General features: G+C 43.4%; 2 protein-coding genes across 5 annotated transcripts; both read left to right on the top strand.

Annotated features, from left to right (window-relative positions):
* Positions 1 to 45,989: 45,989 nt before the first annotated feature.
* On the top strand, positions 45,990 to 71,124 carry HEPHL1 (hephaestin like 1). The gene is given in 11 exon segments (XM_059070233.2): positions 45,990 to 46,224; positions 46,845 to 47,024; positions 51,998 to 52,252; positions 54,681 to 54,821; positions 58,704 to 58,810; positions 62,528 to 62,750; positions 64,030 to 64,099; positions 64,101 to 64,167; positions 68,959 to 69,121; positions 69,571 to 69,642; positions 69,738 to 71,124. Coding segments are annotated over 11 exon segments (1,716 nt in total). The 3' UTR covers positions 69,941 to 71,124.
* A 5,862-nt stretch (positions 71,125 to 76,986) lies between these two features.
* PANX1 (pannexin 1) lies at positions 76,987 to 126,807 on the top strand. Of its 4 annotated transcripts, XM_067038276.1 has the most exons (6): positions 79,102 to 79,775; positions 92,361 to 92,503; positions 105,601 to 105,740; positions 119,216 to 119,439; positions 120,505 to 121,163; positions 121,720 to 126,807. In XM_067038276.1, exons 2-6 carry the CDS (start codon positions 92,368 to 92,370, stop codon positions 121,797 to 121,799), a joined length of 1,239 nt encoding a protein of 412 aa, XP_066894377.1. In that variant the 5' UTR covers positions 79,102 to 79,775; positions 92,361 to 92,367; the 3' UTR covers positions 121,800 to 126,807. The 4 variants fall into 4 exon arrangements, with proteins under 4 accessions (XP_058924996.1, XP_066894377.1, XP_066894378.1 ...); XM_059069013.2 differs by lacking the exon at positions 92,361 to 92,503 and having other exon boundaries at positions 76,987 to 79,775; XM_067038277.1 differs by lacking the exons at positions 79,102 to 79,775; positions 92,361 to 92,503 and adding an exon at positions 104,748 to 104,840.
* The last annotated feature ends 17,372 nt before the right edge of the window (positions 126,808 to 144,179 follow it).

The following is a 144,179-nucleotide window of genomic DNA, read 5'->3' as shown; positions in this document are numbered from 1 at the left end:
CACCAGGTGGCGTTCCAAGACTGCCTAGTGTCAGTAATACTTGCTGAGAAAGAATTCGGGACATGGAGACAAGGATGTGATTTTTGGTTTGAAAGGAGAATGGAGAGAAAGAAGAGAAAACACCTTTGGTCTTGGCATCCTTTGCATTTACAGTTGAGCCATAGTCTGAGACATCCTGTGGTTTTATTTACGCATTTCTGACTCCCTCATACTTGATGCATCTTCTAGCTCCTCCAAGTCAGGTCTCTCTGATTTTTCTTTGTACACAGTGAGCAGGTCCAGCACACAGTAGGAGCTGACAAATTTTTTTTTTTAAACATCTTTATTGGAGTATAATTGCTTTACAATGGTGTGTTAGTTTCTGCTGTACAACAAAGTGAATTAGTTATACATATACATATGTCTCCATATCTCTTCCCTCTTACGTCTCCCTCCCTCCCAACCTCCCTATCCCACCCTTCTAGGTGGTCACAAAGCACCGAGCTGATCTCCCTGTGCTATGCGACTGCTTCCCACTAGCTATCTATTTTATGTTTGGTAGTATATATATGTCCATGCCACTCTCTCACTTTGTCCCAGCTTACCCTTCCCCCTCCCCATATCCTCAAGTCCATTCTCTAGTAGGTCTGTGTCTTTATTCCTGGAGCCTGACAAATTCTTGATTTGAGATGACTAGCTCTGAACCCTCATAACTCTTCCTACAATAACACCGTGAAGGTGGCATCATTATTTTGGGGATGAGGAAATTGTGGTTCAGAGAGGTTACTCCAATCACACAGCTGGAAAATGGTGTCCAGGCTCTGGCTCTGAGTCCAGTGTTCTTTCTCTTGCATCACATTTTCATAGCAAGAGTGTGTCGAGTTGTATATATAGAAAGGAAGTCCCAGAATATGGGGCCAAGATGAGGTAGAAATACCCCAGTGAGAGACAAGATAATAAAACCTGACACACAGTGATGAGTGAGGCTCCTCCAGCCTCTTTCCCCGAACACCTCTCAACATGCAACAGCAGTCACAGGAGACAGGCAGTTCTCAAGTCTGGACAGTGTGGCCATTAAGGGAGGCATTCAGAGCTGGGTGTGACCCCAGAAAGGCTTCATGGGAAGTAGGAGGAGGAGTGAAATGGGCGGCTGTGGGAAGGCATCAAAACCACAGCAGGCTGACGCCACTGTTTTATCCACTGCTGGCCCCATTCATGCCCCCTCATGACTCAGAAAGTCCTCTCTACTGAGAACTCTTATTACACCCACAGCTCCCAGGCTTATGAATTTCATGGAACTGCAAAATTTTTAAAAATTAGCTAAAATAAGGCCGACATTTTATTTTGCTGAGAAAGAACAAAAATCAGCAAAGTAGTAAACCCTAACTAAAATCCACTCTTTCCAGCATGGCATTAAAAAATTTAACACCAAGGTGGGAAGGATTAATCACAAAATAGCCTTATACATTGAATGCATTTGGCTGAATGAACATTAATACAACATTCTATTTTTCTCATTTTATTTTATTTTATATTATTTTTTTTGCGGTATGCGGGCCTCTCACTGTTGTGGACTCTCCCGTTGCGGAGCACAGGCTCCGGACGTGCAGGCTCAGCGGCCATGGCTCACGGGCCCAGCCGCTCCTCGGCATGTGGGATCTTCCCGGGCCGGGGCACGAACCCGTGTCCCCTGCATCGGCAGGCGGACTCGCAACCACTGCGCCACCAGGGAAGCCCAATCATGACTCATTTTATAGCTAGCCCTGCGTTTAAAATGTTGATGATGCTCTTTCTGCCCTCCAAAGCCCTTGATGAAGAACATTAGCCAAACTCTGTTGCCTTTATGAGCTGGGGTCCACTTTATTAGCCACAGAATGTTTGTAGTTTGGTGTCTTTAACTCCAAGTTCCTTTTACTCACCAAAGGAAGAAGCACAAGAGGGACTTTTGCCAGAGGCAGAAAACCTTTCTCCTCCCTTGCTTCAAATCTGTCACTTTACACAGAGGGTGTTTTAATGGGGAAAAGCTAATAAAACGTTTTGCTTTGGATTTTTTCCCTCCCAGGGAAACAGTATTTGGGCCATCTAGAGCCATTCAATCGGATGGACCAACTGTTTTAAAGACTTCCCTTCCATAAGCCCAGTTTTCTAACAGGGCTGACAACCTCAGCATTGTCAGGGCTGAGGGCACAGTCTCGGGGGCCAGTTTAGTTCTGGGTTCATTGCAGGGTTCTGGGTATCTCTGTTTCTGGGGGTTGTGTATCTGCTTTGCGTCAGTGGGAGGGCTAAAGGGAGCTGAAGGAACAGCCTGGGGTAGCAGGACAGCCGGGCATTTGTGACATCAGCAGGGCCACCTTCATTTGAGTAGGATAAACGTTTCTGTACAAGGCAATGGTCCAGCTTGAGTGGGGGTCTGAGATCCAGCCTGTGCCCGGCTCGCCTGAGCCCTGGTGTGGGACTGTGTATGGGTGTCTGAGGGCTGCTGTAACAAACTATGACTAACTGGGTGTCTTAAAACAACAGAAACTTGGGAATTCCCTGGTGGTCCATTGGTTAGGACTCTGTGCTTTCACTGCCGAGGGCACGGGTTCAATCCCTGGTCGTGGAACTAAGATCCTGCAAGCTGCATGGCATGGCCAAAACAAACAAACAGACAAACAACCCCAGAAATATATCCACTCATAGTTCAGGACGCTAGAAGTCTGAAATTGAGATGTGGCTGGTCCTGGAGTCTCAGAGGAAGAATCTGCACCATGTCTCTCTCTTAGCTTCTGATGGTTGCCAGCAAGCTTTGGCATCACTTGGTTTGTGGCAGCATAACTTCAATTTCTGCCTACATCTTCATGTGGCCTTCTCTGTGTGTGTTTCTTCTCTTCTTACAAGGACACTGGTCATATTAGATTTAGAGTCCACCCTAATCTAGTATGACCTCATTTTAATTAATCACATAAACAAATACCCTATTTCCAAATGAGGTCACTTCTGAGGTTCCTGTTAAATATGAATTCTGGAGGGAACATTATTCCACCCCAAATGGGCATCAACCTGGAGGAGAAGACACCTTTTAAAAATTTGCCATTGGCTCTGTTTACTTACCAAGCTGTAATATTTACTTTTTTTCTTATTTGTACAAAGTTGGATATCATCTGTGAAAGCAGTCAGCTATGCAAGATCCATTAGTTTGCAAGCTTCCTGAAGCAGAAACCCTATCTGGTGCCTCTTTGGGAACTGCCATGGCTTGTATGGTAGATTAAGTTCTTAAAAGTGTTTGTTTCAAGAAAGACAAATACCATATAATATCACTTGTTTGTGGAATCTAAAAAAATGATACAAATGGACTTATTTACAAAAGAGAAACAGATTCACAGACAGAGAAAACAATCTTATGGTTATCAAAAGGGAGGGATAAATTAGGAGTTTGGGATTAACAGATATACAATACTATCTATAAAATAGATAAACAACAAAGACCTACTGTATACCACAGGAAACTATATTCAATATCTTATAATAACCTATAATGGAAAAGAATCTGAAAAAGAATAGATATATGTATATGTATAACTGAATCACTTTGCTGTATACCTGAAACTAACACAACATTGTAAATCAACTATACTTCAAAAGAAATTTTAAAAAATAAAAAATAAAAATAAACGTCTGCTGCAATGACAGTAAGGAGGCCTGAAAAGAAAACTTCTGATTCCAGCAATTGTAGCAAAACTTTTTTTCTTTTCAATACAGGTGAGTCGTCCTTAACGTGTTTCATCCCACGCTTTTCTGCTTCTCTGGTGGTTTGGAAAAGTCTCTTGGATTCTCATGGGTTAAGTGAGGTAGGTTCTACCTCATCACTAAGTGATGCATTCCTTTTCAAAGTGGGCTCCATGGAATATTAGCCCCATTAAAAATTGTTCCAGGAGAAAAGGGTTTTGTTGTCAAATAAGACTTCTGGGAAACTGTGCACTTGCTATTCTCTTCCTGGAAATTAGCTATACTCACTGGCTTTGTAGAGGTTCTGACAAGTCCCGCAGTAGAGAAACCGATTACACTTTGTTTAATACAGTGTATCTCAAATTAACTTGACCACAGAGTCTCCCCCACCCCTTTTTTGGGGTGTAATAACACCTATTACAATCCACAGAACTAGTCCAGTGGTTTGAGTACCACTGGAGAGAGTGGTCAAGAATATAAATGTTGCAATCAGGCTCAAGTTCAAAACTTAGATTTGCTGACTTCGGGCAAGTAACTGAACCTCTCTGAGCCTGAGTTCCTCATCTGTAAGATGGCATTTAACGCTTCTTGCTTCGTAGGATTAACTGAAATAATGTAGATAAAGTGCTTAGCACCAGGCCTGGGATATAGTAACAACTGAATACAGTTAAGTATCTATTATTATATTATTATTAAAATTTTTAAATTATTTACAGCCCTATGACTTCTTATATTATTCTTAGAGATCATTTGGGGGAAATGACAATCTTGATTCTCGAAAAGAAGATCAAAACTGTTGACTTTTGTAAAAATCAGGGGCTTTTCCTCAGCTTCTCAGAACTCTGGGGATTGATATTCACCAAATCCAGTCCTTCTGAAGCCGGGGAACTCTGCCAATCAGCTGTGACTTCTTAGGCTGGTCATAAGCCAGTTATGGTCACCTGAAAGAAAATTAAGCCCCAAGTGGCAAATGAAGTTCGACATTTCAAAAGGCATTTCCTGGTTACTGGATTACCTCTGGGAGTGTGAGGCTGGGGCAGGAGGGAGATGTGAGAAACAGGTCAGGGGAAATGACTTGAACATTCCTGGGTTCTAGAAGCACCAACCTGTCCTTTTCGGACGCATGTACCACAGAAGATATCACAGAGTCCACTGACAACTTGGGTGAGGCAAAGGACAGCTTCTACCACGCCGATCCCCAGCAGGATGGAGAACAAGACCACGTTCCAGAGGACGATGTGCTCAGGCTCTTGGCAGTTAGCCCAGGTGGGTTGGTCGAGTAAGTAGCTATTCCTGCCAGGACAGGGGAGACAATTAGCCTGGCTTTGAGAGACAGGAAAGGGAGAGAGCTGCCATTTACAAGCATGTGAGAGGCACCAGTCTATTACATCGCTCTCATCTTCATAAGGATAGTACCTTCATGACTGCCCATTGGTTGAGGGTCGAACACACCATCTTTCCCTGTAACAGCACAGCATCTGAGCAAGGCATTGTGGGTACAGACATAGCCACACAAGGGAGCACAGGAAGAAGTGGGAAATTGTGTGGTGCAAGATTTGAGCTGCTCTAAAGATCTCAGGGGTGGTAAGGATTGGTTAAGAGCTTGGGCTCTGAAGTCCCACAGGCCCAGATCCTAACTCCAGCTTCTTCACTAGGAAGTTCTTGATTAGCTTTGTCAGGGAGGGATAAAATGTCCCCCTCTACATGCCTTGAGTTCTTGTGGCTGGACTAATAATAAAATTGACACAACACAGATTAACAGGAGAAAGAGAAACAAAATTTAATGCATGCCCCTGGAGGTCTCCTAGAAAGGAGACCTAAAGTAGTGGCCAAAGGAGGCAGCTTTTTTTTCTGCCCACACCCCAGGCAGCTTGTGGGATTTTAGTTCCCCAGCCAGGGATTGAACCCGGGCCCTCAGCAGTGAGAGCGTAGACTCCTAACCACAGGACCACCAGGGAATTCCCCAAAGGAGGCAGCTTTTACACTCTTCAGACAAAGAAACAATAAATTTGTGAGGAATCGACAGGACAAAGAAACTTAGGTTTGGGTGCTTAATTAGTAAAGAATCGAAACAGTTCGAGCTTGGTAGTAAATTAAGGAAGTAACAAGGTCCGTTCATATAGACTCCTTGGCCCTGAACTCTCTATCTCTGGCAATAAGGGCATCCTTCTAGCCCCCGATGTAGGGAGCGCACCTTTCACATGAGAGATTTATTTCCTGCTTTCAGGGAGACAAGAGAGGAGGGTCAGAATGGGCTTCTTGCATCATCTCTTCTTAAGTAACTTTCACTCAAAATAATCAATATACCATTGATTGATGTATGTGTCAATATGCAGCCTTCCCTGGCCCCAATAGTTTCCTAAGTGTTTCTGTATATCAGCTTCCTTATATGTAAAATGGGGCTAAAAAATAACAACAATACCATCGAGTGGGTTGGGAGGATTGGTTATTAGCACAGTGTCTGCCATGCAGTAGGCACTGTAGGCAATATATTTATAATTATTATCATAAACCGGGGAGGTCTAGAGGTTTAGAGTAGCCGGACGGGGTTGCATGGGGGAAGGATGTAGTCACCTGGTGTTGAAGGAGGCAGCAGCCAAAGGGAGGGCAGTGCATTATAAGTGGAAACAGCAGGCAAGCAAAAACTCTAAGGAATATTTGGAATCAGAGGGTTCTAGCTGGACAAAGAGAAAATGGAATAGGTTTTCAGGCCCTGTTTCATAGAGTTATATATTATTTGGTATCTCTGCCTTCACCCATATCCATACTCGTCTATTGAGTTCTCAATGAGATTGCAAGTTCCTTAAATGTAAAGATTTCTTGGCCTTAATGAGTACTTTTACATTTTACAAAGCCCCTCTGGCTCATCTACAGCGAAAGGACTGAAGGGGAAAATGGAGCTGGGATGCTTGCTGCAGGGTTGGTGTAGACACGGAAGCAAAGGGTGTTGCAGATTTGGAACGGGGTGATGACAGACTAGGCGAAGAGCAGCGGCCAGAGTCAAGGTGCACTGGTGAGGTAGAACTCACAGGATTTGGTGGTGGATTGAACTTGGGGTGCAGAAGGGAGAATAATCAATGACTCACAGGTTTTGGGTGCCATCTAACGGGCTGGAGATGACAGAGAGGAAATTGGCAAGGGAACATCAAGGGTTTGGACATATAAATATTGAAATGATCTGAGATTCGCAAGAGGAAATTTCAAAGAGGTAATTTGGTATCTGAGTCAGGAATTCAGAAGAAAGATCTGGGCTGGAGATAGACATTTGGGGATTATTTATATGGGTAGATGGAGGGTTCTGAAAGCCATGCGGATGGATGAGCTCTACCAGGGAGAGAACATGAAATGACAAGAGAAGCAGTGTCTTTCTCAATCATTGGTGCTGGGTTTCTTTCCTTATTCCTTTAGGAAAATCAGTGGGCGTCACAGGGCCTGCCATTTAAGGATATCTGTGCAACCCTGCAGTATAAACCCTGACAGTTGGGTTTTCTTTTTGTAATGCAAGTGCCTGACTTAAGCTTTGATTGTGAGCCATCCCCTTTAAAGAGGGCTATCTCAGATAAACACAGTGCCAGCTTCATACCTAGGTAAAAGCCTGACTGAGGCTCCTTTGTTTTAGCGATCTTGGTTGATTTCAATAACCGACCTTCTGGGCCACTTATTTTTTGTATTCCTGTGCTTGAAATTCCTGCTTTTGTGTTGTAAGTTCATCAGTAAAGAGTGAGCCTGCGAAAGCCTAGACCCCCAGCCTCAAACCCAATAAAAGCAGAACCCCAGGCCCACGCACTTGCGCTCCCTCCCCCCCCCCACCTCCCCTGCCCCCGACCTTGCTGTGTGACCCCAGGTGTGCTGTGTAATTTCCAGGTCCTGTATGTAAGAAATCTTTATTTTTTCAAAGTTTCTTGATGGTTATTGCTAAAGGGCGTCTTGCAATCATAATAAGAACCACAAGGACTGGTCCAACCACAACACTGCTTATTGATAGGCTGAGATCGTCACAAAACAAACCCAAATTTGACTATTGTCTCCCCAATTAGACTGTGAACAGGCAAGTTGTAAATAGGCAAGTGGTCTTATCCCTCTTTTGGAATCCCTTCTCTTTTTATTTTTACTTTTTGCGGTACACGGGCCTCTCACTGCTGTGGCCTCTCCCGCTGCGGAGCACAGGCTCTGGACGCGCAGGCTCAGTGGCCATGGCTCACGGGACCATCCGCTCCGTGGCATGTGGGATCTTCCCGGACCGGGGCACGAACTCGTGTCCCCTGCATCGGCAGGCAGACTCCCAACCACTGCGCCGGCAGGGAAGCCCTGGAATCCCTTCTCTTATCACAGTGCCTGGTCAGTACTAAGCAAGCCCTCAGCACATGCTCATCTGTGTTTAATAATGGGGGCAAATGAAGTCAAGGTATTGTACTGAATACCTTGGGTGAACTGCTTAATTCATGGGCACACCTTGCCTTGGCCAATCACCTCTAGAGATTGGTGACTTGGGAATAAAAGTGCCAATCTGGTACAAAGAGAGGAGCAAGACACCAAGTATGAATGGAGGTACCTGGCCCCACTACTGCATAGTCAATTCTCAGAGCACACACTCCTTGTGGTCATCACAGTATCATCTTTAGATGTTAGACACGGACCCAAGGCCATAAATGCTACTCACTCCAGGGAGTAATTCCTGAACGGGTAGGTGTAGTTTCCACTGCCTGTGTCACAGAGAGGGCCACTGAGCAAACCCAGTGAAGAAATGACCACACAATACACGGCGCCCACAGTGCCTTGTATGGCGAGGAGCACAGGGGACAGCATCTGCAATGGAACAGAATCAGAAATTCAGTGCAGCAATGCAGAGGGAGGTGGTGGTCCTTTTGAAAGATCCATCCTGAGTTTCCTGGCAAATTGAAGAGGGGAATCGATCTGGTGGGCATCCTTGTTTTGCTTCGCAAATGCACACAAAAAATGGGGGCACTAGAGCTGAGAAGACCTCTGTCCATTCATCTGCTCCATTTGCAATTCTTTTTTTAAAAACATCTTTATTGGAGTATAATTGCTTTAAATGTTGTGTTAGTTTCTGCTGTATAACAAAGTGAATCAGCTATACATATACATATATCCCCATATCCCCTTCCTCTTGAGTTTCCCACCCACCCTCCCTATCCCACCCTCTAGGTGGTCACAAAGCATGGAGCTGATCTCCCTGCACTATGCGGCTGCTTCCCACTAGCTAGCTATTTCACATTTGGTCTTGCATATATGTCAATGTCACTCTCTCACTTTGCCCCAGCTTACCCTTGCCCCTCAAGGGAAGTCCATTCTCTATGTCTGCGTCTTCATTCCTTATTCCTATCCTGCCCCTAGGTTCTTCAGAACCTTCTTCTTTTTATTTTTTTTTAGATTCCATATATATATGTTAGCATATGGTATTTGTTTTTCTCTTTCTGACTTACTTCACTCTGTATGACAGACTCTAGGTCCATCCACCTCACTACAAATAACTCAGTTTCATTTCTTTTTATGGCTGAGTAATATTCCATTGTATATATATGTCACATGTTCTTCATCCATTCATCTGTCAATGGACACTTAGGTGCTTCCATGTCCTGGCTATTGTAAATAGTGCTTCAGTGAACATTGTGGTACATGACTCTTTTTGAATTATAGTTTTCTCAGGGTATATGCCCAGTAGTAGGATTACAGGGTCATATGGCAATTCTATTTTTAGTTTTTTAAGGGACCTCCATACTGTTCTCCATAGTGGCTGTATCAATTTACATTCCCACCAACAGTGCAAAAGGGTTCCCTTTTCTCCACACCCTCTCCAGCATTTATTGTTTCTAGATTTTTGATGATGGCCATTCTGACCAGTGTGAGGTGATACCTCATTGTAGTTTTGATTTGCATTTCTCTAATGATTAGTGATGTTGAGCATCCTGTCATGTGTTTGTTGGAAATCTGTATATCTTCTTTGGAGAAATGTCTATTTAGGTCTTCTGCTGATTTTTGGATTGGGTTGTTTGTTTTGATATTGAGCTGTATGAGCTGCTTGTATACTTTGGAGATTAATCCTTTGTCAGTTGCTTCATTTGCAAATATTTTCTCCCATTCTGAGGGTTGTCTTTTCATCTTGTTTATGGTTTCCTTTGCTGTGCAAAATCTTTTAAGTTTCACTAGGTCCCATTTGTTTGTTTTTGATTTTATTTCCATTTCTCTAGGAGGTGGGTCAAAAGGATCTTGCTGTGATTTATGTCATAGAGTGTTCTGTCTTGTTTTCCTCTAAGAGTTTTTTTTTTTAATTCAAACAGAAAGTCACAAAAATTATAATCATCCTCATCAGTTCACTCAGTCCCATGTAATTAATTTTTTTTTCATCTTGATCTTTTGTTAGCACTTTTATGAATTCATCAGTTTTCCATTAGAGTTCTAAAAATGCTTATTCATTCAGTTCAGCAGTATAGTCAGTTACCAGAAACCTGTACTTGTCAGAGTCTTTTCCATGATTTCCTTGAAGATGAAACCCTTTTATAGGAACATATTTGCAAAAGCATCAGAGTACACCCAGAACTGTCTGTAAATGACAGAAGACTGAAAAATGACCACGGTTAAAGACTTGATGAAAGTTCATAATAATGCAATTGACAAGGAAATTTAGTAATTTCTGAGATAAATATTTTAAAGTAATAACTAGAATTATGACTTATAACATTATACCAGAACATATAAGATTTTTAGAAATTTCATGTAATGTCTGAAACATTTATATTAACATAATTCTATACAAATAACCCAAAGAAAGTTTAGTATTAGTTGTTTTTTTGTTGTTTGTTTGTTTTATACTGCAGGTTCTTATTAGACACCAATTTTATACACATCAGTGTATACATGTCAATCCCAATTGTCCCATTCAGCACACCACCATCCCCACCCCACTGCGGTTTTCCCCCCTTGGTGTCCATACGTTTTTTTCTCTACATCTGTGTCTCAACTTCTGCCCTGCAAACTGGTTCATCTGTACCATTTTTCTAGGCTCCACATATATGCGTTAATATACGATATTTGTTTTTCTCTTTTTGACTTACTTCACTCTGTATGACAGTCTGTAGATCCATCCACATCTCAGCAAATGACTCAATTTCGTTCCTTTTTATGGCTGAGTAATATTCCATTGTATATATGTACCACATCTTCTTTATCCATTCATCTGTCTATGGACATTTAGGTTGCTTCCATGACCTGGCTATTGTAAATAGTGATGCAATGAACAATGGGGTGCATGTGTCTTTTAGAATCATGGTTTTCTCTGAGTATATGCCCAGTAATGGAATTGCTGGATCATATGGTAATTCTATTTTTAGCTTTTTAAGGAACCTCCATACTGTTCTCCAGAGTGGCTGTATCAATTTACATTCCCACCAACAGTGCAAGAGGGTTCCCTTTTCTCTGCACCCTCTCCAGCATTTGTTGTTTGTAGATTTTCTGATGATGCCCATTCTAACTGGTGTGAGGTGATACGTCATTGTAGTTTTGATTTGTATTTCTCTAATAATTAGTGACGTTGAGCAGCTTTTCATGTGCTTCTTGGCCATCTGTATGTCTTCTTTGGAGAAATGTCTATTTAGGTCTTCTGCCCATTTTTGGATTGGGTTGTTTGTTTCTTTGATATCGAGCTGCATGAGCTGTTTATATATTTTGGATATTAATCCTTTGTCCGTTGATTTGTTTGCAAATATTTTCTCCCATTCTAAGGGTTGTCTTTTCGTCTTGTTTATGATTTCCTTTTCTGTGCAAAAGCTTTGAAGTTTCATTAGGTCCCATTTATTTATTTTTGCTTTTGTTTCCATTACTCTAGGAGGTGGATCAAAAAAGATCCTGCTGTGATTTATGTCAAAGAATGTTCTTCCTGTGTTTTCCTCTAAGAGTTTTATAGTGTCCAGTCTTACATTTAGGTCTTGAATCTATTTTGAGTTTATTTTTGTGTTAGGGAGTGTTCTAATTTCATTTTGTTACATGTAGCTGTCCAGTTTTCCCAGCACCACTTATTGAGGAGACTGTCTTTTCTCCATTGTATATCTTTGCCTCCTTTGTCATAGATTAGTTGACCATAGGTGTGTGGGTTTATCTCTGGGCTTTCTATCTTGTTCCATTGATCTATGTTTCTGTTTTTGTGCCGGTACCATATTGTCTTTATTATTGTAGTTTTGTAGTATAGTCTGAAGTCAGGGAGTCTGATTCCTTCAGCTCCATTTTTTTCCCTCAAGACTGCTTTGGCTATTTGGGGTTTTTGTGTCTCCATACAAATTTTAAGATGATTTGTTCTTTGGTAATTTGATAGGGATTGCATTGAATCTGTAGATTGCTTTGGGTAGTAGAGTCATTCTTAAAATATTGATTCTTCCCATCCAAGAACCAGGTATATGTCTCCATCTGTTGGTATCATCTTTAATTTCTTTCATCAGTGTCTTATAGTTTTCTGCATACAGGTCTTTTGTCTCCCTAGGTAGGTTTATTCCTAGATATTTTATTCTTTTTGTTGCAATGATAAATTGGAGTGTTTCCATAATTTCTCTTTCAGATTTTTCATCATTAGTGCATAGGAATGCAAGAGATTTCTGTGCATTAATTTTGTATCCTCAACTTTACCAAATTCATTGATTAGCTCTAGTAGTTTTCTGGTGGCATTTTTAGGATTCTCTATGTATAGTATCATGTCATCTGCAGACAGTGACAATTTTACTTCTTCTTTTCCAATTTGTATTCCTTTTATTTCTTTTTTTCCTCTGATTGCCATGGCTAGGACTTCAAAACTATGTTGAATGATAGTGGTGAGAGTGGACATCATTGTCTCGTTCCTGATCTTAGAGGAAATGCTTTCAGTTTTTCACCATTGAGAATGATGTTTGCTGTGGGTTTGTCGTATATGGCCTTTATTATGTTGAGGTAGGTTCCCTCTATGCCCACTTTCTGGAGAGTTTTTAATCATAAATCGGTGTTGAATTTTGTCAAAAGCTTTTTCTGCATCTATTGAGATGATCATATGATGTTTATTCTTCAGTTTGTTAATATGGTGTATCACATTGATTGATTTGCATATATTGAAGAATCATTGCATCCCTGAGTTAAATCCCACTTGGTCGTGGTGTATGATCCTTTTAATGTGTTGTTGGATTTTGTTTGCTAGTATTTTGTTGAAAATTTTTCCATCTATATTCATCAGTATCTTTGTCTGGTTTTGGTATCAGGGTGATGGTGGCCTCATAGAATGAATTTGGGAGTGTTCCTTCCTCTGCAGTTTTTTGGAAGAGTTTGAGAAGGATGGGTGTTAGCTCTTCTCTAAATGTTTGATAGAATTCACCTGTGTAGCCATGTGGTCCTGGACTTTTGTTTGTGGGAAGATTTTTTCATCACAGTTTCAATTTCATTACTTGTGATTTGTCTGTTCATATTTTCTGTTTCTTCCTGGTTCAGTCTTGGAAGGTTATACCCTTCTAAAAATTTGTCCGTTTCTTCCAGGTTGTCCATTTTGTTAGCATAGAGTTGCTTGTAGTCGTCTCTTAGGATGCTTTTTATTTCTGCGATGTCTGTTGTAGCTTCTCCTTTTTCATTTCTAATTTTATTGATTTGAGTCCTCTCCCTCGTTTTCTTGATGTGTCTGGCTAATGGCTTATCAATTTTGTTTATGTTCTCAAAGAACCAGCTTTTAGTTTTATTGATCTTTGCTATTGTTTTCTTTGTTTCTATTTCATTTATTTCTGCTCTGATCTTTATGATTTCTTTCCTTCTGCTAACTTTGGTTTTTTTTTTTTGTTCTTCTTTCTCTAGTTCCTTTAGGTGTAAGGTTAGATTGTTTACTTGAGATTTTTCTTGTTTCTTGAGGTAGGATTGTATAGCTATAAACTTTTCTCTTAGAACTGCTTTTGCTGCATCCCATAGGTTTTGGATTGTTGTGTTTTCATTTTCATGTGTCTCTAGGTATTTTCTGATTTCCTATTTGATTTCTTCAGTGATCACTTGGTTATTTAGTAACGTATTGTTTAGCCTCCATGTGTTTATGTTTTTTTACATTTCTTTCCCTGTAATTCATTTCTAATCTTATAGTGTTGTGGTCAGAAATGATGCTTGATATGATTTCAATTTTCTTAAATTTAATGAGGCTTGATTTGTGATCCAGAATGTGATCTATCCTCGAGAATGTTCCGTGCGCACTTGAGAAGAATGTGTAATCTGCTGTTTTTGCATGGAATGTCCTATAAATATCATTTAAATCTATCTGGTCTATTGTGTCATTTAAAGTTTCTCTTTCCTTATTTATTTTCATTTTGGATGATCTGTCCATTGGTGTAAGTGAGGTGTTAAAGTCCCCCACTATTATTGTGTTACTGTTGATTTCCTCTTTTATAGCTGTTAGCAGTTGCCTTATGTATTGAGGTGCTCCTATGTTGGGTGCATAAATCTTTACAATTGTTATATCTTCTTCTTGAATTGATCCCTTGATCATTATGTAGTGTCCTTCCTTGTCTCTTGTAACATTCTTTATTTTAAAATCTATTTTATCTGATATGAGTATAGCTACTCCAGCTTTCTTTTGATTTCCATTTGCATATAATATCTTTTTACATCCCCTCACTTCCAGTCTGTATGTGTCCCTAGGTCTGAAGTGGGTCTCTTGTAGGCAGCATATATTTGGGCTTTGTTTTTGTATCCATTCAGCAAGCCCGTGTGTTTTGGTTGGAGCATTTACTCCATTCACGTTTAAGGTAATTATCCATATGTATGTTCCTATGACCATTTTCTTAATTGTTTTGGGTTTGTTTTTTTAGGTCCTTTTCTTCTCTTGTGTTTCCCACTTAGAGAAGTTCCTTTAGCATTTGTTGTAGAGCTGGTTTGGTGGTGCTGAATTCCCTTAGCTTTTGCTGGTATGTAAAGCTTTTGATTTCTCCATTGAATCTGAATGAGATCCTTGCTGGGTAGAGTAATCTTGGTTGTAGGTTCTTCCCTTTCATCACTTTAAGTATATCATGCCACTCCCTTTTGGCTTGTAGGGTTTCTGCTGAGAAATCAGCTGTTAACCTTATGGGAGTTCCCCTGTATGTTATTTTTGTTTTTCCCTTGCTGATTTCAATAATTTTTCTTTGTCTTTAATTTTTGCCAATTTGATTACTATGTGTCTCGGCGTGTTTCTCCTTGGGTTTATCCTGTATGGGACTCTCTGCTCTTCCTGGATTTGGGTGGCTATTTCCTTTCCCATGTTAGGAAGTTTTTGACTATAATCTCTTTAAATATTTTCTCTGGTCCTTTCTCTCTCTCTTCTCCTTCTGGGACCCCTATAATATGAATGTTGTTGTGTTTAATGTTGTCCCAGAGGTCTGTTAAGCTGTCTTCATTTCTCTTCATTCTTTTTTCTTTATTCTTTTCTGCAGCAGTGAATTCCACCATTCTGTCTTCCAGGTCACTTATCCATTCTTCTGCCTTAGCTATTCTGCTCTTGATTCCTTCTAGTGTAGTTTTCATTTCAGTTATTGTATTGTTCATCTCTGTTTGTTTGTTTTTGAATTCTTCTAGGTCTTTGTTAAACATTTCCTGTATCTTCTCTATCTTTGCCTCCATTCTTTTTCCAAGCTTCTGGATCATCTTCACTATCATTATTCTGAATTCTTTTTCTGGAAGGTTGCCTATCTCTACTTCATTTATCTGGGGTTTTATCTTGTTCCTTCATCTGGTATATAGCCCTCTGCCTTTTCATCTTGTCTATCTTTCTGTGAATGTGGTTTTTGTTTCACAGGCTGCAGGATTGTAGTTCTTCTTGCTTCTGCTGTATGCCCTCTGGTGGAGGAGGCTATGTAACAGGTTTGATGGGAGAGACCGGTGGTGGGTAGAGCTGACTCTCTAAGAGTTTTATAGTGTCTGGCCTTACATTTAGGTCTTTAATTCATTTTGAGTTTATTTTTGTGTATGGTGTTAGGGAGTGTTCTAATTTCATTCTTTGACATGCAGCTGTCCAGTTTTCCTAGCACCAGTTATTGAAGAGACTGTCTTTTCTCCATTGTTTATTCTTGCCTCCTTTACCAAAGATAAGGTGACCATATGTGCGTGGGTTTATCTCTGGGCTTTCTATCCTGTTCCATTGAATTGTGTTTTTGTGTGAGTACCATACTGTCTTGATTACTGTGGCTTTGTAGTATAGTCTGAAGTCAGGGAGCCTGATTCTTCCAGCCCCGTTTTTCTTTCTCAAGATTGCTTTGGATAATTGGGGTGTTTCCATACATATTATGAAATTTTTTGTTCTAGTTCTGTGAAAAATGCCATTGGTTGTTTGATAGGGATTGCACTGAATCTGTAGATTGCCTTGGGTATTATAGGCATTTTCACAATGTTGCTTCTTCCAATCCAAGAACATGGTATGTCTCTCCATCTGTTTGTATCACCTTTAATTTCTTTTATCAGCGTCTTATAGTTTTCTGCATACAGGTCTTTTGTCTCCTTAGGTAGGTTTATTCCTGTGTATTTTATTTTTTTTGTTGCAACAGTAAATGGGAATGTTTCCTTATTTCTCTTTCAGATTTTTCATAATTAGTGTATAGGAATGCAAGAGATTTCTATGTGTTCATTTTTTTTTTTTTTTTTTTTGTGGTGGTACATGGGCCTCTCACTGTTGTGGCCTCTCCCGTTGTGGAGCACAGGCTCCGGACGCGCAGGCTCAGCGGCCATGGCTCACAGGCCCAGCCACTCCGTGACATATGGGATCTTCCCGGACCGGGGCACGAACCCGTGTCCCCTGCATCGGCAGGTGGACTCTCAACCACTGCGCCACCAGGGAAGCCCTCTATGTGTTAATTTTGTATCCTGCTACTTTACCAAATTCATTGATTAGCTCTAGTAGTTTTCTGGTAGCATTTTTAGAATTCTCTATGTATAGTATCATGTCATCTGCAAACAGTGACAGTTTTACTTCTTCTTTTCCAGTTTGTATTCCTTTTATTTCTTTTTCTTCTCTGATTGCTGTGGCTAAATCTTCCAAAACTATGTAGAATAATAGTGGTGAGAGTGGGCAACCTTGTCTTGTTCCTCATCTTAGAGGAAATGGTTTCAGTTTTTCACCATTGAGAACGATGTTGGCTGTGGGTTTGTCATATATGGCCTTTATTATGTTAAGGTAGGTCCCTCTATGCCTACTTTCTGGAGGGTTTTTATCATAAATGGGTGTTCCATTTGGAATTGTAACAAATGATATCACACACTACAAAATTCTGAGCAGGAAATGTAACTTATTCATCACTGAACTCTTAGAGCCTACACACTGCCTGTCACATAATATAGGTGTGCTTCCAGCCTCCTAGTCTGCACTCACAACAGACATCAGTTATTGATCTCAGTACTCTTCCCCTAGAAGAAAAAGCACCACAGTCCTCAAAACAGAGCAACTGACCAGTTGGTATTGGCTTTGTTTGAAACCTAAATGAAACCTACTTGCCATCCTGGTGGTGGGTGTTCAGTAAGTGTTGTATGATTGGATGAATAAATGAATAATAATTTTTCTAATGCCTGAGTCAGCAATCAACACAGGGCCTTGTACTGTGTACAAACTCCATAAACGTGTTGACTGGATGGGTGAATGAGTGTCACAGCGAGACAAGTGTCTGGGACAGGCGACCTCCTGGCATATTAGCACATTAAATTGGGGCAAAGCTGAGGGACTCATCTGCTTCAAAGCATGAGCTCTTATTCCTGGCACGTCCATGTTGTGTCTTTCTTACCACAGGAAGTGAGGGAGGGGCTGGCTGGAGTTGAATGGAATGACTCAGGGAGCTCCTTGGAGATGGTCCTCAAATGACCTGGTGGCTAAGGTCTCTGTGGAGGGTCTGAGTGGGGACTGCAAGTGTTGGGAGAGCGGACTCTGGGAGCAGAAAAGAAGTGAGACAGTGTATGAACTAGGAATATAAGAATAGTGAACAGCTTGCTGTGAGCAGGGACCTTGGTAAGCAGGTTTGTATGTGGGAAAGAGCACAATCTTGGGGGTCAGGAGACCAAGACGATTCCCAGCTCAGCCAGACCTGCCTTCACTGGGTGTGTCTTGAGAGCCGACCGTGTGCCAGGCATCTGGAGTATGTAGATGATAACTGTGGACCTTGCCTTGAAGAAAGCAGCTTATATTCTTCCTGGAGTTGTATAAATAGTCCTATATGTCCATTCCAGCTCTAAGATTACAGCCATGCGAATCTGGGCAGGCCACTCAGCCTCTCTGGGCTTTTCCTTTCCTATTCATCAAATGTAGACAAGTTTGTAAAATTTATGGTGACATTTTCATTGGTTTCTTCCAGCAGTGTTGGGCAGTAGAAAGAGTGCCACATGTCAGGAACAAGACATAAATACATAATGGATACACTTACAGAGTGTCAGCCTTCTGTCCTTCATGGGGCAATTGTAAGAGAGTATCTGTGAAAGAGTTTTTGAATCTCCAATTCCCTTCTTGCTCAAATCCCAGTTCTAGGATGTGTTAATCTACTGGCTATTAGGGAAATAAGAAAGCCAGAGGATGGAGGGTCCTAGACCTTCACACAGACAGACAGACTGATGGAAACAACCAACCAACCCCTGGCAGGCTGGTGCACTAGTGCTCACAGGCTTTGTGTGTTAACTGCTCTCTTTATACCCTCTCCAGGCTCATTCTTCCTGGGATCTCATGCAATAACCCTCATCACTGTTGGAGAGAGTCCTGCATAATATCACTGTACTTTAAAAGGAAGTATTAGTCATTTAGATGTGGAATCTAAAATATAATACAAGTGGATGTATATGCAAAACAGAAACAGACTCACAGATATAGAAAACAAACTCATGGTTACCAAAGGGGAGAGGGAAGGGGAGTGGGACAAATTAGGCATATGGGATTAACAGATACAAACTATTATGTATAAAATAGATAACCAACAAAGATATACTATATAGCAAAAGGAATTATACCCATGATCTTGTAATAACCTGTAATAGAGTATAATCTGCAAAAATACTGAATCACTATGCTCCACACCTGAAACTAACACAATATTATAAATCAACTACACTTCAATAAAACTAAATAAATGAAAGGAGGGTATTAGAAGTACTAGACTATGGTCAATGGGTTAATAGTCTGGCCTTCAGAAGAGAGAAAGCTTGCAGCCTAGGAAGTAAGCCCTTTTGGGGGTATGGGTGGGAGTCGAAACATTCTGTAGACCCCACAGTACTTACCCCACATCTGTGAGCACAGCAGTCCTCTCCACCTCCCCTCAACATTATCAGTGCTGGCACCATAACCTGTGGCAAAGAAGATGCTCTTGTAATGAAGGGGATGTTACCATTTCGGAACAAAGTTTCAAAACTCAAGCTATTTAAAAATGTCTAATGATTCCTCATTGCCTGTAGGACACAACACAGGTCCTGGACATTGTACGTGAGCCCTCATGGCCTGCTCCTGACCTGCCACCAGAGCCTCACCTCTCCTCCATCGAGACCTCTTGACACACCACCTTATGGGCCCCCAGGAGACACCCGGGACCTTCCTGCCTCTGGGCTTTTGAATATGCCCTTCACCCTTTGCCATCAGATAAACTCCTATTCACCTGCAAAGGGTCAGTTCAAATGTTATCTTTTGTAGTAGGCTGAACAAAAAGGCTCCCCCCTCCGCCACTCCACCAAAGATATATTCACTTCTGAATCCTGGGGCCTGTGAATATTACCTTATATGAAAAAAGATATGATTGAGTTGGGATCTTTATTGTTTATTTATTTACTTAGTTTTGACTGCCTTGCGTCTTCGTTGTGGTGCGTGGGCTTTTCACTGTGGTGACTTCTCTTGTTGCGGAGCACAGGCTCAGTAGTTGTGGTGCACGGGCTTCGTTGCTCCGCGGCATGTGGGATCTTCCTGGACCGGGGCACGAACCCGTGTCCCCTGCATTGGCAGGCGGATTCTCAACCACTGTGCCACGCGGGAAGCCCCTGAGTTGGGAATCTTAACAGGAGGAGTTTATCCTGGATTATCTGGGTGAGCCCTAAATGCAATCACATGTATCCCTATCAGAGAGAAGCAGAAGGTGTTCTGAGGGACACACAGAGGAGAAGGTGATATGGAGGCAGAGACTGGAGTAATGTCTTTACAAGCCAAAGAATGCCAACAGCCACCAGAAGTTGCAAGAGGCAAGGAATGATTTTCCCTTACAGCTGAGAACAGGGGGCCCCACCAACACATTCACCGAGAGTTTCTGGCCTCCAGAACTGTGAGAGAATACATTTCTGATGTTTTAAGCCACCAAGTTTGTGGTAATTTATTATAGCAGCTATGGAAAACCAATACATCTCCTCTTTGTAGTGTTCAGTGACCCCCCTCGTCTACCCCCAGCAAAATGAATAGTTCCTTCCTTCCAGTCACTCCATCCTGTTGCGCTGAGCATACTCATTCTCCTTTTACCACTGGGTTCTGAGTGCTGATTCAGCAGCGCCTACCATGGTACTCAACATGGAATCAGGACCCAGTGGTATGGTGGTAAAATCTATGATGACATTTCGCCATGTTTCTTCTGGCACTGTGGGGTAGGAGGAAGGTAGGGGCATCATAGGGCCATGGGTCAGGAGCAAGAAATAAATACATAATGGATGAACTTAACTTTATGAAAAAAATCACCTCACCTTGAGAGATAGTTGGTAAATGTGTTTGCTGGTGCAGGCATCTGGGAAATCCCTACTTCTCACCAAGATGACATACATTCCTGGGGAATGTATGGGCATGTGATTGATGCTAAAGATGACTGTTGCCTACATAGATGTATTCTTTCACCTGATAGTCTAAGGTGGTGGTGGCAGTTGCAAACTCTCATGCCTTTTGTGGCCAAGCAGGTAACTTTTTATTTTTTTCAGCTGAGTCGCGTGGCTTGCGGAATCTTAGTTCCCCGACCAGGGATCGAACCCATGGCCCCTGCAGTGGAAGCGTGGAGTCCTAACCACTGGACCACCAGGGAATTCCCAAGCAGGTAATTTTAAGTAAGAAAACGTGTCCTGGTGTAAGACAATAGGGAGTGGTGGAGACTGTGGAGAGAACGGGAGGATGCATACCCCTCCTAAAGGTATCCAATTCCTGGTAAAGCAAAACAGACAGACACTGTGCCAAACTCTGGCCAACTCCCAGGTGTTTTGCAAACTTTAGGAAGACTTGATGGGGACTGGGGCAGTGACACATCATCTAGTAAAAAGAGAACCACGGTTTTAGGACCCGGCGGTGCATGTCTGCTGTGTTGGGGAAGAGTGTGTTGAGTTTGCCTTACCATCAGCTCTCTTTAGTGGAAATGGGACAACTCCATAACACGAGGTACAGTGATGGTTAGGCATCCCTTGCTCCCACTCTCTTACAGTGGCCATTGAATGAGCACAATCCATGAGCCGGGCTTGGGACTGAGTGCTCTCCACACGATCTCCTACAGTGCTCATCCTAACCACAGGTTGTGGCTGCTACTGATATCCACATGTCACTGAGAGAGGAACTGAGACTTGGAGAGACAAGTGTCTTGCCTGAAATCTCTCAGCTGGCCTGCTGTAGAGAGTGTTTCAAACCCAACTCCGTTTGGCTCCCACCACCCTGCGTACCACGGCCATGGACACAGGGGAGAGAAAGCCCTGCATTCCCTGCCCCCCACCCCCTTTCCTGGCAGGAGTATTTCTCCTTGGTTCTCCTTGGGATAAATACACTGACATTTTTATCAATTGAGCTTTGGTGAGTTTGGTTAATGTTGATCAGAGTCCCTGAGAGATTTTACTTTGTGCACAGACAAGATGGAATTCCTGATCTGCAATGCTGCCCATCAGACCTTGGCCAGAACTGACCCCACCAAGGCACTGCCCCTCTGAGCCACCTCTGTCTGCTGCTTTGGGCATCTTTTAAGCATCAACAGATGAGAGCCCAGAGACGTGCATTCTACACCTGGCTATGCCGTACGCTAGCTCTATGATCTGCATCTAGCCTAACCACTCTTGGATCTCTGTTTTAACTCTATAAAAACAACAAGGCCCTACTATATAGCACAGGGAACTATATTCAATATCCCGTGATAAACCATAATGGAAAAGAATATGAGAAAGACTATATATATGTACTACTGAATCACTTTGCTGTATAGCAGAAATTAACACAACATTGTAAATCAACTATACTTCAGTGACATCTTTTTAAAAATTTGAAAGAAGAATAAAGAAACCAGGGACTTGCTTAGGACTCTGCAGTTTCACTGCCTTGGGCCCAAGTTCAATCCCTGGTCAGGGGAACTAATATCCCACAAGCCACACAGTGTGGCCAAAAAACAAACAAAAAAAACCAAAGCTGAAGGTGAGAAGGCATAAATCAAGGCTAGATGAGGAATAAAGGGATGGTAACTTTCATTTGCAGGAAATGACATCACACAAAAAAATCTGTAGAATAAGAACTGTTAAAATATTGATGTCTAAGATTCTTTCCAGTTCAAATGTTCAGTTCCAAGATGCCTTAAACAGAGTACGATTTTTGAGCTGAGGAGGTGAGAGAGGAGAGGAAGAGCATTATTAAGGGACTGCCAGCCCACTCTTTCCCTTTCCCTTCCTGGTCTTCGGCCATATTTTCTTTCTTCCCTACACTGATATAAATCAGGTCACATACCTGAATTCTTAGCCCCAGAGGAGAAGACAAAGATCAGAACTGCTGGTGCTTTCTGCGGACCTCACGCAAATTACTGAATGACAGTATACCCTGCACTGTTTATTGCACGAATGAGGCATATTAAAATTTTCTAGAGAAACCAGACTGGTGTGATGGGCGTGTGTATTTCCCATTTATTCAATGAAATATACTTCTTTAAGTGAAGAATTTTCGCAAAAATCTCAGATTCTCAAAGTGATCTCATGGTAACTCTGTGCTGGGATATAGAGCTGATGGGAACCTCCCAGCTAGGAAGAGATGGGCCGGGCCTCCTGGCTTCCCTGGGGGATGGCTGAAGGCAGCTTTGAGCCTCAGGTCTCTGTACACTTATAACCTGGAGACGAGGTAATGCTCTCCCTTTTTTGAGTTTCTTTTCCTAGTTCTGATGATTCTCTGGCAACAGGAATGACTGATTCTTCTGTCTTATGCTGGGCCTTTGGGAGACCCAAAGCTCCCTTGAGTCAAATGGGAGGGTCAACTGGAGATTGTGTGGCAAGGGTACATGTTTGGGCCTGACAAATGAGAGCTTTTGGAACCACCCTGGAGGAGATAGGTGCTGAGAATGTTTCCAAGCGCCTTCTGGGGAGAATAGCTTGGCATTTCCAGCAAACCAGGCTCCAATACGGGGGTCAGGATGAAGCGATGGATTCAAGTCAGAATTGCCATAGCTTGATGGCACCTGGGCATGCTTCTCTCCTGCTTAAAAGTTCTAGTGGATGCTCATTTCTCCCCTGACCTCATTTCCTATCCTCTCTTCCAAATCTTTTTTACGTGGTTCTAGCTACATTGGTTTTCTTGCGGATCTAGGAATTATTCAGCCCATTCCCAGCTCAGGGCCTTAGAATGTGCTAATCCCTCTGTTTGGAATGCTCCTCCCCCAAACATCAGCATGGCTATTCTTCACTCATTCAAGTGGCTTCTCAAACACCACCTCCTCAGACAGTATCTTGCTGTCTATCTATTCCTTTACTCTATTTTCTTCCTAGTGCACCACCTGACATCACCACCCAGTGGATTATTTATGATCCTTCTCTTCTCCGCTAGAATGTAAGCCCTAGGAGAGTAGGAATTTTGTTTGCTTTGTTTTCTCCACTGTATCGCTAATACCCAGAACAGTGCTAGCAAATAGTAGAGGCTCAGTGAATACTTGTGGGTCAGCTTCTCAAGGGTAAGGGGCTGGCTCATCAGCACGGTACACAAGGTCAAACGGAACGTTGCCTAAGTCTGCATTTCAGCACCGTTTCCTATCCCTTCTTCACGTAAGCAGCCCTTGCTCCAGTCACACCAAACTGCACAGTTCCCATGAATGCATCGTGCTCTGTGATGCTCCTCTGCCTTTACACAAACTGCTTCCTCTGCTTGGAACACGCTCCTCCCTTCTCTGCCTGGCAAATACCTACTAATTCTGTAACTCTATGCAGTACAGCTCGGATACCTGTTTCTCTGGTATGCCTCTCTTGGTTCCCAGAGGTAGAGTTGGTTGTTCCCTCTCCTGCAGACTCCAGGCCTCCACTGTGGCAGGTACTCACCCCACTGGGCTGAATTAGTTGTGTGGCTTCCCATCTCCCGTGGTGAAGGAACCTAGGGACCATCTCTGCTGGGTCATGCAGACCCCCACCTGTTGCAGACCTTCCCCCTCCAATCAGGCCTCAAGTGATCCCAAACCACACCACGGACTAGTTCTAACCTCTCCCTCCTAATGGTCTTGCCAAGTCTGCAAATAATATTGCTGGAAAACAGCTATTAGTTACATATGGACAGAAACTGGGGCCCTGCATCTCAGTCCCTAGAGCAACCAATTCGGTTTATGTCATGCTTGTCCCAGGTGCCCTGTTTTAACCACAGAAGCCTGCCAGGCATTCTAGGTTGGCCTGTGGCCTCATGAGAACAGAGAGCTGTATTCTTGGCCGTGGCTTTGCTGAGACAATACCCTGCTGAGGTCCCGAGGCTGCCTTCCAGCAATAATATGGGGAGGCTGCAGGGGACCTCCCTGCCTAGGAGATGACATACTGCTGGATGTGACTTTACACACCATGGCCGTGAGCCCTGTGTGTATAAACTCAGCCCCCGAGTGGCTGACCTCCTGGCAGGGAGGGTGGGAAGACAGTGACTCACGTGGTCTGGTTTTTCTCTCTCATCTGGAAAGCAGCACTGTCTGGAGCAGCCCCCCGCGGGCACTTTCCTGTCTTGTTTCATCAGGGCACGTACAGAGCAGGGCTCTGCTGGCTTAGCCTCACACATGCCATCTTTTTCTCTGTGTCCCGTGCTGCAAGCGCACGTGTGCATCAAATGGGAGAAACAGAGAGATTATGGGCTTTGGGGTCAGATGAGTGTTTTCAGTCCTAATTCTGCTGGGCGCCCTCCGCGTGGCCGCAGTCAGATGACTTCAATCTTCTTGGGCCTCATTTCCCTACGCATAGGATGGAGGTGATGATCCCACCTCACAAATGAAATAACATGTGTGCAAGCATTTGATACACTCGAAACCTTTGTGCAAACGCCGGTTACAATGATTTTTAAAGGGCAGGAACTGTGAATTCACCATTTCTCCCTTCCATATCCTTACACAGCGTTTGGCATGGAGCTGATGATAAATGGATAGTGTGCTTGTCATTGCGTGCAGTGTCCCTTGTGGCTTTTGAGATCTTTCTGGCCTTTTGTTGTTGTTGTTATCAGGAAGGCAGCTCTGCCTATTGGCTTCTCTTCCTCCCGTTCAGAGCCCAGGTCCTCACCTCCACACCTTCCTCAGCCCTCTGCAGTCTGGGTTCCCCATCCTCCCTCAGGACCGCTCCAGTCAAGAGCCATCAGCACCTTGCTGGGTACCAAGATGCTTTTCAGGTCCCAGCTATGTCCCTTCTGCTGCAGTTGACACTGGGATTCCTCTCTTCGTCTAGAAACTTTCTCTCTTCTTTTTCCCGACTTTTCTCACTTTTCACTTTTTTGCTTTGCCTGAAACTTTCTAGCTGTTTTTCTCAGCCTCCTTCCTCCCCTCCCCTCCCTTTGCATACTCTCAACTTGCAAGGTTCCCTGGGGTTTTGACCTGGGCTTCTTTCTCCTCTCAGTCAGTTCACGAGCCCTGGGCAAACGCACTGTCCCCGGGGTTCTACATCACCTCTCCATGATGCTTCTCAAGGTTGCCTCTCCCTAGGTCTCCAGTCCCAGCCCAACCATCCTCTGCTCCTTCAGGGGGGACGTGGAACAAAGCTCAGCCTCTGCCCTGCCCCCGCCCCAGGGAACGCCTTCACCATCTCCCCGGCTGCTCAGGCCAGAATTCCAGAGCCACCCTGACTTCTCCTTGTCCCCCCTTACCTCCATCATTCTTCAGATCCTGCAACTCCACCTTTCAAATGCACCTTCCTCTCTCCAACCTCATGGCCATTGTCTTAGTTGGTCTTAGAGCCAGGCATGAGTGAAGGCATAGAGTAGACACTGAAGTGGACTGAACAAAGAAAAGGAAAAGGAGGAAAAAGGAAAAGGAAAGAAAGAAGAGAAAAGGGGATGGCTCATTGGTTTTTACTTTATCCAACTGCATGGACTGGTTTGGTCCTGTTTATTTTATCCCCATTTCGCTGTGAATATACAAGTGTAAGCATCTTTTTAGGAAATCCTGGGAGGTTGTGTTGGAAAATTAGAGTGAGCTTTGGACAGCTGGCTGGTATTGAGGGATGCTCTGCAGACAGGGTGTCTGGTCCCTGCCTGAGCCAGGCTCCACTCTGCTTTCCCCAGGACCAGGGAATGTCCTCTCTGGGTCACTCTCTTTCAGTGAACATTCTAAGATTCTGCAAATAGGAAGCCTAAATTCCCTCAAGCTGCTCAACACCTTTCAATAGTCACTGAATTTGCTCATCTATATCTTGAGAGAAGTTGGGTGCTGATGTACCTATACATTCTACAGATGAGGAGAGTGAAGCTAAGGGGAGTTTAATGATTTGCTTGGCGGTGGAACTGAGAAATGCAAACCTGTCCTGCAGAAATAAGCAAGGTAGGTAAGAGGCAGGACACAGGTGCTTGGCTGGATCCAGGGAGGATGTGGAGGAACCGGTAATCTGGGCCAGGAAAGAGGACAGATTGCATTTTACTGGCTGCAGGTATGTGCAGAGTTCTCTATGTATGGTATCTCATTTAATGCTCCCCACCTCCTGGTAAGATGGTGTGATTCTCCTTTTACTGAAGCTCAGGGAGGACACACAGCTGGTCAGGACAGATTCGTGATTTGAGCAGGGTCTGTTAGACAACTAGGTCTGCACTGCCTCGTAGGTAGGGCTGTGAGCTGAGAAACAGACAGCCTTTGCTGAGGCATTGCTGATTTAGAGGTTCTCTTGGGCAGGAAGAGAAGGCCCAGCTCTGCTAGGATGGGAGGGGCAGGTGGCCATTGGATGAAACTTGAGACACACTGCATCTACTACTGTGTGGGGAGGAGAAACAGGAAGGGAGGTGGTCACCTTTTTCTGAGTGTTCTTTATCCTTCATACATTCATCCTTCCATTTGCTGAGTTCAGTGCCCAGCACTGGGGTCTCACATTAACCCATGATCTTTTCCTAAGGGACCCTGGATGCCTGGGAAAGGAGGAGCCAGATGAAAATAAAGGTGGAAAGGAAGGAAAAACACTCAATGTCTACCTTTGGGGCAACGGATTACAGCTTGTGGGCTAAATCCAGCAGATTGCCTGTTTTTATAAATAAAGTTTTATTGGAACACAGTTCCGCCCATTTGTTTACATATTGTCAATGGCTGCTTTTTGCCCTAGGACGGCAGCATTGAGTAGTTGAAACAAGAGACCACATGGCCCGCAAAGCTGGAAATAGTCACTCTCTAGCCTTTTACAGAAAAAACTTGCCAACCCCATATAATCTAGCTGAGGGAAGCCTTGATGGGAGCTACACAATTTATTTTTCGAGGTGACCATCTTGAAAACTGATGACCTGACAAATGCTCTGCTGTTGTGCTTTTCTTAATGCATATCTTTCAAAACAGCCACATACTAAGCCAGCACTTTGCTAGGTAGGTAATTTAGAGGCCACAGTGAATGCGACTTGGACTGTATTCTTAAGGAGCTCACAGCTAATGGGGGAGGCAGACACATAAAGAGATGTTTGCAGCACGAGGTGCCAGTGTGGAGGGTGTTTATGTATCACATGTTGTGGGGTACAGAGGAGGAGCAGCTGGCCGTGCTCTGGGGGCCCTAGGAGCGTAGCCCCATGAGGAGATGAATTGCACTGTGACTTGAAGGTTGTTTAGGGGCATCATTCACCCGGAGGAGGTAAGGTAGTTAAACCTCATTCTTACCAAGAGTCCAGCTCCCAGAAAGCCGTGGAAAAACCAGACCAAGTCTGTGATTTTGTCAGGCTCCAGCACCTGTCCGCTGGGAAAGTACAGCAGGAGGTTGGCGATGATGGCGGCGATGGCCAAGACCAAGAGCAGCAGGCCCGTGTACCTGGAGCCCGTCTCAGAACACATGGTGAATCCTCCCTGAAAGGGAGAAAGAAACAACCAACACCAGGAAGCTGCCTGCTCCAGGCACTGCAGAGTCAGGAGAGGGTGCGTCAGCCTCACAGCCCCAAGAGCAAGATGGTGAGTCCAGCTCTGCCACTGGTAAGCGGTGTGACCTGGGGAGCCAGCCACCTCACCGCTCTGAGCCTCAGTTTCCTCGGTAAAGCAGAGAAAACATTGACTTTACAGATGGTGGTCATGGACTAAAGGAAGTAAAATCAACATGACAGCATCTGGCTCTAGCAGATATGTTCAACAGGCTTTCTTTAAAGGATTGGGGCAATCGAGGTGATGTTTAGGAACTTACTGTTACCCTGTTCGGGTTCTTTCATCCACTCCCAGAGGAATTCCCCTAGTGATTATGAACTAGATCCTGATCCAAACCCTGTGGCTCCATCACTTAGCAGCTGTGTGCCCTTGGGCAAGTTGTTTTACATCTCTCACCTCAATTTCTTCATCTGCCAAATGGGACTGACAATAGCACTCACATTATGGAATTGTTGAGGGTATGAAAATAATATTTTGAAAATGTTCTCCTACAAGGCTGTCAACGTGTGGTAGCTGGAGAAGAAAGAACTAAAGGGAATCTGAATCATCTTGGCCTCTCCTTTTATTTATGTGGAAGTTTTCCTCTCTCACTGTCTTTGTCAATTGAGATTATTGAGCCTGGAGGCTTCTGAGAAGCCAGGCTGGAGGCACATGGAAAGAGGGAAAGAGGGAAAGGTTTTGCATCTTGGTTTTTTCTCTGCATAATGATGCTTTTTTTTTTTTTTCTCCTGGGCATAAATGAGTTTGGAGTAAACTCAGTATCTTGTTTGCTGGGTGAAGGCTGCCTGAGCAGCGTGAGCCCTGGTGTTCTGCGCCGAGGTCCAGGGGCTCCAGAATGTTCCTCTGAGACCCAGGGAAGGGTTCTTGTTTTGTGTTAGGTGGCACTCTCCCAACAGCCCTTTGTGCCCATTCTTGACTCAGATTCACGCTGAGATTGTTAACTGACTCCTGAATAGCAGCTCCTTGACTACCCAGCTCCCAGACACAGAGGCCTGGTGCCACGAATGGCCCTTCCCACGGTGGGTGGTGGGTGGGGAGCCGAGGGACATGGAGCAATTTGCAGAACCAGGGACCTCTTTTCAGGGACAAAACTGAGAAACGTCCAGCCTTAGCTTTCTACTTCCCCAGAAGAGTCAAAGTTATTAATGCACAATGGGTTAAGGCAGGGTGGTAATGCCTGGGGTCTTATTTCTATCTGATATCCAAGTTCAGGGCTACAGAAAGCTGATGCCTGAATGGGGCGCTGCCTCTGTTTGGATGAGGGAGGTTGAAACTGCTGACCTCACTCGCATTATGATCACTGAGAGTAGTGGTAATGAAAATTTAACACTTACGGGGATCCCATACTGTATGAAGAGCAACAATAACACACAGCTACTGCCCCTTGTCCAGACACACGGTATGCATCATTTCATTTAATCCTCAAACATCCCCACGAGGTAATAGCTCCCTAGCTCTGAGAGGAAACAGGCTTATAGAAGTTAAACAAGATTGCACGGTCTCCCAGCCCATAAATGTCAATGCAGATCCTCAAATGTAGGTCTGCTCATGTCCACTTCTAGTTATTCCCAGTGAGGGAAGATGATTAACAACTGGGAGCATTGGGAATCCAGTGCTGTTGAGCCTTCTTACATCCTGTTAAAGGATACAAAGCCAACAGCCCCTGTTGCTCCTTGACACCTAGATGTCCCAGCTCTTACAGTAACAAATACAGCCGGGCTCACCCTCCTGGAAAACTGCAGATCTTCTTAGGAGGGAAGGGAGTAGGGGTTGAGACTGTGGCCACATTTGGAAAGGGGAACCACGCAGCACCCAAGGTTGGTTGGCACCGTGAACTAAAAGTGCCACCTGCCGTATTGGTAAACAAAGGATGTTGCAGCCATCAAGCCATCACATTATAGCCGCCCTGACGGTGAGCCCTGAGGGAACTGAGGACGGAGGCAGGATTTGCCCCCCATCTAGGCATCAGCCACTGTAGCCGCCCTTGAAGATGGGCCCTGCGGAGACTCAGGATGAGAAGCACAGGATACTGGCCCCAGATAGCTGAGGTGCATATTAAAGGAATGGTTTAAATGAGCCCAGACTTTGCAGCTTCCCATACTTAGAAAAGCGCTAAATTCCTTAACTTGAGATGTCTGGTTTTCTTTCATTAACAGTAATCTTTTCATGTTCTGACTACCTGGTCTTTGTTGCAAAAACTCCTCTATATCCTGGCTCCCCCCTTACCTCTTCCGAGCGGTCCCTCAGAGTTATCTGAGATGCTGTTCCCGGGCTTAAGTCCTCAGTTTTGTCCGCTGAATAAAACATAACTCTCAAATTTAGGTTGTGCATTTTTTTCAGCTGACAGCACTTAATTAAAACTGTGAGAAGCCAGTCATTCTCTTGGGCTGAGAACGTTAGAGTTGCTAAGGACTCGTGGAAATTTAGTCCCTTCCTTTTCTGGGCAGCATAGCCCTAGAGAGTTGAAATAACTTGTTCAAGGTTATATAGCTAGGTAGTTGGAAATCACAGCAAAAATAGTCACAGTCCTGTTCACAGGCATGCTCTCACTCAATCCTTTAATAGTTCAGTGACAGAAACATCATGATTATGCCTATTTTATTCATTTGCTGCTGGACATTCTGAGGCTCCGAGGAACCCAGGAGCTTGTAACGGGGCAGCTCGTCTTCTGAGGTTGTCCGGTCCCCATAGCTTGTGGCCTCAACAGGTGGGACACTCACAAGCCCTTGAGTTCCTTGATCACAGACTTCACATCAAATAATCTGCCTCACGCTCCCTGTATCATCATATTCATACGTGTCAAGACAGTGACACCCTAAGTTTGGGCTTGTTCAGCGTGGTTGCTGCACTGAGGTTTTAGGCCAGCTGTGCAGCTCCAGGCTGTGGGGACTGGCTTTCAACGCCAATCCTGCCCAATCTCAAGCAGAAACACACAGACATACCCGTCCACCCAGTACCTGGTCAGCGGGGGTTGGGCACAGGCCCAGTGGGCAGCCTCCCCTGGGCAAGGCACCCTGGCCCGGCCAGGCCAGCAGCAGTACTGAAGTTCCAGAGAATCTAGCTCAGCCGCTGGAAGTTTCTGGGTGAGCCCTGTATCCTTCCACTTTTCAGGAGGCTCAAAGTGAACACTTAATAGATGTTGGGCAGCAATAGGTCCCAGGCACCAGGACAATTTATGCATCTAATCACAGCTGTCATCTTCTCTTCCCTGAAGGCCCCCTGTGAGGAGGTCTCTTGTCTCTTTAGAGTCTGAAGGCCTTTCCAGGTCCTTCTGAGGCCCCTCAGCACAACAGCACGCTGAGTTCTGAGGTGCAGAGGGCTCCCCTCTTCCTGTCTGGACCCACGTCTCTCTTGCTCTCCCCCAGTCTCAGCAAAGTGGCTCAAATGCCCCCAGTAAGAGCCAGCACTTCCTCCCTTGCCAGGCAGCCCCAGGGGAAGGGCTCAGCCACCCAGACACAAAGGCGTGCGCACTTACTGTGCTCCACTCCTCCCTCTGGGTCATTCCTGATAACCTCTGAAAAGTTTCCCTGGCGGATGTGTTTCCACCCAGCTGAGATGGAGGAGGGGAGGGGATGTGGGTGGGCAGGGAGGGCCCACCAGCCCTGCGTGAACACGCGTGGGGAAGGTCCCATTTACTGAGCGGGGAGGGTTGCAGCAGGGCCTCGCCACCTCTTCATCTTCCAGCTCCCCTGCTCCAGACCCTGAGCTGTCGGCTGATGGCGTCTCACATAGATGTGCAGTGCGGCTCCCTGGCTGTGCTTTGGTCTTCCAGCCAGAACCGATCCCCCAGCCAGCCAAGGAAAGGAAATGGATTGTCAAGTGGGCCCCCTCCCCCCTTCTCACCCATCCCCCCAGCCCCTGACGCTGTGAAATCGATGCTGCAAGAGATGGAGGAAGTGTAACCATGTGGGGCTCAGGGCCAGGAATCTGGTTACCCAGTTGCCCAGTGGGATGAGCCCCAAATGGAACTGCTTGGCCTCCATCTCGGCTTTCCCAGTCGGTGAGCAGCGTGGCTGCAGGAGAAAGCCCTCTTTGTCTCTGGTCTTTTGCTGCCACCCCTTCCTGCCCATGAGAGCACATTTCCCTTTGGTCATCTACCAAGTTTTATTTTTCCTATACAGTGACCCCCAGGGTGCTGTGAAACCTCTGAGAAAGAAGAACCAAGTGATTCTATGATCAGATACCTGGCTCCCAAAGCCTAACTGTATCGTAATTGGTAACCCACCTTGGCAGCAAAGTGCTTTGCTCTGCTGTGCCTAGACTGCTCTGTCAGCAACCCCAAGGGGCTGTCAGGATGATATTATTTTTTCCTCATTATTCAAATGGGGAAAAAGGATCAGAGAAGATGTGACCTGCCTCAGGTCAGGGAAACCAAGAGAGAATTCATGGTTCTCTTTTTTTTTTTTTTTTTTGTGGTACGCGGGCCTCTCACTGTTGTGGCCTCTCCTGTTGCGGAGCACAGGCTCCGGATGCGCAGGCTCAGCGGCCATGGCTCACGGGCCCAGCCGCTCCGCGGCATGTGGGATCTTCCCGGACCGGGGCTCGAACCCACATCCCCTGCATCGGCAGGCGGACTCTCAACCACTGCGCCACCAGGGAAGCCCCATGGTTCTCATTTTAATGCTCTTCCTATGGTACTGAGATTACCTTCTGATCTTGAGCTCTTCCACCAGACTACATTCTGGGCACTCCGGCTCCGCCACACTGCTTGTCACCCGCAGAGTGTCCCTCAAGCCTGAGGGAACTTTTTTTTTTTAACATCTTTATTGGAGTATAATTGCTTTACAATGGTGTGTTAGTTTCTGCTTTACAACAAAGTGAATCAGTTATACATATACATATGTTCCCATATCTCTTCCCTCTTGCGTCTGTCTCCCTCCCTCCCACCCTCCCTATCCCACCCCTCTAGATGTTCACAAATGGGTCAGTCCGGTAGAGGTGGCATTTGGAAGATCTCCTATTCAAGGCAGCAAACGTCTGTACTATTTGATGCCTTTTCACAAGAGCACACTGTCCCTAATCAAAAATAATGCAAACATCCTCCAAAGCATAGCATTAACCTCATTCCTAGATGCATATGCTTCCAGGAGCAAAGAGAGATGGAGAAACGTCACTTGCAGTTTGTGACAGAGGTAACAAGATAAAAATTTCAACCAGGCCATTATAGTTTGCATGTTATATATATATATATATATATATATATATATATATATATATATATACAATAACTTACATCCTTTAAAAATTTTTTAAATTTTATATTGGAGTATAGTTGATTTACAATGTCGTGTTAGTTTCAGGTGTACAGCAAAGTGAATCAGTTATACATATACATGTATCTTCTCTTTTTCAGATTCTTTTCCCATATAGGTTATCACAGAGTATTGAGTAGAGTTCCCTGTGAATAACTTATATTCTTTAAAAAATTTTTTAATTGTTATTGGGGCATAGTTGATTTACAATGTTGTGTTAGTTTCTGCTGTACAGCAAAGTGAATCAGTCATACATATAATAACTTACATTCTTGAATCAAGTTTTTTGATTTATAAAGTTTCAAATACATTTACTATAGCAACCCTGTGAGAGAGGTATTCTTTTACAGAGGAGAAACCTGAGCTTCAGAGAGAATTTAAAAATTGCCCGAGGTCTTACAATTAATTCATAGATGGAAGATGTGGAACTCTAACCTAGGTGTCTGTGTGCTCGTTTCACTCACGTCCGAGTATTGTCCACATAATCACTTACATGTTCATGTGTGCTTGTGATTATATCAATATATCTCAGCACGTGAAACACAAGGCACACCCACAAATGTTAGACTCGTTAACACATCATAGGGGTGATGTGCTCATCGGGTCTGCCTCTTGGGTCAACAGAACCCTGACTGCAGTGGTCCAGTTCTCCCGGTCCAGACATTGATTACAATACCGGAAAGGACCATATAGAGATAACGGAAAGATTTCACTGATGTAATTATTAGCACAAACACAAATAGACACATAGCTCTAACTGAGTTCTGTACAGAGTTCTCCCACATTTTCAGTTCCATCCCTCTAAAGATATGGTGTAAATGCACAGCCAAGGAAGTGGTTTCACTGGGGTCCAGTCCAAGCTTCCTCTCCTCCCAGGCCCTGTTGATCCTCTATTACATTTCTTATGATGTTCATGTCTTATGCTGCTGCATAGCACAGAGCCTTTGGGCTTAAGTTTCTTGTGTTTCAGTTTCCTTATCTCTGAAACGGGGAGCATCATAATAACAGGATTGTAACCCTCATAACTCATAGGGCTGTGGTGAGGATGCAGGGTTCCTGGTACATGCAAATCCTATTTATCAATGGAAAGGTACAAGTCACAAAATGTCATGTGATGGTGCCTGATGCAGATTAAACGATCAATAAGTGTTACCCACTCACGTCATGCCAGGGAGCACTGACTACTAAATCCTTAATCATACTCTCTGCATCAGTGTTTCCGTTTAAGAGCATAGACTCTGGAACCAGATGGGCTGATTTCTCATCTCAGCTCTGCCACTTAGTTGCTGAGTGATCAGGACCAGTTACATGGTTGCCTCTCCAGGCCTCAGTTTTCTCACCTGTAAAATGGGGATGATGTGGTCTTTCACAAATCCACTTGAATTTGTCTCAGAAAGGGCTTGTCCTCAAACTTAAATCTGTCTAATACAGAGGTGCAGGTGGGAGGTTCAAGTGAAAACTGAAATAGCCCCTTTCTCAGCAATATTGCCTTTGGTACCCACATGGACATGTGAAGGAGGATTCCAAGGGCCAGGGATCTACTTTGCCCCTTATTATGGGCTAAATCGTGTCACTCCAAAATTCATATGCTGAAGTCCTAACCTCCAGTATCTCAGAATGTATTTGGAGATAGGGACTTTAAAGAGGAATTAAGTTGAGGTCATTAGGGTGGGTCCTAATCCAATATGACTAGTGTCCTTATAAGAATAGGAGATTAGGACACAGATACATGTGAAGAAGCTACAGCAAGAAGGCAGTCATCTTCAAGCTAAGGAGAGAGGTCTCAGAAGACATCAACGCTGCTGACACCTTAAATTCAGACTTCCAGGCTCCAGAACTATGAAAAGTAAATTTCTGTTGTTTAAGTCACCCAGAGTGTGGTACTTTGTTATGACAGCTCTAGCAAACTAATACACACAAACACTTCAATTTGGCAGTGGCCCTGATACCTGGAGACAGAAGGCAGTGCTCAGCCAAGGAGTTCATTGGTGAGCCCTGCAGGTAGTGATGTGGTATCTTCATGCAGCTTCTAAAGCACCAGGGCCTCGGAAGTCAGCATCACCAGAGCACAGGCCAGGGCAGAAGATGCTTAAAATAGAGTATTTATGTAGTAGCTGGATAGGGCTTGTTCATGAGCATGGAGGAGACATAACCTGAGGATCCCAGATGCTGGGTGAGGTCTTTGCGGGAGACTGGGACCCTGTATCAGCACATAAGAACAGGATCCTATAAAACTCACCATAAAACAATGACTAATATATTAAGAAAGGTAGGATCTCATATCTGTTAAAATTTGCAAATATTTGGTGATTGGACCTGTGGCTTATATTCTTTCCAGATTGCTTCCTAATTATGGATGGCATTTTATGTGACTTTTTGAGTAAAGTAGTATATATTTTTTAAAACCTGCTTATCTCATTTTTTTTGCTTTTATGTTTCCATTTTATGTTTTGCTTTTATGTGTGCGCGCACGCACGCACACACACACACGCACACACACTCTGAAATATAATGCAGACTTACTAAGTTTTCAACACTGCTGAATACTTTCATATATAACATCTTAAGAGACATGTATGCTCTCTTCACACCTTTCCATAAAGTCAAATTGTATATTTCCTTCAAGATGCATCTAATGACCCCACTTCCTCTACCATGTATTAGTGATGATAGTTATTTTTTGAGCACTTATTGTGCTAAGTGCTTTATATCCTCTAATATATGATATCCCCCCTTTAACAGATGAGAAAGCATATACAGACCGGTTGAAAATTGTTTAGGGTTACCCTGAGGTAACCAACTCTCCATTGTTATATGTTTAGATACTTTTAAAAAAATTCCATGTTGGTAAATGAAGAATTTTCAAAAATAACTAACATTGGGCTTCCCTGGTGGCGCAGTGGTTGAGAATCCGCCTGCCGATGCAGGGGACACGGGTTCGTGCCCTGGTCCGGGAAGATCCCACGTGCCGCGGAGCGGCTGGGCCAGTGAGCCATGGCCGCTGAGCCTGCGCGTCCGGAGCCTGTGCTCCGCAGCGGGAGAGGCCACAACAGTGAGAGGCCCGCGTACCACAAAACAAAAAAACTAACATTTATTGAACATTTGCTCTGTGCCAGGGGCTGTGCTAAATGCTTTACAGGTTTTATTTCATGTAGTTTCACAACCCAATGAGGTATTATATCTCTTTTACAGATGAGGAGACTAAGGTTCAGAAACCTTAAATAAATCTCCTAAGATGACACTAGCAATTGATAAAATTGGGATTCAAACTCAGATCTCTCTGACACAAAACTCAAGTTCCCTAACTCTTACTTGAAATATTTTCTTTGCTCTGAATTCCTATGTCATTTGTATACCTACCCTCTGTTTTTGCCCTGTGTGTATTTTTTTTTTTCCATTTTCTCATCTAGATGGTAAACTCTTTTTTTTTTTTTTTTTTTTTGTGGTACGCGGGCCTCTCACTGTGTGGCCTCTCCCGTTGCAGAGCACAGGCTCCAGACGCACAGGCTCAGTGGCCATGGCTCACGGGCCCAGCTGCTCTGCGGCATGTGGGATCTTCCCGGACCGGGGCACGAACCCATGTCCCCTGCATCGGCAGGTGGATTCTCAACCACTGCGCCACCAGGGAAGCCCTAGATGGTAAACTCTTTAAAGCTAAAGCATGCAACCATTTTGTTCTGTCCCCTGCAGACTGCTTAGCAAAGTGCTGGATCCTCACCTATCTCCTGATATGTGTACGTTAGATGGATGGATGCACAGCGATACATGGAGTGGTGTCTGCAGCACATTTTTTTTTATGGGACGCAAATCTATTCTTTTTTTTTAAAACATCTTTATTGGAGTATAATTGCTTTACAATGGTGTGTTAGTTTCTGCTTTACAACAAAGTGAATCAGTTATACATATACATATGTTCCCATATCTCTTCCCTCTTGCATCTCCCTCCCTCCCACCCTCCCTATCCCACCCCTCTAGGTGGTCACAAAGCACAGAGGTTAACTCCCTGTGCTATGCGGCAGCTTCCCACTAGCTATCTAATTTACATTTGGTAGTTTGTATATGTCCCTGCCACTCTCTCACATCGTCACCACTTACCCTTCCCCCTCCCCATATCCTCAAGTCCATGCTCTAGTAGGTCTGTGTTTTATTCCCGTCCTACCCCTAGTCTGCAGCACTTTTTCAGTAGATCTGGCAACAGTTGGCAGCTATCAGTGAAATCCCTCGAATGCTGATGGTTGCTGCAGAAAACTGTGCTCATTCTCACTAGACAGAGCAAGAGTCCTAGAGCTATGGGGAAGCTTTAGGCCCAGAATATGTCTATCTTAGTGAATGTTCTATGTACACTTGAGAAGAATGTATACTCTACAGTTGTTAGGTATAGAGTTCTGTAGCTATCAATTAATTTTAGTGGGTTGTGTGAGTTGCTCAGATTTTCTATATTCTTACTGATTCTTGTCTCCTTGCTCTACAGTTACCGAGAATAGGATGCTAAAATCTCTAAATATGATTATGGATTTGTCTATTTCCCCCTTTAGTTTTGTCATTTTTGCTTAATGTATTTTTTTTTTTTTTTTTTTTTTTTTTTTTTGCGGTACGCGGGCCTCTCACTGTTGTGGCCTCTCCCGTCGCGGAGCACAGGCTCCGGACGCGCAGGCTCAGCGGCCATGGCTCACGGGCCCAGCCGCTCCGCGGCTGTGGGATCTTCCCAGACCGGGGCACGAACCTGTGTCCCCTGAATCGGCAGACGGACTCTCAACCACTGCGCCACCAGTGAAGCCCAGAAATGTAGCATTTTAGGCTCCAGCCCGGCTTGACTGAATGAGAACCTGTAATTTATAAGATCCCCAGGTGATATTAAAGTTCGGGAAGCACTAGTGTAATTCATAAAGTTAATACTTTGCTCAGCTGGTATCACAGGCTTCTATGTGGGAAATGCTGTGCTGTGTCCTGGATTAGGGAAATCTTTTCTGAGCTCCCATGGACTGAACTCATCCTTCCTTACCTCTTAGACAAGCTAAGAAATTGGACAGCAGGAGCACGTTGTTAATTCTAACAACAACAGGAAGATGAAAGAAAGAAAGAATGACACATACCCACAATTACAATGTCATATAGAATAGTTTCACTGCCCTAAAAGTCCCCTGTCTGTAGCCCCTTTTGCTCATCCATCTTGCTTTTCTCAGGATCTGTCTCCATACCTCCCCTGCCCACCTAATATGGTAAGATTACACTCCACAGGATTGAAATAAAGGGGCAGCAGATATTCAGGTCACCTTGCCCAACCCCAGGATTTTGGCTGATTTACCACCCAGACATCTCTAAATCTCCACCAAACTTGACAGGAAATTCACCCTGCATACTCGGTGGAAAGATTCACAGAGAGATGAGAAGAGATTGGGTCTCTAGGCTCAGAAAGTTACAAAGAATCCAGATGGCTAGCAGGGCAATTTAATTTTCTGCTAAGCAGCCTCAGGGAATTTCCCAAGAAATGCCAAGATTGAATAAATGGCTTTTCTTTAATCTTGAAGACTCATTCCTCCTAAGCCAGCCCCAGTCCTTTAATGGAGTATTTTTGCAGATGTAATTTTAGTGGTGCTACAATGTGTCTAATGAAGTAATAATTTATGAGTGCACAGCACGGGGGGTGGGGGGGGGCGAGTTTAGGCCGCTCCAGGTAGAAAGAAAAGCCAAGGCATGGACCTGATTTAGAAGCTGCCCATTTCCCAGGCCCCTCTGGCTGCTGCTCGTTGGGCATTTGGAAACCTGTTGTTGGCAAGGGTCCTAACAATATATAAATATATATATATATATATTTTTTAAGTTACTATTTATTTATTTATTGGCTGCCTTGGGTCTTCATTGCTGCGTGGAGGCTTTCTCTAGTCGTGGAGAGTGGGGGCTGCTCTTCGTTGTGGTACGGGGGCTTCTCTTGTCATGGAGCACGGGCTCTAGGTGCATGGGCTTCAGCAGTTGTGGCACACAGGCTTCAGTAGTTGTGGCTCACAGGCTCTAGAGCGCAGGCTCAGTAGTTGTGGCGCACGGGCTTCATTGCTCCGCGTCATGTGGGATCCTCCCGGACCAGGGCTCGAACCCGTGTCCCCTGCATTGGTAGGCGGATTCTTAACCACTGCGCCACCAGGGAAGTCCCCCTAACAATATATTTTATACTTTACTTTCAAATCGTTGTTCCAGGAAAGCAGCAGGGGAGATGGTAATCATTCCAGTTTGCAAAATTATATCTGAACCTGCTGGCAACAGGTTCTACTGGGCTTGGGAGCTGTGAAGTTCCTCGTTAGAAGGACACTGATCTTTGGAAGGCAAGAAGGAAGTAAGATTCCTCATGGTCTGCTGGGCCGCTCCACGTGCCGGTTCAGGAGGCCAGGACTGTCCTCAGTTTCCTTCCAGGCAATCCTGTTGCTATTCCCCCGTTCCAGATTCCAGTGCGCTGCCATCCGATCCTGTGACCTGGCCACAGACGGCCCCCCTCCCCCCAACCTGCAGCAGATACTGCCCCCATCACGGGACTCCTCATAACCTATTGTCTCTGTCTCCTTACTTGCCCACAGGCCCCTCTGGACTGTAAGCTGCTTGTTTAGTCACTGAGGTCTGGACAGCCCTTACCACAGTGTTGGCAAAGTATACAGGTTAGTTGGACAAATGAATGAACTGAAGGGTTTGGATGGCTCTTTACCAGCATGAACGGCTCCTCTGTGTTATAAAACAGAAGCCTCAGTGCTATTCACACTTCTTCCCTCTTCAGCGCATGCTTATTCCATTTGGTGACCAAGTCCGTCAGTTTTAATCCTAAAACATCTCTCGAATCCTCTTCGTTACTTTGTCCCTACCCTACCCTAGTCAAGACTCTGAGCATCTCTTGTCAGGGTTGCCAGATGAAATACAGGATGCCCCGTTACATTTGAATGTCAGGAAAACACATTAATTTTTTTTGTATGTCCCAAATATTGTAAGGGACATGCTTAGGCTAAAAATTTATTCATAGCTTATGTGAATTTCAAATGTAATTTGGTGGTCCTGTATTTTTTTTTTTTTTTTTTTTTGCGGTATGCGGGCCTCTCACTGCTGTGGCCTCTCCCGTTGCGGAGCACAGGCTCCGGACGCGCAGGCCTAGCGGCCATGGCTCACGGGCTTAGTTGCTCCGCGGCATGTGGGATCTTCCCGGACCAGGGCACGAACCCGTGTCTCCTGCATCGGCAGGCGGATTCTCAACAACTGCGCCACCAGGGAAGCCCTGTCCTGTATTTTTTATTGTAATAAAATACATAAAATTTACTCGTTTAGCCTTTTTCAAGTATACAATTCAGTGGTATTAAGTACATTCACAATGTTGTGCCACCATCACCACTATGCATTTCCAGAAAATTTTCATCATTCCAAATAGAAACTGTACCCCTTGTAAAATAACTCCTTACCACCCCCAAGATCCCCTAGTAACATCTACTACAGTACTTCCTGTCTCTATGAATTTGCATATTCTAGGTACTTTATGTAAGTTGAGTCATACAATATTTGTTTTACGTGTCTGGCTTATTTTACTTAGTGTAATGGTTTCCAGGTTCACCAATGTTGTAGCATGTATCAGAATTTCATTCCTTTTTTTTTTTTTTTTTAATTTTTTTTTTTTTTTGTGGTAGGTGGGCCTCTCACTGTCGTGGCCTCTCCCTTTGCGGAGCACAGGCTCCGGACGCGCAGGCTCAGCAGCCGTGGCTCACGGGCCCAGCCGCTCCGCGGCACGTGGGATCTTCCCGGACCGGGGCACGAACCCGTGTCCCCTGCATCGGCAGGCGGACTCCCAACCACTGCGCCACCAGGGAAGCCCTGAATTTCATTCCTTTTTAAGTCCAAATAATATTCCATTGCATGTGTATACCACCTTTTGTTTATCCATTCATCTGCTGATGAACACTTGGGTTGTTCCATCTTTTGGCTATTGTGAAGAATGCTTCTATAAACATTGGTATATAAGTATCTGAGTCCTTGCTTTTAATTCTCTTGGGTGTATACCTAGAACTGGAATTGCCAGATCATAGGGTAATTCTATGTTTAAATTTTTCAGGAACCATCAAACGGTTTCTGCAGTGGCCATATCATTTTATATTCCCAGGTTTTTCACTGCAAGGAGGGTTAGTGCCCCTAATGCCTGTGTGTTAAGGGATCAACTGTAATTCAAAACCCGAGCTGCAAAATAAGCTGCTACCAAGATGAACTGGACTGCTTTGTTAAACTTGCTGATGAATATTGGTTTTAATTTAGCAGTGGCACAGCAAGGATTGAAATATTTAGCAAGCATTCTCAGCGTTGGAACAGTTCAATATTTGACATCAAAATGACAGCAATCAACATTACACCTTTTGACATTATCATGTAAGTAAGTGAAACTGGAATAATATCTGCATAGGTCAAGCTAACATATGAGGTACTGATAGGTATTTTATCAGCAAGTGGACCAACAACACATCCCAGAAGTGATTTTTTTTTTAACATCTTTATTGGAGTATAATTGCTTTACAATGGTGTGTTAGTTTCTGCTTTACAACAAAGTGAATCAGCTATACATATACATATGTCCCCATATCTCTTCCCTCTTGAGTCTTCCTCCCTCCTACCCTCCCTATTCCACCCCTCTAGGTGGTCACAAAGCTGATCTCCATGTGCTATACGGCTGCTTCCCACTATCTATTTTACATTTGGTAGTGTATGTATGTCCATGCCACTCTCTCACTTCGTCCCAGCTTACCCTTCCCCCTCCCTGTGTCCTCAGGTCCATTCTCTACATCTGCATCTTTATTCCTGTCCTATCCCTAAGTTCTTCATAACCATTTTTTTAGATTCCATATATATGTGTTAGCATACAGTATTTGTTTTTCTCTTTCTGACTTACTTCACTCTGTATGACAATCTCTAAGTCCATCCACCTCACTACAAATAACTCAATTTCATTTCTTTTTATGGCCGAGTAATATTCCATTGTATATATGCGCCACATCTTCTTTATCCATTCATCTGTCGATGGACACTTAGGTTGCTTCCATGTCCTGGCTATTGTAAATAGAGCTGCAATGAACATTGTGGTACATCACTCTTTTTGAATTATGGTTTTCTCAGGGTATATGCCCAGTAGTGGGATTGCTGGGTCATATGATAGTTCTATTTTTAGTTTTTTAAGGAACCTCCATACTATTCTCCATAGTGGCTGTATCAATTTACATTCCCACCAACAGTGAAAGAGGGTTCCCTTTTTCCACACCCTCTCCAGCATTTATTGTTTGTAGATTTTTTGATGATGGCCATTCTGAATGGTGTGAGATGATATCTCATTGTAGTTTTGATTTGCATTTCTCTAATGATTAATGATGTTGAGCATTCTTTCATGTGTTTGTTGGCAATCTGTATATCTTCTTTGGTTAAATGTATATTTAGTTCTTCTGCCCATTTTTGGATTGGGTTGTTTGTTTTTTTGTTATTGAGCTGCCTGAGTTGCTTGTAAATTTTGGAGATTAATCCTTTGTCAGTTGCTTCACTTGCAACTATTTTGTCCCATTCTGAGGGTTGTCTTTTGGTCTTGTTTATGGTATCCTCTGCTGTGCAAAAGCTTTTAAGTTTCATTAGGTCCCATTTGTTTATTTTTGTTTTTATTTCCATTTCTCTAGGAGATGGGTCAAAAAAGATCTTGCTGTGATTTATGTCATAGAGTGTTCTGCCTATGTTTTCCTCTAAGAGTTTGATAGTGTCTGGCCTTACATTTAGGTCTTTAACCCATTTTGAGTTTATTTTTGTGTATGGTGTTAGGGAGTGTTCTAATTTCATACCTTTACATGAACCTGTCCAGCTTTCCCAGCACCACACCACTTATTGAAGAGGCTGTATTTTCTCCACTGTATATTCTTGCCTCCTTTATCAAAGATAAGGTGAACATATGTGTGTGGGTTTATCTCTGGGTTTTCTATCCTGTTCCATTGATCTGTATTTCTGTTCTTGTGCCAGTACCATACTGTCTTGATGACTGTAGCTTTGTAGTATAGTCTGAAGTCAGGGAGTCCGATTCCTCCAGCTCCATTTTTCCTTCTCAAGATTGCTTTGGCTATTCGGGGTCTTTTGTGTTTCCATACAAATTGTGAAATTTTTTGTTCTAGTTCTGTAAAAAAATGCCAGTGGTAGTTTGATAGGGATTGCATTGAATCTGTAGATTGCTTTGGGTAATAGAGTCATTTTCACAATGTTGATTCTTCCAATCCAAGAACATGGTATATTTCTCCACCTATTTGTATCATCTTTAATTTCTTTCATCAGTGTCTTATAGTTTTCTGCATACAGGTCTTTTGTCTCCTTAGGTAGGTTTATTCCTAGATATTTTATTCTTTTTGTTGCAATGGTAAATGGGAATGTTTTCTTAATTTCACTCTCAGATTTTTCATCATTAGTGTATAAGAATGCCAGAGATTTCTGTGCATTAATTTTGTATCCGGCTACTTTACCAAATTCATTGATTAGCTCTAGTAGTTTTCTGGTAGCATCTTTGGGTTTCTCTATGTAAAGTATCATGTCATCTGCAAACAGTGACAGCTTTACTTCTTCTATTCTGATATGGATTCCTTTTATTTCTTTTTTTTCTCTGATTGCTGTGGCTAGAACTTCCAAAACTATGCTGAATTAGAGTGGTGAGAGTGGGCAACCTTGTCTTGTTCCTGATCTTAGTGGAAATGGTTTCAGTTTTTCACCATTGGGGAGGATGTTGACTGTGGGTTTGTCATATATGGCCTTTATTGTGTTGAGGTAAGTTCCCTCTATGCCTATTTCTGCAGGGTTTTTTATCATAAATGGGTGTTGAATGTTGTCAAAAGCTTCTCTGCATCTATTGAGATGAACATATGGTTTTTCTCCTTCAGTTTGTTGATATGGTGTATCACGTTGATTGATTTGCATATATTGAAGAATCCTTGCATTCCTGGAATAAACCTCACTTGATCATGATGTATGATCCTTTTAATGTGCTGTTGGATTCTGTTTGCTAGTATTTTGTTGAGGTTTTTTTAAAAAATAAATTTATTTATTTATTTTTATTTTTGGCTGTGTTGGGTCTTCGTTTCTGTGCGAGGGCTTTCTCTAGTTGTGGCAAGCAGGGGCCACTCTTCATCGCAGTGCACAGGCCTCTCACTGTCACGGCCTCTATTGTTCCAGAGCACAGGTTCCAGATGCGCAGGCTCAGTAGTTGTGGCTCATGGGCCCAGTTGCTCTGCAGCATGTGGGATCTTCCCAGACCAGGGCTCGAACCCGTATCCCCTGCATTGGCAGGCAGATTCTCAACCACTGTGCCACCAGGGAACCCCTGTTGAGGATTTTTGCATCTATGTTCATCAGTGATATTGGCCTGTAGTTTTCTTTCTTTGTGACATCTTTGTCTGGTTTTGGTATCAGGATGATGCTGGCCTCATAGAATGAGTTTGGGAGTGTTCCTCCCTCTGCTATCTTTTGGAAGAGTTTGAAAATGATAGGTGTTAGCTCTTCTCTAAATGTTTGATAGAATTCTCCTCTGAAGCCATCTGGTCCTGGGCTTTTGTTTGTTGGAAGATTTTTAATCACAGTTTCAATTTCAGTGCTTGCGATTGGTCTGTTCATATTTTCTATTTCTTCCTGGTTCAGCCTCAGCAGTTTGTGCATTTCTAAGAATTTGTCCATTTCTTCCAATTTGTCTATTTTATTGGCATAGAGTTGCTTATAGTAATCTCTCATAATTTTTTGTATTTCTGCAGTGTCAGTTGTTACTTCTCCTTTTTCATTTCTAATTCTATTGATTTGACTCTTCTCCCTTTTTTTCTTGATGAGTCTGGTTAATGGTTTATCAATTTTGTTTATCTTCTCTAAGAACCAACTTTTAGTTTTATTTATCTTTGCTCTCATTTCCTTCATTTCTTTTTTATTTATTTCTGATCAGATCATTATGATTTCTTTCCTTCTGCTAACTTTGGGGTTGTTTTGTTCTTCTTTCTCTAATTGCTTTAGGTGCAAGGTTAGATTGTTTATTCGAGATGTTTGAATTCAGCACTTAGAGATAGTTTCTATTGGATGCTTTTTTTTCCTTGAGTATGGATCACACTTTCTTATTTCTTTGCATGTCTCATTTTGCTGTGGCTGTTGTTTTTCTTATTGAAAACTGGAAATTATTGAGAATATACTTTAGCTACTTTGGATTCTGGATTCTGATCCCTCCATCATCCAAGTTTGTTTATGTTACTTGCTTTTTTGTTTAGTAACCTGTCTGGGTTAAACCTGTTAAACCTGTATTCCTTATAGTGTGTTGGCCACTAAGGTTTCTGCTCTTTTTTTCCCTTGTTTTTATTTTTAAACCTGGCTTCTGAGTGTTCACCTCTATACCTGCTTAGCTTTGAGGTCAGCAGTCTTTTTCATGAGACCCAAAATCTCTCAGGTCTCAAATTTAGGTGCTGAATGTGTAGTAAGTGCCCAAGAAGTGTTTATTTCTTCTGCTGCTTTTCCTTTTCTTCTTCAGTTGATGTTAAGTGAAGTACATTGAAGTCTTCCTTATTGGTACGGGAGGCCTGTCAGAAGGGGTCTTCATGAATATTTATTAAGCATCTGGCTCTGTGCAGGATACTTCATATACACTGCCTCATGTAGTTTTTACATCTCTGTGAGGGTAATAAACATTTCAGCTTTACTGGTAGAAAACCAAGGCAGCAAAAATTTAAGTAACTAGCCTCAAGTCCCATAGCAAATAAATTTTAATTCATGTGTGTTTGATTTCAAAGCTCTAGCTCTTTCCACTATAGTGTGTGATCTCTGCATTTTAACTATGTTTTATATTTTATTGGAGGGAGCCCTGTACCCGGATGGAACATATGGAAGGAACAAGGATGATGACAATGTTCCTCCTGGCAAAAACTATACCTATGTCTGGCCAGTGAGAGAAGAATATGCTCCTGCCCCAGCAGATGCAAATTGCCTGACCTGGGTGTACCATTCGCACATCGATGCCCCTAAGGACATCTGCTCTGGGCTAATTGGCCCACTGCTGGTGTGCAAAGAGGGTAAGACGTCTCTTCCCCACCCTCTCTGTCCCTAGGAGTCTATTCCCAGGTGTGTTGAAAAGCGTATATAATCTTCAGGTCATCTTGCCTACCTCCCTTACTTCACACAGAGTGTACCTCTTCCTCCAAACTTTCTGTAAGATTAAAGAAATTCTTCTAACATAGAAGATCAATAATAGGGACAATAATTCAGGCTTCTGCCAAAAAAACTCATAGCATTCTGAAACTTATGTGCTTTAAAAAAAATACACACTGACACCACACATAGGAAAGTGTAAAATGTAGTCAAATGACCAGGAATGCTTTTTTATTTCACCCACATAATCACTTTGCTATTTTATTCCCTATTAATTGATTTAGTGTATCTGTGCTCTGTCAATAAAGTATACTTCCTTTAAGGACAGCCAGGTTGCCAAGTATGTGGTTGTGAGAATTTCTGTTTTATGAGTTTTCTATGGTTCTATCATTTCCATCAAAGCCTTTCACTGAGTTTATGTTGTGGGTTACTCTTGTACATGTAGGTCTTTCAAACTTACCTGATACCATTGGCAGGAAGAAAAGCTCATCTTGAGTTAGTCCACTTTGAATTTTTTTCTTACTCTTTTGAATGTGCCTGATAGGTATCCTGCATAAATATTCAGGGACAAGGACTGATGTGGATCAAGAGTTTGTTATAATGTTTACTCTTGTGGATGAGAATCAAAGCTGGTACCTTGAGGAAAATATCAGACATTTCTGCACTGACCCTGATTCAGTTGACAAAGAAGATGCTGTTTTCCAGAGGAGTAACAAAATGCATGGTGAGTGCCTCTCATGTTATCAAGTACATACTGACTGCCTTTTGTGTATATGGCACTACACGGGATACAGAACACACAGAAATATTAAACCTAGTTTTCCAAGATTTATAACTTCGTAATGAGAATAATAAGAAAGTGATGAAACATAATCCCTGTCAGAACCTAAAACAAAGAAAGAGAGCAAGAGAAGAAGAAAGGAACAGAGAGGAGCTACAAAAACTGACAGCAATTAACAAATGGAAATAAGCACATACTTATCAATAATAACTTTAAATGTAAATGGACGAAATTCTCCATTCAAAGGACATAAAGGGGCTGAATGGGTTTAAAAAAAAACAACAGCAAAAAACCCAAAACCCATCTATATACTATGTACAAGAGACACACTTTAGTTGTAAGGACACACATAGACTGACACTGAAGGGATGGAAAAAAAAACTATTCCATGCAAATGGAAACCAAAAGAAAGTTGGAGTATCTACACTTATATCAGACTTTAAATTGACTTTAAAACAAAGACTATAATAAGAAGCGTGTTACATAATGGCCAATCCAACAAGAATATATAACATTTAAAATATTTGTGCACCCAAATGCTTAAATATATAAAGCAAATATTAACAAACATAAAGGGAGAAATAGACAGCAATACAATAATAGTAAAGTACTTTAATACCCCATTTATATCAATGTAGGTATCCAGAAAGAAAATCAGTTAGGGAACTTTAGCCTTAAACAAAATGTTAAATCAGATGCACTTAACAGATACTTATAGAACATTCCATCCAAAAACAACAGGATACACATTCTTCTCAAGTGCACATGGAACATTTTCCAAGATAGATATGTTAGGCCATAAAGCAAGTCTTTTTTTTTTTTTTTTTTGCGGTACGCAGGCCTCTCACTGCTGTGGCCTCTCCCGTTGCAGAGCACAGGCTCCGGACGCGCAGGCCCAGCGGCCATGGCTCACGGGCCCAGCCGCTCCGTGGCATGTGGGATCTTCCCGGACGGGGGCACGAACCCACGTCCCCTGCATCGGCAGGCGGACCCTCAACCACTGCACCACCAGGGAAGCCCTAAAGCAAGTCTTAATAAATAAATTTAAAAGGATTGAAATTATATGAAGCATCTTTTCTGACCACAATGATGTGAAACTAGAAATTAATTACATGAAGAAAACTGGAAAATTCACAGACATATGGAGATTAAACAGCATGTTACTGAACAACCAACATATTGAAGAAGAAATCAAAAGAGAAATTTTTTAAAAACTTGAAACAAATGAAAATGGAAATGTAATATATCAAAATTTATGGGATGCAGCAAAAGCAGTTCTAAGAGGGAAGTTCATGGTGATAAATGCCTACCTCAAGAAACAAAAAAAGTTTCAAGTAAGTAACCTAACTTTACACCTCAAAGAAATAGAAAAAGAGCAAATTAAGCCCAAAGTTACTAGAAGGAAGGAAATAACAAAGATTAGAGCAGAAATAAATGAAATAGATACTAAAAAGACAATAAAAAACATCAATAAAACTAAGATCTGGTTCTTTGAGAAGATAAACAAAATTAACAAACATTTAACTAGACTCACTAAGAAAAAAAGAGAAAGGTCTCAAATAAATAAAATCAGAGATGAAAGATGAGATATTATAACTGACACCACAAAAATAAGAAGGATCATAAGAGACTACTATGAACAAGTATACGCCAACAAATTGGATAACCTATAAAAAATGGATAAGAACCATACAACCTACCAAGACAGAATCAGGATGAAATAGAATCTGAACAGACTGATACTAGCAAGGAGATTGAATCAGTAATCAAAAACCTTCTGACAAACAAAAGTCCAGGAAACAGATGGCTTCCCTGGTTAATTCCACCAAACATTCAAAGAAGAATTAATACCAATTCTTTTCAAAATCTTCCAAAAAATAGAAGAGAGAGAAACTCTTCCAAACATGTTTTATGAAGCCAGCATTGCACTGATACCAAAAGTGGACAAGGATGCCACACAGAAAAAGAAAAAATACAGGCCAATATTCCTGATGAACACAGATGCAAAAGTCCTCAACAAAATATCAGCAAGCCAAATTCAACAATACATTAAAAGGTTCATACACTGTGATTTAGTGGGATTTATTAATCCATGGGATTTTAACCATGAAAGTATGGTTCAGCTTCCACAAATCCATTAAGGTGATATACCACAGTAAAAAAATAAAGGATAAAAATCATGTGATCATCACAATAGACACAGAAAGAATTTGACAAAATTCAACATCCATTTATAATAAAAACTCTTAACAAAAAGAGTATAAAGGGAACATACCTCAACATAATAAAGACCATATATGACAAGCCCACAGCTAACATTATACTCAATGGTGAAAAGCTGAAAGCTAATCCTCTAATATCAGGAACAAGAGAAGGATGTGCACTTTTGCCACTTTTATTCAGCATAGCATTGGAAGTCCAAGCCAGAGCAGTTAGGGAAGGAAAATAAATAAATTCATCCAAATCTGAAAGGAAGAAGTAACTGTCATTATTTGCAGATGACATGATACTATATATAGAAAACCCTAAAGGCTCCAAAAAAACTGTTAGAATGAATAAATTAAGTAAATTTGAAAGATATAAAATAAATACATAAAAATTTGTTGCAGTTCTTTACACTAATAAAGAATTATCAGAAAGAGAAGTTAAGAAAACAATCTCACTTACAACTGCCTCAAAAGGAATAAAATACCTAGGAATAAATTTAACCAAGGAGGTGAAAAAACCATATATTGGAAACTATGACATTAATAAAAAAAATTTAAGAAGACACAAATAAATGGAAAGATATTCTGTGTCCATGGATTGAAAGAATTAATATTGTTAAAATGTTCATACTACTCAAAGCAATCTATAGTCACAATGCAATCTCTATTAAAATCCCAATGGTATTTTTTACAGAAATAGAACAATCCAAAAATTTGTATGGAACCACAAAAGACCCTGAATAGCAAAAGCAATCTTGAGAAAAAACAAAGCGAGAGGCATCGTGATCCTTGATTTTAAATGATATTACAAAACCATAGTAATTAACACAGTATTATATTGGCATAAAAACAGACACAGAGATCAATGGAACAGCATAGAGAGCCCTGAAATAAACCCATGTAAGAATATACAGGAGGAAAAGGACAGTCTCTTCAATAAATGGTGTTGGGAAAATTGAACAGCCATATACAAAAGAATGAAGCTGGACCACTGTCTTACACACATACACAAATATTAACTCAAATTGGATTAAAGACTTGAATATAAGATCTGAAATTATAGAACTCCTAGAAGAAAACATAGGTGGTGAGCTCCTTGACATAGGTCTTAGTAATGATTTTTTTAATTTGACACCAAAAGCAAAAGCAACAAAAGCAAAAATAAACAAGTGGGACTACATCAAACTAAAAACTTCTGCACAGCAAAGGAAACCATCAACGAAATGAAAAGACAACCAACTGAATGGGAGAAAATATTTGTAAATTGTATATCTGATAAGAAACTAATATCCAAATATATAAAGAACTCATACAACTCAATAGCAAAAAGCCGAACAATCTTATTTTTTAAAAATGAGAAGATGATCTGAATAGATATATTTCTAAAGAAATAGAGATGGCCAATATATATGTGAAAAGATGCTCAACATCATTACTCATCAGGAAATGCAAATCAAAACCACAGTAAGAGGGACTTCCCTGTGGTCCAGTGGTTAAGACTCCGAGGTCCCAATGCAGGGGGCCCAGGTTCGATCCCTGGTCAGGGAACTAGATCCCACATGCATGCTGCAACTAAAAAAAAAAAAAGAAAGATCCCACACATTGCAATTAAGACCTGGCACAGCCAAATAAATAAATAAATATTAAAAACTAACAAACAAGAAAACCCCACGATATATCATCTCATACCTGTTAGAATGGCTATTATCAAAAAGAGAAGAAATAGCAAGTGTAAACTGGTACAACCACTATGAAAACCAGTATGGAGTTTCCTTAAAAGAACTAAACGTAAGCCTACCATATGATCCAGCAATTCTGCTCCTGGGTATTTATCTGAAGAAAATGAAAACACTAATTCAAAAAGATATATGCACCCCCCATGATCATTGCAGCATTATTTACAATAGCCAATATATGGAAACAGCCTAAGTGTCCATTGATGGATGAATGGATAAAAAAATTGTGGTATATAATATTAGAACATTATTCAGCCATAAAAAAGAATGAAATCTCGCCACTTGCAACAGCATGGTGGGCTTTTAGGGCATTATGCGAAGTGAAATAAGTCAGACACGGAAGGCAAATGTTGTAAGACCTCTTTTATATGTGGAATCTAAGCAAACAAACAAAACCCCCAAAACCAAGTTCATAGATCCAGAGAACAAATTGGTGGTTAAAGAGGCAGGGGATGGGGATGGGAGAAATGGCAAAAAAAGTAACATGTCTCATAAGTCCCTTCTAATCAGTTCTTTTCCTTTTCTCCTTGCTGCATGCTTTTGTCATTTAAGTAGCTACTGTGTGTCAGCTTTCCCGCTGTGAGGTAAGACAGGGTTTCTAATTACAAGGAACAGATCTGGTGGGGAAGGTAAATATGTAAATAGAGATGGAGGTAAGAGGTGGCCAAGCTGTCCTGGAAGTATGAACAGTGCTTTTGTTTGCTCCTGATCTCATTGTGTTCACATAACAGTTCGAAGGCTGTTTTCATGTTGCTGATCACTTTTATTGAGTGCTTTTCTCTTGAAAAGACTAATGCTTTTCATTCCTTTCTGGGACTGTATTTTACCAAAGAAATCATGCCTTTCTGCACAAAAACATTACAAGCAATAATCTGTGCTAATTTTCAACTGTGCTAGAGCATGTGTTACCATTTCTTCTGGATCTGCTCGCCTCTGCAGGGGACTCTCTTCCATTAGTGTTTCTGTTTTTCAGCGCTCAATGGATACCTCTTTGGAAACTTCCCCGAGCCTGATATGTGTGTTGGTGAGTCGGTGTCCTGGCACCTATTTGGAATGGGGAATGAGATAGACATCCATTCCATCTATTTTTATGGTAACACCTTCATCAGCAGAGGCCATCGGACTGATGTCGTCAACCTCTTCCCAGCCACCTTCCTGACAACAGAAATGATAGTTGAGAATCCTGGGAAGTGGATGATAACCTGCCAAGTAAGTGATCACTTTCAAGGTAAAAAGGACAGAGACCAGTGTAGAGATGCTTACAATGGTACAATTAAACCACACAATCAATGGTGCTCATTCAGTGCCTGCTGTTGGATAGATTCTTGTACGTGTTATATTTGATTAAATATTAAACATAGGAAAAATGTGTAATGTCTATTTGGCATCTTATCAACAGGTATTTATTAATCACATCCCTATGAACCAGGTAAGAGGTGATTGAAAGAAATGATAAGGCCTTCTATGAACCTGGAATCTCATAGTTAAATATAGTTAGACATTTACAAAATGAATAAAACTTGAGACAGAATGATAAATGCTTTTTAAGTGCTTTATCACCTTGCTGGAGCAGAGGGGCTTCCTGAGGAGGTGGTCCCTAATCTGAGCCTAGAAAGGTTAGGAATTTGATAGATGAAGAAGGGGGAAAAGGTTTTCCAGCCAGAGGAAGCAACATGAACTGGGAAAAACACATGGGCAATTGTAAATAGAATAATAAATTTTTAGCACTGAAAAGAAATTTATAGATAATCTGGACCAATCCCCCATCCAATTCTTGAATTCTTTTTAAAATTTTTATTTTATTTTATATTGGAGTATATTTGATTTATAATGTGTTAGTTTCAGGTGTACAGCAAAGTAAGTTATACATATTCTTATATCTATTCTTTTTCAGATTCTTTTCCTATATAGGTTATTACAGAGTATTGAGTATAGTTCCCTGTGCTATACAGTATGTCCTTGTTGATTACCTATTTTATATATAGTAGTGTGTATATGTTAATCCCAACCTAGTAATTGTAGCAGCTTGTTTCATCTCTGGGCTGCTCTGTGAGAACATTCTTCCTTATATTGAGACACAATGCAATGATAGGTACAAAATCCTATGAAAGATGAATGATAAATATTTGTTGACAAATACCTGTTGAATGATTTGGTTCAGGTTCCTTGGGAATAGGTCTTTACTTAGCTGGACCTTAGGCTCATGTCAGAGGAGTGATGAAGGAGATGCCTTAGAGAGGCAGATTGGGCCCCAGGCAATCATATTTGAATGGCAAAACTAAGGATTGTCTAGAAGGCAAGAATAAGTCCTTCTAGATCCTTAGGCACACTAGTGACATAATCAGTGCAGTGGTTTAGGAAGATAAATATGATGTCTGTGTGCAGAAAGGACACAATGGAGAGACTCTGGCTACTGGATGCCAGTTAAGAAGCATTGGCAACATTAGAGTTATGACATTAAAAGTTTGGCCTAACATGGTAAAAACAAGAATATAAAAAGAAAATGTGTCAACGGGACAAACATAGAAGACATAATGTGTGATTCAACTTGGATACTGACTAACTACACAAAATCACTATGAGGTCAGGGCTGCAGCTCTTCAGGGCTGCTTTCATAACACATTTTTGTTCCCATCAACCTTAAGCAAACCTCACATTTGTCCACTGGGTTATTCCAGTTAAATTCAATTCAGCAAATGTTGGGCTGCTCAGTTAATATGTATAAGACACTCTCCTGAGAAGACAAAGATGAACAAGACAAGGTTACTATTCTTCCCTGCTCCTACCGCAGCTTTATTGAGGTATAATTGACAAATATGATTTGTATATATTTAAGAGGTACAACTTGATGTTTTGCTATACTTGTAAGGTTTGATTACCTTACATTCAAGCTAATTAACATATCTATTACCTCACGTAGTTAAACATTTTTGTTGTGGTGGTGGTGAGAACACTTGAGAACTCAAAGAATACAGAGTTTCAGTTATGCAAGATGAATGGGTTCTGGAGATCTAATATACCTCATGGTGACTACAGTCAACAATACTGTGTGGTATACCTGAAACTCCCTAAAAGGGTAAATCGTAAGTGTTCTCCACACACGATCCCTAAATCTGATAAGAAACTAATCAAGGCATTAGCAGCCATTTGAGATTAGTAAGATTGTTAAAAGTGGCCAGTAGTTGTGGACATAAGCTGGAATACGTTACTGAAATACAATGTTTCCTAAATTGTCCATAGCCTCAGAAAAAAATATTTAAAAATTAGAAGATACGTATAATTCAATTTTAAAATTAGTAATTACCTCTAGAGATAATGGTGTCACATTTTGATGAATATCCTTCCTATTTTCTAGACCTTAATATATAAATGCTTATGTTATATATAAAATGAAATCAATCTATTAACACTGCCCTGTAGCTTACTTTTTCCACTTGTTAATATACCAGAAATAAATTTATATGTCAGTGAATATAGATCTACTACATCGTTGTTAATCCTTCCAGTGTCCTTTGTAAGGAGATTACAATTTACTTAACCAACAGTCTTTATTAACACGTATAATTTCCCTATACATTTAGGTCTACCAACATGTAAATTACACCAATGTTGAAAAGAGCAAGGACAATGCACACAGGTCTGTGTTTTGCCTTTAGGCCCAATGATTCATGCTGAGGTGGGTGACTCCATCCTGATCATATTTATAAACAAGGCCAGTCGGCCCTACTCCATCTCAGCGCACTGAGTGGAGGACGTGGAGAGTGGGAAGGGACCCCCAGTGCCTGTCACAAAGCCAGGTAACTTACCCCACAGATCTGCTGCATCCTGATGAGCACTGCAGACTCCACTCTTCTCTGATCTTTTCTGAACTCTGAAGGGTTTTGAAGAGCTCATTGTAATGTCAATGTGTTCCAACCATTACCCCAATATGAAATCACCATTCATCCAATGACCAAGTGCTTATGGAATTCCTACGGCTCCATTAGGAACCTTAAAGGGTATTAAGACATAACAGCTAACACATATTCAGTGTTAACATTGTGCCAGCTTTTACATTTAAAACAAATTTTTTAAAAACTCATTTATCCTTAAAATAACCCGGGGAGGTAAACACTAACATATTTCATTTAACCTGATACCATTAATCATGAAATGGCCATGATTACTTTATCTGTTACTAAAGAAAGAAAAGAAAAAACATGCTGCCAATTAAACTTTAGCATGCCCCTGACTGAGAGATACATCCTGACATCAGATGTGCTAAATTGTGAAAAATGACCATCCTGTAATTGATGAAGTATAGTAGTTATGCCCATTTAACAGGTGACTGAAGCAAAGAGGAGTAAAGAACTTAACCAGGTCAGACGTTAGTAATAATGGAACTCAGTTTGTTTGACTTCAGGACCTGAGCTCTTAACTATACATTTCTCTCAAGATGCTTAAAATGAGTTTGGAAGAAAAAAAGATGAATCATTTCAGCAAGAGTGCAGATTACGCAAGATGAAATTCTAAGTGGTGAAGAATTTCAAGAATACATCTGAGAATGTTGATAAAATTTCAGAGAAGGAAAACCGGTGAAGACTGACTGTTTAATTAGGAACAATTAGGGAAGCCTTTATAAAGGAGATAGAACTCCAGCTGGCTTTTTTCCACCGCTGTGGCCTCTCCCTTTGCTGAGCATAGGCTCCAGATGCGCAGGGGCCCAGCCGCTCCGCGGCATGTGGGATCTTCCCAGACCAGGGCACAAACCCGTGTACCCTGCATTGGCAGGCGGACTCTCAACTACTGCGCCACCAGGGAAGCCCCCAACTGGCTTTTACAAGATGCATTGAAGGGAGAGAAGAGCTCACAATTTAAGGAGCTTCCATAACATTTACACAGTTAAAGTGTGCTTGTGATAAATGTCAAGAGCCCCTGTGACCTCCAGTTATGAAATTGATAGCAACCATAGGTATAATTACAGGGGAGTTATATTCCATTTTACCTGTGATGAATACATAATAGCATTATAATAATGCTATATAATTGCAATAAAGGTCATATAAATTTTTAAAAAATTAAATAGGTATAAAGAAAAGAAAACAATCTAATGCATCACTAGAAAAAGTTAGCAAGGTATCTATTCAAGGTTGGGTTGTAGGAAGGAAAATCGTTATCGGCCACTATTCCAACTTCTGTCACTCCCTACTCCCAGTATCAGAAGCTGCTTCAAGAAACTTCTCATGAACATCTAAATGTCTATCTACAGAGAAATAGTCAATTTTGGAATATTCTTAGAATGGACCATTGTACAATCATTAAATGACATTTAAGAAAGTTTTAATAACATGGGAAAGACTTGTTAAGCAAAATACAAGCATAGAAGAAAGACCAGAAGGGAAATAAGCCAAAATGTTAATAATGGTTTTATCTTTGTGGTGGTATTTTAAACAGCAGAGTGATCATCTTTTCTACTTCCTCACATTTTTTTTTTTTTTTTTTTTTTTTTTGCGGTATGCGGGCCTCTCACTGTTGTGGCCTCTCCCATTGCGGAGCACAGGCTCCGGACGGGCAGGCTCAGCGGCCATGGCTCACGGGCTTAGTTGCTCCGCGGCATGTGGGATCTTCCCGGACCAGGGCACGAACCCGTGTCTCCTGCATCGGCAGGCGGATTCTCAACCGCTGCGCCACCAGGGAAGCCCCTCACATTTTTTATACTTTCTAGGTTTTCTATAATGGATGTATCTTGCTTTGATGAAGAGGGAAATGGTTTAAAATGGATCAAAAAAGCTATTAAATATATTTATTTTTGATGGTTGAAAGCAACTCTAAAGGGAGGAAGAAAGGTGCCTATTAGCCATGGGGAGTGGGGAGCTCTGATAGGGCTGTGGGCAAGCTGGTGTGACCCCTCCCAGGCTGTTGTGCCTTGGTGGTGAGGCGTGGCAAGGGACACAACTTCTCTATGCTGACTGGCCTTCCAAGAGTCCTAGATGTGAGGGTTACGAGAGTAGGGAGAAAAATGTTTAGAGCATGGCAAAGGGGAAATTATTATTATTTTTTTACTGGAACTCAGAGGGATTCAGTCCCCACAAGGATCTCTAATAAGGCAGAAAGATTTGGAAGGACCCAGAGATTGGATGTAGAAGCAATAAACTAACTTTGTGCAGGAAGTCCAGGCAACTTGGAGAAGAAAGTTTAATCAGGGCATGCATGCGATGAAGAGAGCAAACTAGCATTTTAAGAAAAGTAAGCCCCTATCAGTTTTCTTCTCCTCCTCTTCCCCTTCCCTCCTCTTCCCCCCTTCCTCCTCCACCTCCTTTTCCCCTCCTCCTTTCCTCTTCCTTCTTCTCCTCCTTCCTCTTCTTCTTCTTCCTCTTCTTCTCCTCCTTCCTCTTCTTCTTCTTCTTCCTCTTCTTCTCCTCCTTCCTCTTCTTCTTGTTCTTCCTCTTCTTCTCCTTTTTTAATAAATCACTCAACAAACATTTACTCAGCATCCTCTTTTTGTTGAGAGCTGGGCTCCCAGCTGGGGTAGACGATGGATTGTTCTAACTTTAACACCACCCCTGTAGTCACTTGCATTTAGAAAGTTAAATATCAGTTGTTTATCTTGTGATTACCAAGGCATAGGGGCTATAATGAAAATCATGGAAACTAGACCTAAAATTATATCGCTAACCAACTGGTGCATGAGCAAACATGGAGCAAAGTTTCATGTAAGCATTACTTTTGTTTTGCTTTGTGGCTCACATTCAGCTGTAGGTTGCTTGTCCTGATAGGGTGGGGAAGGGACACAGTTCAAAAGGAGATAACAATTTAAATGAGCCTTTTACAATGTGATTATCTTGATAATTCATGAATATATTTATGACTCCTTTGCAAGGCTCTGGGTCAGCCCCAGGGGATGCACAGATATGAGGCCTGACAAGAGGGAGTGAATGTATTTGTTATTAGTATACATACAAATTAGCAATTATTGACTGCCTTCAATGTGAGGCACTATTCTAGGTATTTTATTTCATTTAATCCTCACAACAATTTGAAAACTGGGATGACTAATCCACTTTACACATAAGGAAACTAAAAGTCAACGAAATGAACTAGCTTGTCAAGGTTGAGTGAAAACAAGTCATCAGGGTTGAGATTTGAAACTAGGCCTCTCTGATTCTCTCTGGTTCCAACTAGATCTCACCTGCCTGCACATTAGAATCACCTGAGAAGCTTAAGGAATATACTGGTACCCTAATACCAGATCCAGATACTCTAATTTCATTGGTTTGGGATGAGGCCTGAGCAGTGAAAGTTTGCAAAGCTCCCTGCTGATTCCACAAGAAGCCAAGGCTGAGGCCCACAGTAACTCAAGCATGCTCAAGCATGACTCTTGGAAAAAGATACAAAATTTGAGGAAAAAAAATATTGAGGTATAAAATAAGTCTTCATTTCCTGAATAAACATCAGTTGATAATAGAAAAGGCAAACTAAGATGGAAGGCTATAGTCTGAAATGAAAATCTATCATTTTGAACCTGCAGAAAATCAAGATGTGAATTTAATGGGAACATTTCTAATGAATGGGCAATTCTACTCAGCAATAAACTTTAACCAAAATATACAAAGAATCTGTTTCTATTTTTTCAGGTAAATTGTCTGGAACAGAGGTAACATGAATAAAAATTTTTTTCTATTTCTTCTCATTTGTTTCAGGAGAAATCAAAACTTACAGATGGAAAGTCCCTGAAAGGTCCGGTTCAGGGCCATCTGACCCAAATTGTATTCCATGGGTTTACTATTCAACAGTAAACTTTGTGAAGGTAAGGTGGATAGAGCCACCAAAATGCTCAAAGTGATATGGCTGCAAACTGACTATTCAAGTTATCACAACTATGGTGGGTATATGCAAAGAGATGTATTGGTTTAGAGCAGGGGTCTCAAACTATGCTCATGCCTGTTTGTTTGCATTATTGATGATGAAGTTGAGTAGTTGTGATGGAAATGGTATGGGTCACACAGTAAAAAACTCTTGCTATCTGGTGCTTTACAAAAACAAAGTTTGCCGACACATGATCTAAAGTATACAGGAAAAAAATAAAATCTCAACGTTTCTATTACCAAATTTAGAACTTACAAGGTAGTTTGAAGCAAGAATGGATATGTAAAATAGATAACCATAAAATAAATATATATTTTAATTTAGACCATAGTTTTTTTTGTTTGTTTTGGTTTTTTTTGTGGTACACAGGCCTCTCACTGTTGTGGCCTCTCCCGTTGCGGAGCACAGGTTCCGGATGCACAGGCTCAGCGGCCATGGCTCAAGGGCCCAGCCGCTCCGCGGCATGTGAGATCTTCCCAAACTAGGGCACGAACCCGTGTCCCCTGCATCGGCAGGCGGACTCTCAACCACTGCACCACCAGGGAAGCCCTATACCATGGTTTTTGATGTGTGAAAAAGGTCTCAGGAAAGAAAACACACTCCAAGTAAACTAACTAACTGAAACTACAAAATATTTCAATGATAAATAGGCTAACTTTACTTAGAAATTAAAGGCAAAGTTTCAATATTGAACTTGAGTCAGGTATGTGTCTATAAAACAACTAGTCTAGAATTATACTTCATAAATCAAAGTCCAAATTAAGGTCATATCTGATATAAAATGTAAACATTGCCCATTATTTTAAAAAGTGAGAGGGGCATCCCTGGTGGCACAGTGGTTGAGAGTCTGCCTGCCGATGCAGGGGACACGGGTTCGTGCCCCGGTCTGGGAAGATCCCACATGCCATGGAGCGGCTGGGCCTGTGAGCCATGGCCGCTGAGCCTACGCGTCTAGAGCCCGTGCTCCACAACAGGAGAGGCCACAACTGTGAGAGGCCCGCGTACCGAAAAAAAAAAAAAAAATGTGAGGGATTATCTTAGCCTTCATTTTAAATATTAGATGGCTGCATTAATGTCCTTGAGTTGTATTGGAGAGTGCAAGAGTTCAGGAGAAACATACCAGACACTTGAAAAAAAAACGTATGTATTAGAATTATGTGAAACCCACATTTATTTGTTGATTCCTTTGTGCATCCCAACAAATATTTATTGAGCCCTTGTGATGTGCAAATGATCCCACCAAGTACTATGAGGGCTGCAAATATTCTTGTTTTGAAGGAACTTATCATCTTCGGGGAAAATAATAATGTGTGCACACCCGTAATGATATTACAACTCTGAATCTGGTGAGTTTTATAGGAGTGCAGGGCTATAGAGGAGGCATTGGGAAGAGAGTCTAGGAATAGAGAACATCATGAGTCAAGCTGAAAATAGGGAAGTAGAAGGTGTGTTTGGGAAACGTTGAGAGTCCCGTGCGGCTATCATCTAGGGTAGAAAAGGAAAGCAGCAAGGGAGCATAAGCTAGAAAAGTCCACTGGGAGAGCACATGAGGGGCTTCAGGACCTGTCGAGGATTAGTCTTTTATTCAGTAGGACCATCACTGGAAAGTCACTGAAGACCTCTAGATATGGGAGTGATGACATGAATCTGATGGTTGTCAACGGGATGTGCTGGAGGTGCAGAGAGCAGAGACCAGAGAGGACCCAGTTTCTAGTCCAGGGTGAGGTATTAATATCCCACACTAGAAGGATGGCAGTTAGAATGGAAAGGAAGTCACAGAATGGAGAGGCATTTTGTGAAGGGAAAAGAAATGTAAGATTTGATAGCAAATGAGATGGGATGGAGTGAGGAAGACGGAGGAAGTAAACACTGAAATCAAGTTTCCTGAACTAAATGACAAGGAATATCATAGTGCTATTAGCAGAAATAGAGAATTCAGGAGAAGGAAATGCTTTGAGGGAAATACTAAAATTCACTTTAGAAATGCTTAGCAGATTGAATTGTTGCAAGAGTCACATCCAGGTAGAATAGCTCACAGGCAATTGAAAATGTGGGAGTTTTCCATCAAAAGAAAGCTCAGGGCCGAGCAACTCGACATGGAAGTCATCCATGGGCTCATATCAATTCCTAAATCATCCAACTAACTTTTACCCATAGGACGTGGAATATAAGCATCTGTATATACTTATAAATACAGTCTCACTTGGGTTTCACCTCACGCTAGTCAAAATGGCCATCATCAAAAAGTCTACAAATCATAAATGCTGGAGAGAGTGTGGAGAAAAGGGAACCCTCCCACACTGTTGGTGGGAAGTGAATTGGTGCAGCCACTATGGAGAACAGTATGGAGGTTCCTTAAAAAACTAAAAATAGAATTATCATATGATCCAGTAATCCCACTACTGGGTATATATCCAGAAAAGTTGAAAACTCTAATTCAAAAAGATACATGCACCCAATGTTCATAGCAGCACTATTTACAATAGCGAAGACATGGAAGCAATCAAAATGTCTATCAACAGATGAATGGATAAAGAAGATGTGGTGTATATATATATATATATATATATATATATATATATATATATATATATATATATATATGTATGTATATATACATACACACACAATGGAATATTACTCAGTAATTAAAAAGAGTGAAATAACATCATTTGCAGCAACATGGGTGGAACTAGAGATGATCATACTAAGTGAAGTAAGCTAGACAAAGACAAATATCATATATCACTTGTATGTGGAATCTAAAAAAATGATACAAATGAACATATTTACAAAACAGAAATAGACTCACAGACATAGCAAACAAACTTATGGTTACCAAAGGGGAAATCCGGAGTGGGGGATAAATTAGGAGTTTGGGATTAACAGATACACACTACATATAATATAGATAAACAAGGACCTAATGTATAGCACAGAGAACTATATTCAACATCTTGTAATAATCTATAATGGAAAAAATCTGAAAAAGAATATTATATATATATGTGTATATATGCATAACTGAATCACTGTGCTGTACACCTGAAACTAACACAATATTGTAAATGAACTACACTTCTATAAAAAAAAATACAGTCTCACTTGAAAAGCACACAGGAAAATAGAAATAAGCATTTGTTTATTCAACAAATATTTATTTAACACCTTCTATGTAGTAGACACTGGGCTCTGCTCTGGAGACTCCGCTACGAGTGAAGGACACAGCCTCAGCCCTCAAAAAGCTCACTCTTAGGGCTTCCCTGGTGGCGCAGTGGTTGGGAGTCCGCCTGCCGGTGCGGGAGACACGGGTTCGTGCCCTGGTCCGGGAGGATCCCACATGCCGCGGAGCAACTAAGCCCGTGAGCCATGGCCGCTGGGCCTGCGCGTCCGGAGCCTGTGCTCCGCAACGGGAGAGGCCACAACAGTGAGAGGCCCGCATACCGAAAACAAACAAACAAAAAAAATCTCACTCTTAGCAAATTTTTAGAAATAGTCCTAAATTTTCACAAAGATCACCCTATTCTTCAGGATTTCTTAGTACTTATTCCTTGGTCAATAGTCTTTTAGTATTTTTACAATGACTTTCTTACAAGCAATTAATCAGTGTTATTAAATTATTCAAAGGCTCTTATAATTCAGTTTATTTTTCTTTCAGGGTACCTATAATGGTTTGATGGGTCCTCTGATTACATGCAGGGAAGGAGTGTTGAATGGAAAGGGAAGAAGAAGCGACGTTGACTATGAATTTGTTCTCTTGTTTTTGGTATTTAATGAGAATGAATCCTGGTATCTGCATGACAATATTAAGAAGTATCTTAATAAAGGTACATGAGATTTTAAACCCTCTGATGATTTTGAGGAGAGCAACAAAATGCGTGGTATATCAGAAGTTTAAAAAGGAGACAAGCTCATAGAAATCTGTGGAAGGCCCCAGGCTCCCTCTCTGAGCCCTTCTTTATTCCCAGGGGCACCTGAACTGAAGAAAGTCCTCTAAAGCTTTCCTTCAGAGGGAACCAGCCAAGCCATTGATTGGCTGCCCGCAAGGTCCAGTGAGGTTTTGGACCAACTGTTTAGGCAGCTGTATCTCTGAATGCTGGGATCCCTAAACTATCGGCCTGTAAAGTAATTCCTACAAAATGAACTATCACTTATTGATATATTTCTGTAAGAATACAGGATAACTCCTAGTTGATCAAATTTGAGGGGCTGGTTTAACTGTCTCTGGAAAATGAAACACCATCACCAAATTTCTGTTTTAATGTGTCTATGTTATTTAATTCTTTGAAATTTGAGTTACTTCTTTTTTTTAAGTGTAAATAATGTGTTCTAATTGACATACCTATCCTCTCTCACCGAGATCTACTTTTGGCCAAAAGTGTGCAAAAAGATAGGTCTTGCCCAAGATAACAAAGCTAGTTAATTGCTAACATTGATTAGAATATAGTAGCCTGATCTCTAATTCAGCTACTCTTTCCCCTACAGTTTTGCCTCCTTCACCCAAAAGTTTCTTAGTAGGCTCTCTCTTTTTAATGAATGTAACTCATTTGGTTGTATCATGATGCAAAGAACAAAAAGTTAGTAGAAAGCAGAGGAGTGAAAGTCCCCACCATGTCAGCCCAACTTGAGCTTGCTTTGGTAATTGTTAGATCATGGATTCAGCCCATGTGAAGTTTTCCCTTTTTTGGAGATTCAGCTAGGTTTAGGAACTTGCCCCAAATTAGTTCTCAGAAAGTGAAATATTAAGTAAATACCTTTTAATTTCTTCAGTTTTGATTTATATAAACTTAATTCTCTGGCTTTTGTCCACTCAACTGTAGAATGGTATAAATCTGGCGACCTCACACATGAGGTGCTAATCCACCCCATTAAGGGAATATGCCTATTTGGCATATTCCAAACAACATATACTGCTACCCAAGACATAGCTTTTAAAAACAAACTACTATTTCTCTTTTCTGGCTTTCTTTTATAGGGATTTCTTAGTACTCTGAATTTGGGGTCTTAGATGGTGGGGACATTGGCAAGTGTGAGTGAGATTATTATATGTTTACCAGGCAGACGAAAATATTGGTGACCTAAAGATCTTCTTGAATCAATTCTAAAACCAGATTAAGTAATCATCACTAATCAAAGGCTGTTCTCTTTTCACCTTCTTAGCTATTAATGGAAAGATTTTGGGGAATCTCCATGGCCTCATCATGAATGAAAATACAATGACAAACTGGTATGTTAGGAATAGGAAGTGAAGTGGACATACACACCATTCATTATCATGCTGAGAGCTTTCTTTTCAAGGTTAAGTATAAGAAAAGTATTTGGGGGAAGACTTACTAACAGATTCAATATATTTCCATTGTGAAATGAGAGTTATTTGGCAATAAGGCTTGTGAGGGGTGTTAGTGAATATGAGAGAATGGAACAGAAAAATATGATTATGTCCTTCCACTGGTAGATATTTCTTAATATGTATTTTATTATGCTTGTAAAAAAAAAAAAACAAAACCTCTGAGCTTCAGGTGAGTTTTCTCATCAGTTATATGGGGATAATTCTGACCACTCTGGAGTATTGTATATGAAAGTACCCATAGTATTTTGTCTCTCTTTTTTTTTTTTCTTTTCTCTTTTCTCTTTCCCTTCCCTTTTTTCCATTTCTTTTCTATGTGATTAGCCGAAAGAATAGTCCTCTCTAGTAAAGGAGATATTTCAAGCTTTGGCTTGGGCCCAAAATTTTACCTTGACTTTTGCCCTGCTGGGCTGGACCATGTGTGGCTTTCTGCCTTTCGAGCATCAAGCTGCACCATATGGGTGGTGCTGGCTGTGCCGAATCACCTGGGGAGCCATTTAAGAAGCAGATTGCCAGACCCCACCCCAGACCTGATAAATCAGAATCTCAGGGATAAGGTCCAAATATTCTGTCATCTCAAGAGCTGTGCAGTCTACAAGGAAGTAGAATAGAAAAGAATAATCACATCTAATCTGCAGGAAAAACCTGCACTGCTCCTTTTCCAATTATACAGGAATGAACAGCAACTAATGAAACATCTAATATCCTTTCCCCTCTGTATATTCATTCAACACAGTTTAAGATACCAAGTACTAACCTACAATGATTTTAGTTTCACATATTAAATGGCTTTGCTTCTTTTCAGAACTTGGCTTTTTCAATCCACATTTTAAAAATTATATTAAAAATATATAAAATTTAGTAAAATTTATAAAATCATACAATTATTTTACATACATATAAAAATATTTTATATACATACATAAATATTTTAAATTAAGCTATAATTTACACTGAGTAAAATGCATACTATTTAGTACACAGTTCTGTTGTGATAAACACATACAGTGGTGTAACCAACACTAATCAAAATACGGAACACCTCCATCAACCCCCTAAAATGTCCCCTTTGCACCCTCTAGAGTCACCTACTTCCCTATGTTTAACCCCTGGTGACCACTGAACTATTTTTTATCTCTATAGTTTTGCCTTTTCTGAAATGTCATACAAATGAAATTATACAGTCTGTAGCATGATGAATCTGGCTTGTTTCATTTTGTATCAGCATTTGAATTGCATCCAACTTGCTGTAACAGCAGTTTGTTCTATTCGATCTTTGAGCAATATTCCATTGTATGGATGTATGGCAGTTTGTTTATCCGTTCCCCCACTGAGGGACATTTGGGTTGTTTCCAGGTTGGGGTTACTAAAAATAAAGTCATTATAAACCTTTGTGTACATGCTTCTGTGGGAACATAAGTTTTCATTTTCCTTGAGAAAATATCTAGGGGTTGGATTGCTAGGCCATGTGGTAAGTATATGCTTAACTTTATGAAAACTGCCAAACTGTTTTCCACAGAGACGGTACATTTTGCATGCCTACCAGAAGTATATGAGAGTACCACTTGACCACAACTACATCCACATCAGCACTTGGTATCTTCCATTCTTACTTCATTTTTCCTTAGCCATCCATTTAAGTATATTCTGGTATCTTGTTTTTTATTTGAATTTTCCTAATGGCTATGATACTGATTATCTTTTCTACTATCTGCCATCTGTAAATCTTTGGTGAGATGTCCAAATTTTATGCCCATTTTTAAATTGGATTGTTTGTTTCCTTATTGTTGAGTTTGAGGGCTGTATATATTCTGTATACAAATCCTTTCTATCTATATGATCTGTAAATATTTGCTTCTAGTCTGTGGCTTATCTTTTCATTCCCTTAACATTATCTATCAAAGAGCAGAAATTCTTAATTTTGATATAGTCCAAATTATCATTTTTTTCTTTTATGGATCATGCTTTTGGTGTCATGTCTAAGAAATCTTTGTTTAATTCACGGTCACAAAGATTTTCTTCTAGAAGTTTTATGGTTTTAGGTTTTATATTTAGGTCTCTGGTCCATCTTAAATTAATTTTTTTTTTTTTTTTTTTTTTTTCGGTATGCGGGCCTCTCACTGTTGTGGCCTCTCCCGTTGCGGAGCACAGGCTCCGGACGCGCAGGCCTAGCGGCCATGGCTCACGGGCTTAGTTGCTCCGCGGCATGTGGGATCTTCCCGGACCAGGGCACGAACCCGTGTCTCCTGCATCGGCAGGCGGATTCTCAACCACTGCACCACCAGGGAAGCCCTAAATTAATTTTTATATGTGGTTCAAGGTTTATTTTTTTCATAGAGACATCCAAGTTTTCTTTCTTTTTTTTTTTTTTTGGCTGCACCACAGCATGTGGGATTTTAGTTCCCCAAGCAGGGATCAAACCCATGCCCCCTGCATTGGAAGCATGGAGTCTTAACCACTGGACCACCAGGGAAGTCCCTAGACGTCCAATTCTTCCATCACCTTTCAGCAAAAAGACTATCCTTTCTCCCTCTGTGTCAAAATCATATTGATCATATACATGTGGGTTATTTCTGGCTCTCTGTTCTATTACATTGATTTATATGCCTGTCCTTTCTTAAGTGCCACACTGTCTTGATTGCTTTAGTGTAATAAAAAGTCTTGAATCAGATGGTGATTGTTTGAGCTATTCTAGATCTTTGCCATATAAAGTTTAGAATCAGCTTTTAAAATTGTGCTGGGATCTTGATTGAGATTGCATTGAATCTGTACACTGATTTGAGGAGAATTGATATCTTAACAATATTGAGACTTCCAATCTACAAACATGCCATATCTCTCTATTTAGAACTTCTTTGACTTTTTTCATCTATGTTTTGTAGTTGTCACCACACAGATCTTGCATATATTTTGTTAGATTATTACCAATATCATGGGTTTTGGTGATAGTGTAAATGGTATTCTTTTTATTTCAATTTCTAATTGTCATGCCAGTATATAGAAATATAACTGATTTTTGTATAATTGACCTTGTATCCTGCAACTTTGCTGAACAAATTCTAGTAGCTTTTCTTTTTGTAGACGGTTATTTTTTGGGGGTGGGGGTTCCTACATAGCAAATCATGTTGTCTGTGAATAGAGATGGTTTTATTTTTTTCTTTTCAATCTATATGCACCCCCCCCTCGCTCCTTTTTGGTGTTATTGCACTAGCCAGGATCTCCAGTAAAATGTTGAATATTAGCAGCAAAAGTAGAGATCCCTGCCTTATTCTTAATCTTAGGGGGAAAGCATTCAGTCACTCACCATTGAATATAAAGTGAGCTGTAGGTTTTTGTAGATTCCATTACCAGGTTGAGGAAGTTTCCTTCTATTCTCGGTTTGTTGAGGGTTTTAATCATGAACAGATGTTAAATCCTATTTTCCCTGAATCTATTGCGATGATCATATTTCTTTTTCTTTAGTCTATTGGTGAACTACATTGACTGATTTTCAAATGTTGAACCAGCTTTTCATTCCCCAGTAAACCTTACTTTGTCATGATGCACTATCCTTTTTTATATATTGCTGGATTTAGTTTGCTAGTGTTTTGTTAAGGATTTTTGCATATATGTTCATAAAGAATATTGGTTATGGCTTTCTTCTCTTGTAAATTATTTGTCTGGTTTTAGAATTGGGCTAATTCTGGCCTCATAAAATGAGTTGGGAATGTTCTGTCCTCTTCTGTTTTCTGGAAGAGTTTGTTTAGAAATGATATTATTTTTTTCTCTAAATGTTTGGTAGAATTTGCCAATGAAGCAATCTGGGCCTGGAGTTTAATCTGTTGGAAGGTCTTAATACAATTTCAGTTTCTTTAATAGATATAATTTCAGTTTCTTTAACACGTAACCTGAATAGATCTAACCTGAATAGATAATCTATTCAGGTCATCTATTTCTTCTTGAGTGAACTTTGGTAGTTTTCATCTTAAGCAACTTGTCCATACCATCTAAGTTGTAGAATTCATGGACAAAACAGTTGTTCATAACATTCCTTTATTATCCTTTTTAATGTCTATAAACTCTTAGTGATATCTCCTCTTTCATCTCTGATATTTGTAATTTGTGTTTTTAAATTTTTTTCTTGGTCATTTTGTCTAGAGGTTTGTATTAGTTATCTATTGCTGCATAACACATCACCCCAAAACATAGTGGCCTAAAACAACAGTCTTATTATCTCACAATTTCTCTGGGTTAGGCTGGAAATGGTTTAGTTAGTTGGTTCTGAATCAGCATCTCTCATCAGGCTACAGTCAAGATGTCAGCTGAAACTACAGTCATCAGGTTTGACTGAGGCTGGATGATCCACTTCCAAGCTCACTTATAGGACTATTGACCAGAGGCTTCAGTTCCTCACCATGTGGGTATGACATGGGAGCTGGCTTTCCCCAGAGTGAATGATCCAAGGGGAGAGAGTGAGAGAGAGGGTCTAAGACTCTTTGAAGTAGAATGCCATGACTTCTGCCATATGCTATTGCTTTCAAGGACCAACCCTCAGACAATGTAGGAGGGGACTACAAATGTTATGAGTATCAGGAGGCAGGGATCCTTGGGGGCCATCACAAGCTGGCTTCCACAGGGTTTAACAATTTTATCCATCTGTTCAAAGAACCAGTTTTTGGTTTCTTTGATTTATCTTTATTATGTTCCTATTCTTGATTTTATTGATTTCTGCTCTTATCTTTATTATTCCCTTCTTTCTGCAGATAGATAAATCTTACCAAGAAGATGTATATGACCTCTTTCCTGGGACATTCCAAACCACTGAACTGTTTGTGGATCACCCAGGGACATGGTTATTACATTGTCATGTATCTGACCACATCCATGCTGGCATGGAGACAACCTACACAGTCCTTCGAAACATCGGTACCGTTATCTGTCAGTGATGCTGGCTTAGATAGCACCAGGCTTCCTGTAGACCCTGAAAATAGGAGGCATGAGAGCCCCCAAGGAGCTCAGAGTCAAGTAAGAGAGACAGACATATAACCATAGTAGAATATGACATATGCCAAGATAGAGGGCAGAGTACAGGGTTCAGTGACAGCAGCAGGAGGCAATGATTAACAGTTTGGAGACATGAGCCAAGGTTCCATAGATGAATCTTATCAGGTGAGCAGAAGCTTGCAATGTGGATGGGGTACGAACAGCATGTGTACTGGCATGAAGTAGCACAGTGAGTATTCATTCAACAAAGACGTACAGATACTGGTGGGATAAAGTCTTTGTTGGTGAAATGACATAACTCTTGAAACAACTCATGTCATGAAAAGAATCTACTTCTGTTGTTTATAAACCATCAAATTGTCTTTGTCCAGACAACAGGATTCCTTACTCCACCAAGCCTCCTTCTGGAGGAGTGTCCCACCCGGCCACAGCGCCCTCTAATGGTATTGATACCCTCCCCCAATCCTGAACGTGAACGGTCAGTATTCACTCCCCAGGGAAAGGCAGAGGCCTGACACCTTACTTTTCTTTTGCACAGAAGAACCTGGCAAGGAGCAGCTCTACTTCTTCGGCAAGAATCTGGGTCCCAGAGGAGCCAAAGCAGCCTTGGTCATCCTTTTCATCATCGGACTCCTCCTTTTTATTGTCACAGTGATTCTCTCCCTGACACTGTGCTCTGCGAGGAAGCGGGTGGCATATCAGGAAGTCCAGTCCTGTGCGCTCCCCGCGGATGCTCTGTGACCTGCTGGTCTTCCTCAGTAGGGAAAGTGGACCAGGGTATCGTTCACCAAGGAAGTCTGACACTGTTTCCTGGATCAGGCTCTGATCCTCTGGAACACATTCAAAGCAATTTGCTTGTATTTATTTATTTTAAAGGGGCTGTGAATAATCCTCAGGATAAAATAGAGAAAAAGAAGAGTGGGCATGACTGAGAAAACTGACCCAGTCTGTTCTCTGAATGAATTCGATGAATTGGGAAGACCCTCTGAAAGATATCTTTGTTTTCTGTCTTGCATAATTCTTAGATTAGATGGTGCTTCCTTAACAAACCGTCAAATTCTCTAGATGGACAAGTTCGGGAAAGAGTTACACTGCCTCAGACATCTATCTTGAATGGCGCTGATTTTTCAACGTTGTTATGTAACACGCTTCCCTTCTGGTTCCAGGAAAAATAACTTTCTGAGGAGTTCATGAAAATGTCTAAATTAGTATCTGCTGATAGAATTTGACCAAATGAAATTTTTGGAGGCTTTAGCCAGCTCCTCTGGCCTTTTCCTCTTTCATATAAACAGCTTGTGCACTGTTTGCTACAAAAGGCAGAGTTATATGCATTTAAAAAAATTCTGCCATTTTTATGCAAACCTGTAGAGATACTTAAATGTTTACGAATCACTTCATGTTACACATTTTTACAAGATGTTTCTGTGGCAATGTTTGTATTTTCAAAAATCAACTAGAGAATTTGTATTTGTCTTTCAGAATGTGGAGGGCTGGAATCTGAAATAGCAGGCTAGTTCTCCCACTGTGAGCAAGACACTCCCTGAGAGTTTAGTGGGAGCTTCTAAGGGGAGGGGAGGGACTTTGCAGGAGGCAAGTCTGACCTTGAATCTTGAGTCTGATTTTTCATTCAGTTAGGAGGATCTTTCCCAGTCTCCATCTTTTATGAAAGAAAGACAGTCTCATCAGGTAAAAAAAACACCAGGAAGAATTAATCGATGCAGCTGACTGGCTGGGAGGAGAACGGATCTCACAAAATCTTCGAGTCCATGCCTCTTAAAATCATAGCCTCTGATGGGAAGAGGAGAGAAAAGAAAAGGCAAAATTGTCCTGGTGGCAATTTTTTAAACCAACAAATGAGCTCTGAGATATGTATTACAGTTTTCAAGTCTCAAATACAAAATAAAATATTGAACAACTAAACTCAATCCATTACGAGGCAATCCATACTCTCTATATGCATGTCTAAGCTTTAGGTGTAAGACTGATAAAAGCAACATTTATTACTAGGCTGAGAAATTGCCTTTAGCCCTCGCTGCTGCCAGATGAGTGATACTAGTACATCTGCCTTAGCAGTGGATCATTTGGCTGTCCAGGTGAACAAGTAGGACCTAAAAAATACTCTGGTGGAGGGACCTTTCATACTTTCTCATCTTCATCTTGGTGAGGGGAAACGGGTATTTTGATAGCTATAGTCTTACATAAAACAGGATGCAAACGCTAATAGTTCTGTTTATAATCTGCTTGAATGTCATATCAAACATGGTACCCAAGGATTATGAATTCCAGCCTGCTAACCACTGATAATGTGATTTTGTAGTACATGCTCTACAGTTTTCAGACATGTGTAGGCTGTGTAATTTCATAATAATAATCATAATAAATGACTTACTTACAACTCACCTAGACAACAAATTATTTAGTTATAAGTTTTTTCCATTTCTCTTAGTTTATTTTTTTAATGAAAATGAAACCACAAAGTAGTTTGATTATACCGTTTCTCTTTTTAATAAAGTTTCACATATTATAAAGATGGCTATTTGCATTTTTTTTCCAACCACCTACCCCAGGTACAGTGACACGTGATTTATTTTACCTCGAGCAGGTGTTTAGTTAAAGGAGAATTATCTTTTAGATATTTAGCAAATATCCTAGTTATACTCCTTAGAAGAAATGAAACAAAGTAACAATATATCTCTACAGATAACACACTCTCCCCAAATATTGTTTCCTCAAATGTACCACATTTCTCCATTCTAATCAACTACATTTATACACATCTTTTCTTCCTGTTACAATAGAAGAAGTGTCCCTGCTCCTAGCAGGGCCAATCTCTCCCTTAACGCTGGACCTCATCCCTTCTTGCTTTCCCAAGAATTTCATTCCCTCACTCATCTGTTTTCCCTCCTGCATGAAGTCATCAGCAATACCCTCCATTAAAAATAGAAAACAAAGAGCCATTGCCTTGAACTCCATAACCTCCTCCAACCCAGTGTATCTGGGCCCTTGATAGCAGAACTGAAAGGACTGTCCACACACTGCCCATATCACCTCACCCTAGGCACCCCTCCACCCATTCCAATGGCTTCCCATCCAGAGGGCCCTGCCCCACCCCGACTTTGCATCCCAATCTGCTGTTATCAAAACCATAAGAACCATAATAATCATAATGGAAATGATTCCGTTTCCTGTGGCTTCTTCCCCATCTTTATTTTACTTAACATCTCAGTAACCATTGGCAGCTCCTTCCTTTTAGATACACTCTAGTTCCTTGGCTCTACAACATGACCTGACAGCCTTCCTTCTTCCTCAGTGGCTCTTCCCTCTCAGTCTCCTGCTACTTCCTTCTTCTCCCTCTGACTTAAATGTTAGCATGACCCAGGGCTTGAACTGGGCCCTTTTCTCCCTTTTGCCCTCCAGGGTGAGCTGAATAATATCTCCATAGATTCCATGTCCTAATCCCTGACCCTGTGAATGTTATCTTATATAGCAAAAAGACTTTGTGGCTATGATTAAGTTAAAAATCTTGATATGGGAAGTTTATACTGGATTACCTAGATTGGCCCTAAATGTAATCACAAGTGTTCTTATAAGAGAGAGACAGAAGGAGATTTGACTACAGAAGGAGGCTGTGTGACAACTGAAGCAAGATGCTGAGCTGCTGGCTTTGGAGACGGAGGAATGCTGCTCTAAAATCTGGAAAAGGCACGGGAATGCATTCCCCCCTAGAGCCTCTGGAGGGAGCTTCGTCCTGCTGGCACCTTGATTTTATTCCGTTGAAACTGATTTCGGCCGTCAGATTTCCAGAACCGTTAGAGTATAAATGTGTGTCACCAAGTTTGCGGTAATTTGTTACACCCTCTCCGTAGGTTATTTCACTCATCCTCATGGATCTGAAAACCACCTTTATGCTAATAAATTCAAAATGTGTTCCTCCTTGGGTTGCAGACTACAAATCCTGTTCAAGCAGATCACGGTAGCAGTCCTCTAACCAGTCTCTCCCTTTGTCACTCCTGTCACTTCCAGCCACAGTCCACACAGCTGCAGCAGTGTTCTTCCACATCTGATCACATCACTTCCCTGGTGAATCTCCTTTACTGTCTTTCCACTTCACTTTCAATAATATCCAAACTCCTTACCTTTGTCAGTAAGACTCAGACCGAGTTGGCTGCCCAACCTGTCCCCCTCTCCAACTTTATCTCTGGCTCCTTTCTGCTCCAGCTTTTATCAGTTCCTGTGCCCTGCTAGTTCCTTCTTGCCTCAGAGCCTTTGCACCTGCTGCTTTCTGTGCCTGGAATGCTCTTTCTCTCTAGCACCCTCATGCCCTTTCCTGCCTTTCCTACTTCAGATGTGAGCTCCCCAGACTGCCCTTTCTAAAGTGGGCCCCTCCCCCTGTTATTTCCAATTTCCATTATTTTCCTTTGTAGCACATATCACGGGACATATCCAGTTTGCTCGTTAGTTTGATTTTTCTCTGCTTCTTTGACTGAAATGTAGGCTCCGTGGAAGCAAGGACCCCAGACCTGTTTTGCTCACTGTTGCATCCCCAGCACAGACCATAGTGTAGATACATAATAGTTGCTCAGCAAATATTACTTGAATGAATAAATGAATATATAAACAGAACAGGCAGAACAGGGCTTGACTCTGACTATTTCGGTCACAAAAGATCTCATATTCAAATGTCAAGTGTCAAGGATACCAGACAAACAAAACAGAGTTCTGGCACCATAGCTGTGAAGCCCACAGCTGCTTTGGCCTTCTAACTACTGACACTGGGATAAGGAGTGGGGGAAGGGAGGATTTGGAGGAGGATGTGTTATTTAATCCCTAAATGCATGTTATAATTATAAAAAGCAATGTCATCAAAAATAAGGAAATCCTAAGAAACTTTCACAGCTAAGGGGAGCTAAGGAGACAAGACAACGAAACATAATATGGTATCCCTGTATGGGATCCTAGAACAGAAGGGTAGTAGGTAAAAATTAAGGAAATCTCAATAAACTAGACTTTAATTAATATTTATTTATCAATATTGGTTTGCTAATTGTACCAAATGTACCATATAGGGGAAACCGCTACAGGCGTCTTGTACCATCTACTCAATTTTTCTGTAAATCTGAAACTGTTCTAAAAATTAAAATCTATTTTTTAAAAAAGCAACATTATACATATTCTCACGTGACACCTTAAACTCCTGAGATTGGTAGTGACAGCTATGAAAAGCTAAGTGCCCCAGGGAGGGGGAAGGGTAAGCTGGGACGACGTGAGAGAGTGGCATGGACATATATACACTACCAAATGTGAAACAGACAGCTAGTGGAAGGCAGCCGCATAGCACAGGGAGATCAGCTCGGTGCTTTGTGACCACCTAGAGGGGTGGGATAGGGAGGATGGGAGGGAGACGCAAGCGGTAATAGATATGGGGACATATGTATACGTATAACTGATTCACTTTGTTATAAAGCAGAAACTAACACACCATTGTAAAGCAATTATACTCCAATAAAGATGTTAAAAAAAAAATCTAAGTGCCCATGATGTGGCAGGCACTGTTACATATATGATCCCATGTAATCCTTAGAACAACCCAATGAGGTAGCCGGTCTTACGCTTATTTGGCAAATGAGGACATTGAGACTTAGAGATTCTTGGTGATATACCCTTGGTCACATAGCAAGTAAGTGGCCAGTCCAGGAGTTGAACCCAGGCCCTTACTTTCTCATTTCCTGCCAGAGAAACTTGGCACACATTAGATTATTTGATCTGATTTTTGCAGTAGGAAAAATAGCTCCCTTAACCACCACTCTTTTTTTTTTTAAATCAGAATAATCTTTATTGATATGCTCGGTGCTACCTTGTTAATACGGTCATGTTGTCGCCATGGCTGAGGTAATGGGGACAGCCCCGCCCAGCGCCGGCCCGGGCCCTGGGGGCGGGGGGCGGGGTTGGCCTGGAGGAGACCTGGTTATTCCACTGATACTGACCAGGGTTCTTGGCCTTCCCCAATCAATAGAAATTGACTAGAGTCTAGACAACAAATTCAGGAAGTCTTTATTGGGGCCCCTGCTGTAGCAGGGGGAAGTGAGAACAAAACACAGGTTCCCTTGCTTGCTTGCTCGTTGTATGGGGTGAGGGTAGGGGTGTTTCCAGGGGTCAGGCCAGAGGGGTGGCTTGGGTGTTTTGCCCACCCCTTAGGTGGTGCTGTGTGCAGGAGGCATGCGCACATGCCTCAACACCCTGTTTTTTCTCCCAACACCCTATTTTGGCTCCCCCCTCTTCAGAAGTGGCAGTTGAATTGTTTTTGTTTTTGTCTTTTGTATCTTTTGGTCCAGAATTTGCCTCAACTGTGCATGCACACAGTTATTTTTAGTCCCATAGAGTTTCTTTGTATTTTGTAGCTTGAGGAGAGGTGTGTCCACCTGCAAGCTTTGCAGCACTGCAGCAAAGGGTCCCAGGTCCCAGGGCTATCTCACCACCACCCCCAGCTCCCTCCTGAGTTGTCCTGCCACCCCACAGTCCCCTCACAGGCCAGCATCCCAGGCCCAAGACAAAATCAACTAAAAAAATAAATTCTTCTTCTCGCAGCTGAGCACCTGATGTAGGGGAGAGGGGCGGCTCCGGGCCTTTCTGGCCAGGGGCTCCAGTAGGGTCATGGTCAGCCCCTGCCCAGCCAGTGCCCTGATGATGCCATCTGGGGCACCGGTGGGAGAGGTGCTGAGCCCCACAGCATGCGGACAGGAGGCTGGGGGCGTACCACCACTCTTTTCTGTGCCATTCGTGTCTGTTCTCAAAGACAAGGTGCCAGTTTGGGCTCTGATTACTTCTCATGTGCAAAATCTCAGCAGCCTCTTACCTGGCCTCTCCACCTCCACTCTGCATTTCAATCCACTCTACATGTGGCTGGAAGACTTATCTTTTTAAAGCACAGCTCTCTGTATATTACTCCCGTCCAAAACCTCCCTAATGCCTACTGAAAAAAAAAAAAAAAATTCCAGACTAACTTCTCTGGCCCCAACCCCTTCACTTTTGTCTCCCCCACCTTCCTCTTCCCTATACCAGTGTCTGAGGTCTCCACTTCCCATTTCCTAACAAGTTCTCTTTCTTGCCTCTGTTGTAAATTCAACACAGGTGGATTGACTTGCTGCTAAATTTGAAAAACTCTGCCAGGGCTGAGGGTAACTGACAAAACTGCTGGGATTCCATCCAGATCCTCAGAGGAACGTGATATCTAATGAGAAAGCAGACATGCGATCAACCATCACTCAAGGCAAAATGAGCTAAATGCTAGAACAGAAGAAAGGGATAAGGGAGAGAATGATTCATCACAACTGGGGGATCCTGTAAGGCATCTGGAAGAAGGGACATGGGAGCCTGTTGGATACGTAGAGTCTGACAAGGAGAGAAGGGGCAAGGCATCCATGCTTTCACTCCCTCCTGGAAAGTTCCTGTGCCAGTTCTGCCTTCCACAAATGGACGCATCCCACCAGGCCCCATCTTTTTATGCACACCCCTTGGCATACCCCACATTTCTCAATATTACTTACACTTTCTAACTTGTATCATAGTTATTTGTGCACATACCTTATTTCTCTTACTAAGCCATGAAATTTTTAAGGAAATGGAATGCGTCACTTCATCTTTGCTTCCCCATCCATCGAGCCCAGACCTGGCCTATCACTACCCTCTAATACATGCCTTGAATGTATGGCAAAATGAGTGTAAGTTGGGCCACCTGTTTTTAAACAATTTTCAAAGTGAAAGATTTTCAGATTCCTTCATTTAATAAACCTTTATTAAAATACCTACTATGTGTCAGGCATTTGTGCTAAGTGCTAGAGATGAGAGTGGGTTGGTATACACGGGTGTGGACCTGCCCTCATGAAGCTTATCATATAAAGGGGGAGACAAATGTTAAATAAATAGACAAACACATATTTGTTGAATTATAACTGTGACTTTCATTAAGAAGGAAAAATAGAGAGCAACAGTAATGGATAACATTTACATAGCACTCATCAATTGCGGGGCAATGTCCTAGGCGCTTTACATATATTAACTCTTTTATCTTTATCTCAATCCTAAGCAGTATAAACACTTTACAGATGAAAAAACTGAGGTACAGGAGGGGCAAGTAACTTTCCCAAGGCCCACAGCTAGTATTACAAGAACATTTAACAAAGGGACCTAATCGAGTTTAGCATTATCAGGGAAGACTCTCCTGGGAAGTGACATCCAGTAGAGATCAGGAGGGTGAATCTGAGTTGGCCAAGCGAAGAGGCTACCGTGGAAGTGTTTTGGGCAGGGGAAGGTCTGGAGGAGGCATGGGGCTGGCTAACTTGAAGAACTGATGGGAAAGTAGTGAAGTTGATAAGGCAGGCAGTGGCCATGTTAAGAAATTTGGATTTTATCTTAAAAACAATGTACACTTTAAGTAGGGGAGAGAAAGGATCAGATGCGAGCTTTTAAAAGCTCCCTCCGGGGCTTCCCTGGTGGCGCAGTGGTTAAGAATCCGCCTGCCTATGCAGGGGACACGGGTTCGAGCCCTGGTCTGGGAAGATCCCACATGCTGCAGAGCAACTAAGCCCGGGTGCCACAAGTACAGAGCCTGCGCTCTAGAGCCCACGAGCCATAACTACTGAACCCACGTGCCACAACTACTGAAGCCCATGCACCTAGAGCCCGTGCTCTGCAATAAGAGAAGCCACTGCCTATGCACCTCAACGAAGAGTAGTCCCCGCTCGCCGCAACTAGAGAAAGCTCGTGCGCAGCAACGAAGACCCAGCACAGCCAAAAAAAATAATAATAAATTAAATTAATTAATTTTTTTAAAAAAAGCTCCCTCTGGCAGCCATAGGGGAGAATGGCTTGCGGGCCTGTAGGGTACATAACCTGTATGCGGTTAGGAGAGAGGATGGCGGCAAGGAGCGTTGGCAGCGCAGGTGTTGAAAAACTATGAGATTTTCTACATTTAGGAGAGAGAAGCCGCAGGATTTGGAAATTGGTTATGGCACCTGGGGAGAGACTGCAATGTTACACAGGGCACTCCAGCTTTCTGCTTTGGGTATACCGGTGGATGGTGGTGCATTGAGCAAGATGGGGAAGACTGGAGTTCAGGTTGAGATGAGGATAAGGGCTGCGGTCCTGGCCATTGTGTGGTCCTGGTCCTGTGAGTCATCTAAGTGGAGAGTCGTGTAGGCCACTGGATGAGGGCTCAGAGGGCAGGGCAGGGTGGAGATGTACATATGGCAGTTGAGGGCACAAAGAAGAAGCTTGCGTGCACGGACCTGCCCATGTACAAAGAGCAGAAAAGGCAGCCCAGCCCCAAGGAGCCCTCACGTTCAAAGGTCCTGTCTGCCCCCAAATGTTGCTAATTACAGCGTCTCTTGACTATTTCTCAACATCCACTACCTGAAAGTGGTTCAGAAGTAGCTCTCCCCCAACACCCGCTTCCCGCAGACACCCACTGCTGGCTCCCAGACCGAGGCTTCCACGGGGAAAGCAGGAGGCTAAGCACAGACACCTGAGACCTGGTCAGACGCAGGGCTCACCACTACTGACCCCGCGCCTCCCTGTCCCGCAGTGCTTCTGGAAGAGTCCAGCGTTCCCTCTTCCGCACCGGCTTGGTCTAACCCCCTCGATAGACTTAGGGCCCCGTTGCTCTTTGAAGCGTTCGCACCTCCTTTTAACCTGATTCAGCCACGTAGACATGTTGGGGGTGAGGCGTAAAAGGGGGCCATCCTGTCCACAGGGTAACAGGTCGCTTTCAGAAATGATTTCAAAAATCCTGGGTGCCAGGAAGTGGAGAGAATGAGGTTGGGAGAGGCGCGAGCATTTGACGAGGTACTGCTCGCTGGGAAACTCCCTTTGCTGGGGGTGGATCGCAGGGTGGCGGGATGCTGCCGCGCCCACCCGCTCCGCGTCGCCTCAGCTTCCGGAAACTCCAAGCCCCTCAGTACTCCGGGTCCTCCGAGGTTCCGGAAGAGCGCAGCGGAGCTGGCGGACTGCGCACGGGCTGGTCGTCAGGGCGCAGCGGCGGAGCCGCGGCGAGGCTAGCGCTTTGTTCCACGGTTGGGTCTCGCGCCTTCGGGCGCGTGCATCCCGGGGACCTGCGGGTGCGGCTCTGCCCCAGGCCCGCGGCGGAGAAGCAGGCGCGGTTCCGTGCGCCCGGAGCAGTCCCGGAACCTGCCAGGCCAGGCCCCCCGAGAAGACAGCTGCGGCGCTCCGAGATACAAAGATCATTGGGATGTGGAAGCAAATGGGGAGCCGGCAAAGGGAAAGCGAAAGCCGCGGGCCCGGCCAGTGACCGGGTGAAGGCGTCCCGCTGCCCTTCCGACGCCGGCGGTACCCGGGCCTCGCCTTGTGAGCCTTCCTGGCCCAGCCCGGTGCGCCGCAGCCATGGCCATTGCTCACCTGGCCACCGAGTACGTCTTCTCAGACTTTTTGCTGAAGGAGCCCTCGGAGCCCAAGTTCAAGGGGTTGCGGCTGGAGCTGGCCGTGGACAAGATGGTCACGTGCGTCGCCGTGGGGTTGCCGCTGCTGCTTATCTCGCTGGCCTTCGCACAGGAAATCTCGATTGGTAAGGCCCGGGGACAGCGGCACCGGGGCGGGCTGGGCCGGCGTTATCAGAGGAGCCCGGGTCTCTGGCGAGAAGTGATTTTACCGCGCGTCCCTGGCGGTACCCGCCGTTGTCATGGGCGTGAACGTTGGGAAGGAAGGTAGCCCGAGTTAATGGGCCGAAGCATTCTTTGTTCGCGTGCTCCCTTTCCCCCCCCCTGCTGTGGACCCTTCTCGCATCCCTGCTGCCCACTGATCCCGACTCTGGCTTAGTGTTCAAGTCCCACTCTTAAGACCGGCGCCGTTGCCACCAGATTTGCCTCTCTTTTCCCTCCCACACATTTCTGCAGTCACCCAAAATTTGTATCAGAGAAGCTCCCGAGTGGCTAAACGGAGGACGTGAAGAAAAGCAGCCCATGAAAAGTGCTTTCTCCCTTATCTTACATGTAGTTGATGTGTACAGAGACTTTAGCTCTGCAGGGTTTTGAATGATGGGAAATAACTGCTCTTGGCCAGTATTAGAAGGGATACCCAAATCCTCTACCTGGACGGTCTTATTTTGAATGTGAGACGAACGAATCCCCTTCTTGTAAACTCTCCTTTATCCTAATAACAGTTCTGTGAGATTCTGAAAGTCTGGTGGTTTGGTCAGGATCACGTGGCTAATAAGCAGCTGGTCTTTCGCATCATCTCTTCTGACTTTGAGCGCAGGAGAGAGTGTTTATGAGTCAAGAGGAAGGCAGCGTATGAGGCTAGACACAGCTCTGTGGGGAAGGAGGCCGGTGGGGCTGGACAGTGGGGAAAGCTTATGTGAAAGATTGGGCTGGCCCTGAGCGCCTGCCCGTGGGTGGGATTTGGATAAGCAGAGGTGAGACCTTTGCCAAGATTTTGGGATGTCAGAGAATGGTACGTGTTCCTGGAAAGAGAAATAGCGAGGAGTGTCCTAACTGAGGCAGGAGGATTAGTCAGGGTTCCTGGAATATGAGAGTGAATATGGGCCTGGGTTAGTGAGAACAGAGGAGTACAGACTTGATGGTTTAAAAAGTGCAAGGTTATTTGAGCAGAGGCTGGACTAGTTGAAAACAGCCCTTAATAAGTAATAGCCTGAGGGTACATGTAGGGTCTGTGAAGGAGGGGAGTTGGAGCTAGGGAGGATGCCATAAAGAGGCATCAGTTGAGGTCTTGTGCGAGGGTGGGTGCCGAGACTAGAAGGGAAAGGATGGGAAATTTCCAAGATCAAGGAGTAATAATCCACTCTTGGGCTCCTAGCTTTTCATTGGCCACAAGGGACCAAGACTGATCAGAGATATCAGAAAGGCTGTAGGCCTGGGTGATGGGAGAATGATATTGATGGAAATGGTGAAGTTGAGGGAAGAGTTGGTTGGAAAAAAGTTACAGTGAGCTTGAGTTTGTGATCCACACCACTAAGTTGTTCAACTTGGCACGAAGTTGCCAAATTCATTTTGGAAGGTAGTCTTCAGTTTTCCTTGTCATTGGGCAGGCATAGATAGTCAAGGCTTTCCCTCCGCCTTCCAGATGGCCAGGAGTTGAGGCTTCCGGTTGGAAGGAAAACCACCAAGTAGCGTGGGTCCTGGAGATAATCTTTCCCTTCAGCAAATGTTTCTTGAGTACCAGCTGTGGGCTGGACCCAGTGCTGGGCACTGAGGACCCAGGAGTCAGGGAGACATGGACCCTGTCGTGGAGGAGCAGCCATCTGATGCCAGGAGGGAAGACTGGTTACCGTTCATGATGAACCCCGTTCAGTTGCCCCACTTGACTTATAAGCATAGGTTGTATTGCAAGTACCTCAAATTTCCTTTTGCAGTATTTTGATGGCAAGGAAGAACCTGTGTTTGAAATGTTGAAAGACTCAGTGGAAGGTGGATGAGTGTCATTCCATATGGCTCCATAGAACACATGACTGTTGCCAGATGGTAGGTGCAGGAGGTCAGAGTTCTGTGCCAGAGAAGGACCTTCATTTCTACCACACCTGTCCCCAGATGCCTCTGGAGGTGCAGCCCCTTTCACCTGGAGGTATATCTACATCTATATTTATATTTATATCTGTATCTATATCGAGAGAGAGTTAGTGAGTTAGTTTAGGAAATAGCTGAGTGACAACTCTGTGTAGAATACAAGTATAATTAGGCTACATGGCCTTTGAGCTCTGAAATTCTAGGAGTATTTATCTAAATCGTTGAAGAAACTAATTCCCTAAGCATGCTACTTTTCAACAGACCAGACTCTGAATGGGCTTCTTGTTCTTGGGGTCTTTTGATGGGTCTGCAGTACCCTTGGCTTAGGGCTCCTCAGGATCTGAGACCGAGATGTCCTCCCTCAGGGACTGCTTTGACTCTCTGGTGCTCTAGCCTGGTGTCTTAGGAGATGCTGGAAGAGCAGAGCTCCTATCTCCCACCAGGATGCTTCATACCCGGCGACAGGGTGGCTGGACCAGATGAGGAGCAGGGGCAGCCACTGGACCCCTGGGGAAGGGCGTCTTGTCCGCCCCGGGAGCCTTGTCTCCCTGCTGCCCTCCCAGCAGGCAGCTGTAGTTCTGGACAGAGGCACTTGGTCCCTTGGGGTTAGCTCTGCTCTGCTGCTGTCATTACAGGGCAGGCGCTGGGCCATTCCCAGCGAGCCAGGGGACAGAGAGAGCTGCAGCTGCTTCCAATGCTGCTAGTTCCTAGTTCCCCTCGTGTTTCCTCCAACTGAGTCATAAGCCAGGTGGCTTAAGTCATCTACTCTGTCATGGCTGATTGTGGGCACATCTTGGGGAATGTGTTCAGGCTGCCCTTCAGCATGTACCAGGTAGCAAACCTGATTCTTCTTTTCAGGGGTGTCTATAAGAATGGGCTAGGGCTTCCCTGCTGGCGCAGTGGTTGAGAATCCGCCTGCCGATGCAGGGGACACGGGTTCATGCCCCGGTCCGGGAAGATCCCACATGCCGCGGAGCGGCTGGGCCCGTGAGCCATGGCCGCTGAGCCTGTGCGTCCGGAGCCTGTGCTCCGCAATGGGAGAGGCCACAACAGTGAGAGGCCCACGTACCGCAAAAAAAAAAAAAAAAAAAAGAAAAAAGAAAAAAAAAAGAATGGGCTAATACTTAGGGTCTCAGGGCAAAGGTCCCAAAATAGCACATCCTCAGCTCACATTTAAAGCCAAAGCACCAAGGGAGCCTCCTGGTCCCTTTCCAGAAAGATGCCTGCTATCCAGAGAGGCTACTGATACATACATGCTTTTCTTTGTTAATTTTTTTTTTTTTGGTATTTTATTGTACAGATAGTACGTAAATACCTTCTCATGGTAAAGGATTCATAAACCTCCTTTACTATGTGTTAGAGGTAAACACCGTGGACACTTTGCACAGCCGTAAAATCCCCTTTCTCTGCATTAATATAACGTATACGCATTTTTTTTAACCAAACTGAGTCACATCGTAGTGGTTTGCATTTTCCTGCTTAGTATGGAAAGCATACTGTGTGGAAAGATGTGGAAAGCCTTCTGTGTCCATACAGAGGTGTCATCTCATTGTTTTTTATAGGCAGGCAGATCTTCCATAGCGTGGAATGTTCTCATCATAGTTCAACCAGGCACTCCCCTCGTGATGTACATTTAGGTCCTTCCGAATTTTCCACCATTACACATCAGGCTTGTTGGTACATAAATCTTTGTAACGACTCCCCTCCTCCCAGCATGGAAAGGAAAGGAGGAGAGACCAGTATCAGTTTCCAGAGGATGAAGTCATTTTCCAGGATAGTTTTGCATTCCTAAGTTCTTATTTCAAGTAAGGAGAAGAAAATGCTGCCTTGTATACCCTCCAGCTCCATCTCCCTCTGAATGTGATGCTGTTAGAGCGTGGAGAGGGATTTTGATGTGCTCCTGGTTTTAAGAAAGAAATAACCTCTTTCAGGGGTAAGATTGCAGCTTGCCATGGACTTTCTGATGTGTCCAGGTAGCACACTACATTTCCTTCCAAGCACTTACCACAAGTTGCAGTTAGGTAATTATCTGCATAATTATTTGTTGAATACTGTCTCGCCACTGGCCGGTAAGTTCATCAGGGACAGGGACCATCTATCCTCTTTCAGGTTGACTGCTCTGTCTGTAGCTTCCAGCACAAAACTTGATACATAGTAGGCATTCAACAGAGTGTGGAAATGAATGGAATTATCAAGGATAGCAGTAGGATTTTAGCATTTTGGGATCCTGAGTGTTAGTAATTCTGTTGTCTATAGATGGGATTTTACGTATCTTGAAACAGTTTGTCTTAAAAAAAGTACCATCAGAAATATTTGAAAACTCTGTATAATGTCATTGGAGCTGACTAGAATAACAGTAATAGAGCGTAGAATGTGAACTGACAGATAATAAGCACACATGTAGTTAATGATGAGATCGATTTTTAAAATATACTAGAATTTACCCAAATAGCATTTGTTCTGTTTCAGTGTACACTGTTGCCTGACTTTGAAAGACCCAGTGAATTAGAAGATCTATTTTTAATTATTTACTAATCCCTTTCTCTTCCCCCCACCCACAGAAAAAAAAAAAGAAAATGAAGTTGTGGGAAAAACCATATTATTTCAAAATAGATGAAACTCCCTCCCTTAGCAGAAACTGAACATATGTCTTGAAATCTTTGCAGATTCTGGGTTTGGATTAGCAACATCCTTTTCAAAGCCATGCAAACAACCACCCTTCCTCTGCACATTGCTTCCTTGGATTGCTTTCTTCTCAAACCCTTAACTGAGGCAGTGAGTTTAGTCCAGAGTCGGGGAGGGGAGGCAGTTTGGGAGCATGGTGCCCTGGCTGAGTGAGTTGGACACAGCTGCATGCTTTGGGGTTACCGAGGGCAACTGGGGCCACTGGTTTCCAGGGGAGAAGGCACCGAGGTGAGCCTGGCTCTGTGTGGGGCGCAAGGTGTATGGCAGCAAAGGGAGATTCTTCTCATTTATTTATTCATCCTTTCTAAAGCTTGTACTCCTTTTTCTCAAAAGCCATTTGTGTATGTGTATATTTATCTGATTAAAAAGATATGGTTGACTGTAGAAAATATGAGAAATGTAGAAGAGAAAAGAGCTGTAATTCCATCACCATTATAACACTGAGATAACCACTGTTAAATCTTGGTGTGTTTTCCCCCAGACTTTATTATGTATACATAGCTGACAACTTGTATTCTACTTTTTAAAAAACCAAACTCCATTTCGGATCATTTTGCCTTGTTCTTAAATCTTACACACTTGCTTTTTGTTGGCTACCAAATTAAATGTCAAATAGTTGTATTGAAACTGAACCCATTTACAAATTTTTTTGCTAATATAAATAGCATTGTGAGGAACACTCCTGAACATAAAACTCTAAGCTATAAAGTTCTCAGTATATCAACAAATTGTATAAACCTAATTACAAAATCAAAGAAGAGTGGCATTGTTTTCCGATTTTGCGAGTCTCCTTAATGCCTGGCTCAGTAGAAGACCACTACTGCCTGCTGCTATCAGCTTCTCATTCATTGTGCAGTGATATCCCACGTCAGTAGCCTCTGGAAACCCTGCTGTACATACTCACAAGAGAATGAGAATGAGAAGGCAGATAACAACTTAATAATATTGTGAAAAGAGGGTTCATTCACATCATGAACCTCCTGGAAGAGTCTCAGTTTCCCGATCCCCCTTTGAGAACCATTCTCTGGGGTCAAACTGGACAGTGGCGTTTGCAGTTAGAAGCACACGAGGTGTGCACATTTCACGTTCAAAAGGCACTTCCAGTTGCCCTTCAGAACACGGTTTATACTCCTGTCATCATGTAGGGAGCAGCCCTTTCCTCACTTCTTTACTGCTACCTAATATTTTCAGAGTTTTCAGTTTGCCATTCTCGAGATGGAAATGGCATCTTGTACATCACTGTGACTTCGATTAAAAAGAAAAATTCAAAAAAAAATTTAAACTACACATAAAAAAAGTCTATTTTGTCTGATTTTAAAAAAAGAAAGAAAGAAATGGCATCTCACTGTTCCAGCCTGTAGTTCCCTGTATGCACTGGGATTTCACAAAACATAGTTCTGGGCTCTTTCTCTGACACCTGGCAGTTTCTGGAGGCTGCTTATTGCCTCCAGGCTAATTACCATTGCCTTTTGGCGTGGAGTATTTGATCCTAGAGACTGTCAGGTCTCAGCTGGTTATCATTAGCTTATAAAATATTTCCCTCCCTCCTCCACCCTTCCACAGTCTCTTTTTATCTTTTTATTTTTTTAAGCTAAAAGGTTAAAAAAATAAGTTGTTTCCCTTCTGACCCCTCTGTTTCCTGTTTAAATTTAATTAAGTAGCAAAACTAGCAAATACCATTTTTTAGGGAATATAAAGATGTCTGTACAAAATCTTTTTTTAATATTAACATCTACTCCACATTTGATGATCAAATGTGGGTTCTCAAAGTTTTCAAAAAGCATAGTCACTGCAGTGTGGAAAGGTGACTTTTCAGAGAGAGAAGTGCTTATTCAGCTGTACCCTTTCTTGGCAAGGTTCACCTCCCCTCTCTGATCAGGTTTTCTTTTGCAAAACAGATAATGATACTGTTAAACAAGATAATACATGGAAAGAACCTGACAACATGGTTTGTATTCAATACATGTTGGTTGACTCAAACTAGTGACATAAGCTTCTACAATCTGAAGGTAATTTGCAGTATTACGAGCAGCCAACAAGGCTGAGACGGAGGCCTCACGCTTCTCTCCGGGGATCGTGCAGATTCAGATGCTATTCAGACAGGCACTGGAGGCTCAGCTCGGATGAGTCTGGGTGACCATAACTGTGACTTGCCCACCTTCCCTTCCCCTGTGTTCCTTGGAGAGAGGAGAGTCCAGGGGCTGATGGTCTTGACCTTCTTCTTAATAAGGCTTTATTCCTTTTGAGTCTCTATAAACATTCTAAGCCCTTATGTTCTCCGTGTTTCTGTTTTGCACACATTGAAGTGAATTCCAGAACAGAAAAATGATGCACTTTGGAGAATTGAAGGACCACTCTTCCGGCACTTCTCGCTTACCAGAAAGGAACAGCTGTGTGGAGCATATGTGACCAGAAGGCGTCTCGCCTTGACTCAGTTTCATCCTTTGTAACATGAGGATGTTGGACTAAAATTAGTTATTATGTGCATTTCAGTACCTTTCTGATTCTGGCAGTGGTTCATGCCTCGCCTTACTGTAATTATTCTTTCTTACCTTTTGTGTCCATTCATTCACATCCTCATTCATGTCACTTATTCACTGAGCACTGCTCTGTGTTCTAGGATCTATCAGTGAAGGAGACAGACATTGTCCGGGAGCTTTCAGCCTGGCAGGAGAGACAGCTCCCCAATAATTACAGCGTTCTGGCTGTGAAAAGTGCTTTGAGACAAGTGCCATTGCAGGAGCTTCGCCCAGTCGGGGGCATTGAAATGGCTTTCTGAGGAAGTGACAGACATGATTTCTTGGAGAATGGAAAAGGGTCAGTGTTACTGGGGCCTGCTGAGCAGTGGGGAAGGGTGAGTGGTATAGATTCGAGAGCTGGGCAAGGATCTGATCGTGGAGGGCCTCATGGGAATTTGGATTTTAGGGTTTATCCAGAGCAGACGGAGGGCTTTTAGTTATAAATGACATAATCAGATACACATTTGAAAATCTCACCCCAGATACTTTGTGGAGACGGGAATGGAGATGTGGAGGGACTCGTTAGGGGCTGTCACAGTTAAGGCTTACTAACTCTGTGCACTTGGAGGACGGGGACTGTTATATGTATCTTGGACTCCACCATGGTGCTTTTTATGGGGCAGATAGTTTATAAAAGTTTATCGGGAGCCATTGCTGGGAGCTCTGTGGGCACACCCGATACCTCCCCATTGTTCTGGGATGTCGGAGCTGATTTGGGAAGGCCCCAAGCTGGCCGCATTCAGTGGTTCTGCTCTGGGGCTCCACGGTCTCATGGAAGCCCGGCCTGGCGCAGTGGACTATGAGGAAGGCTGTGCCTGGCAGGGGTGGGCCGGGTCCATGTGGAAGCCTGGTCCAGGGTAGACCCCAGCAGCTGGCTCTCATCAGCTGGCACAGCAGGAAGCCCTGTCCGCTGAGGGCCTGGGAGAAGCTGCAGCTCTGGAAGAGCCTGGCCGGGGCCCTGCAGGTGACCAGCCAGAGGGGTTGGTGTCCAAAGGGAAATGTTGCCTCTCACCTCTGCACTTAGGAAGTTGTTCTAATGCCTTCCTTCCCCTGCTGTCCTTAGGAGCAACGTTAATAGCTGCTGTGTGTATGTGCACACATACACACGTACGTTTTCATTAAGACTTTACTTTTTTAGAGCAGTTTTAGTTTCACAGCAAAATTGAGGGGAAGGTACAGAGATTTGCCATATACTCTCTGCTCCCACACATGCACAACCTTCTCTGTTGTCAACATTTCCCACCAGAGTCGTACATTCTGTGGGTTTGGAAAAGTGTATAATGACATGTATCCATCATTATGGTATCATATGGAGTATTTTCACTGCCCTCAAAATCCTCTGTGCTCTACCTATTCAACCCTCACCCGTATAACCCTTGGCAACCACTGGCTTTTTTGCAGTCTCTATAGTTTTGCCTTTTCTACAATATCATACAGTTGGAATCATGCAGTACGTAGCCTTTTCAGAGTGGCTTCTTTCACTTAGTAACATGCATTTAAGATTCCTCCATGTCTTTTCATGGCTTGGTAGCTGTTTCTTTTTAACACTGAATAATATTCCATTGTCTGGATGTACCACAGTTTATTTTTCCATTCACCTACTAAAGGACGTCTTTGGTTGCTTCCAGGTTTTGGCAGTTACGAACAAAGCTGTACTAAACATCCATGGGCAGGTTTTTGTGTGGACGTGAGTTTTCAGGTCCTTTGGGTAAATGCCGAGGAGCACGTTTGCTGTAAAAGTATGTTCAGGGCTTCCCTGGTGGCGCAGTGGTTGGGAGTCCGCCTGCTGATGCAGGGGACGCGGGTTTGTGCCCCGGTCCGGGAAGATCCCACATGCGGGCGGAGCAGCTGGGCCAGTGAGCCATGGCCTCTGAGCCTGTGCGTCCCGAGCCTGTGCTCTGCAGCGGGAGAGGCCACAATAGTGAGAGGCCCGCGTACTGCAAAAAAAAAAAAAAAAAAAAAGTATGTTCAGTTTTTTTTTTTTTTTTTTTTTTTTGCGGTATGCGGGCCTCTCACTGTTGTGGCCTCTCCCGTTGCGGAGCACAGGCTCCGGACGCGCAGGCGTAGCGGCCATGGCTCACGGGCTAAGTTGCTCCGCGGCATGTGGGATCTTCCCGGACCAGGGCACGAACCTGTGTCTCCTGCATCGGCAGGCGGATTCTCAACCACTGCGCCACCAGGGAAGCCCTGTTCAGTTTTTTAAGAAGCTGCCAAACTGTCTTCCAAAGTGGCTGGACTGTTTTGCAGTCTGACCAGCAGTTAATGAGAGTTCCTATTGCTCCACATCCTCGCCAGCGTTTGGTGTTGTCCGTGTTCCAGATTTTGGCTCTTCTAATAGGTGTGTACTGGTATCTTGTTTCATATGCTTATTTTCTATCTGCATACCTTCTTGGGTGAGGTGTCTTTTAAGGTCTTTGGCCCATTTTTTGAGTTGTTTGCTTCTTATTGTTGAGTTTTAAGAATTTTTTGTAGGTGTATTTTTTATTTGAGGTATAGTGGATTTACAATGTCGTGTTAGTTTCTGGTGCACAGCAAAGTGATTCAGCTATGTGTATATATATATTATTTTACATCTTTTTCATTATAATTTACTATAAGATATTGAATATACAGGAGGACCTTGTTGTTTATCTATTATATGTATAGTAGTTTGTATCTGCTAATCCCAAACTCCTAATTTATCCTTCCCCCACCCCACCGTGCTCCCCTTTGGTAACTGTAAGTTTGTTTTCTCTGTGTATGAGTCTGTTTCTGTTTTATAGATAAGTTCATTTGTATCATTTTTTTAGATTCCACATGTAAGTGATATTATATGAAATTTGTCTTGCTCTGTCTGACTTACTTCACTTAGTAATGTGGTAATCTCTAGGTCCATCCATGTTGCTGCAAATGACATTATTTCATTCTTTTCTATGGCTGAGCAATATTCTATTACATATATATACACCACATCTTCTATATCCAAGGAATTCTTTGTATATTTTTAATAACACTCCTTTATCACATGAAGCCACCATATATTGACACTGCCTGTGTGCTAGGTCCTTTTAGCATGATATTTTTCCCAGCAGAAATTCTTCAAAACAGGTGTATATTTTAATTCTGGGGAGACTGTGGAATATTGGTTAAGATGTGAGTTTGGAGACAGACTGCCTGGGTTCCAATCCTGGTGCATCACACATACACTGTGAGATGCTGGACAAGTTACATAATTTCTCTGTGCCCCAGTTTCCTCATCAATAAATGGGGTAATAGTAAAACCTATCTCACAGGGTGGTGAGAATTAAATGCATTAACACACGTGAGCCCTAGAACCATGTCTGGGACATAGTAACCTTTCCATAAAGGTTAGCTGCTAAACATGCCCCAGTACTGTATGACTCTGACAGATGAGGAACTGAGGCCAATAGAGGCCAGATAACGTGCTCAAGGGCACACAGAGCAGAGCTGGAGTGCAGCTTTGATTCTGAAGCCTGAATTCTTGGGCACTGCTGTGTCCTCTGCCCTTTCCCTGTCCTGTGCATGAGGAACAGTGCACTGAAAGCAGAACGAGCTTGTACCCAGCACAGAAGCTACTGGTTTGTTCTGGGTCTCAGCCCTGCTGCCACGGGATCATCCTCCACGCTCTCGGGACCATCTTCCCCACTCTTGCTTTCTTGCTGGGGAGGGTGACTTCTCTGTTAGAATCATGGCCAGCCCTATCCCCAGTTCAGCACTGCAGCCTCAGCAGGGCCTCAGGACCGTGGGTGCATGAGTTACAGCCCTAAGGATATTAGAACACAGTCCCCCCACCCATCCTGCCAGACCTCCTTGCCATTATCATAGCATCAAGTCTAGACTTCCCAGCATGTCATCCCAGGATGTCCCTTATCTGATTTCCAGCTGGACTGTGTTCCAGGCACAGTGTGTGCTCCCCTTCGTAATATGCGGTGAACCCTAAAGACTCCAAGCCTTTCTCATGCTCTTTCCCAGCCTGGGTTTTCTCCTCTCCTCCCTTCAAGTATGAACGTCTGCCATGGCTAAGCCACTACCTTATGCAATTTTTTTGTTTGTTATCATTAGTGGTTCATATTCTTGGCCTCCTCCTGGACTGCAAGCTCTTGGAGGACAGGGACCACGCTTTCTTTGTCTTTGAATCTCCCATGGTACCACGTCCAATAAATGCTTTTTGGGTGGAGCGCAACACCATCAAGGTCTCCATACCTTTGGAAGAACAGCTGTGCTCTGTTGTACCATAAGAGATACAGAAGGAACAGCCCTTGGGGAGAGCAAGGTCCTTGGCTCTTTTTGGTATGCTACTTGCACAAAGGCTCTGTGCCATTAAATACCAAATTTAGACACTCCAGGCCTTCTAGACACAATAGGATTTCTTTGTTGCAGGAACTACAAAATCTAGCTCTTAAAAGGCAACTTTGAGGGAGAGGTGATACAAAAGGACTTAACAAAGTTGGGTCTAGTTTCAGGCTGGGGCCCCATTAAATCTCAAATTGCGATTATCCAAAGCCTGCTTTCACAATGCATATGTTCAAGATTTATAGAAGATAAGACAAACAGGTAAACCAGTAAGGACGGTGAGATTCAAATAATTATAAGTGCACTGAAGAAAATAATACAGGATGTGACAAAGGAACCGTATATCTTTGTATCTCCAGTGCTTACCATGGTGTGCCTGAAGCATAGAAATAAAAACAGCTACCATTTATTGAGTTCTTACTATCTGCTTGCACTGTGGCAGATATTTCATTAGTCCTTACAGGAATTCTATGAGGTTTTGCAAACAAGAAAAATTAGGTTCAGAGAGGTTAAGTAACTTGCTAGCAAGTAAAAGAGAAAACAATAATTGTTGGATATAATGGGATCTTAAAGCAATATTCAGGAAATAAAGATTCTAGAACCTCTTCTTATAGATGTACCTAATTTTTTCCCTTTAGGCTAAAATCCCTTCCCCACACCTAACTGGGCTTCCATGTTGTTTCACACAAATTAGGCCTCTGGTCCTTTCCTGCTCTGTTTGTGTTACTGGCTGGCTTGCTGTCCACAGCGCCTGTCCTCCACTCCACCCTGCCTCCACCTTCTCTTTCCCCTGGTCACTTGTTCTCAGGGTGTCATCATATTGGGGAAAGAGGAGGGCCACACACTTGGGATTGTATGGAACCTACACCACGTATTAGCTGTCTGCCTCTGGAAGTTGCTTAACCTCTCTGAGCCTCTGTTTCCTCATCTGACAAATGACACTAAATGATAACTAGTTCACAGGTTCTTTTATGCGATTGAGTGAGAGCATCTAATTCCTATCTAATTGTAGTATTCAGTAAATGACATCTGTTCTTGGTGATTCTGTGGTGGAAAGTAGCTTGTATGTGATTAGCATATAGAGAATACCAGTATCATGTGTGAGTCACATTGGTTCATATACTTTTTTTCCAGCATGTGAATGATTTGTGCCACCAAGGAAGAAGATCTGGATGAAGCAAGCTTCAGAGGAATATGGCGCACAGGATGCGCATTAACCCCACGCTCTTCCTCTTGGCTGCACATGGTCAAATGCCCTGTTTTGGCGGTGCTATCAGGTGGTTCTGTCTGGTCTTTGCGTGTTTCACTTTTTTACTTGGGTGCATAACTCAGCAGCCTTTCTTACATACCCTTCATCACACTACTGTTTTTTTTTTTGTTTGTTTGTTTTGCGGTACTCGGGCCTCTCACCGCTGTGGCCTCTCCCGCTGTGGAGCACAGGCTCCAGATGCACAGGCCCAGAGGCCATGGCTCACGGGCCCAGCTGCTCCGCGGCACGTGGGATCCTCCCGGACCCGGGCACGAACCTGCGTCTCCTGCATCGGCAGGTAGACTCTCAACCACTGTGCCACCAGGGAAACCCCACACTACTGTGTTTTTAATCAGGATTGTTGCTGTTTGATTAGTGCTCTGGGTACAAAATCTGCAGAGACTTTGAGTGATCTGCCTCAATCCTATATACTCCATAGCTCTGTTATTTTACTGATTTTGCAGAATACTACTTTTTAAAAAAAATACACAAATGGTATTAGAGCAGAGATGTTTGTATTGATTTCCCTTTTTACCTTTCATCTACCTTTTGTGTTAATCTTCATTTCATAGAAGCAAAACCTTTGCCCTGGACAAGGCTAGGACCTAGAGGTGATGGAAGAGACTTCAGGGAGACGTGTTCTGTGACTATTTCTTCATACTCTCTCTCACATGGACTATTTTTTTTTTTAATTTGTGTTATCGTTATTTTTATTTTTATTATTTTAAAATTCTTATTAGAGTATAGTTGATTTACAATGTTGTGTTACTTTCTGCTATACAGCAAAGTGAATCAGCTATGCATATACATATATACACTCTTTTTTAGATTCTTTTCCCATATAGGTCATTACAGAGTATTGAGTAGAGTTCCCTGTACTATACAGTAGGTTCTTATTAGTTATCTATTTGATATATAGTAGTGTGTATATGTCAATCCCAATCTGCCAATTTATCCCTCCCCCCCTTCCCCCTTGGTAACCATAAATTTGTTTTCTACATCTGTGACTCTACTTCTGTTTTATAAATTTTTTTAGATTCCACATATAAGCAGTATCATATTTGTCTTTCTCTGTCTGACTTAACTTCACTTAGTATGACAATCTCTAGGTCCATCCATGTCGCTGCAAATGGCATTATTTCATTCTTTTTTATGGCACTTGGACTATTGCAATAGGTTCCTGACTGGTCTCTACTTCGGTTCTTGACCTGAATGGCCAGTTTTTGACATAGCATCCAGAGTGAACTTTTAAAAATAAATACAAATACCAGAAGATATCTTTGCTTTAAAATTCTGAAATATTATTATTATTTATTTATATTTTTGGCTGCATTGGGTCTTCATTGCTGTGTGCGGCCTTTCTGTAGTTACAGTGGGGGGTCTACTCTTCGTTGTGGTGCACAGGCTTCTTGTTGTGGTAGCTTCTCTTGCTGTGGAGCACAGGCTCTAGGTGTGTGGGCTTCAGTAGTTGCAGCACGCGGGGCCCAGAGTGTGTGGGCTTCAGTAGTTGTGGCGCGAGGGCTCAGTAGTCGTGGTGCATGGGCTTAGTTGCTCTGCAGCATGTGGGATCTTCCCAGACCAGAGATCGAACCTGTGTCCCCTGCATTAGCAGGCAGATTCCTAACGACTGTGCCACCAAGGAAGTCCCTAAAAGTTCTGAAATTATTTTGTGTGAATTTTTAGGATTGAGCCAATGAGTAACTATGTTGATGTATTTGGGAGCTAAGGGTCTAAATGAGAGAAAGATACAAACATGGAATGAGGGAAGACAAGGAAGATCCCAGTGGTGTTGGATTGGAATTTGAAGTCTCATCATAAACTCACAGACACACACAAATCGATTTCCTATGTGTCTGTTGAAAGGGCCTGGGAGCAATGACATCTCAGTAGCAGTGAGCACAGCTAGCATCCAGATCTTTGTTTTAAAATTTTATTACCAGGACTTCCCTGGTGGCACAGTGGTTAAGAATCCGCCTGCCAATGCAGGGGACACAGGACACGGGTTCGAGCCCTGGTCCGGGAAGATCCCACATGCTGCAGAGCAACTAAGCCCATGCACCACAACTACTGAGACTGCGCTCTAGAGCCTATGAGCCACAACTACTGAGCCTGCATGCTGCAACTACTGAAGCCGGCGAGCCTAGAGCCCATGCTCCGCAAAAAGATAAGCCACTGCAATGAAAAGCCTGCGCACTGCAACAAAGAGTAGCCCCCCACTCGCCACAACTAGAGAAAGCCTGTGCACAACAACAAGGACCCAATGCAGCCAAAAATTAAATAAATAAATTTATTAAAATTTTTTTTTTTTTTATTACCGACTAAAGGAACTGAAGGCTCGTTGGAGAAATGGCCAATTGTACGGCTGGGGCAGGGCAAGTATAAGATAAGCGCAGAACATTTTGTGCCAGGAAGTATGGAAGTGCTCAAAACCAAGGGGAGCATATTAGGTGCAGGAGCTAATTTGAAACAATTTAAGCATCAAAATAAACAAAAATAACAGATTATAAAATATTGAAAAACAAAAGACTACATGAGTCCATGTTTATGCTAGAAAAGAAAAAGAGGTGGGGAAGGTGAAGTTCCTTTTTATAGTAAAATGCCAGCTAATAAATGTAGACGGAAGAATAAAGTTGGAAAATCTTCATTTTGCAACCACAGTTGAAGTATTTGATTCACCACTGGATGAAAGCTTGTTGGGGAACAGAATACTTAACAGTCTAGGAGGGTCGTCTCCCCATAGACCACTTATTTCTCAAGGGAAAAAGGCACTTTTACAGCAGAGTCCTGGCAGAAGGCACCTTAACCAAGTGACCATCATAGGTGACATTACCTGTCATGGGGGAAACTGTTGTCAGGCGCCTCCAGGGGTGTCCTGTGGATGACCAACAACCCTTCCGTTATTGGGATCCCTGCCAATAATGGAGAACCTAGATCAGAGCATGGAGAAACAATGAACAAACACTAATGAAGGGGTGTCGCACAAAACAGAGGGCCAATGCTCTTCACACGTTAGGGTCTTGAATGACAGAGAAGGGCTGTGGAACCCTCCCAGGATAAAGCGACTAGAGAGACATGACATCTGAATGCACTGTGTGTGGTACGGGATTGGATCCTGATTAGAGGAAAAAAAAAAAATTGCCGTAAAGGATAGTTCGGGAAATCTGAGTATAGATAGCAGTAGTGTTTTCGTTTTTTTGTTGTTGCTTTTAATTTGGTAATTGAACTGGGTTATGTAAGAATATCTTATTTTAGAAGATACACACTTTGAGAGGAAAGGGTCATAATCTCTGCAAGTGGTTCAGAAAAAAGGTATATATGATACATACCTGTATATAAAAGGAGGATGTGTGGCAGAATGTTGACAATGTGGTATTTCATTGTAATATTTTTTATGGTGATACTGTATTTTATACGTTTACAATTTTTTTTCCAGTTTTATTGAGCTGTAATTGACACATAACATTACATAAGTTTAAGGTGTGCAACATAATGAATTGATATATGTATCTATTGTGAAATGATCACCACAGTAAATTTCATTAATATCACCTCAAATAGTTATAATTTTTTTTCTTATGATGAGAACTTTAAAGATCTACTTGCTTAGCTTTCAAATATACCATACGGTATGGTTAGCTGTAGGCACTGTGCTGACGTTACATCCCAGAATTTATATATCTTATAACTGGAAGTTTTTACCTTTTGACCACCTTTACCCATTTCCCTCACCCCACCACGCCTGGCCTCTGTCGACTACCAATCTGTTTTCTGTCTCAGTTCAGTTCTATTAGATAAAACATATAAATAAGATCAGAACTATTTGTCTTTCTCTGTCTAATTTATTTCACTAAACATAATGCCCTCAAGGTCCATCCGTGGTAACACAAATTTCAGGATTTCCTTCTTTTTTATAGCTGAATATCGTAATATTCTTGTAACTTTTCTATAGGTCTGAAAATAATTCAAAATAAAATGTTTAATTTTTAAAAAGAGATGAGGTAAACAAAGAAAAATGTCAATATTGTTTTAAACCCCTAGGTATCTGTTATATTATTTTCTGTATGTTTGAACTAGTTAATCTCAGATGATCAACATTTTTAAAAAGTACTTTTTTTGCATCTTTACTAGAACATTAAGTTCTCATATCTTTTTTCCCTGGTACCCCAGGTCATTGAAACTTTATTCACCAGACAGTTGTCAGGTTTTACATTGGATTAATATAAGTTCTTCTTTTGTGTGGTCTAGACAGTCTGGATGTACTAAGGGACTCGATTCTCTGCCTCAGGAAAGCGACATTTCAAACTGCTGCTTAGTTGTCTAGTCTGTTCTTCTGGGTATAGTGCTGGCCTCATGGTTCCTTCAAGCTGCGGTCTCTGTCTAGCTCCCTTTTCACTTCTGCTTTTGCACTTAGCAGGCTGTGTAATATTATATTGTTTACGCCATCATTCTTGACTGAATTAAAGGAGCCCTGCAGTTTCCATCGGAGGCTCGCCACCTTGACTGTATGTTCCCTTGGCTGCTGCCCTGTAGTCACAGATCCTGGACCGTGTGGTCCGGGCTGTTATTACCCTCCATATGTGGCAGCATTGTGCACTGATGGGCCTTTGTCTAATTTGGTAGACCCAGAAGCAGAAAACTATTAATGCAGAAATGCCAAACAGTTTATTGCTTGGGATGGGTAGTGAAGTATCTGGGGACTTCTTGGGACTCATTTAGAAGATAACACTAGATTATGCCCATCTTATCAAGGAGCAGATATTAGCTCTGTGGTTGGGTTGTCTTTAAAAGTCAGGCTTAGCTGTGGGAAAAAAGAGAACTGGTGAATGAATCAACTTGGTTTAAAGGAAAAGAAAACTATCATTCCAATTCAGTTTTTTCAGTTTGGGCTACAGAGAGTACTTATACATTTTCACACTGGTTTAAAACACCTGTACCTTGGGGTCAGTTCCCACAAAGCAAAAGTGAAGGCAAGAATGGACCATTTGGGACTTTATTTATTTGCTTGTGTTTGAAGCTAGAGGTTGGTTTGAAGTCGCCTGGAGAGGTGAAAGGGGAGGAATTTGTTTCTTTTTGAGAGAGAAGTAGTCCTGAGATTCTTGGAATTTTACTCTATTTTATCAGGGTTGGGCTCTCTGAGTATATGGCAAGAAGGGATCCTTTGGGACAGACTTCATTTGGTCTTATGTTGGTGTCGAAGGTGCTTGAGACAGATTCAGGCCTGTTTCATCCTTATGAGTTCTTGTTACTATTTCATGTTTATTTTTAAGCGCAGACCACTACCCATCTCTTTCTCTACCACACAGTCAGGGTCCCTTTCTATGTGATTATTCCCATTGAACTTGAGAGTTTATAATAACAGTTGTTTTCAATTTTTTTGGCAACCTTAAAATATAGCAAGAACTTTCAAATTCAGTGCTTCGTAGGTTGTATTATGACCTACCTGGATCCCTTGGGTATGTGTATATATATATATATATGTGTGAATGGTATGTATATCATTTACATTAAAGTGAAATAGAACTGAGTTTTTGTTTTGCAAAATAAAAACGTTTTGCAAACTTTAAAAATATTCTGTCGATAGTAATGACTGCTCTGTTCCCTTTCTGCCTCCCAGAAACAGCAAGCCCCCAGGACTTACTGTGTTTCTTTTTTTTTTTTTTTTTTTTTGCGGTACGCGGGCCTCTCACTGTTGTGGCCTCTCCCATTGCGGAGCACAGGCTCCAGACGCGCAGGCTCAGCGGCCATGGCTCACGGGCCCAGCCGCTCCACGGCATGTGGGATCTTCCTGGACCCGGGCACGAACCCGCGACCCCTGCATCGGCAGGCGGACTCTCAACCACTGAGCCACCAGGGGAGCCCGGACTTACTGTTTTGTTCAAAGAAAATTTCCTGTCTCCCTCCTTCTCTTTAGACCTTCTCTGACCCAACTTTCTTCAATAACCTGTGCTTCTTGCCTCCTCTTCCTCGTGTTTGGAAGGTAAAGATGGAAACCTGGGTTGATACCCCATTTCTGTAACCCACTAGTCACGAGATGCTCACTTTCCTCATTTTTAAAATGGGGTCAGAGTACACAGCAAGGGGTGGTTCCCTTTTCTTGATTCTGCTGCCCCATTCACTCTCTTCACTGTGCTGGTTACCAGGTTAGAATCTCTTCCGTTTGAAAATTCCTCTAATGTCCTCCCAGGCAGTTAACTAGATCTTTCTATTGGTGTTTTGTTAAACTTGCTATTCTGGTGAGTTGCGTTAACTTCTCAGGAAGCGTGATTCCTGCGCTACCCTCACAGCTGCATGTAACATTTAAATGCAGAAGTAACGCAGATAACTTATTCCCACACAGCACCCGGGGAGGGAGGATGCATATGTTTGTCAGAAGATGCTGGGGGCTTGCTCAGAACTCATAGCCCTTCAGATGTGGGCCCTCCTAACCAACTGGGTGATAATAATGAGAAGAATGAAAAGAAAGCTTATCAAAAAAAAGAGGGACAATCTGTATGTCTTCTTTGGAGAAATGTCTATTTAGGTCTTCTGCCCATTTTTGGATTGGGTTGTTTGTTTTTTTGTTATTGAGCTGCATGAGTTGCTTATAAATTTTGGAGATTAATCCTTTGTCATTTGCTTCATTTGCAACTATTTGTTTTTTTGTTATTGAGCTGCATGAGTTGCTTATAAATTTTGGAGATTAATCCTTTGTCATTTGCTTCATTTGCAACTATTTTCTCCCATTCTTTTGGTCTTGTTTATGGTATCCTTTGCTGTGCAAAAGCTTTTAAGTTATTAGGTCCCATTTGTTTATTTTTGTTTTTATTTCCATTTCTCTAGGAGGTGGGTCAAAAAGGATCTTGCTGTGATTTATGTCATAAAGTGTTCTGCCTATGTTTTCCTTTAAGAGTTTGATAGTGTCTGGCCTTACATGTAGGTCTTTAACCCATTTTGAGTTTATTTTTGTATATGGTGTTAGGGAGTGTTCTAATTTCGTACTTTTACATAGACATTTCTCCAAAGAAGATATACAGATTGCCAACAAACACATGAAAGAATGCTCAGCATCATTAATCATTAGAGAAATGCAAATCAAAACTACAATGAGATATCATCCCACACCAGTCAGAGTGGCCATCATCAAAAAATCTAGAAACAATAAATGCTGGAGAGGGTGTGGAGAAAAGGGAACACTCTTGCACTGCTGGTGGGAATGTAAATTGATACAGCCACTATGGAGAACAGTATGGAGGTTCCTTAAAAAACTACAAATAGAACTACCATATGACCCAGCAATCCCACTACTGGGCATATACCCTGAGAAAACCATAATTCAAAGAGTCATGTACCAAAATGTTCATTGCAGCTCTGTTTACAATAGCTAGGACATGGAAGCAACCTAAGTGTCCATCAACAGATGAATGGATAAAGAAGATGTGGCACATATATACAATGGAATATTACTCAGCCATAAAAAGAAATGAAACTGAGTTATTTGTAATGAGGTGGATACACCTGGAGTCTGTCATACAGAGTGAAGTAAGTCAGAAAGAGAAAAACAAATACCGTATGCTAACACATATATATGGAATCTAAGAAAAGAAAATGTCATGAAGAGACTAGGGGTAGGACGGGAATAAAACACAGACCTACTAGAGCATGGACTTGAGGATATGGGGAGGGGGAAGGGTAAGCTGTGACGAAGTGAGAGAATGGCATGGACATATACACACTACCAAATGTAAATTAGATAGCTAGTGGGAAGCAGCCACATAGCACAGGGAGTTCACTCTGTGCTTTGTGACCACCTAGAGGGGTGGGATAGGGAGAGTGGGGAGGGAGGGAGATGCAAGAGGGTAGAGATATGGGAACATATGTATATGTATAACTGATTCACTTTGTAGTAAAGCAGAAACTAACACACCATTGTAAAACAGTTATACTCCAGTAAAGATGTTTAAAAAATATATATATCCAATAAGGACCTACTGTGTAGCACGGGGATCTCTTCTCAATACTCTGTAATGACCTATATGGGAAAAGAATCTAAAAAAGAGTAGATATATGTATATGTGTAACTGATTCACTTTGCTGTACAGCAGAAACTAACACAACATTTTAAATCAACTTGGGCTTCCCTGGTGGCGCAGTGGTTGAGAATCCGCCTGCCGATGCAGGGGACACGGGTTCGTGCCCCGGTCTGGGAAGATCCCACATGCCGCAGAGCGGCTGGGCCCGTGAGCCATGGCCGCTGATCCTGTGCGTCCGGAGCCTGCTGCGCTCGGCAATGGGAGAGGCCACAACAGTGAGAGGCCCGCGTACCACAAAAAAAATAAATAAATCAACTATACTCCAATAAAAATTAAAAACAAAAAAAGGACAGCAAAATGAGGCTGGGGTGGATGGGGTGGACCAGGAACAGAGAGCCTTGTACCAGCTAGTGTTGGTGCCACGGAGAAGCTGCTGGGCTGGCCCACCTCCCTGGCTCCCCTCCTGTCTCCCCTCAGGCTGTGTTACCCTCTGGTTCGCCACCAGCTGCGTCTGCGGTACAGGAACAGGTTTTAGCTGTGCTGACACTTAGGAGAAGGGGTGACCCACGCCCTGGGCTCCAGACCGAGGCCCGGAGGGTGGATGGAGGGATGTCTGTGACGTGGGTCACTTGTTAGCAGATGTTGCAGCTGCTGCCACAGAGCCCCCGGAGCACACGTTTCCTGCCCGTGATCTTTCGTTCTATCCAGCCAGACACATATGGAAAGCCCACAGCTCTGTCTGCACTCTCAGCTGGACAGAAGTGGTGGTATTGTTCTTGGTGTAAAGCCAAAACTTATTTCTCGGTTTCTGTACAGTTGTGAAAGGAGGTGCAGATCTCACTTAAAGCTACTCCCTGGAAATCAGAGTGCCCTCATTCAGCCAACACGTGGCAGAGCGGAGTGGAAAGGGCATGGGACCCAGACTGGAGGATCACTGCGGATTAGGGACTCTGTTTTCTCAGCTGGGATAGTGGTATCTGACAGGGAGACTTGACTGTTAGTTGAGATACTATTTATCATAGTACTTGAGAACGTTTAAAGCACCCAGACAGGTGTTATTTATTTGATACAGGGTGCTCTATGAAGTTGAGAGGGAGGGAAGGAGGGATGGAGGGAGGGAAAGAGAGAGAGAGAGTGTGTGTCTGTGTCTGTATGTTCACTCTGCTAGTCAAGAGTTGAGATATTAATAGAGGAGATAAGACGTGCATGTCTGTACAACATGGTTGAAGGTGATTATCTGTCTCTGATGGCTTTAAAGGGCTCTGGGAGTTGAGTGGGGACAGTTTCATGCAGAAAGTGATATCTGAGCTGGGCTTTGAAGGATGGGCCATGGAGGTGCACATGGAGGGGCATTGACTTTAACAGGTATTGGAGAGAGGGCCCCCCGGGCAGGCGGTTTGATGTGAGGAAAGGCACAGATTTAGGAGCAAATGGGGCCTCTGCAAGCCACAGCAATAATTGGGTTGGATTAGAGCATCAGTTTGGATTTGTCTTCTAGGTGGTGGGGAACCAATGAAAAAATGTTGAGCCAAGGGAGTGTCAAGATCAGAACTGAGCTTGAGGGTGAATGATCTGGCAACAGTTTAAAAGGTGGAGGAAAGAGACCGGAAGCTCTCCTTACTGGAAGACTACTAGGAAAATATATAAAACACCTGTTTACCTCCCAGTATTATTGGTTTTTTCTTCCAGTTTTATTGAGGTATCATTAACAGACAGCACTGTATAAGTTTGTGTAGAGGGTAATGATTTGACTTACAGGCCTCCTGAAATGATTACCACAGTAAGTTTAGTGAACACCCATTGTCTCATATAGATACAAAATAAAAGGAAAAACAATTTTTCTTTGTGATAAGGACTCTTAGGATTTGCTCTCGTAACCACTTTCATAAAGAACGTACAGCAGTGTTCATTATATGTGTCATGTTGCACGTTACGTCCCTAACACTTATTTGCCTTACAACTGGAAGTCTGTACATTTGACTGCCTTCATCCAGTTCCCCCTCCCCCCATCTTCCACCTCTAGCAACCACAAATCTGATCTCTTTTTCTATGAGTTTGTTTGTGAAGTACAGTTGACCTACAACACTGCGTTAGTTCCTGGTGCACAACATAGTGATTTCGACATTTTTATCCATTACAAAATCATCACCCCCCAATATCATTTTGAAGAGTAAATGAGATAAAGGATGTGGAGTTAACATTTGGAGATGAATCACGATGGTCCAGGTCCCGAGCATCCTAGCCGCATGGCTGCAGCTGAGCCTCCTGACATGGGTGCTTTTAGGCCAGGCTAGGCTGTCAGGCCCTGGTTGAAGGTGTAGGGCCGCACAGCCTAGCTCGGGCAGGTCCCTGCACCCTCCTGCTTGGACCTCCTGCAGGTCCCTCCCTTTACTCCTGCCCTTGACTCCCAATTTGGCTCCTGCCCCTGCCTGGCTCTTGACTTCCTTTGTTTCCCGTTTCTGGCCTGGGAATATCCAATACCCACGGCCTGATCTGCTCCTTTTCTCAGATTTGACCTTGACCCTTGCTAGGAAGCTCTGACCATGCTGGTTAGTTGGAGTAACCGAGTGATCAAACCACCCTGCTCCACCAGAGTGCTGGCTCCCAGGACCTCCTCCAGCTCGGCCTCGTTGGAGTGACTGGTCCAGAGAGGAGCATTTTAAGAGACTGAGAGTTAGACACAGATTCAAATTCTGATGCTACCACTGACTTCCTTGGGTGAGGGGTTGCTGAATTACTGTGAGCTTCGGTTTCCTCCAGGGTAAAATGAAGATAAGACCTATCTATCTGTCTTTTCCCCTCCTTCGATTTGGTTGTGAGGTTTAAATGAGGTAAGGTAATGATTTAAAGGTGGCGTGGTGTCCTGTGAATATTGGTTGTCTTTTCTTCTGATCTTCTAGATGAAGAATATTTACTTAGGAGCTCAATGTGTGCTCAACCTCAATTTCCTTTCTTCTTCGTTTGCAAAAGCTTTGGTGTGAAAAAGTTGAGTTATTTATGCTCCAGCAGTTTCCATCACTTCCTTGGGGGAGGCCCCTGACGTCCCAGGACAACTTGAAGCACTTTTCCTATGGAAAGAAGGTTACTAGTTGCTGGCTACATGCATGAGGACTACAGGCTAGACGGGTTTCCATGAAATCCTAACAGCATTGTCCATTTTCAGAAGAATGTGTTTGGACAAATGCTGCTAAGCAAGCAACTTGCCAGAAACTATCCATCTATAACCTAGGGCCTGTCTGTCCTTCTTACAGTATCTGCTGTTTATGCCCAGTAAGCCTTGGTGTCTGGACCTCATTAGAAGCATTTGACAGAGGAATACTGATGCAAGAGTAGAGTGAGGCTAGCCCCGGGGTCCTGTGCTATCCTGATTGCTCTATTTTTTTTTTTTATAAAATGTAAGAACTCAAGTTTAATGGGATAAGAGTTGGAAGGGACCTTAAAATGTCTTTCCCACCCCCAACTCATATTTAAACCATTCCTGGTTGGCAAGAAGTTACCCTATTAGAGGATGCTTTCAGAAAGTGTGTGACTTTTCAGAGTCATCTCCAAGGGCTCTGAGAAGTCCCTTCTTGACGTCTGTGGGCATAAAGGCACCTGATGAAGAAGATGAGATACTCAGAGCCTGGCCTGTTGCACCCCCTTCACCACAAGAATCTACTCTCCAGACAATATACCCATCACTACCCTCTCCCGTCACAAGTATAAAGGCCGACTCCTCACCAGAGGAGGGCGACCCTTTGAGGCTCTTTATGTCCCTCATAAAGGGACCAGGGAAGTCCAGCTCAGTGTCTTCCTACTGTCCTGTCCTCTCTGCAGGGTGGGGAGGGAGAATGGTGGGCACCCCCTCCCCCATCTTTAAAGCTGTAACAGAATCTGCTAGCCACTTGGTACAGAAGGATGTGCAGGGTGCAACTGCCGGGAACCAGGTACACTACTCAGAATCTAGACATTAACGTCATCCCCATTTGGAGATCCCTGGCTTTGTAAGTAAGTGACCTGAGGTCACCCGGCTGTGAGGGTCAGAGTTAGGTTTAGATACAGCTAACATCAGAGCCCAGGCACTTGGCACTCTCCCGCTGTGCAGGCTGTGGAAGAGAGTGTGTCAGCTGTCCCCCAGCAGCTGGTCCCTGTGCCTGGAAGGGACACGTGTTCCTGTACCTGCTTGATGGGACAGGGGAGTGGGCCTGGGATCAGGGCAGCCAGGAGAGGCTCAGCACCAGGCCCTCTGCCTGCTGGCAAGGAGGGGAGACACAGCTACAGCCCTGCACCCCGAAAGTCCTACGGGCCTGTTTTCCACGGTGGCCCACGTGAGTCAGGAGGCACTCAGGAGCATGAAGAATCTTCCAGGTAGTAACGGTAGCGTTTGTGGAGCGATGTAGTTCTCAGTTTGCAGAGGGGAAAACCGAGGTCCAGAGCTCCTTCCCAGAAGAGCAAGTTAACGGCAGAGCCTCGAGTGGGACCCAGCTCTCTTGGTTTCCCATCCTGCGCCCATCTCCCTGCCTGTAGGTTTGCAGTTTGGAGCATCTGCCTTCTGAATGGAAACCACTTGGGCTGCAGTTTTGGCCTGTGCCTTCTTTTTTCTTAGAGGAGTTGGAAAACGGTCGATTTGCCATCCAGTGATGTATTACTAAATGTCCCATCAGCCTTCTCTTCCTCAGGCTGAATGTTCTTGGTTTCTTTGCTCTACAAAGGACTCCTTTTCTGGTTCAGTTTTCTGTATTGACTCTTCCTACTCCCCACCCGATAACCCTCTCCTTTCTCTCAATCCTCACCCCAAATTAAACCAACTCAGCGCGTTTCCTTTGCACATGTTTGGCTCTGGTTCCTTTCCTGCTCACTTTTGCTTTATGATGGTTTCACTTCTTTCAAGGGTTTTTCCCCACCTGAGCCCAAGCTGCTGTCATGACCAGGGCTGGCCAGAAAGCTCGCAAATATTCAGCTTTACTACAGACTTGGGGGTTTGGTTTTGGTGCTGGCTTCGCTCCTGTAGTGGTGTTTGGTGACTTAGCAGACACCTGAAAGTCTGAGGCAGGGAGGGAGGGATTATGGGTGGGGCGGGAAGGGTCCAGACACCTGCCCTTTCATTTACTTGGAACAATCTGTTCTTGCTTCTTAGGTACCCAAATAAGCTGCTTCTCCCCCAGTTCTTTCTCGTGGCGTCAGGCCTCCTTCGTGGATTCTTATTGTTGGGCAGCCGTCCAGCAGAAGGACTCCTTGCAGGGTGACTCTGGAAACCTTCCACTGTGTCTGCATAAGGTAACTGGGGACATTGTAGATCTCACCTGTTTGCTTTATAGATGTGGGAACTGAGGCCCAGAGAGGCTGCACCAGTCCAAAGCCACATGGATGCATGTGGCCGACCAGGGCTGTAACTCAGATCGTAAAACTGGAGCACATTAAAATCAGAAGGAACCTCAGAGATTACTTGCTCCAGCACCTTCCTTGAGCAGATGGGAAACTGAGGCGCTCCTTGATTTTAGCTCCATTGTGGCCGGCACCTCCTGTGTCTCGGTGGCCTTTCTACCCTTGACGCCCAGCGGTGTCTGAACCATACGAGGCTCTCAGTACATTTTTTATGTCTCAGTGAGCTTTGTTAGAGAACAGCAGAGTTGAGACTCAGAGCTTTGGCCAGCTCCTATTCCACCACACACAAGGTCTCTTGGAAAAAGTAAGGACCAACATAGAGGTCAGTAGCTTCCAGCGCATGTGTTGCTGCAGCATCAAGAAGCCCAGGGATGACTCCATCTGGGGCTATTGATTGCAGCACAGCTTTTGGAATACATGCCTTTGCTTTCTGTTGGGTCCACATGCTGCAAGGAAGGGGAGATGCTACCTGGGAGACACCAATGTCCTGCAGAGAAGAGGAGCAGGTCAGGAGCTCCGTGGTCGGGGGAGTGTGGAGGCAGGGCTCACGAAGGCTGGGCAGTGTGGAGCCTGGGCCAGAGTTGGCAGCTTTGTGCAGGAGGACGTTCTCTGCGTAATGAAGCAGCTCCATTGGGTCTTCTCCATACTTGGGAAAGTAAGACTTTGTTTCAGCCTGTCATTACTTTCAGCCACTGGTTCTTTTGTTCATCGTGAAAATGAATAGAATGTTTGTGCGTCTTCAGCATCCACCAAGGAAAGCATGGTATGTTAGCTTTTTTTTTCCTTTTAAATTTTATTTTATTTTTTTACTTTTGGGTGCGTTGGGTCTTCGTTGCTGTGTGCAGGCTTTCTCTAGTTGTGGTGAGAGGGGGCTATTCTTTGTTGCGGCACGCGGGCTTTTCATTGCAGTGGCTTCTCTTGTTGCAGAGCATGGGCTCTAGGCATGTGGGCTTTAGTAGATGTGGCACATGGGCTCAGTAGTTGTGGCACGTGGGCTTAGTTGCTCCGCGGCATGCGGGATCTTCCCAGACCAGGGCTCAAACCCGTGTCCCCTGCATGGGCAGGTGGATTCTTAACCACTATACCACCCAGGAAGTCCCGGTATGTTATCTTCTAAAAAGCCAAAGGCTGACGTTTGTTTGATCCTCTCTTGCCTTGACCTGTTGCTGAACACACAGTCAGCATACTTCTTTTTTAAAAAGAACAGTTTAAGTCCTTTGCTGTAACTCAGGCATATTTCCCTCATGTTTATGTATTGTGTGCCATTTGGCACAATGATGCCCTACACTGACTCCTTTCTTCCTTGGGGTTGGGCTTTTCTCTTTGACTTTCAGCCTTAGCATCAGTTGGGTCCTCATCAACTTTGCATGATGTAGTAGCCCAGGCAGCGAGTAATAAGGATCTTCCGTATGAATGGGCACAGTTCTAGAAACTGAACATCTTTGTTTGCAAATCTAAATGCATGCTGTTGTAGTTTAAATCTGTTTGTTTTAATGGTCTTCTGAGAATGGAAAGTTGTAATCAGTGGCTGGGCTGGAGATTGATGGATCCACAGAAGAAGAATGTATATTCTGGGTTTGTCCAAGGTAAGAGTTGGCAGGGACGTTCGAGACTGTAAAAACCTTTAGAGCAGGAAGAAATTCAAAGACTGTGATCCAAATGCATTTTACATGTGAGGATAAGGGCACCTTGAGAGGTCACGCCCAGGAGTCACAGGACTAGTTGCTGGCTGTAAGATGAGAATCAGGTCTCTGGGCTCCCACTGTCCCTGCAGGATAGGAGGAGAAGTCTTGTAGAGCGTGGTAGTCAAGCCTTAAGTTTTCGATGTTAGTGAAAGATGAAGGAGCTCTCTTTCTGATGATGGTAGTCTAGCTTGTTTTGGTGGAAGTTTGGCTGAGGATCTGAGCAGAGTTCTTGCCAGATTCACAGGGCTGGAGACAAAAATTGAATAGCCCAAGTTGGAAGGACCCTGGTCAACACCGTAGGCTTGAAAGGCCATCGCTGATGAGTGAGGGGTGATCCAGAGTTCAGCCAGCCCTCATAGGGTCTGGAGTCTTGGTTCAGAGCATTTCAGTATCGACTGAATGAATAAGATTTGGGATTGTCAGTGTCTCTAGTCCACCTGCCAGCCAGAAGCAAAAACAAGCCAGTCCTCCCTGGAGGAAGTAACTTCAGCCAGAGCCTCAGATTCTCACTCCGGTTTTTCACATGTGATGTTCAGCACTCAATCAAAAATAACCAGAGTACGAGAGAAAACCCAGAACTAGAAACAGACCCACAGGAGATCCAGATAAGATAGGAGCATCTTACCTGGATAAGTGTGACTTTCTTAGCCAGGCCAGTTTCTGTAATCACAGCTGCCTTATTTTCACACTGATGCCTTTTCAAGTGGTGTGTGTATGTGAGAAAGTATATACATCGTAAGATTCACCGTTTTAGCCATTTTTAGGTGTGCAGTTCAGTGGCATTAAGTACATTCACATTGTTGTGCAGCCATCATCACCATCCATCTGAACTTTCTTGTCTTCCCAAACTGACACTCTGTACTCATTAAACACTAACTCCCTGTCTCCCCTTCCCCAACCCTGGCAGCCACCACTCTGCTCTCTGTCTCTTTGAGTCTGCCTACTCTAGGTACTTCATGTAAGTGGAATCAAATCATGTTTGTTCTTTTGTGTCTGGCTTATTTCACTTAGCATAATGTTTTCAAGTTTCACCCGTGTTGTAGCATGCATCGGAATCCTCTTCCTTTTAAAGGCTGAATAATATTCCATTGTGTGTATATGCCACATTTTGTTTATCCATGCATCCATCAGTGGATACTTGAGTTGCTTCCACCTCTTGGCTTTTGTGAATAATGCTGCTGTGAACATGGGTGTATAGATATCTGTTCGAGTCCATGCTTTTGATTCTTTAGAGTACATGCCCAAATGTTGGGTTGTTGGATTCTTTTTCAAGTTTAGAAAGCTTCTCCTGTTGGTTTTCTTTTGGCCTCTCCACACTCAATGGACTCATGACTCTTCAGCTGGCTGGGACCGTCTCCTCCAGGCTCCTCATTTCACAGAGGGGATGTGGAGGACAATGGCAGGCGATGCCTTGTCCAAAGTCCCGTGGGCAGATGGGCTGAGCACATGGCCTCTGTCAGATTTCAGGTGTTTTTCACATGTGAAAAGGTGCAGGTTTGATTTGTGTGGCTTCAGAAATCTAGACTCTCACCTGTTAGTGAAAGTTACCAGTTGGTGAACTTTAGCTCGGCACCAAGAGGGTCTTTCCAGCAGAAGAGCTGTCCAGTGGGGGAGCCCACTGTTGACCCAGGAGGTCCTTAATTCAGGGTGGACGTGAAGATGTGTGTTGTCTTCCCATTTCTTTACTCCTCACTCTGTCTGTGCTTCCATCATGTAAAAACCCTCCTCCTTAGATTAGTTCTTCGTTCTCGACACCGAGCTACATCATTCCCACCCCTTCATTCATTCAGGACTTTGGTGAGAGTTCTTTATCCTAGGGTGCCTTCTGTGTCCTCCCAGATACACATCAGATGCACCATTCTCTGTCTCCAAAGACTTTCACCTCCTTTCCACTTGTCACAGTTCTGGTGGATGCCTCGCTCTGTGTGCCTCACACACAGAGCTACGTTAGGACATCCCACTCCCTACCGCCACCTCCTGCCCTCCTAGGCCCTCCCCCACCCCCTTCAGAGCAGACGGAAGCTCGGACACGAGAACACCCTCAGCTCCCTGCCATCACACGTCCCCGATGTCTCCACGCAGCAGCAGCCTTCTGTGTCCTTTTGGTGAATGGATGAGGCCCCTTCTCCCGAACGAAGCTGCTCTCCTGTGTGACCCACTGTGCTCTGGATCCCCCTCCCTGGCTGCAGGAACACCTCCTCCCCATCTTTCTCCTCTGCATCCTCAACCCGTCCCTTCTCGCAGGCTCTCTTCTCACTGACATTTTAGCATGTCCGTCTCCACCAAACTGGTCTTGCCCAGGTCACCTACAACCTCCCTGTTGCTAAGTTAATTCTCACTCGCTAGGGCTTATGCTACTTGGCTTCTCTCTGACGTCCAGTCCAGTGGACCACGCCCTCCTGCAGATGCTCTCTTGACTCTCCGGTTAGAGTCTCCCTTTGTCCGTCTCTGAGAAGTTGGAGTTCTGTCCTAGGCCACCTCCTCTGCACCCCTTCCCTGGACCATTTCATATCCCTGGTTTCAGTTTCTTTCCATGGGCTGTTCACAGCCAGGTCTTTGTATCCAACCCAGCCTTCTCTCTTGAGCTCCGGATCCACACACCCAGCTGAACCCTGAACTTGAACACTTGAAGGTCTGGCACGTGCCTCCAGCACAGCTTGTTCAGAGCTGAACTTCTGTTTCCTGCCTGTCCCCACTGTGACCTCTAGCTCAGTTAATGACACCACCAAACTACCCTGTTACATCAGCCAGAAGTCTGAGGGCCATTTTGACTCTTTCTCCATCCCGACATCCTGTGGAGTCACTGAGCCCCACTGGGTCTGTTTTCATAAGGAGCTCTTAAACTCTTCATCCTTCTACCCAGCCCTTAGGGCAGCCGGCCGTCCTCTTGTCGGTCTTGCTGCTGTCATTCCTACTCTCCTCCTACCCCTTTCCATATAATCACAGGTGTTCATTTTTGCCTGACTGTCATTTCCCTAAACAAAACCCTCCAGTGTCCCTATGAAATGTCTTTATTTCTTTATTTTTTATTTTTATTTTTATTTTTTTTTGCGGTACGCGGGCCTCACACCGTTGTGGCCTCTCCCTTTGCGGAGCACAGGCTCCGGACACGCAGGCTCAGCGGCCATGGCTCACGGGCACAGCCTCTCCACGGCATGTGGGATCTTCCTGGACCGGGGCACGAACCCGTGTCCCCGCATTGGCAGGCGGATTCTCAACCACTGCGCCACCAGGGAAGCCCTCTTTATTTCTTTAAACAAAACAAAACTATTTTGGCTAACAAGGTTCAGTCTCCCTCTGGCCCTTGTGAACCCCCGCAGCCTCACTTCCAAATCCGGTGAACTCCTAATACATTTTCCCAGTCTCAGCTTAAATATCATTTCCACCTAGAAGCTTCCTCTAAACCTCTAGACTGAGGGTTGTTGCCAGTTCAGACTGCTTCAAGGGCCGGGTGGGTCAATGTGAAGCTTCCAGGAATAAAACTGTGGGCCTGCTGTGTGGACAGTAGACTACATGCCCTGCCTCAGACATTCAGATCCTAGAAATGGGCCACTGGCCAAGCAGAATATCAGCTGCACTCCACCGTGGTCTGTGTTGCTTGGTTGTGTATTCCCAGAGCAGCCTGTACTTTTCCTGGAATCACCCTGGGATATGGTCATTACTTGCTTTAATTCCCCTTAATTGATTCTTTATTTCCAAGACTCTAAGTTCCATGCAGGCGGAGACCATGACATGTCTTGTTCATCACTGTACCCCGAGAACAACGCACAGTCCGCAGTGGGTGATCAGAACACACATATGGAAGGGAGGAGAGGAATGAGGTAGCTTGCAGGTCCTTATCCAGAACCAGACTTAGGTCTCTAGGAGCATTCTGACTGGTGCTCACAATGAGGGGGTTAGAGGCACAGGGTTTATGTGAACACGTCTCTTTTTTTTTTTTTTTTTAATTATTTATTTATTTATGACTGTGTTGGGTCTTCGTTTCTGTGCGAGGACTTTCTCTAATTGTGGCAAGCGGGGTCCACTCTTCATTGCGGTGCGCGGGCCTCTCACTATCGTGGCCTCTCTTGTTGCGGAGCACAGGCTCCAGACGCGCAGGCTCAGTAATTGTGGCTCACGGGCCCAGTCCCTCCGCGGCATGTGGGATCTTCCCAGACCAGGACTCTAACCTGTGTCCCCTGCATTGGCAGGCAGATTCTCAACCACTGCGCCACCAGGGAAGCCCTCTCAATGCACTTCTGATGCCAGAGTTAAAACCAGGAGACCCAAATTCCACCCCCACCAAAGAAGTTAGACTCAGTGTAATATTGAAGTATGTATTGGTGTAGTTTATGGCAGTGGTATAATTCATGCTGTTATCCCTCCCCACCTACTTCTTCATTTCTCCTGCCCTGTTTCTCCTCCTTTTCTCTCCCACAACCTTTATTTATAGTAGCATCTAGTATCTCTGAGGAGTCGTCTCTGGTGGAAATATGGGTGCATTCAAGGCGCCAGCAGGTGGCACTCTAGGACTGTTTGACAGCTGGCCGTTTTTGAGTGTTCTGGTCTCTGTTCAAGTTCATAAAGTAGGCAACTGTTAGGCAAGATTTCTTTCTGAAACAGAAAAGCCAGTTTTTGACTGAAAAACAAAAAACAACAAGAAAATAAAATTAACAGAGTTGTCAAATCTTGCTATATTTCCTTTAAGTGGATTCACAGAAACTTAGTTGCAGGGGTTCTCTGAAGCTTCCAGACCAGAGTTTTTCAAACCTTAGCATTTTCTGTGTGAAAACACAGGGTCCTAGGCCCCATCCAGAACGCAAGTTGGAACCTGTGGGGTAAAGGCCAGGAATGTGTTGTGTTTGTTTTTTGGGGTTTTTGGGGGGATTTTTGGCGGTACGCGGGCCTCTCACTGCTGTGGCCTCTCCTGTTGCGGAGCACAGGGTCCAGACACGCAGGCTCAGTGGCCATGGCTCACGGGCCCAGCCGATCCGCGGCACGTGAGATCTTCCCCGACCGGGACACGAACCCGTGTCCCCTGCATTGGCAGGCAGACTCTCAAACACTGCGCCAACAGGGAAGCCCAGGAATGTGGTTTTTAATCTACTTTTTAAGAGAGTCTTCTGCTGGGCCAGCTTGGGTTCCAGTGTAGACACCACTCATCTAAACCAGTGTTTCCCAAACTCTGTGTGCACGCAGATCACCTGGAGATCTTATTGAAATATAGACTCAGATTCAGCAGGTCTGATGGGGGCCTGCATTCTGCATTTCTAACAAGCTCCCAGGTGATACCGAGGGTGCTTGTCTGTGGACCACTCTTTGCAAAGCAAAGATCCAGGGCAGGGGCTGGCAAACTGACATACCTGCTCCAGTCAAATCCAGCCCATCACCCATTTCTGCGGATAGTTTTATTGGAATACAGCCATGCCCATTCATTTACACGTTACCCGTGTCTGCTTTTATACTATGACAGAGTTGCCTAGTTGTGACAGAGGCCCTATGAATCACAGGCATTTCCCGTCTGGCCCTTTGCGGGATAAGGTTTGCTCGTCCCTGATCTAGAGCTCTGAAGCCCTCCCAGGTGATCCAGTGAAAGAGAACTCCCTGCCTCATAGGATAGTCCATATCATGTTCGTACAGATCTTTAGGAAGGTTTTTCCTTGCTTCCTTGTAACTTGGTTCTAATTCTATGACAGGAGTCTTTTCTTCTTTCACACACAAGTGCTCTGCTTGCCATCTTCTCTTTTACAGGTCTCTCCTCCTGTTAGGTCCCTCCCAGAATGTCACCCAGCACGAAGCCTTCTGCCTTGGGTGTCTTCCCTTGAGTGCAGAATAGAATGACATACCCCCTCAATTCTCTCTCCTCTGTAAACTGCCCATGGAATGCATCAGCCTTTCTGGGGAGCTCTTCACTCATTGGACTTCCCATAATTGAGGTTACCTTTAAATGCATCACTATCCAAACAACATGCATTCAAGAACCCACGTCTTTCACGAATCCTTATATATCGCTTCCCCTATGGAATTTGTTCTTGGTTTACCTGCTTCCTGCTAACTGACCCTTAAATATTAGGGTCTCATGTCCTCCCTGGTTCTCTTGGCTTCTTCTCTGTGTTCTCTTTGGATGATCCCAGCCATGTATTTGGCTTTGACCATCTATAAGCAGAGTTGCCAGGATGGCCAGGTTGTCTTTTTTAGTTATGTACGACACACCTCCACCAGGGCAGTGCCTAACTACACCTCCACCAACCCCTGCCTTAACTACAGGTATCTCGCGTTCAGACTCTCATCTTCTCAGGTCTGCCTCACTCCCCTCTGCTGTGAATCTTTTCCTCCTTGTTTCTTTATTTCAACTACTGGTACCACCACCCATGCCCTCATGTAAGCCAGAAACCCAGGATTAGCCTTAGTTCTTCCCCTTTTCCATCCATCACTTCCAACTGGGCACTGGAAGGTATGTTTCCCCCTCTGTGTAGTCTCAAGTCTGTCTTCCTCTCCCCACTGCTGCTGCCTTAGTTGGTGCTTATCACTTACCCCCTCTTTGCTGCAGTAAGCTCCTGCCTCGTCTCTCCTCCTCAGTGTCTTCCTTTCTCCACGGCTGTAATAATCTTTCTAAAATAAATTCCCATCATGCCCTCCACCGGCGGCTTCCCATACTGTGGGAGCTTCATAATTCGGGCCCTGCTTCCCCTTTGTGTGAGTTTCCTAGGACTGCCGTGACAAATGACCACAAACTCAGTAGCATGAAAGAACAGAAATGTCTTCTCTCCTAGGTTTGGAAACCAGGGTGTCAGCAGAGTCGGTTCCTTCTATGGGGCTCAGAGGGGAGGGTCCATTGCATGCCTCTCTGCTAGTTTCTGATGGTGGCCAGCAATCCTTGGCGTTCCTTGCCTTGTAGATGCATCGCTCCAGTCTCTGCCTCTGTCTTCACGTGGCATCTCCCCTGTGTGTCTCTGTATGCTTAGAGGGATACCAGTCACTGGATTAGGGCCCACCTTCAGTTAGTATGACCTCATCTTCTCTAGTTACATCTGCAAAAACTCTATGTCCAAACATATGTGTGTCGTATTCTGAGGTTCGGGGTGGACATGAGTTTTTCAACCTACTACACACCCTTCCAGCCTCAGCTCTTACTACTTCCTCAGCTGTGGGCTTGCTCATGTACTTTGGTGCCCGGGATGGGTGAGAATTCACCAGGTAGACAAGGAGAAAGAATTCTAGACAGAGGAAAGAGGATGTCTGAAGGGCCACAGAGAGCTGAGTCTTAACATAATAGTGCTTTTTTTTTTGACTGCATTGGGTCTTTGTTGCTGTGCGTGGGCATCCTCTAGTTGCAGCGAGTGGGGGCTGCTCTTCATTGTGGTGGGTGGGCTTCTCATTGCAGTGGCTTCTCTTGTTGTGGAGCGTGGGCTCTAGGTCCGTGGGCTTCAGTAATTGTGGCACATGGGCTCAGTAGTTGTGGCTCGCTGGCTGTAGAGCACAGGCTCAGTAGTTGTGGTGCACAGGCTTAGTTGCTCGGCGGCATGTGGGATCTTCCCGGACTAGGGCTCGAACCCATGTCGCCTGCAATGGCAGGCGGATTCTTAGCCACTGCGCCACCAGGAAAGTCCCCATAATAGTGCTTTATGGGTTCTTTGTTGTTGTTGTTTTGCCTCACTGTACTTTAAGACATAGCTCAGACGTTACCTCTTTTACAAAGCCTTCCCTCACCTCCCCAAGGACATCTCTATTCCCTCAGTACTACATATTTTGTGATCATCACTTTTACGTTTTGATTATTTAATTATTAGCTGGTATTCCCACCTGACCTCTGTGGTCCTGGGGCAAACTGTGCACTTCCTCTTTGGGGCCATGCTCCCAGCCCACTGCCCTGGTACCTGACAAGAGCCCAGGAGATGTTTTTGAATGAATTTACCCATCTGCATTTATTCCCATAAGACGTGATCACATCCATTTCACAGGAGGAGTTGCTCAGTCCTAATTGGATGCTCCTTTGCCTTAGATGAGCTAGAGGGGATTTGAACATGGAGGGGAGGCTGGGACAGATCCCCTCCAAGGTCCCTGCCATCTGGAGGGTCTGTTGTTCTAACTACAACCCTTTCCAGAAACAAAACAAGACTTTAAGGCAGATAGACTGACAAGTGTACCAGGTTCTTGGTTTCACCTTGCTATGAGAAGCTTCACCAACTTTGGCATAGCTCAGCAGTAACTAACATGGGCGTCGTACAGAATCATGCAATCATAGCTTTGAAAGATGCCAAGCATCTCAGAACTAATTGGGAGTAGACAGAGCTTAGAAACAAAGCCGTTCCCATCCAGCAGATGTACTCATAAAGCTCGGTAGTTTTTCCATGTTCCTTATTTGGACAAAAGGACTTTAAAGACTATAATTTAATGCTTTCTTTGGATTCTGATTTCATTTGAATTCATTCTAAAGCCATCTTGCTGCAGATTCACTGCAAATCACCTTTTTATTTATTTTTTTTTTTTATTTTTTTTTTTTTTTGCGGTATGCGGGCCTCTCACTGTTGTGGCCTCTCCCGTTGCGGAGCACAGGCTCCGGACGCACAGGTCCAGCGGCCATGGCTCACGGGCTCAGTCGCACCGCGGCATGTGGGATCTTCCCGGACCAGGGCACGAACCCGTGTCTCCTGCATCGGCAGGCGGATTCTCAACCACTGCGCCACCAGGGAAGCCCCACCTTTTTATTTTTGATGAAAAAGAAAAAAGAGGTTTAACTATGGAGAAAAACTAAGAAACGGAGCATTCAACTACATTCCCCTAGAGGTGATCAAGGTACAAGGATATTTTGAAGAAAGCAAAACACCTTTAAACATTCATGTAATACCTTTAAACATTCATTTTTCAAATTGCAGTGAGCTGTGTTGAACTATTCATTGGTGCTAATTATTGCACCGTGTTGGCATGTTAGAAAAATTGCTACAGACTGTAAACAGTCACTTCCTAATTCACAAGAACAGCTCGAGATAAAATGCTATTATTCAAATAACTTTGAACCCAAAGTGACTTATACACATATTCCACAGCCCCAAGTTACAAACAGTGCTGCCTCTGTGGTTCCCAAAGGAAATGTCTGGTTCTTTCAGTTATGGAAGCAGCACAAACTCTATGTCACGCAGTTAAATTTTTATACTAATGGGCACCCTTCAGAGTGACCAGGATTGAAGGAACACTGCGTTTCAGTGTAGCCAACTATGAATTATGTAGCCAAAATGCAGCTAATCACAGCCTGTTGCGTGTGTCATTGTGTAGCAGCTCTTTGCAAATTGGATTAGTAGTTTTGAGGACCCCGTCCCGTGCCAGAACCCCAAAGGGAAGCAGCGGCGTTGGTGAGGGCTTTGCGGAGTTTCTGAGCCATTTGTGCTATTTCTCTCTCCCTTGGGGCAGGGATTCCTAAAGTGGGCTCCATGATAGCATCAGGAAGTCCACGAACTAGGATAAGAAAACACAGGGCAGCTTTATTTTTTATGTACTTCAAGCTAAAACTTAACATTAAAAAATATGTATGTAAGTAGGCAAGAGTCTCTAGTGGTATTAGTGCCATGTGTGACTGTCACCAACAGAAATCACAGCTATCTTGGAGTATTTTTTACTCTTCATCACTTCAGAGTTACTGTGTTGTTGGACCATCTGTTAGATCCCATTAAATGTGTTGACAGATGCACATACAAATTTGTCTTTTAATGTTGTGACAGCTGTATATCAACATCATCCATTTCCTTTGTGAATTTATGTGTTATTTTATGCATTCAAAAACGTTATTCTTCATGAAAAACAAGGAAAGACTGAGGAGCTGTCACAGAACCAAGGTGTCTAGGGAGACGTGACAACAAAATACGATGGATACCCTGGATGGGATCTTGAAACAGAAAGAAGACGATAATGGGAACGCTGGAGAAATCCAAATAAAAGCCTGAAATGTAGCTAATGGTAACGTGCCAACGATGGTTCCTTCGTCTTGACAAGTGTGCCATGGAGATGTCCGACGTCAACAGAGGGGAAAACTGGATGAGGGTTATTTGAGAATGCCCTGGACCATCTTTGCAACTTTTCTGTACATCTGATCTATAGTGAGAGTCACACTCTTACTTGGTCTGCTGCTGGCTCCCAGAGAGGTCGGGGTGGGAGGTGTTTTTTTTTTTTTTTTGCTGTACGTGGACCTCTCACTGTTGTGGCCTCTTCCGTTGCGGAGCACAGGCTCTGGACGCGCAGGCTTAGCGGCCATGGCTCACGGGCTTAGTTGCTCCACGGCATGTGGGATCTTCCCGGACCGGGGCACGAACCTGTGTCCCCTGCATCGGCAGGCGGACTCTCAACCACTGCGCCACCACGGAAGCCCCGGGGTGGGAGTTTTGTGTCAACTCAGGGCCATCGTAGCCTCTTCCTGTTACAGCTCTGAGGATCTGTGGAGAGAGACCAATCCAAAGGTAGGGAGGAATTTTCCAGAGAAGTAAAATAATCTGCAGTGTATGATGGTGAAAGAGGCATGGTTCTGGGATCAGAAAGGTCAAGCTTCGTATTCTGTCTCTGTCACCAGCTTTGTGCTCTGTGGCCAGAAACTGCTCTGGGCATCCCCTTTGCAAAGTGAGGCCATGGGCAACGGCTTTGCCAGCGTCATTGTGAGGATTGAAGATAACTTGCCCACTCAGTAGCCTTTCCGTTGGTTTTAGCTGCTGTGTTTTACGACATGCCAGGCACCATGCAAAGCATTTTTCCTAAATTATCTAATTTAATCTTTATTAACACCTGTATTACGTGACCGTTTGATAGATAGGGAAACTGAGGTCAGAGGCTCAGCAACCTCTTTGCAAAGACCACTAAGCTGAGTTTAATTTCAGATCTGTTCTGGCTGCTGCTTCCTGCGTCTTCTCTGAGGCTAAGCCTTTCCTTACTGCCCCGCGGACCTGGTTACTGGATGCTCTTCGCTCTCTCTGACTTCTGAATCCCCTCTCATTTGTTTTGAATGTACATCTAGATCGGGTTGCTCCCCTCATGGCTGTCACCCATTGTGGTTGGCTTCTCCAGGCTTGAGATTATCTGGCTGTAAAATGAGGATGTTGGGTGGTCCTCATGGTCTGTCCACTATAGAAGTCCGTTCTGCATTTTGTGAATTTTACCTGCTTATTTCAGCTGTTTCATGGGGTGATTACAGGATCACTGAAGCCAACATTTTTCTAATTTGTTTTGAGCAACATTATGCATTTCTCTCATTCTCCCAAATTCCAGAGAGGATAAAAACAGAGTTCTAAAAGCCTTAGTAACCCTCCTAAAACCATAGCCATTAAAAAAAAAAAAAGAAGAAGAAGAACCCAGAGGCCACTGTGACATTTACATGTTCCTTAATTGCGATTTTGTCAAGGGATTATTCTAAAGGACAGGTGAATAATTTTATTTTTCTGTTTCCTTCTGTAATTAGGGAGGAGACACCATGTGTCACCCTTTGGCTGCCAATGATTTCAAATTAAAGTCTATCGAAGTGCAGGGCAAAGGTAGTTACCGGTGTCACGTATTACCTGGACAGGTGAATTTAGCCATAAGTAGTTACTGGGTAAGGAGCCTGACTTTCACAAGCGATGTGGGCATGCACTTTTGTGTCAAAATGAGAAAACCGCCAGCAGAGCGTAGCATGGTTACTTCAGGGCATGGTCTGTTGATCCCGTGATTCGCTCTCCTATTTTTCAGTTTTTCCCCTACATCCTGTTACTGGTGGCGATCCTGCTGTACCTTCCCTCCCTGTTCTGGCGTTTCGCAGCTGTTCCTCATCTTTGCTCAGATTTGAAATTTATCATGGAAGAACTTGACAAAGTTTACAACCGCGCAATTAGAGCTGCAAAGAGCGTGCGTGACCTTGACGTGAGAGATGGAGCCTGCCCTGCTCGAGAAGTTAATGAGAACCTGGGGCAAAGGTAACTTAGCCCCCAGCAGCTAGCCCATCAGGATTTTGGAATATGAGTTAGCAGCCCTTCTCCTGCCCATCTGGGCTTAGGGTTCTCACTACCAGTACGTGGGGAGCTGTCATCTACCTGGTGACCCCCTTTGGGAGCCAGGAAGGCCCACTGCCCCAAGTCTCACCCTCACCTGTCTGCCCCAGCACCTGTCGTCACATCAAGAGTCCTTCCCTTATGGAGGGAAACATCACTGTCTCACGTTCTCAAATGCAGTGCTGGTTGCTTTGACTTACCCCTTCATGGAGAAGCACAGAGGATTATGAGGCCTCTGAGCACAGAGAACAGATGTGAGGGAAATGGGGAACAAGTAGACAGCGCCTTGCTTTTTTCACGTTCTTGCTCTGGTTTTTGTTATTGACAATAGCAACAATATTAATAGTTCTCCTTTTTAAAAATACTTAATATAGCTCAGACACTTGAGTTTTCTAAATTACATGATCTCATCCTCAAAACATCATTACAGATAATGGCATTTATTTATCCCCCGCCCCTTTTTTTTTCTAGGTAAAAACACTGTCTTATAGCTTTAGGTGGGAGACCTGGGACCTGGACCCGGTCTGTGGTCCCACAGGCTAAATGCACACCCACCCAGCTGTTAGCTTTCTGCTGCTTGCCTACAGGAGGCATATGTGTTCTGGTTAGGCTAGAACAATTTACCTTATTCTACACACTTGAATGGTAAATATAGGTTAAAAAAACAGCAGCAGAATAAGAACTAGCAAATTTACTTAACAAACATTTAACATTCACTAGGTGCCCGGAGTTGTTCTAAGAATTTGCAAGTAGAACATTTAATGAACTAGACCTTCCTTAACATATTAAGGAGGGAAAGTGTTTTATTACTGCTTTTCCTTCTTTTTTTTTTTAAAAAAAAACCCCTGATTTTATTCCCTGGTACTCTAGTGAAGTTACAGGTAGAGAAGTATGGGGGGGAAGGCGTTGGAGATTTTCCGTGTGATACTGTTGAATGTGTTTCTATTTGACAGTCTTGGTTAAGGGTTTAAATTGTTTGTTTCTTTTCAGCTTGTGGGAGATACCGGAAAGCCACTTCAAGTACCCAATTGTGGAGCAGTACTTAAAGACCAAGAAAAACTCCAAAAATCTAATCATCAAGTACCTCAGCTGTCGGGTGCTGTCACTCAGCATTATACTGTTAGCAGGCGTCTACCTGGGCTATTACTTTAGCCTCTCCTCCCTCTCAGATGAGTTCATCTGCAACATCAAATCTGGCATCCTGAAAAACGACAGCACTGTCCCCGATCGGTTCCAGTGCAAACTCATTGCCGTCGGTATCTTCCAGTTGCTCAGTTTCATCAACCTCGTGGTGTATGTCGTGCTGGCTCCCCTGGTGGTCTACACGCTGTTTGTTCCATTCCGACAGAAGACGGATATTCTCAAAGTGTATGAAATCCTGCCCACTTTTGATGTTCTGCATTTCAAGTCAGAAGGGTACAACGACTTGAGCCTCTACATTCTTTTCTTGGAGGAGAATATCAGTGAACTCAAGTCATACAAGTGTCTTAAGGTTCTGGAGAATATTAAAAGCAGTTGTCAGGGCATTGACCCCATGCTTCTTCTGACAAACCTCGGCACGATCAAGATGGACGTGGTTGATGGCAAAAATCCTGAGCCCGTGGAGATGATGGCAGAGGGACAGGAGGACCAGACGACAGATCTAAAAGGTAGGCTTAGCTCTCAGGGTGGAAGCTGCGGAAGCGCACAGAGCACCTCTGCAGCCGCCTTTTATGAGTGACTGACAGTCTTTACCCCTGCCCACCGTTGTTAAACCATTTTCCTGGTGTGGTTTTAGGTGAAAGCCCTCAGTGCTGGGAGAGAGGGGGGAAAGCATTGGTGCTGCCCCAAATTTCCAAAGGAAAGCATCTGTGCTTTCTCTGGGCTGTGCTCTCTTCCTCTCCTCATTCTCTGTCTTTCTCATACTCTATCTCTTGCTCAAGCATTCTGCTCTGATGTCATTCTTGCTAACTTTTGTCTTGTTTTACTGGCTTTTCTCCCTATACTGCTGATCGTCTTGTCTGTCATTCTCCATCGCTTACAAAAGGAACTGAGAGTTTATTGATTTAACTGTCGCCCTGACCCAACTTCAGCTGCTCTGCAATGAGGCTAAGATTAACTGGGTAAGGCAAAGACCAGGAGGTAGATTTACAGCAGAAGTTAATTAGTGCCGATGGGTCCTGCCGAGGGACTTCTGTCATAAATACTTGTTTTCCATTTTGACAGATTTGAATGTACACAACGGAACGAAAATAAATAATGGAGAGCAGAATGCTCGACAGAGACTTCTGGATACTTCTTGCTGATGCTTCTTTCCGGTGAACTTCAGATCAGTGACCTGGGCAACATGGGATTCATTTTGGCTGAAGCACCTCTGGCAGGTACCCAGCTGGTTCGCAGTAGATGGTTCTCGGCAGAGATACTGAGTATGTCTTACTGAGTCCCTGGTGAAAACAGTGGTCAACAAAATGTTGTGGAGAATGGATCATGAACTTTCTACGAGACAACGTGGAGACAAGTAAGCCACAGCAAACGTAGATGTGTATATCGTCATCAGACGGAAAGTGGAAAGACTGATTCTAGTAAGAGTAACAGACCTTTTAGTGCCTCAGAGAAAAACACCTTTATGTACAGATGGTGCAACGAGCCTCAGAGCTACTGAAAAGCAAGGACTTTGGGAGGGTTTTTTTTTTTCTGTTTTATGAAATAATAATAAACATGTCAGGGTATAATTTTATATGAATCTTGTCTGTGCCCTAGTGACTGTTGGATGAGAAAAATTTTCACTGGCTGACTATGGACCCATAGGTGGATCTGCTCCTGGCAGTATCCTACATTGGAAGAATTGATGGAGCCTCGACTTTCGTACACCAGGCTCTGGATCATGCTACCTGTCAACCTTGACCAACCGAGATCCTCTAACCACTATGTGATGCCCTCTTCTGCAAAGGGCAGTGGACCCAAGTGCTGCTCTGACTGAGAACTTCGTTAATAAGATAGCATCGAAGGGATATTGTGACTTCCATACAGGAAAGACTGCTTCTGAAAGAGCCCAGTGGGGAAAGCTGAACATACAGAACAAGTTAATCCAATCATTTTGGAAGAGGTTGTCTGCAGGGAAGTCCTCTGTTATCAAAAGCATTTGAGACAGGATGTTACTTAAACGAATTCACAGAACACAGAAGGCTTAAAGTGAGGGACATTTTGCCTATTACAATCAGAACGTATAAATGACATCTGCCACATGGGTGTGCTTGGAGCCAGAACAACTTCGCAGTTTATTTATATTTAAGAACATCTTTAAAAAATTCATTTAAACTTAGAATCATGTGATGTCAAAATTGAGGCCATTGGGGAAGAACATTCCAGCATTGATGGGGAATTATAGAATAAATGTTACAAATGGGTCTATAGTGTATCACCCAAGCATTGTTTCATAAACATTTAAGGCTGACCCAGAATATCAAAAACCTTTTTCCAATTCTGATCATGTAAATAGATCCTATGTTTACATTTTATACAAAATCCTTAAAAATGACATCTGTGGACCTCCCTGTTTTTATTCTTAGAAAGTTAATACATCGCTAGTGAATAATCCTCAGGAGCTTCAAAGTTTATGGATGGCTCTTAGGGACAGTTGTTTACCTAATCTAATTACATAAGCTGCTCTCCACCTTTCAGAATATTCACAAAAGCAGATTTTATTTGTGCTTCTGTGATGGTTTCTGAGATGGAAAGCTAATGATAAATATCCAGGATGCAATCAGTGTTTTAAATTATTCTTACTGCATAATATTTATAATAATAGTGTCACTTAGAAATGTCAGTAACCTAAATCATCAGTTTTGCTGCATTTTTATATCACTATATCTGAGATGTTATATCACAGTTCTCTACACTGGTTTCTTTTTATAATTTGAAAATTTTCTGTAATATATTTTTCTGTGCTCTCCTTCCTTTTTTTTCAAAAAGCCTCAACTTCTTTATAGACAGCCCCTAATTTATAGTTTGAAGTGGTAAAAGTAGATAACACTATTTTAGGAGACCAGGGACTCTCTAAGCCCTGTCACATGTAATTCTTTAATTAGAGCCCTTAACCTCTGTGCGTCCTCCCCATCCCGACTCTCTGAGTTCCAATAACATCTGTGATGTCCCGGACATCACGCTAGTGACTGGCTATAAGGATGTGAATAAGGCAGGTCCTCATCTTTGAGGAGTTTAGAGACTAATAAAAGGCAGTGAAGACAGAGGCAGGTATCTAGAGGAAGAGTGACCACACTGAAGTCCCTTGCAGACAACTCCCAGCAAATGCTCTGTGTTCTCAGGAAACACCATATTGTTTTTTTTCTTTCCCATCATTTCTGTAGCTGATGCTTTTGAGAGTCTAGTTACAGTTCTTCCCAGACGTTCTTTAGCCACATATCCCCCAGGCTGAAGCTTAAACAAAACAATAACACAGACAGTGATTTTGAACAGAAAGTGCTCCAATCACCTTTTGTACCTTACTTGCAGGGTTTGGGGAACCCAAGCCTTGGGGTACATGATGCTGTCCATGAATAGTCATGGCACTAAGGGTCTGATGTGGATGTCTGGTCATACATTTTGGCTTGAGAAAGAGTGTTATTAGGAAAGTTAAGTCCTCCATCCACTGCTGGCTTAGAGGGAGGACTACTTTTGGGGTGGCAGATTTCCAAGGATGAGGAGTCATCATTGCTTTACAAAAGGGGACAAACAGATCCTCAGTGACCACCGCCAGTAGTAGCCGACTTTGTTTCTGCCCTGTATCTTCCTAATAAACCACCACGAGGCCTCTAAACCAGACTTGGAACACCAGCGTTACAGCTGGGGCTGGGACTGACTGTTCTGACAGCAGTGTCCAGCTCCACATTTAATTTCACCAAGGGACAGGCAGAGACCCTCTAATATGGAGGCTCTTAAACTTTGGGGAGGTTACAAACCCCCCTTGTAAGTATGTTCTTTAAAGCTATGGATCCTCTCTTCAGATATACACACAACACTACATACACCTTCAAGGGTCATCGTGGTCCACGCACCCCAGGTTAAGAAGCTGTGCTGTATAATGCCTGGGGACCGAGCTGCACGGCAGGGAGGCTCCCGTGGCCCTTGTGGAAAGCTTCTACAGCTGTACATTTACTTAGTGAAACCACATTTGCACACTTTTGAATGAACTGTCGTCCCCTTTGAGTAACTGACATCATTTCCTGGAGTCAGACTGAAAAAGTCAATTAAAAGAGCCGGTGGGGTGGGGGGCGGTAGATTGGAGTAATCAGTCAGCTGATTACATCCAATAGCATGGACTGCTATTGTCTCTCTGGCCACCAGAAGTGATCTTATTCCAAACACAAGTCATTGTCCCTGTGCAGCCAGCCTCACTGGAATGTGGGGAGGGAGGGCCTGCACCTGACCTGTAAGATGCTTTGTCCTACTTTGTAGTCATCCTGGGAGAATGTTGAGAAACGTCCCATTGTATGGCGGGTCTGGTTGCATGTTTGTGTTTCATGTGTGGGAAGCTTCCTTCCTGTTCTGAGTACCCTCTCCTTTCCAAAAATGATCTAAGGTGGGATGGCAGGGCACCGTGGGCATTGGCCCTGTGAGAACTGTTCAGCTCTTAGAAGCAGATTGTTGCACAGCATTTAAAATGCGTCCGTGGGCTTCCCTGGTGGCGCAGTGCTTGAGAATCTGCCTGCCAATGCATGGGACACGGGTTCGAGCCCTGGTCTGGGAGGATCCCACATGCCGCGGAGCAACTAGGCCCATGAGCCACAACTACTGAGCCTGCGCGTCTGGAGCCTGTGCTCCGCAACAAGAGAGGCTGCGATAGTGAGGCCCGCGCACCGTGATGAAGAGTGGCCCCCACTTGCCACGACTAGAGAAAGCCCTCGCACAGAAACGAAGACCCAACACAGCAAAAATAAATAAATTAATTAATAAACTCCTACCCCCAACATCTTAAAAAACAAATAAAAAAAATAAAATGCGTCCGTGTTGGTTTCTTTTGCTTATCTCCAGGATAAATAGAAGATCTAGGAGGGTGGGAGTTTTTACCCATTGCTATATCACAAGCTCCTGAAAAACAATGGCTGGCGTGTAGTAGGCATTCTGTAAATACTTGAATAAATGAACGCACCGTTATAATAAATCCTAGTTTGTGGGCAACTGTAATTTGATTTTAAAAGGCAAATAAATGGTCCTCTACAAGGGAGGGGAGGCTCATTTGGCCCGTTGGTGGAGAGAGGAGTAGTTCTGCAAATGAATAGGTTTCTGCATGTAAGTAGTGACGATTTTTAGCTTTTTATTGTGGAGTAAGTTGTGATCACTTTCCAAGTTCAATACAAGTTCAGTGTTGCCTCACGATGATTAGGGCAATTGAAATTATAAAGGTCCTTGTCTCGGTAATTTCCCAAAATAACCTCTTGAAAAGGGATGTTGAAATGTGCAGTTGTGAGTAATTGAGGTTTCATCGATGGCACTGGGATGAAATGGCTCCTTCTGGGCAGTCATTGGCATTTTCACCCTATTTTTCACAAGTAAAGCGAAACCTTCGAAAAAGGTTGGCAAAGATGATATTGTGTCGTTTGTGGAATATAATAGATATTAATCCGTGATTGATTTGTCCTGCCTGCTTTAGGTGAAATGTATTGTTTCTGGGTTCTCTGTTTAGCTGTAAAAATACTTTGTCAGGTAAAGCATGCGGTTTGATCAGTCATTGTTCTTCAAGTTCCTGAAATTTATAAAAGTTTCTTAGGCCTTGAGTGCCTCACCCTGCCCCACCAGAAGAGGAAGAAAGAATTCCACAGTGTCACAAGCGTTTCCTACAAAAACTGAAGACATCTGCTTCTCTTTAACCAGTTGGCTCTTTTTAAAGCACCAGAATGACAATTTAATGGTATTCTATAATGCGGTGCTCTAGGCGTAAATTCTTTCTAATGAGTGCATTTCTTCAAAACTTCTAAAGAAAAATAAGTATGTTCTCTCTGCTATGTCATTTGGTAAGAATGATTGGTTTCTATTCCACAGAGGTGGAAGGATGGGAACAAATTACGATCTTAGAAAATGACCTTTAAAAAAAACCAAGAACCTTGAAAGCTCTGCATTTGGGTGGTTATCACTGTTATATTTCATATTTCCACACAAGTCACCTGTCCACATCCTACATTCTGACCATGCTGACTTCTGTTTAAGGAGAGTTGAAAGGCTGAAAATCAAGGCTGCTGTGTCTATACATACAAGTGAAACTGTTTTTGTTCCGCACTGTCCTGTCTACCTAAATAAAACTTCTTTTCTAATGAAAAATGTGTCTTAATATTTCTCACCTTCTCTTCAGGGAAGATGTAGCAGAAGCTGGGTTCTGAAGTGTCTTGAGGCTCATTCCTCTCTGCTGGATACACAAAATTCAGTAGGCTTCATGGCACATATTAAAATCCAGTTGTCAGTAACTAAAGGAAAAAAGTCCTTGATGAAGGGCCCACAGATTCTGGAATTTCTAAAGCAGAAATCAGATGCTTTCTGATTGGGAATTGTTTGCCTGGGGTTGGAGAGGAAGGAATAGAGGCTGTATACTGCCAAATATGGGTTGGCCTGCCTACCTCTCTTAAGAAGGGGATTCCCTTGTACAATGGTCAATTAACACAATTGACTGTTGTGGGTAATAATAAATCAGCTGCATGAAATCTTAATACAGTGCCTGCCACATAGCACTCCATAAGTGCTAGCTGCGACTGTCATCGCCTCCTCTGGCTCCCCCACTGTTTCCTAGGGTGGCCCCCCCAGGAACCTTGGAGGTTGTATTAGTTGTCTCTTGTTCCATAACTCTTTAATCACGACAGCTTAAAGCAACACATATTTATTATCTGGCAGTTTTCTAGGTTAGAAGTCTGGACATGGCTAAGCTGGGTGCCCTCCCCAGCATCTGACAAGGCTGCAATCAAGGTGTGGATGGGCCGCATTCTCATCCGGAGGCGACCCTGGGGAAGGAGCTGCTTCCAAGCTCCCTCGCGTTGTTGGCAGAATTCATTTCCTTGCGATTGTCTGACTGCTTTTTCTGACCGTTGGCCCATTGGCTGGAGGCCACCTACAGCTCCTGGCATGTGGGTTTCTCTAGCATGACTGCGTATGTCATCAAGCCCATAGGACTGTCTCTCACAAGAAGGGCCTGGTCCCTCTTAAGGGTTTTGACCTGATGAAGTCTCTCCCTCTTGATGAACTCGAACTGCTTTGCAGCTGCATTTCATCTGCAAAATCCCTCCTCCTTTGCCTTGTTCTGTTGCCTAGAGGCAAGTCACAGGTGCTGCCCCACTCGGGGAGGAGATTACACAGGACATGAACATTAGGGAATCATGGGGGCCACCTTAGTGTCTTGCCTGCCAGAGAAGTCATCCTAAATCCCAGCCTCTCTGTTTCTGAACCTGCGGTTTAACCTACCCCGCACTCTTCTGAGGCACTCATCCCCAACACTGTTTTTCAGGCTCTTGTCACTGCTTCCCTGAATTCCTCTAATGGTCCTTCTGTGTCTAACGCATCTTTCACATTCAGTGGCCTTCGTGGGAAGCAGATCTGATGATGCCAACCCTCATCACCACCCCAGCCCCACCACTCCTAAATCCCTCAGGACTCTCCATGGATTTCAGTATAAAAAGCAAACTTTAGGGGACCTACCTCCTGCCCACTGCTTCAGGCTCATCCCCGCCATCCCTCCTGTCTTTGATGAGGCCACATGTACTGTTCCTTCAAGGTCTCTCTGCTTCCTCAGGTGCTCGTCTCTGTCCCCATCCATTCTTACCTTTTATTCAAAAGTCAGCTCCATGTTGGTGGGATTGCAAAATGGTGCAGCCATTCTGGAAAACAGCATGGCGTGTTCTCAAAAAAAAAATAAGTATAGAATTACTGTGTAATCCAATAATTCCACTTATGGGTATGTGTTAGTTAGCTCAAGCTGCCATAACAAAATACCAGAGGCTGGGTGGCTTAAACAACAGAAAGTTACTTTCTCACAGTTCTGCAGGCTAGACGTCCAAGATTGAGATTCCAGTCAAAGCAGTTTCTGGTGAAGACTCTCTCCCTGACTTAGAGACAGCTGTCTGCTTGTTATGTCCTCACAAGGCCTTTCCTTGATGCGTGCACATGGGTGAGGGGGAGAGATCTCTCTTCTTCTTATAAGACTACCAGTCCTATGGGATTAGGACCCCACCCTTATGACCTCATTTACCCTTAATTACCTCCTAAAGATCCTATCTCCAAATACAGTCACATTGGAAGTTAAGGCTTCAAAATATGAATTTTAGGGGGACACAGTTCAGTCCATAGCAGGGTGTAAACCCAAGAGAATTGAAGGTAGGGTCTTGAAGAGGTGGTTGTACACCCATGTTCATAGCACTACTGTTCACAATAACCAAAAGGTGGAAGCAGTCAAAATGTCCATCAATGGATGAACAGATAAAGAAAATATGGTACATACATACCTCCCTTGTAGCATGGTACATGCTACAACATAGATGAAACTTTAGGACATTATGTGTGGTGAAACATGAGTATTTTACCACACTTAAAAAAAAAAAAACTCCAGCATCTCCTGCAAGAAGCTCTCATGACTTCCCCGCTCCTCTTTCCCTGATTCAGATGTCCCCCCTGCACTCAAGATCACACACTGCCTGGGTGCTTGGCACACTGCAGTATTGCATGAGGCCAGGAAAGCTCTTGAAGGCAGTGCTTTCCTCGTTCTGTAACCAAGTAGGACCCCATGGGGCCTCCCCCATATCCTCTGCTTAAGCTCCTCTCTGAAGTACCTAGATGATAGTATTTGATGTACATTTCCTGAGTTGTTTTGTGGATATGAAACCCCACCCCCTCTTCAACAAATGGAAGATGTTAACTACTTGAGACCATGAGCACATAGCCCAGGCCTCCTGGAGCCTAAGGACTGATAATGGTAACCCCTGTGACACCACCCTGCTCCCTCACCATCAGCCAGTCAGAGAACGGTACACATGCTGATCACATACCCTGCGACCCCGCTCCCTCACCTGGCTTTTAAAAGTGCTTTGCAGAAACCCTACAGGGAGTTTGGGGCTTTTAGGGCATGAGCAACCTGTCTCCATGCACGGCCCTGCAATAAACCTTTCTCTGCTCCAAACTCCACTGTTTCAGTTTGTTTGGCCTCACTGTGCATTGGGCACACAAACTTGGTGTTAACAGTTCTTGTATCCCCAGCACCTGGCCCACAGCCTGACACCCAGACACTAAGGAACTATTTATACCCTCATATACCCATGAATGTCTTCTGAGAATACCCAGTGTAGATGAAAGCATCAGATCAGAAGGGAACTGCCCCCTCCCCCAGCCCAGCCCATCATCGGGTCTCTACCACCACTCCTTCCATTTTGCCCAATTAGAGGTGCCACGTACAACACACCCTCCATTTCCTTCTCTCACTTTAGTGACCGAGGGCTGAATTGAGGATCTTTCCGAAACACCTGTAAAGAACTCTCCTGGTTGGTGACTTTTCCATCTGCCCCCGTGCGAACTGATATCTGAGAGGCCTCATTTCTTTCTCTAAGGTGTTGGGCTGCATCCTGCAGCTCTGCAAGCCCTGTCCTTGCCCAGCCTCAAGACCGAGGAAAGAGCCTGGAATCAGCGACAGAGACATCTGTGGTTTAATGGGCAGGGGTGTTAGGAAGCTTTGACTGAAACCGCCTGCCTTGGCCAGTCACGATGATAAACACTTGCCCGAGCTGTCTCACAACTGGAGGTCCCGATAAGGAATACAGTGCTGCCGCTGAAAACTGATGGGAGAATTTGGGAGGGGCCAAAAGAGGGAGGAGGTGACCAACCTCCCAGAGCCCTTTGTGTTGGAACCCATCTTGGCTGAGAGATGTGCGCGCCACCAGGAAGGACCCCGAGTCAGACTATGGGCCAAGCAAGACTACTAGCCCGAGGCAAGCCGGAAACTAACCCCATTACCATAAAGCCTAAGACTGCAAGCCACGTGGCAGAGCATTTCCCCTGGGTTCCCTTACCCTGCTGCCCTCCGCCCAGGCCCCTTCCCAATAAAGTCATTTGCTTTGTCAGCACGGGTGTCTCCTTGGACAGTTCATTTCTAAGTGTTAGACGAGAGCCCACTCTTGGACCCTGGAAGGGGTCCTCTTTCCTGCAACAGGGGGAGCTTACATGTCTGAAGCAGGGCACTGGAGGGACACCCCATCCTTGTGCACCAGATGGCGGGCAGGACATGGCAGCACTCTTCGCTCCGGAGGGAAGGGGGAGGTTACTGGTTATAGAGGGAATTGACATCAGGTCACCTGAGAAACCAGCAGAGGATCATACCCCTCACTGCCCCTTTGATAAACTATCATAGTAGAGAGAATTCTGCTCTAAAGATGAGAACAATCACTAGCTGGGACTGGGGGCAAGTATGTAGGCGTTTACTGATTAGGCTCTCTGATTAAGAGGGAAGGTGAGGGCTTCCCTGGTGGCGCAGTGGTTGAGAGTCCGCCTGCCGATGCAGGGAACACGGGTTCGTGCTCCGGTCTGGGAGGATCCCACATGCCATGGAGCAGCTGGGCCCGTGAGCCATGGCCACTGAGCCTGCGCATCTGGAGTCTGTGCTCTGCAACGGGAGAGGCCGCGGCGGTGATCGCGTACTGCACAAAAAAAAAAAAAAAAAAAAAAAAAAAAAAGAGGGAAGGTGAGTCAGGTGAGTAGGGCGGGGGTGAGGCAGGGACTGGTCCAGCAGGGGATATACAGAGAGCAAGAGAACAGCCATCTGGAGTGGCCTGTTCATACATAGGGGTTCTAACATACACCACCTTATTTAAACACTGATGCCAGTGGAGTAAGAAAGTAGTGACACCTTCTGTTTATGACTTGTGCCCAGTCAGGAAAGAGGCTTAGTCTCTTCTGCTTATCCTATACCACCACCACCACGCCGGGGTGAGGGCAGGGCATAAAGAAAGATGCTGGAGGCTGATGACCAGGGCCAGCAGCTCTGTGCTGCTTCTGATAAAACCAAATTACAGTAACTAAACCGCAGAATGGAGAATTTGTTGATTTGAAACCTACCTCTTCCCCTGTCAAATAACATCAGTGTTCCAGTTCCCTTCTTGAAAGTGAGATGAAAAAAGAGAAGGAACAAATAAATGCTTCTTTGTGGTTCTCTAGAGACTGCAGACCCCTCAGGGAAAGCAGAAGGAAGTCAAATACAGTGATTGAAGGAAAATCAAGATACATTTTCCAAGAACCATGTTCCAATGTTTCAGTGTGTCTTTCCTCAGACAGGAAGAAAAGAAAAACCAGACAAACCAAAATGCTATCAAAAATCACTTCCAAATCCCCAGAAATGTAATTCACATTACCTCAGGAAGCAAAGAGATAGAGCCTGAGCTTCCAGGGAAACTTCAAAGATATGAAAGGAAATGTTCTCATGGTAATTTCAGAGGTAAAGAAACCCATAGAGATTTTAACATTTGTGCATTTGTTCATTCTGAATATCAAAACTGTCTGTTGCAAAGGAAGCTTTAAGCACAGAGGCCCTTGAGGCTCTTTACTATCTTTCCAAGGACTTAATAAATTATCACCCCTTGAGATAAGGGAGGCTACACTTTTTAAGGAAAGAGAAAGGAAATTGCCCCAAACTATGGCAGCTGCATATGGGAGCAGAAAAAAGAGTAAGCATTAGACAGAACAAGGGTAGTCTGGAGGGCTCCCCAATAGAATATGATGAGAGCCACATAAATAATTAAAATTTTTCTAGTAGCCACATAAAAATAATAAAATGAAACAGGAGAAATCACTGTTAAGAATTATTTCAGCTAACCCAACATATCCAAATTCTCATTATTTCAACATGTAATTGATATAAGAAATACTGAGATATTACACATTTTTTTAACTGAGTGTTGAAATCCAGCCCATTTCACTTCAGACTAGCCTCACTCAAAGTGCTCAGTGGTCACATGTGGTCAGTGACTACCATTTTGGACAGAGCAGGTCAAAACAGAATGTTTCACCCATGTCCACTCCCACCCCATGGCATGAACTTTAATGACTTGTGTCTTTGCCAATGTCTTTCTTTTGGCTTCAGGGTCTTGAAGTCCAACTCCTCTCCAAAATATTATCTGTCCCCTTCATCAGAAAGAACTGGGTGCACATTCTCTGTCCCCCTATAAGAATCCCTGTAATTCCCTAGGAAGGGGGGTGCACAGTTCTTCTTTTTTTTAAAATAACTTAAGCAGGTACTTTATTTTTTTAAACATCTTTATTGGAGTATAACTGCTCTGCAATGGTGTGTTAGTTTCTGCTTTATAACAAAGTGAATCAGCTATACATGTATATATATCCCCATATCCCCTCCCTCTTGCGTCTACCTCCCACCCTCCCTATCCCACCCCTGTAGGTGGACACAAAGCACCAAGCTGATCTCCCTGTGCTGTGGGGTAAACAGTTCTTGAGGCACTCGCCTACTGTGTCTTCCCTTTGCCTGGCAAAGAAAATAAAAAGCCTCTCTATTTCTTATCTTCCAAATCTCTGTCTCCGTATTTTTTGGCATTGGTGCACAGGGAGCCAAGATTTTGGCAACAATACTAAGCCTTCATTTCTATCTGTCATTTCACCTCTCCCAGCCATCTGCCCAAGGAGGGGCTCAGACTAAACACCTCTGACATCTAATGTCTGTTCTCTGGATCCAAGTCCTCTCCCGACTGTCCCGCACCGGCTACCAGGAACCCTGACAGAAGGAAGAAGGGAAATTGTATTTGTTGAGCACCTGTATGCCAGGCATTAAATACTATACATTGGCTCACTAAATCTTCACAATCTAGTGAGGACGTTCCCTTAGCTTGGGGATGAGAGACATAGGCAAGTGGTTAAGGGAATGGGCGCTCAAGACACCTGGTTCCTCTGTCTCGAGGCCACCCTCTGACTGCTGTGTGCCCTTGGTTCCTGGCTCCACTGGGCCTTGGTTCCTTCGTCTATAACATGCGTCATGGGGTTTGGTGAGAATGAAAGAGATTGTCTAAGTAAAGGCACTAAGCATAGTGCCAGCACATAGAAAACACTCAAAGCTTAAAAAAAAAAAAAAAAGTCTAAGCATTTTTTTTGTTCACAAGTAAACCATGTTTGAAAACTAGAAAATCCCAAACTATTGGAGCATAATAGAATGCACTGTGGCGTACTGAAAAAGTTCAATTTTGGTTCTGATCAGAAAATCTGGTTTAGCACCCGAACTCTGACACAACGGGTGATGGTGGGAAAGTCATATAAAATGTTTCTCTCTGTATGTACCAATGTCTACCTTTCAGGGCTGTTGTGAGGATTCAATGAGACAATGCACCTGGCACTCAAGAGGAGCTCAACAATTAGTAGCTGTTTCTCTTCCCTCAAAGAGAAACCCACTCACAACAGCTAAGGGCAAGGGATCACTCCGAGTTTCTTCATGGCAGCCGGTGGTGGGACATTCGGCTGGGAAAGCAACCTGGAAAAGTGATTGCATAGCCTGGAAGAGCTCCACCTTTTCTAAGAGCAGCCGCACGCCCTGCCCTTAATCCCTGGGTTTTGTGGCTGGGCCCCATGTGAGTGGCGGCAAAGACAGGGGAGGGTTGTGAGAGTGACGTGGGTATTTTCAAAGCTACTTGGGAACATCCCTGAGTCAGAGAGCCCCTGAAGAGCAGCCAGATTGGCCTTGTGGGTGTGAACCTTGGAGCATTTGGAGCGTTGGCTGGAGAAGCTACAGTGGGGAACCCCAGCCCCCGGCTCTGGGCAAGCCTGCTTGGGCACTGGGGAGACCAACGCATCACGCATGTCCCAGCTCTGACGTCAGCGCTCTTGTCTCCAAGCCTGAGTCCCCGCTCACCCCTTCCCGGCCATTCTCAGTTTCTATTCCCCCTTTCTCTTTTTTCCTTTGTTATATTTTTAATTAAAAAAAAATAAAGATGATGCAAGCTGTTCGTGATTACATATGCGTTTCCAAAAAAGAAATCAGACAAGACAGTGATATATAGAGTGAGAGTCCCGCCTTCACTGTCCCCCGTCCCCCTCCCAAGCCCTGTGCCACTGCCCTGCGGGAGTCACGGTCACGGCCTAGGTGTCAGCCTCCTCGCCTGTCGTGGGTGCGACATCCCTCACCCAGCTTCGTCTCCCTATGAGCCCCTGCCTCGCTGTGCTCACTTAATGGTTTTAGGACTGAATTGTCCAGGTAAGGGAAGAGCGTCATCGTTTTCCCACACATACATTTTTCAACCAACAAACCATTTTAGTCAAGCGTTACTGGGTCCGGAGAAGTTCTTTCTCCAGTGGATTTAAAGAGGGTTAAGAGGGTGGGCTCTGTAGGAGTTTTGCCCCATGACTTGAGCAAGCTCTTCAACCTCCTTGCAACCCAATATGCATTTGGAAAACGGGGATAATAACATCTACCTCAGAAGACTTGTGAGGATGAAATGAGGGACCACGTGGAACAGCTACGTGCCTGGCACAGGGGAAGCCCCATGTGAGGACTCCTTGTTTGATTAGAATTCGTTGCGTTTGCCTTAAAATTTAACTCTCAGACGGTAATCTTTTTTTTTTTTTTGGCTCCCCTGCGTGGCTTGCGGAATCATAGTTACCAGAGCCAGGATAGAACTGGGGCCCCCAGCAGTGAAAGCCCGGAGTCCTAATCACTGGACCACCAGGGAATACCCCCATCTCGGACAGTAATCTTTTATAGCATTTTCAGGTTTGTAGTGGTCACCTCACAATATGAATCCATCCAATGTACAGTATCCAAATGAGCGTGGCGAATTTAGGCTTCTAATGATGAAGCCCAAAGGAGTCGAGTCTGGTGGGTGGGGCTTACCAGCAGGTGCATTCCTGTTTTCCTGGTTAGGGTAGTAAATAATATATGTTCCTAGGGGGAGAATTTGGAGAGTACACACAAAATATAAAATAAAAATCAACTGTAACGTGTACGGCTTGCCCAGGTCATTTGACAAGAGTGACAGTTGTTGAGGTTTGTTGAGGATTCTTTGCCAAATGCTTTACAGGCATGGACTCATTTGATGCCTGGGACATTAATAGGATCTATCTATCTATCTATATCTATCTATCTATCTGTGTATATATATATATATATATATATATATATATATATATATATATATCTGCCCCTGGTTCCTGACACTGGGATCCTGAAACCCTTATAATTTCCTGGGTGATAGGAGTGTCTTTTGTTCTAATGAGGTGACTCTGAGTGAGCTCCTGGATGGCTCCTGGATGGGGGCTGGCCATTGGAAAGACCAAGTCATGATTAGAAGCTTAGAATTTTCAGCCCTGCCCTCCATCCTCCGAGAGGGTAAAGGGATGGAAATGGAGTTAGTAATAGATCATGCCTACATGAGGAAGCCTCCGGAAAAAATCCCAATAACACGGGGTTTCGAGAGCTTCCAGGTGGGCGGACACATTCATGAACTGAGGGGGTGATGCACCCCAACTCCATAGGGACGGAAGCCCCTGCACTGGAGACCCTCCCAGACCTCACCCTATGTATCTCTTCATCTGGTTGTTTATCTGTATCCTTTATTATATCCTTTAATAAACCTGTAAACATAAGTCAATGTTTCCCTGAGTTCTGTGGGCTGCTCTCGCAAATAATCAGATCCAAGGAGGAGCAGGTCACGAGAATCTCTGATGTATAGCCAAGCTGAACAGAAGTTGTGGGTAACCTGGGGACCTGCTACTTGGGATTGGCATCCGAAGTGTGGAGGGGACAGCCTCGTGGGATTGAGTCCTACCTGGATCTGACGCTTCCAGGTAGATAGTGTCAAAACTGAGTTAAATTATAGGACACCCAGCGGGTGTCACAGAGAATTGCTTGTTGGTGTGGGAAACAAACCCACATATTTGCTGACCAGAAGTGTCAGAAGTAAAGTGTTCTGTGTGAAAGAAGAGGAGCCACACAGGAGGAGAACTGGCTGGTTTTCCTGACACAACGCCCATAAGCACTGTAAGAGACAGATACTGTCCATCCCAATTTTACAGATGTGGAAAGAGAAGCATATAGAGATGCATTCAGGCTCCGCCCTCACTTCCCACTCCCCCCCCCCCCCGGGGGGAATCCCAAAGTGTCATTTCTTCAGAGAAACTTGCTCTGACACGGAGAGTCCATTAGATCCCCGTTATACAGAATCAGAGCAATTAATCCTTTTCTTATTGTTCTTATATGTTTGTAAAATTGTTTTGTAGTTATTTACTTAGTGATTTGCTTATAGTCTCCCCACCCCCAGCCTACAGGCTTCTCAGAGGCAGTACCTGGTCTGTGTCTAGCTTTCCCTGGTGGGCCTAGATGCTAAATAAATTCTTGTTTAAAAAGAGAGGCATTCACTCCAAACCAAACAGCTTTTGAAGGAGACAAGTGGAATCTGGGTTTCAAAGGCTGTGCTCTTAACCGTTCTGCCAGGCCGAACTCTTCTTTGAAAGGTGAGGCCTGAGGTTCTTGCAGCAGAATCAGCCTGGCATCATTCCTTCATTTCTTTACTGTACGGACATGTCACACGCTTCACGGTAACAGATACTAGGGTCAGTCAGACCCCGTCCTTACCCTTGAGGGCACACAGGCTAGAAGTAGAGAGGCAGAGTGTGCGGTAAAGCCCCACAACACTTGACAAATGCTATCAAGGGGTGTGTGTAAAACACCCCTTGGCATATTGTATGGGAACACAGAGAGGGAGACTTCACAGAAGAGGCTGCATTTGGGTTGGCTTCTCATTTATCAGACAGAGGAGCCAGAATGGTAGTTGCATTCCAGTCAGGGACCTGCAAGGGCGAATGAATAAAGGTGTGAAAGGTGAAAGTCTATGGCCCCCAGTTTACGGTGAAAAGGAGTCAGCCGGGCCGCATCTCTTCTCAGTTCACCTCCATCCCAAGCCACTTCAGTCATCCTGCTGTCTCCAGGATAATCCAGCAGTCAGGCAGTAGACACAGAATGACAGTCCCGGACCCGACAGAGCTCCCCATCAAGTCAAATGAAGGGACAGGTGGAGGTACACAGGTTTGGGGTCAGTGAGGGAAGTCTTGCCCAGGAAAAGAGAACCTGCATTAAGCACCTGCCTTAGTAGGCACTGGGCTAGAGCATTTAATCTAAATTGATGAATTTATTCCTCACCACACATTAGCAAGTAGGTTTGATTTGGTATTCTCCTAATGCTGGATTTTAATTCATGAAGGAAAGACACAAGAAAAGCCACTTTAAAATTATTGCATTTGCCGTAAAACACATAAATATGTAATTTAACCATTGTTAAGTGTACAATTAAGAAGCGTTAATTACTTTCACGGTGCTGTGCAACCATCACCGTTATCTATTTCCAGAGCTTTTTTTTAGCACCTCAAACATAAAATATGTACCCATTAAGCAACAATGCCCCATTCCACATCCTCTCTACCTAGCTCCTGGTAAGCTCTAATCTACTCTCTGTTTCTATGAATTTGCCTATTCTAGATATTTCATATAAGTGAAATAATACAATATTTGTCCTTCTGTGTCGGGCTTATTTCAGTTAGCATAATGCTTTCAAGGTTCATCCATATTGTAGCATGTATCACAACTCTGTTCCTTTTTATGGCTGAATAATATTCCATTACATGGATATATCACATTTTGTTTATCCATTTATTTGTTGATGGACACTTGGGTTGTTCATTGCAGTATTATTTACAATAGCCAAGATATAGAAACAACCTAAGTGTTCATTAACAGATAAATTGAATATTATTCAGCCATAAAAAAAGAATGAAATCCTGCCATTGTGACACTATGGATGGACCTTAAGGTCATTATGCTAAGTGAAATAAGTCAGACAGAGAAAGCTAAATACTGCATGATCTCACTTATACATTTCATCTATTAAAACCAAACTCATAGAAACAGAGAACAGATTGGCAGTTGTCAGAGGCAAGGGGTGAGGGGTAAGGGAAATGGGTGAAGGTGGTCAAAAGGTAAAAGCTTCCAGTCATAAGATAAATAACCTCTGGGGATGTAAATGTACAGCACGGTAACTACAGTCAATAGCACTCTATTGTATATTTGAAAGTCGCTAAGAGTACATCTTAAAAGTTCTCATCACAAGAAAAAAATTTTGTAACTACGTGAGTGATTGATATTAACTAAACTTGTGCCAATCATTTCACAGTGTATACATATATCAAATATTATGTTGTGTACCTTGGACTAATACAGTGTTATATGTCAATTATAGCTCAATAAACTGGAAAAAATACAATATGAAAAAGAAGAAAAAGAAAAAAAAGGCAGATTCCTGGGCCTCTCCACAGACCCACTGAATCAGAACCTCTGAGGTAGGACCTGGGAATGTGCATTTGTTCCACCTTCCTGGAGACTCTGAAATGGGCCATCGTTGAAGAATCCATGCCCTACGCTGTACTGCCTACCCCTGCACTGGACCAGGGGAAGGGAGTGGGGAGGCCACTCTAGCAGAGGCTATTCTACTGAGACCTATTGATGTGGAAGACTGGAGCTTTCAGAGATTGCAGGAAAAATGGGTGTGCCTGAGGATCCACTACCGCAGACCTGCTGGAGGTCTGTTGACCCCCACGTTCTTTTCATACTCACATCTCTAACTTCCTTCACCCAGGTCCAAGACAAGACAAATCCCTGGTGCTCTTCAGGGGCACTTGCTTTCACAGAACCCAGAAGGCAGCATCAGCACTGACCCACTGGGCACTCTTAGGCTGCCGACCCTGATCTAAAGGCTGAGCATCCCTGAAGGCCCTCGGTACCACACCCCCTACTCCCAGTGTAGCCCGCTCTGAACTTGGGGCTAATGGCTGCTAATGTGGCAGCCATCCTTAGCAGGGAGGGGACCAAAGGAGCTAGAAACATCCTTTTGGAGATGTCATGACACTTTCCTGGTGTCATCTCATTTTGTCCTTCAACTGCAGGTGAGAGAGTGTTGATTATCCCCATTTTACAGATGAGGAAGATGGGGGCTGAGACAGAGAATGGGGGGGGTAGAATTCCCTGATTGGTCCTGAGATAGACAGGGGAGAACTGGTGGCTCTCATGTAAGTGGTCACTGCGTGGATATAGAGCGGAGCCCAGATCCTACGGGGCAGAACTCAGAAGCACTGGTAGAGGGCCTGGCCCAGGGAAGGAACCCCCCAAATGATACCACTATAATTACTGTCTGATCATCCATTCACTGGACGTTTCCTGAATGAGTGCTCTGTACCAAGCACTGTCCACATGTCAATTCTAACCCTCATGGTCACAGCACCCCGACTTGGCCTGTGGTGTCTGGAGACCTGGGGAGGGGCCATATTGAAGCCCCTAGAGCTGCCCTGCCATCCAGATGGAGCGAGGCTTTAGGGCTGGCAAACATGAGTGCCAGTCCTGCCCTGTCACTGACTAGCTTCAGGGCCTTGGGTGGCCACCAGCCTCCCCAGGGAAGTTGCTCTTATCCTGTTTAAAATTGAGAGGATGAGACTTGAGAGGTGGGAGCACAGACTTGTTTCCCAAGGGTGGTCCCACAGGCTTCAGGATTTTCTGGGGTGTCTGGAGAGTGCAGATTCCTGGCCCCGCCTCCGATTTACTGATGGAATCTCAGCGGTGCAGCCTGCACTTCCCACAAGCTCTGCAGGTGATTCCTTTTCACAAAAAGCCTTGAGAGCTGGTTCTCCTGCCACCTCAGTTCCAGTTATGAACAGGCATCTGCACGGCAACTGGCGGCAGAAATTGTCAGCACTCTGCGAATATGGTTGGTGAAGGCTCTGTCCCTTACAGCTAACAGGGAGAAAGTTGCCTCCATGGCTGGCGTGACATCTGTGACAGAAGGAAGTGACTGAGCCACGAAGAAAGGCTGTGGGTCAGTGGGTACAACAGAAAACCAGGGCCTAGTCTTTCCTGCTCAGAATTTTACCCATTGCCCAGTCAGAAAGAACTAGAGATGACATCAGAGCTGCACTGTGATTATCTTGGTATATTTTAATTCTAAAAATTTATATTTGTTATAAATGTATTAAATTCACCATTTCTTAGAGTGTGCTCAATTCTCCTCAATCTTTGCCCTACCTATAAGATCCCCAGTGAGGGCACAGTGATGTGAGCTTGAAATATCTTTAAAAAAATTATTTTAAACTAAAGTAGAGGTGACATACAATATTATATAAGTTGCAGGTGTACAATATAGTGATTCACAATTTTTTTTTTTTTTTTTTTTTTTTTTTTTTTGCGGTATGCGGGCCTCTCACTGTTGTGGCCTCTCCCATTGCGGAACACAGGCTCGGGACGCGCAGGCCTAGCGGCCATGGCTCACGGGCTTAGTCGCTCCGCGGCATGTGGGATCTTCCCGGACCAGGGCACGAACCCGTGTCCCCTGCATCGGCAGGCGGATTCTCAACCACTGCGCCACCAGGGAAGCCCTTAGTGATTCACAATTTTTAAAGGTTATATTCCACTTGCAGTTATTATAAAATATTAGCTATATTCCCCATGTTGTACAATATATCCTTGTAGCTTATTTTATAACTAATAGTTTGTACTTCTCAATCACCTGCCCTTATATTGCCCCTCCCCTCCCCCTTCCCTCTCCCTACTGGTAACCACTAGTTTTCTCTCTAAATCTGTGTGTCTGCTTCTTTTCTGTTATATTCACTAGTTTGTTGTATTTCTTAGATTCCACATATAAGTGATATCATACAGTATTTGTCTTTCTCTGTCTGACTCATTTCACTTAGCATAATGCCCTCCAAGTGAATCCATTTTGCTGCAAATGGCCAAATTTCATTCTTTTTTATGGCTGAGTAGTATTCCATTGTATATATGTACCACATCTTCTTTTTTTGGGAGGCGGGGATTTATTTTTTATTCAAACAACAAGTCACAAAAATTATAATCACCCTCATCAGTTCACTCAGTCTCATGTAATTAATTTTTTTTCATCTTGATCTTTTGTTAGCACTTTTATGAATTCATCAGTTTTCCATTAGAGTTCTGAAAATGCTTATTCATTCAGTTCAGCAGTATAGTCAGATACCAGAAACCTGTACTTGTCAGGGTCTTTTCCATGAATTCCTTGAAGGTGAAACCGTTTTATAGGAACATTTTTGCAAAAGCATCAGAGTACATCCAGAACTGTCTGTAAATGACAAAAGACTTAAAAATGCCTACGGTTAAAGATTTGATGAAAGTTCATAATAATGCAATTGATAGGGAAATTTAGTTATTTCTGAGATATACATTTTAAAGTAATAACTAGAATTATGACTTATAACATTACACCAGAACATATAAGATTTTTAGAAATTTCATGTAATGTCCGAAACATTTATATTAACAAATTTCCATACAAATAACCCAAAGAAAGTTTAGTATTAGTTGTGTTTCTGTTTTGTTTGTTTGTTTGTTTATAATGCAAGTTCTTATTAGTCATCAACTGTATACACATCAGTGTATACATGTCAATCCCAATCACCCAATTCAGCACACCACCATCCCCACCCCACTGCGGTTTTCCCCCCTTGGTGTCCATACGTTTGTTCTCTACATCTGTGTCTCAACTTTTGCCTTGCAAACCGGTTCATCTGTACATTTTTCTAGGTTCCACATACATGCATTAATATACAATATTTGTTTTTCTGTTTCTGACTTACTTCACTCTGTATGACAGTCTCTAGGTCCATCCACGTCTCAACAAATGACTCAATTTTGTTCCTTTTTAGGGGTGAGTAATATTCCATTGTATATATGCACCACAACTTCTTTATCCATTTGTCTATTGATGGGCATTTAGGTTGCTTCCATGACCTGGCTATTGTAAATAGTGCTGCATTGAACATTGGGGTGCATGTGTCTTTTTGAATTATGTTTTTTTTCTGGGTATATGCCCAATAGTGGGATTGCTGGATCATATGGTAATTCTATTTTTAGCTTTTTAAGGAACATCCATACTGTTCTCCAGAGTGGCTGTATCAATTTACATTCCCACCAATAGTGCAAGTGGGTTCCCTTTTCTCCACAACCTCTCCAGTATTTGTTGTTTGTAGATTTTCTGTTGATGCCCATTCTAACTGCTGTGAGGTGATACCTCATTGTAGTTATGATTTGCATTTCCCTAATAATTAGTGATGTTGAGCAGCTTTTCATGTGCTTCTTGGCCATCTGTATGTCTTCTTTGGAGAAATGTCTATTTAGGTCTTCTGCCCATTTTTGGATTGGGTTGTTTGTTTCTTTAATATCAAGCGGCATGAGCTGTTTATATATTTTGGAGATTAATCCTTTGTCCATTGATTTGTTCGCAAATATTTTCTCCCATCCTGTGGGTTGTCTTTTCATTTTGTTTATGGTTTCGTTTGCTGTGCAGAAGCTTCTAAGTTTAATTAGGTCCCATTTGTTTATTTCTGTTTTTATTTTCATTACTCTAGGAGGTAGATCAAAAAAGATATTGCTGCGATTTATGTCAAAGAATGTTCTGCCTATGTTTTCCTCTAAGAGTTTTACAGTGTCTGGCCTTACATTTAGGTCTTCGATCCATTTTGAGTTTATTTTTGGGTATGGTGTTAGAGAATGTTCTAATTTCATTCTTTTACATGTAGCTGTCCAGTTTTCCCAGCACCACTTATTGAGGAGACTGTCTTTTCTCCACTGTATATTCTTGCCTCCTTTGTCATAGATTAATTGACCATAGGTGTGTGAGTTTATTTCTAGGCTTTCTATCTTGTTCCTTGATCTATATGTCTGCTTTTGTGACAGTACCATACTGTTTTGATGACTGTAGTTTTGTAGTATAGTCTGGAATCAGAGAATCTGATTCCTCCAGCTCTGTTTTTCTTTCTCAGGATTGCTTTGGCTATTTGGGGTATTTTGTGTTTCCATATAAACTTTAAAGTCTTTTGTTCTAGTTCTGTGAAAAATGCCATTAGTAATTTGATAAGGATTGCATTGAATCTGTAGATTGCCTTGGGTAGTAGAGTCATTCTGACAATATTGATTCTTCCAATCCAAGAACATGGTATATCCTTCCATCTTTTTGTGTCCTCTCCAATTTCTTTCATCAGCGTCTTATAGTTTTCAGAGTAGAGGTCTTTTGTCTCCTTAGGTAGGTTTATTTCTAGGTATTTTATTCTTTTTGATGCAATCGTAAATGAGATTGTTTCCTTAATTTCTCTTTCTGATCTTTCAGAAATTTAGGATGTTAACTGTAATCCCCAGGGTAACCACTAAGTAAATAAGTAAAGAATATGCAAAAAAGAAATGAGGAGAAAATCAAAATGGCACCAAGAAAAAAATGAAAAAAAAAAAAAGAATTTGGATGTTCTCTCTCCAATTCTGCCAAAAGATGCAAGAATTGCCCTACATTGGAATTTGACTCATAGTCCATGGGCAAAATGAAGGTTCTCTGAACAGAAATTCAGCCCACATAAGACTTTTAGCAAAAATGTAATTTAAATAAATTTGAAGCTTTATTTAAATAATAGGTATGACCCAGGAGCTTGATATGGTCTGAGCACCTTTTCCACTGTTGCTGCTGTGAAACTGATGTCTACTGCCATGTGGCAGGCCAGCATTCCTCTAAGTGTGATTGGCAGAACACTCATGCCATGCTGTTAATGGCTATAATACACACAAAGGCTGCTGTGGTCAAATATGTTTGGAAATGCCAGGTTAAATGGAGTTCAAGAAATGTCTT

Source organism: Kogia breviceps, chromosome 7 (genome assembly GCF_026419965.1).
Source record: "Kogia breviceps isolate mKogBre1 chromosome 7, mKogBre1 haplotype 1, whole genome shotgun sequence".
NCBI lineage: Eukaryota > Metazoa > Chordata > Mammalia > Artiodactyla > Physeteridae > Kogia > Kogia breviceps.
This window is presented reverse-complemented; position numbering and strand designations above follow the sequence as displayed.

Excerpts from the sequence above, each read along its gene's own strand:
- PANX1 (XM_059069013.2), top strand. The coding sequence starts at position 79,595 with ATGGCCATTGCTCACCTGGCCACCGAGTACGTCTTCTCAGACTTTTTG. Across the intron at positions 105,741-119,215 it reads TTCCACTGTGTCTGCATAAG|TTTTTCCCCTACATCCTGTT; the intron begins GTAACTGGGGAC and ends CCTATTTTTCAG. Across the intron at positions 121,164-121,719 it reads CCAGACGACAGATCTAAAAG|ATTTGAATGTACACAACGGA; the intron begins GTAGGCTTAGCT and ends CCATTTTGACAG.